Source organism: Babylonia areolata, chromosome 13 (genome assembly GCF_041734735.1).
Source record: "Babylonia areolata isolate BAREFJ2019XMU chromosome 13, ASM4173473v1, whole genome shotgun sequence".
Taxonomy (NCBI): domain Eukaryota; kingdom Metazoa; phylum Mollusca; class Gastropoda; order Neogastropoda; family Buccinidae; genus Babylonia; species Babylonia areolata.
The window spans coordinates 10,298,719-10,442,897 of NC_134888.1; the positions used below are offsets into that span (position 1 = coordinate 10,298,719).

Below are 144,179 nucleotides of genomic sequence, written 5' to 3' on the forward strand. Positions count from 1 at the left end.
AGAACCGAGCACTATGGGGGTTATCTTCGTTAGCCTCTAAACTGCCAGTCTTGACCCAGCCCCACGAAGGGGTAGCCGATTGACACACACGGGCCAATGTGTGCCGCCTGTCTTAGGAGAGGTCCGAGCCAAAGGGATGTGTTGAGAGCAGCGTGCTCTCTCAATCCCCAGGATCTCATTCCCCTCCATCACAGGTCGCGCCGCACGGCAAACACGGCGGGCCTGAAGAAGGCCGCAGAGAAAAAAGAATGTGGAAAAGAAGGCTTGATGGGGAGCTGAGGACAGAAAAGAGGCGGTAAAAAGAAGAATAGAGAATAGCGAAAGGGACAGTGGGTCACTTTTAGTTTGGGCCTCACTCACGACCTGTTCGGCATGGGAAGCCCTATCAGGGGCATCAGTACGAAAACCACCACTTATTCAGCCCTAACAGCTACGATGGCTACATAGGCTGTCAATTAAGACCTGGGACCAGAGCAGCAAACCCCAAGAAGCACTGATGACCCCGCCAACATAGCTCGCTCGATCACTGGCCACTAAGCCTCCTGACCACGACAAGGTAGTGACCCTACCGGGAGGGGGTCAAGAGCCTGACCCCCTCCAGGTTTCGGGAGGAGCAAGGAGGAAAAGGAGCAAAAAGAAGAAGACACAAGACAGCTTCTTCCGAGACCCCTTTCAGTTCGCCAGGAAGCTGTTCGAACAGCCCAAATCAGGGACACTCACAATGGACAAAGAAACCCTTGAACAGCATCTCTGGAAAACGTATTCCGATCCGCAAACAAGAAACCACTAGATCTCAAGGGTTTGGTTCATCCCAGGAAACCAGAGAAGTTCAACAATAAACCACCAACCCTTGAGGAAGTACAGAAAGTGGTCAAGAAAGCCAGGGCCAAATCATCACCAGGGCCAAACGGAATACCGTACCTGCTGTACAAGAAATGTCCCAATGTCCTTGAGTGGCTCCACAGAGTGATAAGAACCTGAAGCATGGAGGAACCTGAGGATCAGTGACTAGTGGACGACAGCTGATGGCGTGTACATCCCAAAAGAGCAGAATTCAAGTACCATCAGCCAGTTCAGACCAATATCGCTCCTCAATGTCGGAGGAAAATATTCTTCTCTGTCATGGCTCCAAGACTGACAAAATACCTCACAGAAAATGAGTACCTAAATGTGTCAGTCCAGAAAGGCAGAATCCCAGGAGTTCCTGGCTGTGTAGAACATGCCACAATGATTTGGGATGCAATCCAAAGAGCAAAAGCAGAGAAAAAGAACCTTGACGTGGTATGGCTGGATCTGGCAAATGCGTACGGGTCAGTTCCTCATGAGGTGATCCAACTGGCTCTCGAGATGCACCATGTACCAACGAACATCAGGGAAATCCTTAAGAAGTACTTCCACAGCTTCACATGCAGTTCACCACCAAGGAATACACAACAGATTGGATCAATCTGGAAGTGGGCATAGCCATGGGCTGTGCAGTTTCTCCTATCCTGTTCGTGCTGGCAATGGAAGTGATCTTGAAGGCCTCAATGAAGGGAACGGATCGAGCCAACTTCGGTCAAGGATACCAGATACCTCCTTTGAAAGCCTTCATGGATGACACAACAGTCCTTTCAACAAAAAAGGATGACACCTGTGAAATATTGAAGCGGTTGGACGAGCTAGTTGCCTCAGCCAAGATGAACTTCAAACCAGAGAAATCACAGTGCCTCTCAATGTATAAAGGAATGGTAGCTGAAACGGTCACATTCACTGTAGCCAACCAAGCCATTCCAACGGTGTCAAATGAACCAGTCAAGAGCCTTGGAAGATGGTATGATGAGTCCCTGAAAGATACAAAGAGAGGAAAGGAAACCAAGCAGACAGCAGAAGAAGGCCTACATATCATAGACCCGTGTGGCCTCCCTGACAAATACAAAGTGTGGTGCCTTCAGACTATGCCGATACCAAAGCTCCTGTGGCCTCCCCTGATATATGATATCAGCTGTAGCACAGTTGAGTCGATTGAGGCAAAGATCAACACGTACACATGGTTTGGTGTCCCACCTGGCCTCACTGACGTGGCACTCTACTGTCGTCAAGCAAAGCTGAGGCTTCCTCTGAAACTCCATGTCGAAGAATACAAGGTAGGGAAGGCAAGACTTCTCAACATGCTCGAAGACTCGGGAGACAGCATTGTGAGATCCAACCAACCCAAACTGAAGACTGACAGAAAATGGAAAGTCAGGGAGGCAGTCAGTGCAGCGAAAGATAGTCTTAAGACATAGGAAATAATAGGACACACCCAAACCAACAGACAGGGCCTGGGATCAACAAAGATGGAATGGTGGTCCAAGGCAAAGGGGAAAGCAAAAAGAGACATGATCATACAGGAGGTCAAGAAAGAAGAGGTTGATAAAAAGAGTCCAGAAGGCAGTCCAGCAGGGGCAGTGGACAACATGGGAAAATGCACTCCAAAGGAGCCTCAGCTGGAGCAATATGTGGAACATGGCCCCTCTGAGGATCAGCTTCATCCTAAGATCTGTGTACGACCTCCTTCCCTCAAATACAAACTTGGTGAAATGGGGGAAAGCAGATGACCCTGCGTGCCCACTCTGCTATGGCAAACAAACAGTGGAACATGTCCTCAGCTCATGCAAAGTGGCATTGAGCCAAGGACGGTACACATGGAGGCACAACTAAGTGCTAAAAGAAATTGCACAATTGGTGAGCACTTTCCAAGGAGCACCAACCCCACCAGAACTTCCAGTAGAGTTCCACTCTGCAGAAGGCAATAAAGTCTGGCCAGGAACAGCTGTAACGTCCAAAGCATGGAAACATGCGCTGCTTGGTGGTGCAGAAGATTGGGAATGCACAGCTGACCTACCAGAGGGGTAGAAACACCCGGAAATCATCAGCAAGAGTGGCATGAGACCTGACATAGTATTCCACTCCAAAGCAATGAAACAAGCGATTCTGACTGAGCTCACTGTGCCATATGAAAGCAGAATGGAGGAAGCCCACATCTACAAGACCGAGAAGTATGCTAGTCTAGCCAGCAGTCTGAGAGAATCTGGCTTCCAAGCCAAAGTCCTCGCCATAGATTGGTGCAAGAGGGTTTGTGAGTGCATCTGTCTACAGCCTCATGAAACATCTATCGATTTCTGGCACAGAGAGGACACGGGCTCTTAAGGCAATGGCAGAAGCAGCAGAAAAGAGTTCCAGCTGGATCTGGTCAAGGTATACGATAGCTCAGTCGTTAAAATGTCTGCCAGAAAAGGTGACTCCATCCTGAAGTGGCGACCACCCTGAAGGCGTGGGTTCAAACCTGCTGAGGACCTGGAAAAAAAAGAAGTAAAAAAAAAAGGCGGCAATACAAGGACATCCAGGAGTCATAACCTGGGTGCGACCTAGCCCCCTTAGAGTGTAAGAAGTTAGGGCTGAAACACTTGACTGAGGGGGGCTTCTTCTCTGAAGGCCTTGTACTGTCCTGCTCTCCCTAGAGTTTCTTATCACTGGCAATGGTTTAAGGCTGGGATTTTTTTTCTGCGTTGATTGGCTGAGCACAAATTTTTGCACTGTCAAAAAACTTTTTGTTCATCTGTTGAAACAATGTGGTGAGTATGAAGGTACAGCTAGACAGTATGGACCACAATGGATCAACATTTCACTTACAGCCAAACAACTTGTGCATTTGTACCTGTCAAACTTTTAACATATTCCCATCTGTTACATGACTTTACCACTAAGATAATTCATAAAAATTTGGCACTGGACAGAGTGGAGAGTGCCCTTGTGGTGAGGGACCAATGACAACCGACCACATCCTTCAAGACTGTACGACGCATGCAGCATCCAGGAGGAAGTACTGGCCAACACCGACAGCAGTGGAAGCCAAGCTGTATGGCACCCTGGAGGAGCTGCGATGGATGGCAGCTTTCATCGAGGACACCGGGCTGCTCATCTAATGGGAGGTGAACGAGGAAGAAGAAGAAGAATTCATAAAAATGTAGCTATCGCATGCAGTACGATTCCCATGGAGACTGACTTTGCAGACAAGATGGCAGACAAAGACGTTTATATTGTCTTACTGGGTCAAATGTTTTGCATGTTCGTTCTAATTAACTTGGTACCATCTTTAAAATATTGGTATGCTGTAAACACTTTAATTAATGGCGTTGTGTTGTTTTGTGTTGTCCATCCAGAATTTCCTTTCAACTGCCGACAAGAAATCTGTCATGATGTCTTAAAACTGCAACTTAATAAAACCATAATTTTGCTGATCCAGCAACAAACCTGGGAAAATCAGAGATGAAATGAATTAAAATATTAATGATCTTGAAATACATTAGACTGAGAGAAAAAATGGAAGAAAAACAAACAACTAGTAAAATTTGACTGTAAAAATGGGACCCCCTCCCTCCCCCTCCCCCCAAACAAACTAGTAAACAGAACATTACTAAAACACATTTTCCCTTTCAGAATGTGGAAATGACAATAATTTTTAACTTCAGAAACACTTCACAAGACTCCCCAGTAACCCAATATGGGCGATTCAAATCTCTCTGCTGACAAGAAATCTGTCATGCTGTCTTAAAACTGCAACTTAATAAAACCATAATTTTGGTGATCCAGCAACCCAATATGGGTGGTTCAAATCTGAGAAAGGAATAAAAAACACCTGACATATACCAAATGGAATAAGTACAGATCAACTGGGCTTACACACACAGAATAATTCTGCTGACAAACTCTCTCACACAAACCCTTGCACATGCACACAAAGGTGCACCCTCAAACATACATATTTGATGAATGTGTTCTCTTCTTTTTCATGCTTCATGTACCAAGGCAGAGTTGGGGACTGATACTCACCCGTTCATTTTCCTGTTGAAGAATTATAACCGTTCATTGTCCATTTAGCAGGACCACCTTCTGCATGTGTATCTGCAGGTAAAATCTGTTCAATGCTGGGTGCACACAAACATGCTCACAATACCATACACAGCACACAAATGTACATTCAATACCATACGCACACACATGCGCGCACACAAACGTGCACAATACCACATACACACAAACATGCGCGCACACAAACATGCACAATACCACATACACACAAACAAACACACATCTTCCAACAGTCAGTCAAAGATAGCTTCAAGCAATCTCAAGCATGATTTCTTTCTTCTTTTTTTTTTAATTGGATGCAAATACAGTGACAGGGACTAGAGTGCTGGTATACCATGGGATCAGTTCTGATTATCAATCCACCCACTATTGAACAGGAAGAAAAGGTCCTGATTAAAACAACAAACTGTACTGTTACTGAATGAACACCTTTTTGTGAGTGACAGAAATGGGTTGTCAAATACATCTTCAGCTATGTACACACAAGTATCTATGCTGGTACCTACACATGTAATCTTAAGTATAAGACTGAGAACACACACACACACACACACACCACTTACATGTAATACATGTGTACATGAGTGTGCACGCATACTGATGCATGCATGTAACCATACACAAACACAAACTGAAATAAGGTTCCTTGTCATCGTGTCTCAAGTTGACTGCATCGACATGATACTGAAGGTCCATAACAACTTGACACTCAGGCAAAATGTTAAAGTCATCAAAGTTATCAGTAATGTACTAATTACACACCATGGAAGAAAAAATAAACAAACACAATAAATCACATACTTTAACTGAAACTAACACAAAAATAATGGACCATAAAACGAAACTAAAATGACAAAAATCTTCACAAGGACATGATCAAATGAAATCTGTCAAGCCAAGCAGTTTTCAATTTGGTATTTCTTCATGTCACTCCACATGCTGAGGTAAACGAGACTCTGAAATGTACGACATGAAAAAGAAAGAATTTTATTTATGTCCAAATAGTCTGTTCTCTGATGTACTTGGATACAAATAAATATATATGTCACATAACAAAAACAGTTCAAAGGTTTTCAATTAAAAGAAAGTTTTGACTTTCAAAATGTTTACAACATTATCTGCCCCTATCTCATTGTCTACTATAGTTCTCTTGTGTGAAAGTTTCTTTTTCCTTTCTATTTTTGATCTCATGGTAAAACTTATAAGATTAGAAAAAAAAAGATGAAAACACAAACATACTTTTAGTATAAAAAAACAAAGAAAAAAAACAAACAAAGATGGATTCGGAAAGAGAAAGACAAAGAACATAAATGAGAGACAGAGAGGCGAGTCTTACATGAGGGCGTAAAGAGAAATAATACTGGGGGAAAACCTGCTATTTACAGGTAAGTTGCTAACATCATTATCTGCGAAGCACAGTGGTTGACCTCTAACCGCTCAGCCCTTCTCCCAGAAAGACAACCTTGTGTATGACCTTCCTAATGAACACTGTACAGTCCATGCCACAGTAACCTCAGCACCAGTCATCAAGTTTTCCCCCTCACAAAACATGGCTCCTCTTTCTATAGGTCTCTATCTACATCCAAATCTGTGTGCAAATCTTGAACTGGAACTGTGAAAATATCTGTCATATTGTCTGTAGAAATACTGGATCTTGCAGACTATGTGTCTGGTCTTGCATCAGAATTAGAAATGGATTACAAACCAGAATGAGCATTCACAGGATCTACAGCTTGAGACTTCTGAAATTGGTGCCATCATAGGTTTACTCTCTCCTTTTTCAGTCTAATTATCATCATCTTTGATGAACAGACTATAAATAAATAAACAAATCTCTCCTTTTAGCTGTCACCAATGGAGAAGGTACAGATACTGATTATCAGAAGCCTAAACACAAAAGATCTGTTATTTGCTGAGCATAAAAATACTGTTGTCAAAGAGAATTGATGATATTAAAAATTTGTATGATTCAGACATTGAGAAATTAGGCAGACAACTTTGCATTTCCAAGTTATCTTGATGTCTTGTCAGTTCATGGACAAACTTAAAGCATGACATGATCAACATGGTCATCAGAGCACACACTAGTACACACCTTTATGAGCCTTGGACACAGGAAATTCTCTAATGAACCTGTTCAAAGCATGAGTGTCATTAAAATACAATTTTCTTCATGCTGCATCTGAAACACAATCCGCGATGTGTGCTCCAAATATGTGAGGACCTAAATATGATAATGACTGGCTACCACTTTTCAATTTTCAAAAGCCTCTCTAAATTTTAGATGATGATTTTGTTTTTCTTTAAACTGTTCAAGGAAATTTTAAGTTTTTGACCATATCAAAAGCAGAAGACTGTAAAATCATCTGAATCAACCCATAAACATTTCAGATGTTCAAAACAAAAATATCAGAACAGGTTTGTATTTCAGATTCAGTACCAAATGCTGAAATACTGGACTAGCAACAAATATGTATCAGCTTCCAAGATGATGTTCAGACTAAAAAGTATTTATATTCAGTTTTAAAAAAAAGGTCAGCCTCACACTTCACTTTAAAACAAACACAAAAAATGGCAACAAAGAATAATCTCAAAATGAGAGCAAATAGCTTTGTGACTAACCACAGCTGACTAACATTCACTATCAAATTTATCTCCTCAATGATCTGACTTTATAACAAGACCAAAACTCTCCTTATGCCAATCTATCTCTTTCACAAACCTACCAGTAGTTACAAAGACACATTGCAAAACTGATGCTATGCAGACAATTGCACAAAGACAGATGTGCCCAAAGACACAAAACAAGATGCTGATAAATGATACTCTGATGGGCTAATCCATGACAACCAGATTTTCACTCATTTACAATCCAGCCAGCCAAAACAAACGTATCAGGGCTATTTGACATTGTTGGTTTAGGCCATCTGCACATGGCCATATCAGGACTGACTAACGATACAAATATTCAGCTGCATTACAGACAAAACTGTCACCTTTAAAAAAAATTAAAATATTACAATTAATGAAAAACCTGCAAAACAGTTCATGACATCTTAACCATTAACTAAGTACTACCAGTTAGCTCACTTGACTTTCCCCACAGACAACCCATTTCTATGGGTAAAGAAATAAGACTGCCAAAAAAACAAGTGTTAGAATTTATAACCTGAAAACTTCCAAACTGATCAGTAACATAAAAAGTTAGTTGGGGACAATATTTAAAACTTCCTCCCTTCTTATGCTATCAAACAGTGGGATGACGACAGTATCCATACTTTTTGTTCAAAATTTGCAAACACTGATGGATTGAATTGAGGAACAAGTTCAGTGTGCTTTCCCAACTCCCAAAGGACTCAATAGAAGAACATTGGCATAGCCTTCGAGAGACCTGGACAACAACTTGCAAAACAGTCCTGGGCAAGAAAACGAGGAAGCACAAAGAGTGGCTATCAACAGACACCTGGACACTCATCACTGAGAGGAAGCATTTGAAAGACCAGATCAACTGCACGCAAGATCAAGCCGAGAGACATGAGCTACAAGCACAGTACTGGGAGATGAACCGACAAGTAAAGCGAAGTGCGAGAAAAGATAAAAGAACCTACATCGAGGAACTGACAGCAGAAGCTGAGAGTGCAGCAGGTCAGCGGAACATGAAGCGCCTGTATGAGATCACCAGGACACTCTCCGGGAAAAACAGCAACCCAAGCCGGCCCGTCAAGGACAAAGACGGAAACACCATCCTTGGCGAAGAACAGCAGAGAGCAAGATGGGCGGAGCATTTCAAAGAAACGCTCAACCGACCAGCACCACCCGCCCCACCAGACATCCCGCCACCTACCAAGCTCCTCGACATCAACACCAACCCTCCCAGCAAGACCGAGATCGTCAAGGCCATCAAGTCCCTCAAGTCAGGAAAGGCAGCTGGCCCAGATGGAATTCCACCTGAAGCTCTGAAGGCCGACATCCAGACTTCAACTGAGATGCTGCACCCTCTCCTTTGCAAGATCTGGGAACAGGAGCGAGTGCCAAAAGACTGGAAAAGAGGACATCTTGTAAAGCTGCCAAAGAAAGGGGACCTTTCATCCTGCAACAGCTGGCGGGGAATCATGCTGTTGTCTATTCCGGGCAAGGTACTGAGCAGAATCATCCTTGAGAGACTGAAGAACGCTTTGGACAAGACACTTCGGGACGAACAAGCAGGCTTCCGACAAGATCGCTCGTGCACGGATCACATCGCAACCATGCGCATCATCATCGAGCAGTCCCTGGAGTGGCAGACCCCCCTGTACACAGTCTTCGTCGACTTTCAAAAAGCTTTTGACAGTGTCGACCGAGATGTCATCTGGAGACTGATGTACCACTATGGATTTCCACCAAAGTTTGTAACCATCATCCAGCAGATGTACGAAGACGCCACCTGTCAAGTGATCCACGATGGGAAACTGACGGAACCTTTCAGTGTGCAAACCGGCGTCCGTCAGGGTTGTTTGCTCTCACCGACCATTTTCCTGATGGTGGTTGACTGGGTCTTGAGGCAGTCTACAGCAGATCGGAGGACAGGCATCCAGTGGACTTTTACTAAACAGCTGGAGGACCTAGACTTCGCAGATGACATAAGTCTCCTCTCCCACAGGCAGCAAGATGCGCAGGAGAAACTATGTCGTGTGGCAGAAGAAGCTGAGAAGACTGGACTCCAAATCAACATTGGGAAAACAGAGGTCATGAGGGTCAACAACAAGAAGCAAGATCCAGTGCAACTACACCAAGAGAACATCAAGGAGGTTGACAAGTTTGTCTACTTAGGCAGTGTTGTCAGCAAAGACGGGGGGACGGATGAAGACATCAAGAGCCGTATCAACAAAGCAAGACACGCCTTCAACACCCTTCGACCAATCTGGAGATCGACAGCCCTCTCAATCCGCAACAAGATCCGGATTTTTAACACCAACGTGAAGTCGGTTCTACTCTATGGCTCAGAGACGTGGAGAGTGACAAAGACCAGCACCCACAAGCTTCAGACATTCACCAACAGATGTCTAAGAAGCATCCTGAACATCAGATGGCCAGAGGTTGTCTCCAATGAAGAACTTTGGAACATAACAAAACAGGCCCCACTGGAGACGGAAATCAAGAAACGGAAATGGGGATGGATAGGCCATACACTACGCAAGCCTGCAACAAACATCACAAGACAGGCTCTTGATTGGAACCCACAGGGGAAAAGGAAAGTTGGCCGTCCGAAGCAGACCTGGCGGAGAAGCATTGAGGCAGAGACAAGGGCGGCCGGAATGACATGGGCCGAACTGAAGAGGACCAGCCAGAGCCGGGTGCGTTGGAGGAGTGTTGTTGCGGCCCTATGTTCCCCACGGAATCAAGAGGAATAAGTCAAGTAAGTCAAGTAAGATGGATTGTAAACGAATCCAGGAAAGCACAGAGTTTGAAACAAACTGAATTTAGAATGCTACATAAACCCAATATGGCCCCTTTGTATAATTCTGTTGTCTGCTTTGTGACTGAGAAGAAAGTGGGTCATAGGCCACTGTTGACATGCACTGCTCGCGTGAACCAGTCACCTAGAAAATAACTTTTCTGCTTGCAAGCACAGCAACACACTCTGCTTTTATTGGTCACAGTGGAAAGTGAAAAGGTCAGTTAAGATACTCTTAGCTTATAACGTCATTATGCAAATAAACTACCACTCCAAAAATTCAAAACTTTCTAAAGCCTAGATTGGGCTCCATCTAAACCAGTTGTAAACAGTAGGGCCTCAATCGGGGCCCATCGTCCATAGTGAGTTAAGCTCCTTAACTTTAAGGCAAATAAGACTAGGCTGTGCTGCGATGTCAGCACTTCCATTCAATTTATCATCCCCAGATTACAAAAAATCATTAAAAATAGGATAAAAACACTTCAAAGCTTGATCTTGTTCTTGTTGCTTATAGTCCAGCCGACTACACAGGGCCATATGAGGACTGTCAAACCATACAAATGCTCAACCGCATCAACACAAAACTGTCACATCTACAAAAAAACACTAAGACAAATCTACAAAAACATAGTTCCTGACACAACATCTTAAGCATGTTGCTCTTTACAGCAAATAAGACTAGGCCATGCTGAGGACATCAACTATTCTGCTTATCATCCCCAGAATATGTGCTGATCTTGCCCACAGTGGTTATGCCATCAAGTCACTCCCTCGTGCCTCTGGTCGTGGCGGCGGTTTGCAGTCATTTACAGAGACACTCTCACTCCCCACCTCACCTTCATCTCCACATTTTCCTTCCCCCACTCATCCTTTGAACTGCTTCAAGTGTCCCTCACTTCCCAGCATAGCGTGCTGCACTTCATATGTGTGTATCGCTCCTGGCCCACCTCTGTTAATAAGTTAACGGAGACCATGTTCTTTGAACAGTTTCCTAATCTTTTGGACTACTGTAACTGTCTTCATGGAAATCTGTGTCTTTTAGGGGATTTTAACTTTCATGCTGACAGTTCCACTGATTGTAGTGCTGTAAAATTCTTGGAACTTCTAAATATGTACAACCTTTCTCAGACTGTGTGTGGACCTACCCACAATCATGGTCATACTCTTGATTTGGTGACTGAGTGGCCCAGTGATGGAGTTCATTGATTGTCTGATGTGAATCATGACTTAACTCACTCCGGACGATGGAACACTATAGTGTTCCTGATGTAAGGTAGCGTTCTGGATGACGGAACACTATTGCGGTTGCGGTTTCGACAAATAAATTTTTTTACACGTTTTCCTCATGGGGTAGCATAACAATCACAGCTACACCAGGCATTGCGAACGTGTCAAAGGTTGAATGGAAAGTTTCTTCATGATATTTCGTAACAACACACTCCACAGCGAGCCAGCAAGTTCAGGACTCTACATGACAAGCTAATCTGCATACGTATCGAATATGGTGTCGCAGGTGATACAAATGGAAATTTATGGAGCAAACTAGATCACGACAGTGGCTTTTACCGCTGCTGAAGTGATTGAAATGCTTCAAACTGAAGGTTTCGACATCGACGAGGATGATAAAGACGTTGAATACAGTTATCTGCAGTGAAGAAATCAACCAGCAAGAAGGTACTGATAGTGACACAACTTCTGAGAGCAGTGAAGAGGGAGGGTGGTGGGCATTCACACAACGTCAGGAGAGGGGTCAGTGGGTCAAGTACAGTGAGTTTCATCCAGTTACTTTAAGTTTTGCATTTATTGTGATTTTTTTCCCAAACCCTAACAAATGGGTTATCTGTAGGGAAAAGCAAGGGAGAGAACTATTCATCCGGAGTGAGTTAAGAGTCTGACCATTTGTGTGTAGTTAGTGTGTAGTTAGTGTCCTCAACATAGACATCTCCTCGTATGTGACAGCGTATCGCAGCGTGCGCAACATTCGTGCTATAGACAGAGCAGCTTTTCGCAATGACTTGAAATCAGGACTTGAGTGCTTTTTGGACTGTTCAGCTGACCAGTACAACACTGCCCTTCAGGCAGCACTGGACACACACACCCATGCATCTCGTTGCAGGGTGTTGTCCAGGAAGGTGTCGTGTCCATGGTTTGGGCTTCCTGGTTAGGAACTGCTAGCAGCGAAGAGAGAGGCGACATGCAGAAGCACAGTGGAAGGTATCTGGTTTTAACTGTCTACAAAGAAATCTACCAGAAAGCCAAAAACTTGTTGTGCACAAAGGGAAGACTGTTTTTCAACACCAAGATCTCTGAAGCTAAATCAAGCAAAGAACAATATTGCATTACAAATAAGCTTTGTGGCAGAACAAAATCTTTTTTGCTTCCTTCTATCTATCCATTTTCATTACTGCCCAGTGTCTTTTCAGATTTTTTCTGATAAAACATTGTTAACCTCAGGAAAGAACTGGATTCACAGTCAGTTGTGTCACATCATATCCCTTGGGAAAAGAATTTCAAGGTGTTCCTTCTGTTGCTTTCACATCTGTTTCAGAGACAGATGTACTTAGTATGTTGAAAAAGTCTGCTTCAAAAACATGACCTGGACCCCCTTCCCACATCACTACTGTATAAGTGTTTGGATGTTGTTTTACCTCCACTTACAAAAATTATAAATGATTCTTTAATTTCTGGTGTCTTCCCTGATGTATACAAAACTGCACTTGTTAAGCCCCTGCTAAAGAAAACCACTCTGGATCACCATGGCCTCAATGACTGCCTTGTATTCAACCTTGCTTTTGTGTCCAAAATTATTGAAAAAATGATTCCCTCCCAACTTTCAGACCATTTAGCATTAAACAACCTGTTCTCTTCTTTTCAGTCAGCATATAGATCTGCCCATAGTACTGAAACTGCTTTGTTGAAAGTAGTTAATGACCTGTTACTGTCTGTTGATGGAGGTAAACTATCTGTGTTAACTTTGCTCGATCTGTCAGCTGCGTTTGACACAATAGACCACAGTATACTCCTTTCCAGACTTGAACATGTTTTTGGGATTCACTCAACAGTTCTGAGTTGGTTTTCTTCATACCTATCCAACCACTTCAAGATTGTCTCTGTTAGTAAGTTTAAGTTTGATCCAACCCTGATCTCCTATGGTGTGCGACAAGGCTCTGTCCTGGGCCCCATTCTGTTCGTTCTGTACGCTGCTCCTCTTTCTGATGTCATTGCTGGCCATTCTGTTCTTCACCAACCTTTTGCTGATGATACTCAGCTACAAAAGTCTGCAGAACCAAACCAAGTACACAGTCTGATTCTGTCAATGCAGGATTGTATTCTCGATGTTAAATCCTGGATGATATTCAACAAACTAAAGTTGAATGATGACAAAACTAAAGCCATGATTATTTCCTCTGCAAGAATGTCCACATCTACTTCTTTTTCTACCTCTATTGTGGTTGGTGATGCCACAGTTAAGTTTTCTAAATCAGCAAGGAACCTTGGAGTCGTTCTTGACTCAAACCTCAGCATGCATGCTCAGGTAGTAAATCTGATACGCATAGTCAATTGTGAACTTTGTCGCATCAACTCTATCCATCAGTGCCTTTCTGTTCAAAAAATACTAAAACTCTTATTTCTGCTTTTGTGCTGTCACGAATTGACTACTGTAATTCTGACTCTAGAGTCCCATGTACTGATCACATTTCTCCTCACCTCCACACTCTACATTGGCTCCCCACTGAAGTGATAATTAAATACAAAGTTGCATGTCTCTGCTATTCTGCTTTCCACTCCGCAGGACCTACATATCTTTCTGACCTTTTCAGTGTTTACACTCCAACAAGAAATTTCCCCTCTTCCTCTGACTGTTACCTTTTGAAACTTCCATACAAGAACCTATGGTGAACGTTCTTTCTTCTGTGCTGCTCCTCACATCTGGAACAACCTTCCTCATCATATCCATGCATCTCATTCAATTTCTGCTTTTCGCTCATCACTAAAAACTCATCTTTTCAAAACCTATCTGTAAGCACTCTCAGCTTCCCTGTTCTCCAACACCACCCATGTCAGCTCACTTTGGATGTATGTAGAGTGGGAGGGGGGAGGGGTTTTTGAGAAAGAGTGGTCACGAATGTTTTATGTAACTTGTAATATTTGTCTATCATGTAAAGCACCCTCAGCTCTTACAGAGAAAGGGCGCTATATAAATGTACATTATCATTATTATTATTACTATTACAAAAAATCATAACAAAGGAAAAACCAATACTTCAAAGCCAAACAAAAAATACATAAAGAGAAAAAAAAGTGTCAAGACTTGCTTGAAAAAAGAAAGGGGGATGGATTGGAAAGGCAGAAAAAGCAGTCAATAGAGAAGGCATAATCTTATAAAGACAGCAACAGAAAAGAGGAATTCTGGCATATAATAATCTGCCCAGAAACTCAGTAAGTGTAAACATGTCAACAAATGCTACCAGATGACAATCAATACTGACAACAGAAAATAAAGCAGAACTAAACATCTCTGGTGCTGAGCCCTTCCTTCACAACTGCAATAAAATAAAATAAAAAGCGCACGCACACACACACATATACTGATATAGATGGAGACTCAACCCCCCTCCCCCCACTACCCTCCAACACCTCTGTTTAGGTCCTCCCCCATCCCCCACCAGCCAACAAGTCCACCCACCCCCACTTTCTTTTTTTTCTCCCCCTCTTCCACTGATAAGTAGTGTCGTTGAAGGCTAGGGCTGTGCCGGTCGGGTGTATTCCCGGGGACCGCTATAATAGCCGGATTGGCCTAGCAGGAGATGCGAACACACCAGTGGACTGCGCCCCACCTCCCCTATAAGTTAACAGAAGATCCCTTGGTAGCCCAGCTAAATTGCACCCAACAGCAACCTCCCACAACGCAACAATTTTCATCAGCATACTGATGTTGGTTGTTAAGTGAAAGAAGAAAGAAGAATTTTCAAGCAAATGCTGGCTGGAGGCTCAGAGAAAGAAATTCAAGATGTAAAGAAGTCTAAAGCCGAGCATACAAATGAAAGAGCAAGCTTACTTTCTGACAAAAGGGACCTTTTACAGTCTAGATAACCACACTTCATTGTCACCCTCTTTTATACTCACTAACAGAAATATCTAGCGGATGAATTTCTACGACATGCAGGAAAAGTGCATGTCAACTGTTATTGCACAAACCTTCTAATCTATCAACATGCACCAGTGCAAGTATCCAGAAATACTTTTGTCTGCTGTATTGGACACTGTCATGAATATTCCAATCCTTTCCCTGCAACACAGTGACATATTCTGGACTAGAGAGGTTCATATTCTGGTTGTGCTCCTCCAAATGATTGACTTACCGCAGCAAATAAAGCTAACCCCTGATAACAGGCTCATTACCAATTTTGATGATTTTAAAACTGCATCCTATCATGATGCAGTTCTCACTGCTGAAGGGAAACAATGCCACACTGGGCCAGTGAATGGATGACTGCCTGCCAGTTGTAAAATGTTACTGTTCCTTCCAACTTACAATTTCAGTGAAATCTTCAAGAGTTCTAATGACATGAAACACAATCACCATTTATGTCTTCAACTGCAAGTCTATAGCTTTTGCAACCAGCATCATAACACACAGATGTATTTTCTGATCTTCACAAGTTTGTCTCATCAATGGTAGTCTGAGCCCAATATCAACATGTTGTAATATATCTTTTTTCAAGAAATTAAAAAAAGGAGAAAACTCATTTTTCAAAACTGAGCATATTTCAATCAAAGACAAACAAAAAACAGGCCAATCAACACAAGGGTCAAGTTATTCTTTGCAACAAGAAAAAACAAGATTGAATTTACAAACACCTATTCAACTCCAAACAGACAGCTCTCTTCATTCTGAATATCAATACAGATAATAACAATTCTGAATGACAATACAAATTAATATAATACTGTCGTTAGAACATTAACATGAGCACATTACACGTAATCTCAGCTAGATGCTTTGAACAAAGCAAGTAAACGTAAGATGGAAATATAAAGATATGCACATACCAAAGAAATGCCATATCCATTTAAGTTAACTGACTTCATTATTTCCATGAATACCTCCAAACAAACAAAAAAAACAACAAAAAAAACAATTTCCACTTCGAGTCAGAATTATGATATCCTGAAGGAGTGACATTCACAAAACAGTTCTTATTTTTCTATAAGTTAATGGATAAATAACCCCAAAGAGATGACCAACTGAAAGTGTTTAAAAACATTTTAGAATGCAAGGTGCAGAATTAGAAAAACACAACTATAAACATATGTATATCTCTCTATCTATATCTTTTAGACACACACATCCAATAAGCCACATCTGCCATAAAGTGAAAGTCCTACATTATGGCTTTGCTGACACTGGATGTTGTTTCTGAGAAGTGCATCATTTTCAGAAAACTGGATCAGAATCCAGCTTGTTTTCTTCTGCTTGTTGACTCTGCTCTGTTACTTTATTTGAGTCCTCAGTTATCTGCTTTTTTTCGTTTTCTTTTTTTTCTTTCTTTTTTTCTTCTTTTTTTTCTTCATATTTACAGTTTAACATCCCTCAGTCAAACATACACTGTTGTAAAACCCAAGTTCATTAACTTATTTCATCGGAATCTAGTTTTCTAGCCCTGCTTTCAGTCCTGTCCATTATTTTGCTTTCAAAAAGTGATCAGTTCACTTTTCTTATTTCTCTACTTTCGCAAGACAAATTTATCCCCAACTCAGAAAGTGCTCTTTATTTCATAGCCCAAGCCAAAATGTGATCACATTCACTTCAAATTTGGAGTAAATAGGTGATTTGTTTTCAGTCTGATACAATGATGAACATGAACCCTGTTGAACTGAACACAGGTAAGACTGTTGTTCACCAGGAATGAGTGTGTTTATAATAAATGTTGTTGTCCTACATTCAGTTTGTTATTACAGGTGGCACGAAGTGGCAGCCATAATTAAGTTTTCAGACACAGATAGTGTGCATACAGCCAATAAGATGCACAGCTGAGATCTGAGTAAAAAAAGAAAAAGAAAAAAAAGTAGTGCCGAAATGTATGCTATATATATAGTGCAGAAGAGTCAATCTAGAATTAAAAAAAAAAAAAAAATCTACTCAAATCCAAACTTTGATCATTTCTAATTATTTTAAAATATTTTTCTTTGGTCACTGATATAAATTATGTGCAAAAGTGCCATGGTGATAATATAGCCAAAGGACTTCCCTATGGTCTGTACACATTACAAACTAATTCTTTCTTTCCTTTAACATGGAAAAGAAGAAAGAAAAAAAAAGATTCTGAGACACACTGACATGGAGAGGTAGGGGGATGGTGAACAAAGGGCAAGCTTTGTTTTAACATAAACTTTAGACAGAAAGACTATGAAGGGCTGAGATACTCTAGAGTGACAGAATGGGTGTCAGTCATTAGGAATAAATATTGTTTCCAGAAAATAAAGAACCAACAATTCTCCCTTTGAGCTTATCACCAGTAAATTACACATCAAAATGGGTTTTATCTACAGCATTCAGCATTCAATATATCATGTCATATTTTAAGCAGCTCTCTTAATTCGATTTTCCAGGTATAAATTTCTCATTCATACAATTAGACTGCATCACAGGCATGAGACAGTAGTGACTTTAGAATAATAACAAAACAATTATCTGGCAAGACTTGAGTTGCTCTGGGAACAGGGCACTATGTCATAATCACAGGCCAGGGGTATAAAATGTACACTTGCTTTCATTGCTTTTCCCCCCTCCAACAAGCAGGATGTGAAAGAAATCAATGAGGACAGTAAATCTTACAGATGAAGTAAAGAACAAATGATATTTTCTTCTGCAGTGGCACAGGGATCTTCAAATGTTAGCCTAGTCTGGAACAGCATGCTAAAACTGATGGGGAAGAGAACAGCAATATCTGGAGGAAGTGTAGAATCATAGGAAAACAGAACCAACTTCCAAGGCAGACAAAAAATGGGGTGGTATATTGAGGTGATGGAAGACTGCTACCTAACAACTGAAGAAAGATAACAATTTACAGGCCAGTACCATCACCATGTATGTATGACAGTCAGTCATGTTTGACTATGACCATCAGAACAGCAGAGGAGGTAACTGCTGTCCCGACTGTTTAGGCTAGAATTTTATTATAGTGGAGAGTGTCTTGCCCAAGTTACATCCCAACTCTCTCGGCCAGCAGGGTTTTAGGACAACGGAGTGCAGTGCAACTTTGCCTCCTGGTTTGAGAGTCATAGTCCTTCACAAAAGACTAAGCTGTAAATGATTTCCCATTGCAATGGAGAAGCCACTGATAATACAGCTCTCACTTTGCTGTTGGCCCAACTGTAAACTTACGTTAATCTATGATATGAGCACCCTATTTCAGTTATGTAAACATGAAAACACAAGATTTGTCCATATACACAAGATTTGTCCATACATGTCCACTGCTGAAATTATAATTCTATATTTGTTCTTTCTTTTTATCTCTTTACCGTTTATGTACTTTCTTATTTACTTACTTCCTGTAGCCAGTAAAGGCTGTGGGCATTACCAATGGCTTTTTGACAAGCTCTCTCATTTACTCATGTCTTCAAGATATGAATGTACTCTGTATAACTTAGCCATATATATCCATGAAGCACTGAAGAGATTACATAGTTACCTTGTGAATGTTGTTAAATACTCGTATTCAACTATTTTTGGTCGATTTGAATTGTCAATTTACTGTGTGATATCATTTTCTCATTATCATTTATTTCGATTTGAATTGTCGATTTACTGTGTGATATCAATGAATCCCCCTTCAGTAAGGGGCTCTAGCCTTATCTGAATAAAACAATTGTACATTTGTTCCCTCCATATGTATCCATTTACCTCTTATCATTATTTCCCCACTTTCCCAATTGTTTTCCTTGTCACCAACATTTCTGAGCCATACCAATGCAAACGAAAGGGTTCAGAAATGACAGATACACACATACATAAAAGTTAACCATGAACTGTGACCATAAAGACTGATTTTCAGGGCAAGCACATAGCTTGACCCTGTCCCGTCTTCTTTGTTGGTTGAATGTATTGATGTTCTACTGCCACATATTACTCATGTCATCAATTCTTCCTTGCTGTCTGGTTGTTTCCCTGAAAGCTTCAAATCTGCTGTTGTACGTCCACTCATCAAGAAACCATCTTTGGATCATAATTGTTTGAAAAATTATCGACCTGTCTCTAATCTGTCATTTTTATCAAAACTGCTAGAAAAGATCATATTGTCTCAGCTCTTAGCTCATCTGGAGCAGAATGGTTTACTTAATTCCCACCAGTCAGCTTATAGACGTGGTCATAGTTGCGAAACAGCCCTTCTTAGAATAGTGAATGATTTGCTTTCAGGATTTGATGAGGATTAGATATCTGTTCTCGCTCTCTTAGATTTGTCAGCAGCTTTTGACACTATCGACCACTCTATCCTCTTGAACAGACTTAAAACTTCCTTTGGTATTCGTGACACTGCACTAGCATGGATCACGTCTTACCTGTCAGATCGTACCGTACACAGAAAGTGTGTGTAAATGGTACATACTCTAGAGTATCTGCCTTGAAATATGGTGTCCCACAAGGGTCCGTCCTAGGTCCTGTTCTGTTCGTGCTGTATGCGGCTCCTGTGTCGGATGTCATCAGTCATCATGCGATGTCGCATGAGAGCTTTGCTGATGACACACAACTTTATCAGTCGGCTTCCATAGCTGAATTTGATGCACTGGTGACTCAAACACAGGAGTGCATTGCTGGCCTAAAGGACTGGATGACTCTCAACAAGCTGCAATTAAATGATGATTAGACTGAATTTATGATAACCTGTCCAAAGAAGTTTCGTCAACATCCTTCCTTTCCTGACTCTGTTCTGATCAATAGCACACCTGTTTCACTTTCTCCTTCTGTTCGCAGTCTTGGTGTAATCCTGGACCAGTCTCTTTCCTTCCAACAGCACATTTCGAATATCTGTAAAGTTGCCTATTTGGAACTGCGTAGAATCAGCTCTATCCGCCACTATCTCTCAACCGATGCAACCAAGACACTTGTATGCTCTCTGGTTCTCTCAAGATTGGATTACTGCAACTCTCTTTTGGCCGGCCTTCCCAAATACCTGTTAGACAGACTCCAACGAATTCAGAATAACGCTGCCAGACTCACTTGCAGAGCTTCTAAATTTGACCATGTTTCTCCTCTCCTTCAGTCTCTCCACTGGTTGCCTGTTTCTGATCGAATAGACTATAAGCTATCCACTCTGACCTTTTCTGCAGTCAACGGATCTGGCCCAAAGTATCTTTCTGAACTCATCCGTATCTATACCCCGTCTCGCCAGCTCCGTTCTTCCTCTGATACTCGACTTCTCAGGATATCTCACGTCAGAAGTAAGACCTATGGACACAGATCGTTTTCTTTTCAATCGCCAAAGACGTGGAACAAGCTCCCTGATAACCTCCGTCATTCTGATTCCCTCGCATCTTTTAAATCTCGTCTCAAAACTCACCTTTTCCCTCAGCAATAAGTTCAGTTGTGGCAGGCCCACAACTACATGCATGTATATGAATGTGTATTGTGTGTGCGTGTGTTTATGTAAGTATGTGCCTGCCTATGTGTGTGTATGTGTTAGGGTAGCTGTTAGATACACATGTATGTTAAAATGTATGTATGCAGTGTGTGTGCGTGCGTGCGTGCGTGCGTGCGTGTGTGTGTGTGGTCACATTTGGTGTGTGCATGTAACATAGATATAATGTTTTATGTTATCAAAAGCGTTTTTGTAAAGCACCTAGAGCAGATTTCTGGATAGTGTGCTATATAAGTATCCATTATTATTATTATTATTATTATTATTATAGCTAGTTCTCATAGTTTGCCAATACATTCTTGTGCACCAACATTAGACTCACATCATAATCACACTTCAGAAATGACAATAATACACGCTGAAATATATAAACAAATACACACAAATACAATTATTTAAAAACTGAAATAAGAATAAACACAATCATTTTAAAATGTACATATATATGACTATAGTCCAAGTAATAATTCAAAGATGAACATACAAAAGTATGTGATACTGAACACAATATTGAAGGTAGGTGCAAACCAACAAAACAAAGCTTTCCCAATGACTTTAATGTATACATAAATAATATGAAGGAGTCAGTGTAAATCATTTGTTTATTTTGAATGTCATATCTGGACTCCTGACAAATGATTGCTCCACTTTTGCTAACAAATCTAGCTAACAATCAGTCCTTGTAAAGGCTGATCACCACATAACTTTTTTGGCTAATAAGTGTAAAATCACAATCTAGGCGGACATATAATTGTTTACTGTTTATTGTGGCTTATAGTCCAGCCAGCCATACAGGGCCAGATCAGGACAGCCAAACCATACCAATGTTCAACGTGTGAACACGTAACTGTCACATCTACACAAACACATACACAAAAAATCCACCAAGACAAACTCACAAAACACAGTTCATGGCACAACATCCTAACCATTTAGTTTCTTAGGGTAAATAAGACTAGGCCGTGCTGAGGACGTCAGCCATTCCTCTCAATTTATCATCCTCAGATTATAAACAATCATAAAAAAGGACAAAAAATACTTTGACCAGTAGAGTGCCAAAGAATTTTGTAAAAAGGTGCTCTCCCCTTGCCAGGGAATTTTGAGGATTCAGGGGAAATAAATCACACAAAAATTCTAGCACAAAAGCTGTGGGTGATACAGAAAGAAAGTAAATGTTTTTGTGAAGGAAAATGAGGGTAGATTCTGCTTCTGGGCTTTTTCCCCGGTTAGGCTGGTTCCCAAATTAGATAACTGTTCAGGCATGTAAAGTCAAGATAATAATTTTTGTGTAACAAAAAGTATTTCCACCTCTACATAATGACATCCATAAAGAAAAGAAACAAAATACAGCTAGAAACAGCATGCCTATTGTCAGATTAGACCTGTAGAAGAAATTAAAACTGGCCATATAAGTTTATAAAAACAAACCACAGTTCGTGCAGACATCTCTGTCCCAACAATGACAAAGGTGGGTATAGTCAACGTTAAAGGTAAATCACGATCTCAGAAACTGAGCTGGCATGCTTTTTGACCACCAAGAGCTTTTGCAAGTGAGGAGGTGAAGTTCTTTGATGATATTCACTCCTTTCAAGTTGCACATGGGGTTGATTAAAGTGTCTGCTGTGCATCCGGCTTGCCACCTCTTCAAACAAGTCATCCATCTGATTCAGCGAAGAAAAGCATTAAAAATAAAAAGCATGTGTTTCACGTCCAGTGCAGGTTCAACCCTGCATTTCGTGAAAATCGCAGAGCATTGGCAGTTGTTGATTTCCTACTGTCTGCACTGAAATGTGAGTACACTCATTCCCAACAGCCACGCCCCCTTCATGACCTCTGGCTAGCATTTGACCTATCATCTTATATCACTCCTCTCCCTCTCCTCCATTTCTTCCAACGCTCGCTGCAAGTACTCTGTCAATCATAGCCACTTGTTAAAAAATGCTGTCTGACTGGACAGACAGACTGAATTACCATCAAATGGGCAGTCAGTTTCAACACTGTTGTCAATCACCTTTGTTTTCAAACCAATCATCAGACAAGAGAAATCATTCTCCATCATGAAAGCTGTCCATAATCACAAGCAGAGCTTTCAGAATTGTGTAAATTTGCTGACTGTGACTATTTGCTTTACTGGACACAGTTTTCAATGCCTTTTTAATACATGATGCAACCCCCTTTTCCATGTGCGTATCAAGTGGTCAGTTAGCAAATTATTATCAAGTAGAAAGGGGTCTTCTATCTGATGTATGTTTATTTAAATAGTACCTTTATAATCCAGACACATCAAACTAACCGTTCTGAGTCTGTTTATGCGAACTGAACCAAACTCCAATGAAGGAAAAATAGGAACATATGCAGGATGTCAGTGGACGTATTATAGGCACTGTCTACAAGGTTCATCCTGAAAAGGGCAAATCATCACAGCACCAGAATGCCAGTCAAAATGAGGACTGCTGGGCTACACATCCCAACAATGTTTACACACTGAAAAGCCACGGCTGCAGCCATGTACAGACACCTGCACACCATGAAACATGGCTTCTGGTGTTCATTTATTCATTTAGCCATTGAATGCTTTCACTAGTAATGTGTGACCCAAGGCTTCACCAGTATACCTACTTATCACTTTCATAACACAAATGGAAATAACTTGAAACCCAATCACAATCAATCAAATATTAGTTCCCAATCTTCCATATCATTGTTGTTACCTCCCCTTGTGCAGTATTAGGGCTGTGACTGCATAAACCATAAGCATACACAATAGTGGAGCAAGCACTGCAAGCCAATCAGCATCCATTCATTCACTTGGCCCTGAAGTGACCTATGAGGGTAGATCAAAAAGTTGTTGGCCTAACCCAGAAGCAATGGCACTAAAACTAAGACATATCAAGATTTAACAAAAAAAACCCAGAGGTGTCAGATACTGTGTTCCTGTTATTTTGGATGTCAGAAATTAGTTCCATAAGTTGAAGTTAGCCTTTCTTGGGCATTCATAAGATGCTGTTGTGAAGAATAACAATGAGAAACTGTTTAACCCTTTCACTGCCAGGAAAATAAGATTTACGTAAAATCTATTTGCCAGGGTTTTTTCACAACAGGTATATATTTTCAAAAAAATCTGTGCTCTTTGTTATTGGAGAAAGACCCATAAAAGTACATATTTTCTGAAAGATAAATGAATAAAGAATACAAAACACATGCTTTCCCATTTTATATATTTTCAGTGACATGCTGTTGTTTTGAAATCAGTGTTTTGTTTTTTGTCACATTTTCAACTTGTTAATTACAAACATTAGTCAGTTTCAGTTTCAGTTTCACTTTCTCAAGGAGGCGTCACTGCGTTCGGACAAATCCATACACGCTACACCACATCTGTTGAGCAGATGCCTGACCAGCAGCATAACCCAACGCGCTTAGTCAGGCCTTGAGTGCATGCTTACATATTTGTGTACCTATGAAAGTGGATTTCATTTTACGTAATTTCGCCAGAGGACAACACTCTCGTTGCCATGGGTTCTTTTTCAGTGCGCCAAGTGCGTGCTGCACACGGGACCTCGGTTTATCGTCTCATCCGAAAGACTAGATGCTCAGTTTGATTTTCCAGTCAAACTTAGGAGAAAGGGCGAGAGCGGGATTCGAACCCACACCCTCACGGACTCTCTGTATTGGCAGCTGAGCGTCTTAACCATTCTGCCACCTTCCTCCTTAGTCAGGTAATTCGCACTAAAATATCATATTTTCTGGACAAATGGATAATATTTGCACACACAAATTATACTAAAACCACCACACAAAAAAAAAAAAAAAAAAAGAGAGAGAGAGAGAGAGACATACATATTGCTTTGTGACCTCTCCAAGTGATAATATGGATGTGAGGCCATGCCCCCTTGGTCTCCACCCCCCTCCTCTTCACCCCTCTCACACACCACCACATCATCCAGTGCTCATCAGATCGTGTTGGCTGAGTGCCAAGAAAATCGTGTTGGCTGAGTGCCAAGAAAATCGCTCACACTGTGTCCTGCTAAAAATTGGGTTACTTTCTGTCGTCTGCTAGGGCTGTAAAGTGGGCATCACTCACTGATAGTCGTGTCTTGGCCAGACTCTTCATTGCTCCCTTTATTTTCTATCAAATCATCCTGCAAAAGTTTATCACTGTCTTCTCCTTCGAATTTACACTTCAATTCTTTCTGAGCATCAGCTAAAGAAAACAATCTTAGTTGGTTTCATGCAACCACGATCGCATGTCTTGAGCACGGGGTCTGACATTTTGTTGAGCACGCGAGGAGAGGAGCCAGGCAAACTGTGACAATAATCCAACCAAAACGTTCCTATAAAGGACTGCCTCATGATGTAGATGGGGTTTCTAGTTATGAATAGAATCTAGAAAGATTCCCCATGCTAAAGCTACCAGCATTTTTGTCAACGACCTCAATGCAAACCAGGGAAAAGTCAGAATATTTCGATTGGTTCTGGTTCTGGGGTCATGAGAGTCAGCTGTGTGGTGTAGTCAGTGCTATCCCATTTTCGTTTTTTTTGTAGCTCCCCTCCTCCAAAACCCCTCCCCACTCTAAATTCCTTCCCGCCCCCCTCATCCTGAAATCCATCCTCAAACTGCTGCATCCATCTGGAGACGGTGGTAAGTATGTTTAAAGCCAAGTTAGCCTTGTCCTCTTGGCTTTTGATTTTCCAAGATGGCATCCTCTGTGTGTTAATCTCACCACATATCATTCTCCATCCCAGCGTATTTTCTTCCGAGTGACCATAAGTGAGTACATTCCAACCTACTTGCTCTTTCTGTTGTCACCCTCCTCCCTCACCCACAGATGTTACAATCAAACTGTCAGCATAGGAGAAGTCACTGGTTGACTTGCTCTGCCATCTATGCCCTCGTCATTGTGGTTATGTCCAGGTCAAACAGCTCAGCTGCCAAAGACGAGCCCCAAACAGCTGAAGCATCAGGCTTTCCCTGTGGCACTTGCGACGTGCTAGTTACAAGTTTCGACCGAGGGGTCGCCTGTGAAGGTTGTGGACAATGGTTCCACACCCATTGCCAGAGCATTGGTGACTCTTATAGCCAGCTTGGAGACTCAAGTATAATCTGGATGCTTGATCTGTGAATGTGCAAACAAAAGCCTGACACCCTTTGACTTGCATGATGTCGGTAAGACAACACAGTTTTTCGATGCCTCCCTACCATCTCCCACGGGAACGACCTTTCAACCCCTCCACACATCTACCCCAACTTGACAGGCACGCCAAAACAAGCAGAAGAACCGCCCGCTCCGCTTCCTCAATGTCAACACCCGGTCCAACCTGAAAAATCTCCCAGGAATGCTAAACCTGATAGAGACAACAAAGCCAGATGTTATTGCGACCGAGACACGACTTGACCCAGACATCACAGACAGTGAAATCCTGCCACCACACTACAAGTTGTATAGATATGACAGAAATTGCGCTGGTGGAGGCTGCTTTGTTGCAGTAGCAAACCATCTGAAGCACCACAAAGTCCCAGAGCTATCCATCCCTGGCTGCGAGCTAGTGTTCGCTAAGATCAAGCTCAAAGGCAAGAAAGTTGGTGCTTACTACAAACCAGATGATGGTGATGAAGTTAGCCTAGACCGTTTTGCCTCTGCCATCCAGCATGTTAGCTCACTGAATGCCTACTTGGTAACAGGGGGAGATTTCAACATGCCCTCCCTGGACTGGACCACCTGCAGCTTAAAAACTCCAAATGTCTATCTCAGACTGCACACAAAGTTTCTGGACCTCCTGAACGACCACGGGTTACAACAGATGGTCACATTCCCCACCAGAGTCCAATACCCTTGACCTCTTTGTAACAAACCATCCAGCGCTGGTCCCAAGGATTGAAGGTGTGCCGGGAATCTCAGACCACTTCGCAGTGTACATGGAGTTCCAGATCCAGCCAGAGCAACGAAACAAAACCAACAGACTAGTCCCCCGCTATAACCAAGCTGACTGGCCTGCCCTTTGCTCTGCTGCCCAGGATCTCTCAAACTCCATTGTCAGCTCCTTACGCGTAGACAGCGATACAGAAGTGATCTGGACCACATTCAAAGAGGGCCTGCACTCCATTGTCCACACCCACATCTTCCATGTCACCCCAAAAGCCAAATATGGGAAGCCCTGGTTGGACTACAACTCCAAGAAACTAATCTGAAAAAGGGACAGAGCCTACAAGAGATGGAAGAAATCTGGCGACCCAGGACACCTCCAGGCACTGAAGCGCCAAGTCGAACGCCAACTCCGCAGAAACTATTGGTCCTTCACATCGCACCTTGTTGAGGACAACAAAGAAGAAGGTGGAAAGGTGTCTAAGAACTTCTGGGCCTACGTGAAGGCAAAACAGATGGAATCGACCAACATCTCTCCCTTGAAGGTAGATGGTCAGCTCATCATAGGCGTCCAGGGTCAGGCAAAAGCTCTGAACAACCAGTTTCAGTTGGCATTCAGTAAGAGCTCACCGGAAGAATTTGAGACGTGGACCGGACTCACTAAACCCTGGTGGACAAACCTGCACCGACGTCACCGTCACGGAGAAGGGCATCAAGAAGCTCCTAAAGGACCTGAAAACTAGGAAGGTTCCAGGCCCTGACGGCATCAGCCCCAGAATCCTCAAGGAGCTGGCCGATGAACTCGCTCCGTCTCTCACGCTACTCTTCCAGTCCTCTCTGAACTCTGGGGAAGTCCCGCAAGACTGGAGAACAGCCCATGTCTCACCTATATTTAAAAAAGGTGAACGCTACAGGCCAGAAAACTACAGACCCATTTTGCTGACAAGCATACCTGGGAAACTCCTGGAGCACATCATCGTACACACTATCATGGCGACTGCGGAGAAAAACAACATCTTCTGCAGAGAACAGCACGGATTCAGAAAGAAACGATCCTGTGTCAGCCACCTGATAGGTCTTATGGACGAAATTACATACAGCAGGCACTGCTGTCTAGGCTATAAGCAGAACCACACACTTAGCTGACTGCGAGATCCCCCTAACAGGCCTGATAGTGCCAGACACTGCACTGATAAGTACCAGCTGCTGTGCCTGCTAACCCGTCACTGACCCTTCTTTGTCTTCTATTAAAGCGTGGCAATTTGCGCGCCTCTTTTGAGCGGGCTGGTGAGCATACTCCTATTTCTGCGGCATTAATGTTTTGCACCATTGGAAAGAGCGGACACTTATCTTTTTGATGGTGGTAGTACTTTCCTTGGCTGGTAAATATTTTTTAAGATAGCAGCATTTACTTGAGAGAACTGTGGTGACAATTGTGACTGGCGGTGGTGTGGTTTTTTTCATAGCAGAAGTACCGTGAGTTTGGTTTTCCTTCACATTGTTCTCTCACATTTCTTTCTTCCATTCCTTTCTTTCATTCTGTTTTCTTCCCTGTCTTTCTTTCGTGCTGTTTCTTTCCCTCTCTTTCTCTCCTTCATCCCTTCCTTTCTTTCGTGCTGTTTCCTTCCCTCTCTTTCTCCTTCATCCCTTCCTTTCTTTCATTCTGTTTCCTTCTCTTTCTTTCGTCAGTGCTGCTTTCTCCCCTCTCTTTCTTTCTGTTTTCTTCCCTCTCTTTCTTTCATGCTGTTTCCTTCCTTCTCTTTCTCTCCTTCATCCCTTTCTTTCTTTCATCCTGTTTTCTTCCATCTCATTCTCTTGTTCTTTCTTCTTTTTTTTATTTTATTTTATTTCACTGTTTCTTTTTCACCTCCCATCTCCTGTTGTTCTTTGTTTCTGTTTATTCTCTCTCTCTCTCTCTCTGTCATCCTTTCTGTTTATCTTTCTTGTTCTTGTTTCCTATTTCTTTCATTTGTTCTTCCTGTTTCTCTCACCCCTTCACCCCCACCCCTTTCTCTTCCCACGCCCTTCTTACTTTCATTAATCTCTCTCATCACCCATTCTTCCTGTTTCATCTCTTATTTATGTTTTCTTCTTTCTCTTTCTCACTCTTTTTTTCTTTCATCTCTCTGCTCGCCCCCCTCTCTGACATTTTCTTTCTTTTTGCACTTCTTTGTTTCTTTCCTCTTATTCCTCTGTCTGTCTTGCACACATATTCTCTGCCAATGACTGTGTGATGAAGACTACCATTTTAACAGTTCTAGATTTAACACACACACACACACACAAACCAGCAGAAATTTTTCTTACAAACCGCCAGAACAAACTGCCATCCACACCCCATACACGTGGCTGTGGTTTTCTTCAATGTGCGTGAATGACTGAATCAGTGTGCCTGTGGAGTACTTGTACAAGCTGCAAAACAGTTGTGATCTTTAACACGCCACAGCTTCCTTCAGAATTTCCAGCCATCAACACAGGTTAGTGAGAGGCATGCTGATGTGTAATGCTGTGCATGGAATGTATTGTCTGTGTTGAGCGAAATATGTGAGATTAGATTCAGTGTGTTAAAAATGTGTCAAAATGCATGTTACCAAACTGGTGGTAAGCATACCTGCTTTTTTCAAACAGTTATCCTGAGAAAAATAATCGGATGTTCACATTTGAGTTTCCTATTGTTTTAAAGCTAAGACTGTGCTCTTTCAAACCATACTATTTATTAAGCGATTGCGTTGACAAGCAGTGTGTTATCAAAAGTTAACGAAGAGGTGTTGTTTTCTCCCTGTGGCCGCTGCCATCGCGCGGAACAGCACACTGGTCTTTCTCCCTCCCAACAGCTGATAATGGCTGGAGGCGCAACGTGAAAGAGAAGTCGTAGCGTTTTGTGCTCTCAGTTCTTCCAAGTTAAAGCTCCAACCCTTCTGGCGGTAGCGTGTTATTTTTAGGCGGCGCTTTTCCCTCCTGAGTTGAATGCAGAGTCAAGTTCGCTCCTCAGATGAACTAAACGTCAAGCGCTGAACACGTGTGCAGGAAAAAGGCAAGCAGGTTGATATGTCAGTCATGGACTTTGCAAAAGCCTTCAACAAGGTGTCCCACTCACTCCTGACCTACAAACTACAGCACTACGGAATCACCGGCCACATTAACAACTGGATCTGAAGCTTCCTATCTAACAGAAGGCAGGCAGTTGTCGTCGACGATGCTACGTCCACGTTTGCGCCTGTAGAGTCGGGAGTACCTCAGGGCTCTGTGCTAGGCCCCTGCCTCTTCCTGCTGTATATCAACGACCTACCAGAGGGCTTGTCATCCACCGCATGGCTATTCGCAGATGACACGGCATGCCACAAGGAAATCAACAACGCCGCCGATCAACACGCTCTGCAGACTGACTTGGACAAACTTGCAAAATGGGAAGAGAAATGGAAGATGTCATTTCACCTGGACAAATGTGAAGTCCTGCACTTTGGCAAGAAATGGAAAACAATGTACCTTCTGCGTGATCAACCACTAAAATCCTCCAGTGAAGCCAAGTACCTCGGTGTCACGATCTCCACCGACCTCAGCTGGAAAAAACACACCAACAGCGTAGCAAGCAAAGCCAACAAGACCTTAGGCTTTCTTCGCCGAAATCTGAAGACCAGCACCACCTCAATCAAAAACTGCGCTTTTAAGGCCCTAGTACGACCCCAGTTCAAATATGCCTGCCAGATCTGGGATCCGTACCGAGTAAACACCGTACCGAGTAAACAACACACAGACCTTAGAGAAAGTTCAAAGAAGGGCCGCCTGCTGGGTGGTAAATCGCTACCGTCAAACGTCTAGCGTGGAAGAAATGCTACACCAGCTAAGTTGGTCACTACTAGAAGAACGGCGAAAGTGATCCCGTCTGATAACGATGCACAAGTTCCGCCATGGAGACATAATCATCAACACCACGTGAGCACCAACTTTTCAGAAGCCCAACACCAGGCACTCCCACAATCAACAGTACACCACGGAAACCTGGTACAGGGACTACAGGAAATTTTCCTTCTTTCCCCACACTACCAGGGAGTACAACAAGCTTCCGCTGAGGCAATATCAGCCTCGGCGGAGAGCCTCCAATCCTACTTCTGACCTCCCCCCCCCCTCTCCCCTTCCCCCTGAACTCCCAAATTCCTCCCCACCCACTACAAAGTAGGGCCTACCAACACTGTCTAGATGTCTGAAAAAGAGGTGGGTGGTCCCAGCCCCTTGTCCAGTCCCCTTAGTTAGGCACTGACTACCCAAACAAACCCCACAACACAACAGCAAACCGGAACCTTTGTAAATGCCAGAATCTTCAACTTGATGAAGGTGGGCAGTTATGAAAGAAGCATACATGCTTACGCTGACGAGTTATTGGCAGCCTAGGGGTAAATGTGTGCAGGAAATTTACATCTCTTCTGCTTTCTTCATAAGCTTCTTGCAGCTTGTTCCTTGGCAAGTGAGGTAATGTTTGAGCCATCAAATCTTTTCCTCTATTTCGGTGAATAGTCTCTTTGGTTTTTCTCCCCCTTTTTTTTTAAACTCAGTACTGCCAGTCAGCTCCCCTGACTTTCCCCACAGACGACCCATTTGTATGGGTAAAAAATAAAATCACCAAAAAACAAGTGTTAGAATTTATGAACTGACAACTTCCAAACTGAACAGTAACATAATGAGTTAGTTGGGGCTAAAACATAAAACTTCCTCACTTTTTATGCTATCATACAGAGAGATGATAAAGTATCCATATTTTTTGTCCGAAATTTGCACACACTGATGACTTGTAAGCGAATCCAGGAAAGCACAAAGTTTGAAACAGATTAAAGTCAGATCGTTATACAGCCATGATAGGGCTGGGCCCCTTCATGTAATTCTGTTATCTGCCTTGTGACTGAGACAAAACTGGGTCAGACGCCATTGTTGACATGCACTGTTCATGTGAACCAGTCACACGAAAATAACTCATGCTCGCGAGCACAGCCACACACTGCGTTTACCGGTCGCAGTGGAGAGTGGAAAGGTCAGTTAAGATTTCTTAGCTCATAAGGTCATTATGCAAATTAGGTGCCACTCCAAAAATCAAAAACTATCGGGGCCCTTCACCTGAAACAGTTGTAAACAGAAGGGCCCCAATCAGGGCCTTTCATCCGGAGTGAGTTAAGTTTTGCATTTAATTCCTATATACACTGTTATTTATTTATTTTTTAAAATAAATATCTTAAAAATTTTTTTTTTATCTATATTCTGTAGAACTTATATGAGACTGTGGTCCTGGTAAGGAGATGTCTTCAGTAGAAATGGTCATTCTGTATACTTGTGCTTGTTTTTTCTGGCACACAAAATATTGACAGCCTCAGTGTGGGTGGTAGGCATTTCTCATCACTTTGTTCAAAGAGAATGGAAGTTGTCATAGTAAAATACCAACTGTATTAAAGGTGGGGTTTTTTTTGTTGTTTTTCCTTTTTTCTCAGTCAACGAGTACGGACAACAGCTGGTCAGTGAGCAGGCTGTTTCATTATGCTTGACATTTCAAAATTTAAGTTGAAATGTGTTACCCCAAGAACTGCCATTATTCATAATATGATACTGTGGAAAGCAAAGGACTGTACCTATGTACAAAAAATGTTACTATTGGCAACTATCACACTGCTGTGTGACTGGGCACAGCATGGAATCTTATCAAACATAGGGCCCATTGGTGACTTCACAAGTGGACAGAAATGACAAAGGTAGACTGGGTGTAGAACATACTGTAACAGGACAACCAGGCTGAGGGGCTTGATTTTAACACCACTGACAAGGCAGAACAGTGAGGGGGTGGTCACTGCCACAGCTGATATGATGAAAGGAGACAAAAATACATCAGCCATTGAAACCTGACAACTATGCTTATGGACCTGGAATTACATAATCATTAATTTCATGGTATGTAATGGACTATTTATTCAGTTGCTTCAACTCATCAGTTTATTACCTTGCATCACACTATGTTGGGGGTCAGTGGTGGACAATACCTTTGCATTCTGCCCTTGACCTTGGTTCTTTCAAACTCAATGTGATTGATCTCTCTCTCTTTCCAGCACACATTAAACAATTTATCATTGTTATTCTTCACAACAGCATCTTATGAATGCCCAAGAAAGATTAACTTCAACTCATGGAGCTAAATTCTGACATCCAAAATAACAGGAACTCAGTATATGACACCTCCATTCTCTCTGCTAATTCTCAGTATCAACCTTAAACAAGAGAGGCAAGGCCTTCAAGACTCACTTGTGATACACTTTAAAAAAAAAATCTAATCGTTAAAATGTGTTCTGTATTTGTTGTTATAAAGCTTCGGGTTAAAAAAAAAAAGAAAAAAAAAGTCCTGACAGCAGATCTGAACCCCACATGTTCGGGTGAGAAGAAACTATCTTATCCCATACACTAACGTGGCTCCTTCACTGACGTTAAAAAATTTAACATTTAAACATGCTTTTTTTAAAAGGGCAATAAATCGACTGCAGTATCTGCAGTGAGAACGCTATTTAAATCATAATATTCTGGTGTATCTTGGGCATTTCAAAAAATCTTTAAGGGCAATTAAAAATTCTTTTTAAGTCCGTGGTAAAGGAGACGTGTGCAATCACATTGCAACATTTGGCCATTTTCTCTGGATCTAGATAGATGTACAAGTTTAGTTACATCCGCCAGGAATGTATGACACAGCCGATTCAATTTCTCTTTTATGTTCATTCTAGTTTTATAGTTTTAAAGTTGATATGAAAATTGAGTATTCTGTTAAACTAATAACATGTAGAGCCAAGTACTTCTAAACGCCGTATGAAGTGAAAAGGATTTAATTTTGAGAAAAGTCAAGACTTGGCTGGAAATTTTTACGTTTCATCAAGGGTATTAACTCTCATGGTTTATTATTTTAAACAGTGAATTCCGACTGATTTTGTTGATATTTTTATGGCAGTTTGGGGCATAATCCAGTAAGTGATGAGGTGTTCACAAATCTTTCTCTGAATAAATATTTAACGGTCTCCTTCTCCAACTTTCCATCACATGTTATTGTGTATTGTCGATTGAATATAGGACTGAACGGCCTTCATGTTCACATGCTTTGAATATGTACAAATAGTACGCAATTAATTTTTGCCCATGACCTTCAGGGCTCAGCCAATAGATCTATAAAGTCCACTCATAGTGTTGATTTTAGTATTTTCCGAAAAAGACCACTTGGGAGAATGAACATAGTGAAAGCCCTGTACACTGAGAGTAAAACACACAAACTTTTTATGTATTGAGTATAATTTCAAAATGTAATGTAATTTTTAAGATGAGAAAGATCAGTTTAAAGCAAATTAACCCCTCTAGCATTAATTACAGATTAATTTCCCTTTTTTAACTATCTGCACCAAAGACATGCACCAGAAATATATCTTTCATGCTTAATAAAAACACTGCTCTTGTTGTGTCAGAATATCAGATCAAAGTGCCAAGTTTACAGGATAAAAAAAAAATAACAGTAAATTCAGTTTGCATATAATTCGGCTTCTTTTTTTATCATTTTTTTGTGCCCATCCCAGAGGTGCAATATTGTTTTAAACAAGATGACTGGAAAGAACTGAATTTCTCCTATTTTTATGCTAAATTTGGTGTCAACTGACAAAGTATTTGCCGAGAAAATGGCAATGTTAAAGTTTACCACACACACACACACAGACAACCGAACACCTGGTTAAAACATAGACTCACTTTGTTTGGTATTACACAAGTGAGTCAAAAAAACAACATTCAGTCATACAAATGAAAAAACACATTCAGTCATACAAGTCATACAAATGAAAAAACACATTCAGTCATACAAGTCATACAAATGAAAAATACAAAAAAAGGTAACATCAAAAAAGAACAAAAGAACTGGTTCCACAACCATGACAATACCAGAAGATATTGAATAATGTGCATGTCATTGTCTGATCTTCAATGATCAGAGACATGTGAAGCTTCTGAAATTGTATGGTAAGCTGCTTCCAATAACCCTATCCAAAGCAGTCAATGCATACATTCACTTCTGTGTGTCCTCTCTCCTTACTGCTGGCCTGTCTATTTGAGAAACTTGTGTACATGAACAGATCACTTGTCTGTTCATAAATGCGTGTGATGACCAGCCATAGCCATCCCTGTTCATGGCAGTTTGGACTGACATTTAGTTTCAACATCAGCAGTACATATGTCAGTGAGTGAGGAATTCAGATGAATGCAACCCCACTTCTTGACCAGTACCAGAAGAGCTTTTGTCCAAAAGTGTGTGACTGTCAAGAGAGGGGTGCAGCAGCCATCTTCCAGCTTAACCAAAGAGTGAGTGGTATTTACAAAAGCAAGGTCTTCATTATCTCTGTGTGTCTCTTTCTCTACCCCAAACCACTTCCCTTTTCACCCCTCCTCTCTCTTCTTACCTCTGCTTTGCCTCACACACACCATGCCATGCCACAGGCTAACGGTTACCTGTACAGCTGTAATACTCACCTTCCTTTCTCAAGCATGTCAGTATCTCTTACACACTCATTAATGAGCCTCACACTGTAAGATGCGTGCATGCATGACATTTTCACTGGCTTGGTGAAACCACTGAGAAACAAGAGAGGCAAGACCTTCAAGACTCACTTGTGATACACTTTAAAAAAAAATCCAAGCTTTTTATGTATTGAGCATAATTTCAAAATGTAGTGTTTAAGATGAGAAAGATCAGTTTAAAGCAAATTAAGTCCCCTAGCATTAATTACAGAGTAATTTCCCTTTTTTACAATGCACCAAAACGTTTGCAAAATAAATAAAACTTCCATGCTTAGCAAAAGAAGTTCCTGTTTGAACAAAAAATGATAATAATGACTGCTCTTGTTGTTTTGTCAGAATATCAGATAAAAGTGCCAAGTTCAGAGAATACAAAAAATATAAATATAACAGTAAATGCAGTTTGCATATAATTAGGCTTCATTTAAATTTTTTTTTTGTGCCCATCCCAGAGGTGCAATATTGTTTTAAACAAGATGACTGGAAAGAACTGAATTTCTCCTATTTTTATGTCTAATTTGGTGTCAACTGACAAAGTATTTGCAGAGGAAATGGCAATGTTAAGTTTACCATGGACACACAGACACACACACACACACACACAGACAACCGAACACTGGGTTAAAACATGACTCACTTTGTTTACACAAGTGAGTCAAAAACCTGCCACACACATCAAACATACTTGAAATAAAGTGAAGGTCCCACTGCCTTTTTACAGCTATTGGGGCAGTGAATTCATATTCACTGTGTCTAGGGCTTAACACAGAAAGGCAGGGCCCAATCATCTCCTTCCGTGGTTTTAACCCTCTCTCGGGTACCCATTTATGCCTAGTGGAGTGAGGAAAATGAGTTAAGTGCCTTTCCCAAGGACATAACATCATGCTGAAAGGAGGCCTTGAAGTTGAACCCTGATCACTGGTGAACACTGGATCAGAAGTCCAATGCCTAACAGATTCTGCCATGGTGCTTCCTTGAAATATAAGTTAGGAACAATATTCACAAACTGAGTATTGGCACCAGTTTTTTTTTCAGCTTGCACAACATACTTTAAGTTACAAATACCTTAATCAAATATATATGCAATCCTGATTCCAATTGTTATAGCGAGTTTCACACCAGAAGACACTGTGCAAACACCTCGTTGTGCAGTAATTGAATGGGAGAGAGATGTGCTGAAAGGGAAAGGCGGTTAGTAGTATAAAGGCTTGGCAAAAGCCAGCTTTACTAGTGCCAGAGAACACCTAAACTAAATCATCAGATTTGGACGAAGGTAAATTGCCATGTGTCAATGCATCAATATCAGTAACTTCCAATATCAGACCCGTGCCTTTGTTTCAAACCAGTACAATCTGATATCATGAACAAGTTATATACAAAGCAATATAAACTTCACATAACAATTTGGAACAAACTGGCAATTGTTCTGGACAAAGAATTAATGGGGAAAAAACACAACAGAAATACATCATCTCTATAAAAAAACACACAAATACATCATCTATATGCAAACTCATTAGAAACACATTGCACCATATACTTGCAGGCTTTTGGTACAGTCCTGGAAATAACATTGCACAAAATATATTTCCACTGCCTACAGCAAACAGAAGTATACATAGATTATTTCAATCACTTCTGCCACCTACAACACAACATTCTTACATCAGCACAAACACTTCAGAATGAACAACATTAGCAAATAAAATCTTGGACACAAATAAAGAAATGTTAAGTAAAATAAAATAACAATAAAAATTTTCAAAAAGAAATACATACAGTGCTGAATAAATACAGTGTGTTACACAGACACAACAACAAATTATAGGAAACCAACCAAACTAATATCAAAATATTAGGTACTGGAGAAATGGTGTGCTGATCACACTGTCTATTCCAACTAACAGAACACTCTCTGTACCAACTAACAGCATCATGGTAGGTACCGGAGAAACAGTGAGCTGATCACACTGTCTATACCAACTAACAGCATCATGGTATGTACTGAAGAAATACAGTGTGCTGATCACACTCTCAAAACCAACTAACAGCACACTCTCTGTACCAACTAACAGCATCATGGTACGTACTGAAGAAACACAGATGCTGATCACAATCACATTCTATATACTAAATGACTAACATGGTGTGCAGAACCTCTTTAAGTGCTGAATAACCATAATGTGCTGAACAATGATTGTTTGCTGAAGTAGCATCAACTTGATTTATAAAAAATAAAAAAAATAAAAAAATAAAAAAATAAAAAAACGAACAAAGTGAGAAAATAAACATTCTTCGATATGCAAACACCATAAACACAAGATGCATTATAATCTTCCTGAAATCATCTCCAAACCACAGGTCTGAAATGACGGAGTGGATGGGGAAAAAAAAGTTTTGCACTCTCACTTGACCCTCTCTCAGCACAAATAAACTGAATCCCAGAATTGGGGTGTTTTTGTGGGTGCTTTTCTGATATGCTGGACAAGCACCAAGCACTGTTCAGGGACCTAAACCTGACCCATTGTGAATGCACACTGCATATGCCGTGGCAAACATTTGCAGTGAACAAACCAGTTGAAAAAATGCTGTGCAGTAAACTTGGCTTGGTGAATTGAATGAAAAATCACTGTGCTGTGAACAAACAAGGTGCTCCAACCAACATATTGCCTCAGTGTGTGAACAACTAAAGATGAACCAATATGCTATGCTTAATGTACCATAAAATTTGGACTATTAGCTTCAACATTTTCCCACCTATGACCCCTGCAGCTAAAATAATCATGTGGACTGTTTGTGGAATTTCCCAATATTGCTGGTTTTCCCAATGACACATTCAGGTCAAATCAAGTGTTGTCAGTCTCCGGTCTATTTTTAAATTCACATTAGGTTTCAAAACTCGTTTGGACTCTTCCTGAATTCAAAATTCACAGTAAAAGTGTGCAAGTGTTAACTGTTCATATTTTTTCCCTCCACATTTACACACGGCCTTTATGCACACGAAACATTCACTTGATTGCCATTGCTCAGACAACTTCCATCATCCTGAAAACATGACGCAATGCTCCAGCTGCAGCTTTCAAACTGAAGGCGATCAAGTTTCTCACTTTATGTGGCTAATTTTGAGATGTTTTTGCACCGTGTGTGTGTGTGTGTGTGTGTAACATTTGTGGTTTATAAACCACTGCAGTTTTTGTGTGAATATTTTCCCATGTTTTTCCAAATTTATGGGATGCGGATATAATGATTCGCTCAATAGCCCAATTTTTATGGTAGTTAACTGGAACCAAAAAACAAACACTGAACCGCCATGATGTGCTGAATATGAACAAATAGAATGCAAAAAATACACCCTCATACACATACTATACAAACCCAAACATCCTCAGTTTTTTCAGAAAAGAAACTCTCATTTCTGAAATCATCTTTGACTGGCAACAAGAGAGATGACACATTCTCCTGTGTACTGGTTGAACCACAAAGTGTGTATCACTATGTATGTGACAGCAAGAAATCACATATATCAACCCAATGTGGGCATGGAATAAGAAGACGACACAGATAGCAGTGCCCATGACATGCTGATGTTTGTATTCACTTCTGCCACCTTTGCCCAGAAAAATTTATGGAACAAAGACATGCATCTGTGATTCTGCAAGGACAAGACAGGGAAGCCTAAAGTTGTGACACAGCAACCAAAGAACTGACAAGGAAAAAAGAAACCACCACCCCACTGCAACTACATCTCTCAAGCCTTTTTCATAACACATTGGTTGGTTCCAAAGCTGGGGGCAGCAAATGTCCATAACTTATTTCTTCTTCTCAGTCTTACCTCAGTGATTCAAAAGGCCCATGGCAATGCTGCCATCACTTGCCAGTCTGCTCAGTCAATACTTGAGAGGCATCCAACCCTGCTGGATCCATATTTCCTTGCCTGAATTTTCCCAGCTGTTCAGTTTCAAAATCTCCAGCCAAATGTTGACAATGAGAAAATATTAAGACAATTGCAACTGGTACTCAAAAGAGATTATACATTCAACAATTCAGGTTTCTTATTCTGACACAGAACTGTAAGATATGTCATAAAATTTATAATTGACTTTAAGATCATATGAGAATAGACCAAGTCAGACAGAGCAAATAGTGATTCAGACATTATCATAGACCTTCAGGTGACCATAACCTCTCCTTACTCCGGCAGTGGGGAATTTTACATTACGTTTTCCCAAAAGTTTGATCACTTTGCCATCTAAATATACATGTCTGCTAAAAATGAATTACCGTATGAATATACCAGGGTATGGTTAAAAAATGCACTGTCTTTGTATTGTCATGAAAGTGTGTGATAAAAAAAAATGGTAGGTTGTTATTAGTGATGTGTTCTATTAGATCTGTAGAGTTTCATATTATATTACTAAGCCTTATACTATCATGAATGGCCTGCTAAATGTACCCCAGTGATACAGATGACCAAAGCTCCATAATTTCAAAGATTGCGTCACCACAATATACAACATTTTATTTGACAAACAAAACATAATCATTAATGATTCATGTGCCATATGCCCACTTATATCAGCATGGTTTTTTTCCCCCACGATATCTGCTTTATACTATAGTTAGGTCAGTTTTACTGTCCATGATTACTTTTCTCACATGTCAGTTGTGGTTTAATAATCCAGACAATGTTAGGAAAAAACGACAAAAAACCTCCCCTCTTTGGCAGTTACGGAAGGTGTGGCCAGCACAAATAGCAGACAGTTTAGAATTACCTGCAAAATTGAACTCTAGTCATCCTTATCAAATTACAGAAAGGATCAGTGATCATGTGCACTACCAAACAGTGCCATCTTTCCTTTCTTACCACCAACAACCTCTTGTATTTTGCATATCAATAGCATATTTTGTAGTTTTCCCCTCTATTCTAGTACAGTGCCTAATTATGTCAGCAGTTACCTTATGCTGATAAAGAAATCCATCATCCAGTAACCAGGTTGCTGGCATTTAAGCATTTTCAGTACACCTGAAGTATTTGATCACATGACAAGCTATTCCGGCACTAATCCAATTTTAATGCAGTTCATGGAAAGGCTCATTCTAATTCCTTTATGTAGACATAAAGAAATAAGTGTGTGATGAAATATGTGGATATAGTGCCATTTCAAGCACATATACCCCCAAAAGTCATTTAAATATAGGGCCCAAAGAAGGAAAAATGGCCTATATTTACCCTCCCCATGCATTTATACCATAATTTAAACTTGGTAGACAGGTAAATTATGACTTCTGACATAAAAACACACAAGAAAATCACTATGAAAAATTTACCACCTCCCACCCCATCCCCCACCAGGGTGTTACAATTTGCTACCCAACAGACTGTCAGTGTCAGTGGTCTTTGAGATGGCCATTACTGGTAGATTTGGATGCATTATCCTCCCCCTTCTGCAAGGAAGCACCATTCACCTCACGACTCCTCAGCCCATCCCCTGAATTCCTTCCCACCTCAGACTTCTCCGATGAGGAACTGCTGCCACAACTGAGAGCGTTGTCAAAGCTGTCAGAAGATCCAGAGGCCAACTCATGTGCCACCTTGTCATGGACCTGCTCTCTGGCTGACAACTCCTCCTTGATAAGCTCTGCCACAGAGGCTTCCTCTTCATAGGGACACCAGCCCAGTCGGCGCACCAGAGCTGCGTAGATTTTGCCCAAGCTGGGGATAAGGAGGGTCTGGTGGGCTATGGCAAACAGACGGTAAAATGGCCCGTGGAAAGGATCCGACACAGCTGGGCACAGCATGTTGTTCAGGTTTACCTGAGTTGCCTGAACAGAAAAGATCATACACTCACTATCTGGCAAATACACAATCACACTTAATCCTTGAGCACCATGTGGTTTCCAATAGCTTTACAGTTGCTGCTGTGTTGCACTGTATGTTACCTGACTTGTTTTACAACTAACTTAGTGTTCAATTGTTTTCTGATGCAGTGTATCTTATTTCATTCCACTGAAAATGCATTTTTCTATTTTCATGATGTGCTTATGCTCAGTGCATGGTATGATACAAAATGATATTATTATTAGTGTAATGTGCCCTTTCTTTATCACACTACTATCATATTACTTACAGCACTAAACAGTTCAAAATTTTCATGCACTGCACTACTCTATCTTCAAATGCACTGCAAAAATCGATAAGACACAACTCACAAGTAATTTGATCTCAGATCTACCACAATCACAAAATATCACATCACTTTCAGGATGCAGTATACATGTAAAATGGACTATAGGTATGAAAACATAGTACAGTACTGTCATATAGGACAATCTAATACTGGGCATCTGATCTCTCACGCAAGTTCTGTCCATTCTCTCTCCCGTATCTTTATCCATCAATACTTTTGCTTCATCATGTTGATGGATGACTGATGCAATCCATGACTGACACAGGATATGTAGCACAGATGGTGCACATCTCTGATCCATATACGCTACACCACATCTGCTAAAAAAAGAAACAAACAAAAAAAAGAAGAGGAAAAAAAAAAGAAGAAAAAAAAAAAGACAAGAGAGGCAAAGCCTTCAAGACTCACTTGTGATACACTTAAAAAAAAAATTTTTTTTAAATCTAATCGTTAAAAGGTGTTCTGCATTTGTTATTATAAAGCTTCGGGTTAAAAGAAAAAGAAAAAAGAAAAAAAAAGTCCTAACGGCAGATTCGAACCACACGTGTTCGGGTGAGAAGAAACTGTCTTACCCATTACACTGTCGTGGCTCCTTAGCAGACGTTCAAAAATATAACATTTAAACATGCTTTTTTAAAGGGCGATAAATCGATTGCAGTATTCGCAGTGAGAACGCTGTTTAAATCATATTATTCTGGTGTATCTTGGGCATTCAAAATATCTTTAAGGGCAATTAAAAATTCTTTTTAAGTCCGCGGTAAAGGAGACGTGCCTAGTGCCTATCGTGCCTAGTGCCTATCGCTGCAGTCACACTGCAACATTTAACCGTTTTCTCCGGATCTAGATAGATGTACAAGTTCAGTTACACCCGGTTGACATGGTCGATTCAGTTTCTCTTTTATGTTCATTCTAGTTTTATAGTTTTAAAGTTGATATGGAAATTGAGTATTTTGTTAAACTAATAACATGTAGAGCCAAATGAATTGAAATGAAATTATGGTGCTTAGAGCCTCGCCGACCACTAAGGCCATCTCAAGGCTATTGCCGCGTTAATAATTACTACAAGGATAAAAAAAAACGAACAATTAAAACAAGTCACTACTTCAAACTTTCCACTCCAAAGTTTAAAAAAACTTCCATAGTTTAAAACCTTCAAATCTGGTTAAAAATGTTCACTTCTTTTAAGAAGTCCATCAGCGCCCACGGAGGGACATCATGAAACAAAATCTTCAAAGAAACCGCCGTGTAATGTCTGTGTCTAACGTCAATGCAGATCCCAACAGTCAAGGAGCACGTGTTTCACGGTGAGAGGCTCATCACAGGGAATACATCGAGGGGCCTCTTCCCCCTTCAACAAGTAAGAATGAGTAAAAAAAAGTGTGCCCCGCACGCAGTCTGCACAGCACAGACTCCTCCTTTCTGTTCTTCACCCCCGAAGGGAGGGTCTCTTTTAGGTCTGGACGGATCTGGAAGGACTTGTTGTCCGTCTGGGTGTTCCACTCCTCTTGCCAAAGATCCTTAACATAAGTGTTCACCTTCCGCTTCATGTCTGTGTATGGTACAAAGGATCTGGATAATTCTTTCTTTACAGCGTTCCTGGCCAGAAGGTCCACCCTTTTGTTACCACGAATGCCAACATGTCCAGGAACCCAGGCCAACACAACCTCGTATCCTTTCTTCGTTGCGAGAGTAAAAGCTTCATAAAATTCCAGCAGTTTGGGATGAGTGATATTCCTGCAGGCGATCGCCTCCAGGGCTGACAAGGAGTCGGAAAAGAGAGAACCATTTTTACCGCCAGAACCAGTGCGGTCAGTTCCGCAGTGTACACCAAGCTGTCAGACAGGATGTGTTCCGTTGAGGGCCGGTCAGGAAAGGCGGGACAGAACGCAGATGCAGCAACTCCGTCCTCTGACTTGGAACCGTCAGTGAAGATTCTTTGAAAAGTGGGAAATTTGTGGCAGAGTTCCGAAAAGAAAGTTCTGTAGGCCAGAGAACTGGTGGAGTCCTTACGGTACGAGGCCAGATCGAATCGGACCTCAGGTGTTCTAAAGGTCCACAGAGGGCTGTCGGGGAACTTGGAGAAATCTGAGATGCCACCGACATCCAGATCGGCATTTTCTAAGTGCGGCTGAATGCGGAGTCCAAGAGGAGGGATGCAGTTTGGGTTGTCTTTAACTCAACAGCATCTGGTCGGCCGCCGGTTTCCGACACTATTCCGCTCACTTGAAAGCCTGTCAGACGCATTGTTACAACAGGTTCTGATACTTTTTTAACGTTACCGATCTTACTTTAAGGGCGATAACTCACAGTTTGCAGATAGCTCAGACACTTTTCTTGCGAGTTCCTTCCCTTAGACCGTTGTTCGTTCGTTCTATTGCAGTTTTCTTTGTTTGTAAAGTGAACCACCCTCACGCTCACCACCAGTTGGTTTTCAACATGGCGACTCCACATCAAAACCGGTTCGTGCGGAACATAAGAATGGCTCAAGCACTCGAACTGATTCATGAAACCGGGTCTGATGACGAAGATGCTGTTGTTGGAATGTTCGATGATGCAGGTGACGAAATTTCGGACTCTGATTCTGACTTTATTCCTGACGAAAACGATGATGAAGTGGCGGACACTGACGATGATGAAAGCGGAATGACTGGTCAGCGAAACTCGACACCAACACGTGCGCCTGCTGCAGCGGCTGATTCTCCAACTAATGGAGAAGATCCCGAGGAGATGGAAATAGATCAGGACAATCTGTTTGATGATCATATAGATCCAGATTATATGTATGACTGGAGTAGAAATTTGGCCAATTTTCCACTCAACCCACCCTTCGGTTTGACACCAGGATTTCAGGGCCCCCTCAAATTGCCGCCTTGGGAGGACTGCAAACCAATTGATTTTTACAGTCTCTTCATTGATAAAAGTATGCTAAAACACATGAAAACAGAGACAAACCGTTATGCTGCAAAAAATATCCAGCAGCTACAGCAAAGAGAAGAACTTTCCCCACGGTCACAGTTCAACACCTGGAAGCCTGTGACACTGGATGAAATTAGAAAATTTCTGGCTATCCTCATCCACATGGGGATAGTAAAGAAACCAAGAATAGTGGACTACTGGTACCCTAAACCAGTTGTGAAGACTGGATTTGCCTCCAAGCTGTTGAAACGCGACAGGTTCAGAGCCATCCTGTCGTTCTTCCACCTGAACGACAACTCGACATTCCTGGAGCGAAACCATCCTGACCATGATCCACTCCACAAGCTGAGACCATTGATTGACCACCTTGTGCATGTAAGTTATTTTCTTTTTTGTGTGTTTGTTTTGAATGTGTGTGTGTCTGTGTGTGTGTGCATGCTTGTGTGTGTGTGTGAATGTGTGTGTGTGTGTGTGTGTGTTATTATTTATTCTTCCCCACTTGTTAAATATTATCAGTTCAAATGATAGCAAATGTTAGTAGATAGTGGTAGTATTAGCTGAAGTAGTGGTGATGGTTTGCTGTATCATACATATTGTGATTGTCCACAATAGTAAAAGCTGTTTCCATGTTTCAGCTCTTCAAGACTGTACATCCTGGAGCAGAATATTTGCATCGACGAGGCCCTTTGCCCCTGGAGATGCCGGTCATCTTTCCGGGTCTACATGAAGGACAAGCCGGTCAAGTGGGGCATCAAGCTGTATGAGCTGTGTGAGAGCTCCTCGGGGTATGTGTGGAACCTTGAGGTGTACTGCCACAAGCCGGGTCTCGGCAACCGCCCCCACGATGTTGTCTTCAGGCTCCTCGACCAACTGCAAGACTGCGGCTATGTCCTTTATGTGGACAATTACTATTGCTCACCCACCTTGGCCCACAGTCTCACTGCTGTCAACACTGGATGTGTAGGCACTGTGCGGGCTAACCGGGTGGGCATGCCAAAGGATTTGGTGACTGGAGCCTTCGCCCGCGGCCAGATGGACTACAGGAGACTGAATCAAGTGATGGTCATTAGGTGGAAGGACAAGAGGGATGTGCATATGATAACCACTCAGCACATCCCTGAAATGATTGCAGTGAGATCACGGTCAGAACACAAAAGAAAACCCATGGCTGTTGTTGACTACATTGGCAATATGGCTGGTGTTGACCGCAGTGACCAGATGATCTCATACATGCCAATGCACCGGAAGACCATCAAATGGTGGAAGAAGCTGGCCTTCCACCTTTTGACCCTCACAATGATCCAGTCTCACTGCCTGTACAACAAGCTGCAGAGGAGTCTGGGGGAAAAACCGCTGACACTGGAACAATTTGCCATATCAGTATGCTACGACCTCGCCAGTCTTCCAGTTGGGGTCAACGAGGAAGTCAACCGCCTTGACTGCAAGCGCCAACACTTCATGGAGAACACAGGCTACAGGCACTGTGTTGTGTGCTATGCCAAGGAGAAGGCAAGAGGAGCCACCAGAGAGTACCTGAAGAACAGGGTGCAGCGCACCAAGTTTCAATGTCGACAGTGCCAGAAAGCCCTATGTGCTGTGCCCTGCTTTGAAATCTACCACACCAAACAAGACTTCAGCAAGTAACAGTGTCACTGAAGTGTCTACAGTCAGTACAGTGTGTGCATTGTGTAAAAAAGAGTGTTTGTGTGGTGTTTTTTTCCAATGAGTGTACAGTCCTGCAAATGTTTTCCAGTGTGTTTTTCAAGACTGCAAGCAGCAATCAGTTTTTTGTGTTGTTTTTTTCCAATATATTCTCATCAAATCTCTTTTTTTATGCAGCATGCATATATAGTATCATAAGCACATCAAACCAAGAGTACAGGAGTGTGACTGAACCAGTGTAGGAGGATTCAGAGCATGAAGAAGTGGATTACCTGTGTTCAAAAATTTTTTTTGTTTTCCTGCCAATGTGTATCATATTGGATTACCTATATCATCAAAACCCTGTGGTTCCTTCACTTAAGGTAAGCATTTTTAGTAAATTCATTGTTATATCTGTCCACTGGTATACGTTTTATGTTTGTAGGGTGAGTGGTTGATTTTTTATGATTTTTTAAAAACTGCTTAAAATAGTGTGATTTGAGAGGGAAACCCGGCCATTCTGACTGAGGGTAGAGTGAGTTAAATTTCTTATCGAAAGGGTTGTTGAATACAGCATCGTAAGCAGGGTTTGTAGGTTCAGAAAACAATTTCAAATAATGATTTAGGGTCAGCTTCAGTCTGCAGTTGGAGAGAGGCGGTTCCCCCGCCTCTGCGTACAGGCTGTCCACAGGGGTGGTGCGGAAAGCACCTAAGCTGAGACGGAGCCCTTGGTGGTGTACAGGGTCCAACAGTTTCAGGTAAGACGGTTTGGCCGAGCCATATACTACACTTCCGTAATCCAGTTTGGACCAGACCAGAGCTCTGTTGAGGTGCAAGAGAGTTCTCTTATCAGCACCCCAGCCCGTGTGTGCTACAACTCGCATGATGTTCAGGGCTTTTTGGCAAGATATTTTCAGCTGTTTGATATGGCTGAGGAAGTTCAGCTTCTGATCAAAGACGACCCCTAAAAATTTGGCTTCCTTGACCGCCGGGATGGTGGATTTTCCCAGACGGATTTCAGGGTCCGGATAGAACTGGTGAAAATTATGAAAATGAATACATTCAGTTTTGGAGGATGAAAAGGTGAAGCCATTCTCCTCTGCCCAACACTGGATTTTGTTGATGCAGAGCTGAAGCCGTCGCTGGATGCTGGCATATGTGCTGCCAGTTGCATACAAGGCGAAATCGTCCACGAACAGCAAGCTGTCCGATCCCTTCTGAACGGATTGAACGATGTCATTAATTTTGATGCTGAAGAGAGCCAGCGACAGAATGCTCCCTTGCGGGACACCCAGCTACTGCTCGTGAATGTCGGACAGGGTGGTGCCGACCCTCACCTGGAATTGTCTGTCTTGCAAAAAGTTGTGGATGAACTGAGGCAGGTATCCTCGGAAGCCGAGCATGTGCAGGTCCGAGAGGATTCCAAATTTCCAGGTGGTATCGTAAGCTTTCTCCAAGTCAAAAAATATGGCCACCACATGCTGTTTGTTTACAAAGGCATTTCTTACAGTGGTTTCCAGACGAACCAGATGGTCAACGGTAGATCGATGCTTACGGAAACCGCGCTGTTCTTTCGCAAATTCAGTGCAGCTACAATCATCAAAAGCAAAGAGTCATCTGTTATTGTACAGAACTTCATGAAGTACTGGAATGCAGTACATGGCCCACCAAAAACAGTCATCAGTGACAATGGAAGGGAATTCAACAATGGAGATTTTCAAGACGTGTGAAAACTGCAACACTGAAGTGAAGACGACACCAGTGCACAGCCCATGGAGCAATGGTGTGGTAGAACGACAAATCAAACACTCTCAAACATGTTGATGAAGATCATGACAGACAAGAAAGATCTTGACTGGGAAACAGCTTTGTGCTGGGCATTGGTAGCAAAGGACAGCATGGTGAACACACATGGTTTCAGTCCATACCAAGTGGTCTACGGAAGAAATCCAAACCTTCTATCTGTTCTCACAGATAAGCTACCTGCTTTGGAAGGCACCACAAGAAGCAAAACAGTTGGAGAACACATCACATGTCTACATGTGGCTAGAAAGGCATTCACAGAAGCTGAAAATTCAGAAAGAATCAGAAGAGCTTTGAGAAAACAAACACAATCATCTGACATCTATCAGATGGGCGACAAAATCTACTACAAACGATCAGATGGTGAAGAGTGGAAGGGACCAGGAACTGTTATCGGACAAGATGGTAGTGTGACCTTTGTTCATCGTAGGGGGACTCTAGTCCGTGTTCATCAATGTCAGCTGCAAAGAGTAAAAGAAGACACAAAACAAGAGAAAACAGCTCCAGTAGTTGAACACGAATCTCACTCTCAGACCACTACATGTGACCAAGAAGAAACAAAACAAAGAACAGTAGTCACTGTACGAAATCTTGTCATGAAGAAGAAAAATGCAAAAAGAACACTTGTGCTGAAACAACATCAGATTTTGATACAGAATCAGAAACTGAGACAGATGAAGGAAAGCAAAGTTGACTGGGTACCGGTAAACTCAAACCTGGCCAGATGATTTCATATGAGCATATGGATGACAGAAAAAGGATTTCTGAAAAAATACTGAACAAAGCTGGCAAATTGAGCAGGGAAACAGAAACTGGTTTAATATCCAGTGCACAGAACCAGAAAAATATGAAGGAGAAAGGATGTCAGTTGACTTGACCAAAGTAAACACTAGTTGTATCATCTGCAGAGCCTGAATCAGTAGCGTGTTCAGATCAAAATGACAATGTGATGATGTTAGAAGGGGTTTGTTTTGATGAAGCAAAACAAAAAGAATTGGAGGATTGGAGAGCTGGAAAAGGAATCATGTCTACAATGAAGTGAAAGATACTGGACAGAAATGTGTTTCAATGGATTTGAACACCCAAGGAGTCGAAAGAAGGAGTCATCCCAAAAGCTAGGCTAGTAGCAAGAGGATTTGAAAAAATTGGAAATGAAGAAATGCAGAAGGATTCACCCACTTGCACAAGTGAAACAATGAAAGTGATCCTCTCTGTCTTTGCACAAAGAAAGTGGACTCCATGTTCTATGGCCATCAAAACAGCCTTTCTACAAGGAAAAGAAATGGACAGAGACATTTTTGTGAGACCCCCAAAAGAAGCAAACAGCAGAGGAAAGTTGTGGCATCTGCAAAAATGCATATACAGACTGAATGATGCTTCTTTGCAATGGTACAAAAGAGTGAAAGATGTCCTGCAAAAACTCGGAGGAAGAGTATCAAAAGTCAACCCAGCCGTCTTCTTCTGGATGAAAGGAAATGAAGTTGAAGGCATCTAAGCATGCTATGTAGACGACTTCATCTGGGGTGGAAAGAAACACTTTGTAAAGACTGTTGTCAATGAAATCAGAGAAACATTCAAGGTTGGAAAAGAAAACAACAGAGCTTTCCAGTACACTGGCTTGGAACTGTCATCTGATGAAAACACAGTATCTCAACAGCAAACCAAGTATGGAGACACCTTGGAGCCGATCCCCATTGAAAAGAAAAGAACACAACAAAAACAGAATGACTTGACAGCAGATGAGAAACAGGCTTACAGATCAAAAGTTGGGCAGATTCTATGGACATCTCGACAAAGTCGTCCTGATGTGTCATTTGATGCTTGTCAGCTTGCTTCAAACATCAAAGATGGAAAAGAAGCAAATAAAGTCATCAAAAGGATCAAGTCAGAACATGTGGTGGAGTTGAAGTTTCATCATTTGGGATCTGGACTGTTGAAACTGATAGTATACACTGATGCTTCCTTTGGAAATCTGAGTGATGCAGGAACTCAAGGTGGATACATCATCTTCTTAGTGAATGAGGAAGGAAACATTATTCCTATTTGCTGGAATTCAAAGAAGCTTCACAGAATGGTCAGAAGCACACTGGCTGGAGAGACGCTGGCGATGGCAGAAGGAATTGATGAAGCAGTATTTATTGCTACATTGTTCATGGAGATCACAACAGGAAAAGCAACCACAGAGGGTTTACCTCTCGTCTGTATGACCGACTACAAGTCTCTACATGATGCTCTTAAGTCAACAAAACAAGTAACAGAAAAACGTCTGAGGCTAGAAATCAGTGGGATCAAAGACTTGATGGAGAAAGGCATTGTGAAAGAAGTGAAGTGGTCTGACACTCAGAGGCAATTGGCAGACTGTCTCACCAAGACAGGGTTCCCAGGTGGTGGGCATGAAGCCAAAAAAGGACCTTTAAAGGACTTTATAAGGACCTCAAATCAGTTTAAAAGGACCTTTGTCGACATGACTTTACAGTACACCCCAATCTATTTGACATGCAGAACAGCAGACACTTACCTCTCATAAACGGAAGAACAGCTAATCCCATTTGACTGTCGTATTTAGTCTTTGCAATTCATGTCACTGTAGGCTAGGCCTAAGCAAAGCAGCAGCAGCAGGCGTGACTCACAGCCACTGTACCACGCTTCACATCTGCCACCGAGCAGAAGGCGCATTACTGTTAGGGCCTAGGCCTATAGGCTGTATCCTCCTACAGTAAGTACTGAGTTTCAGACGATCGCGTCGGCATCTTTCAACGCACTTTGCAACTTGCGGTTTTGGTGTCGAAGGTGTTTCAGTTTCGTTCTCAAGTCTCTTTCTCTTCATAAAACAGGACTTAACAGTACCTTTCAAAAATTAAAAGGACCTCCTGATGAGTTAAAAGGACCAACTTGCTGAATCAAAGCACTTAAAAGGCCTTTTGACCAAAATCCAATTCCTAAGGACTTAAAAGGACTTGAAAGGACCCTACGAACCTTGCAAGAGAGGAGCTTTATCAACAGTGCTGCTGAAAGCACTTGAAGATGGAAAAATCACTGTGTAGATCTTCTTTATTTTTATAAAGAGAGATGAGTTTGTTAATTATTGTCGACCGTCGACTACGATGTTGCACCAGAAGTATATACTGGAAGTGGTGAACCAAGGGAGAGACCCTTGGAGACATAGCAACTGATGATGGCGGTTGTAAACGATGTGTTCAAGCAACATGGTGTTGTAGTCTTGTGTCAGTAGTTGACCAAGCCAGTGGCAATTTGTTTTATTGTGAACAGTTCATAGGGCATAGTAGTCCACCAGATTTTCAATTTTGACCGTCCTGACGACCACAATACCACAATACTGACTGATATTTCAGACTCCTTTTCTTTTAAACAGTATGTTGACCAGCCCATGCATACTGGAGAACATATTTTAGACTGGGTTATGAGCAGACCTGATGATGACATTGTTCACTCTGTGACTGTGACTCATTCCCTCACCTCAGATCATTACACTGTAAGCTGTTATTTTAACGTTCATGTCCCCCCTCCACTCCCTGCGCACAGAAATGTTAGAAGGTTACGTTTTATTGATCATTTAACTTTTAAACAAGACTTGCTGGTGACTGTGTCCCCTTCACTGTCAGTGTGTCCCTCTGCTGATGATCTTGATGCTGCCTTACGTGCATTGCTTGGTAAGCACGCCCCGGTGTCCGGGCACATAGTGCGCCTTAGGGAGTCCTCCCCATGGTACTCACTGGTTGCTGACGTTCTTCCAGCTGTAAAGCATGCACGCCGTAGGGCGGAGAGAAAAACCATGAGGACAGGTTTGATCACTGATAAGCAGATCCTTGCGGCTGCCAAGCGTGCTGTATCAGAGATGTACAATAAGCAAAATTAAATTACTCAAAGTCTTCCTTCAGGATTTCCAACAGTAACAGTGCTTTGCAGCTGTTTGGTATCTGCAATCAACTTTGTCCTCGCAGAAATTCTTGTTCTTTGCTGAACACATACCCACCAAACCAACCGCCTGATGTTTTCTGTCAGTTTTCATCCAAAAGGTATCAGCCATTCGTTCTGAACTTGACTCTGACTTACATATTACTTCCATTTCTTCAGATTTAAATTCACGCACCAGTTCTAAATTTACTACCTTTCATCCAGTATCTGAGTATGATTTGAAAAATCTGATATTAAAATCTAAACCTACAACCTGTTCTCTAGATCCTCTGCTGACACCTCCACTTTCAGAATGTTTAGATGAACTCCTCCCCACTGTCACTCACAATGTAAATGACAGTCTATGAAGTGGAACATTTCTATCTCTCTTTAAAGCTGCAATAGTGAAACCCCTTCTGAAAATCTAGCCTTGATCCAAACAATCTTAAAAACAACAGACCAGTCTGAAACTTATCTTTTCTGTCCAAAATCATTGAGAAAGTCGTTCTCCAACAATTCTCTCTTATTTAAATTCCCATAATCTCATATGCCCCACTCATCTGCCTACCGTCCCTTCCACAGCACTGAAACAGCTTTATTGAAAGTAACAAGCGACATTTTGACAGCTCTGGACCATGTGGATGTGTTGTTACTAACTCTTTTAGATCTGTCTACTGCCTTTGATACTACTGACACTCTGTTCTTTTGGATCGACTCCAGTCCTTCTATGGCATTTCAGAAATTGCACTTTCGTGGTTTGAATCCTACCTTTCTCAAAGATCCCAGTCAGTCTTAGACAATAACCTGTGTTCAAAGCCAGTTTGGCTTGATCATGGTGTACTCCAGGGTTCGGTTCTTGGACCTATACTTTTCATTCTCTAAACTCAGCCTCTAGCCTCTCTTGTAGCATCACACTCTGTTTCCAGCCAGTCCTTTGCTGATGACACCAAACTTCTTGACTCATGCTCTCCTGGCCAGATACAACCTACCATTGACAATATTCAGACATGTATCAATGATGGAAAGTATTGGATGACAAGAAATAAACTAAAACTGAATGACGACAAAACTGAAGCCCTTCTGATCATGACAAACAAGAAATGCCTCCTTGATCCATATCCCACATTCATCAAAGTTGGAATTTCGGAAATACCGTTTGCTCCTTTTGCTAGAAACTTAGGTTACATCATCTCTGGCCACATGTCCTTGGACAAGCATATTTCAAATATTTGTAAATCTGCCTATGTAGAGATAAGACATATTAGTTTTCTCCATAGATACTTAACCACTGAAGCAGCAAAAACCCTTGCCTGTGCTTTTGTATTATCAAAACTGGACTACTGCAATTTATTCCTTTCTAACTGCCCACTTTGCCCTGTGGGTTGGGCACTGATAGAATAGACCCACTGCCCTGCCATGCATGTCATAAGAGGTGACTAAGGCAGGACCACCTTGCCCGGAGGATAAAGGGGTTTGCGTAGGGTTAACTACCCTGCCTGTAAAAAATACCAGTTACAGAAGCATCGACAACAAAGAACCAAAATATTCACCTGGGCAAGGAAGGGTCTCCGTCCTGGAGACTTGTGACGCAGTGCAGTGAAAGTCGAAAGGAAGCTGCAAGGCTGACTCCCCTTCTGACACCCAGGACAACAATGCGAGTAGCCACATGGAACATCAGGACCATGGATGAAGCAGAAAGAACCATCCAAGTAGCAAGAGAGATGAAAAATTACAAGATCAGAGTGCTAGGATTGAGTGAGACAAGGTGGCTACAGTCAGGACAGATGAGACTTTCATCTGGAGAGCAACTGCTGTATTCAGGACACACAGAGGATGCAGCCCCCCACACTGAGGGTGTGGCCCTGATGCTGGCACCGGAGGCACAGAGGGCACTCATCGGCTGGGAACCTGTCAACTCCCGCATCGTCACAGCCAAGTTTACAACCAAGAAGAATGACATCAGGCTGAACATCATCCAGTGCTATGCTCCCACCAATGATGCGGAAGAAGAGAAGAAAGATGACTTCTACCAACAACTACAGACAGTGATAGACAGAAGAGGAGCCAAAGACATAACTGATGGGAGATTTCAACGCCAAGATCAGAAGGGACAACACCGGCTACGAGGACACCATGGGGACACACGGACTGGAACAGATGAATGAGAATGGTGAGCGCTTTGCAGACCTGTGCACCCTGAACCAGCTGGGAGGAGGAAGTATCTTCCCACACAAGCGCATCCACAAGGCCACTTGGAGATCCCCGAACCACGTAACGGAGAACCAGATCGACCACATCTGCATTAGCCGCAAGTTCAGGAGATCATGGCAGGATGTACGAGTGATGAGAGGAGCCGATGTGTCATCAGACCACCACCTTCTTACGACAACAATGAGACTTCACATCAAGAGATTCACCAATGCCAACAACACACGGACAAGGTACAATGTTGGACTGCTCAGAAACAAGGACACACAAGCAGCATTCCAGATCAGCCTTTCCAACAGGTTCCAGCCACTACAAGAGCTGATAGAAGATGGTGAGATGGACACAGTGGGAACACAGCAAGAAGCTCTGGCACGACACATGTGAAGAGGTCCTTGGCAAGAAGAAAACTCAGCACAAGGAATGGATCTCTGCCGACACCATCCACAAGCTGGAAACAAGAAAAGAGAAGAAAACTTTGCTGAACACGAGCAGAACAAGAGCAACTAAGGCAAAGGCACAGGAAGAGTACACAGCAGCAGACAGAGATGTAAAGAGGAGCATCAAGAAGGACAAGAGGGACTACATCGACGACCTGGCCAGTCAAGCAGAGGCAGCAGCTGGACAAGGGAACCTGAAGGACCTGTACCTGGTGACCAAGAAGCTGACGGGCAAGTTCCAGCAGACAGACAAGCCAGTGAAGGATAAGAACGGGAACCCACTGACAACAACCGAGGAACAGCTGAAACGATGGGCAGAACACTTCAGGGAGCTGCTGAACCACCCCGCCCCTGATATACCACCAGACATTCCACCTGCAGAGACAGAACTGCCCATCAGCTGCGACAAACCCTCAAAGACAGAGATCAAGAAGGCCATCATGACTCTGAGAAATGGGAAGGCTGCAGGGCCGGACGAGATACCAGCAGAAGCCATCAAAGCAGACATGGGAACAGCTGTCAACATGCTATACAGCCTCTTCAGCAAGATCTGGGAGAAGGACGAGGTACCGGTCCAGTGGAAAGAAGGAATCATCATCAAGCTGCCGAAGAAAGGAGACCTCAGGGACTGCAGCAACTACCGAGGGATCATGCTCCTGTTAACGCCAGGCAAGGTTCTCAACAGGGTTCTACTGGAAAGGATGAAAGAGGCCGTCGACCCCAAGCTCCGAGACCAGCAGGCAGGCTTCCGGCGGAACAAATCCTGTGCCGACCAGATCGCCAACCTGCGCAACATTGTGGAGCAGTCGCTGGAGTGGAACTCCCCCCTCTACATCAACTTCATAGATTATGAGAAGGCCTTCAACAGTGTGGACAGAGAGACGCTGTGGAAGCTGCTGAGGCACTACGGAGTCCCAGAGAAGATCATCTCCCTCATCCGGTGCACCTACCAGGACATGAGCTGCAGGATTGCCCACGCAGGCCAGCTGTCCGAAAGTTTTGAGGTGAAGACCGGAGTTCACCAGGGGTGCCTGCTGTCACCATTCCTCTTCCTCCTGGTCATCGACTGGATCATGAAGACCACTACAACAGGCAGGAGCAACGGTATACAGTGGAGAGTCTGGACACAGCCGGACGACCTCGACTTCGCTGACGACCTGGCGCTCCTGTCACACAACCACAGCCAGATGCAGGAGAAGACCACTCGCCTGGAGACCACGTCAGCCAGGACAGGGCTCAAGATCAAAAAGAAGAAGACCGAGCTGATGAAGATCAACAACACTGCCAACACACCAGTCACAGTCGGTGGAGAGCCCATCAGGGAGGTGGAGTCTTTCATCTACTTGGGAAGCGTGGTTGACCGACAGGGAGGCACGGACCGAGACGTCACAGCCAAAATCGACAAGGCAAGAACAGCTTTCATCATGTTCAAGAACATCTGGGCATCTGGAGCAATCAGTATGAAAACCAAACTCCGCATCTTCAACTCCAATGTGAAGTCAATTCTGCTCTACGGATGCGAGACATGGCGGACAACACAGACGATGCAGCAGAAGATTCAGACATTCTTCAACATGCAGTATAATTCATTCTATTTTATTGTAAAAAGAATGGTTTTGTTACTCACATTTGGACCTAACGCAAATTTTAATCTAAATTTCCTAGTCTGTTCCATCACTACTACAACTCACAATGGCCAGCAGCTGAAGGGGGATAAAGTGATAGACAAAGAGAAGCCCAAAGGTCATGGCTGCCCAGCTGAAGTCACTCAGTCTTTCTGGAATGTAGGGATCTGCAACACCAACCAGGATACAGTGTACAGCAAACTCATTTCATCAAAGGTGCATCTACACACCAAAATGTACTTAGTAAACTATACACACATAAACACAATGCATACATACATACAAACATACATTTAAACATACATATATACTACCTGTCACCCTCATCACACACACGCATTTGCACATACATACATGTATGTGAACACTTGCATATGCATGTATACATAGTCAAGCATACCATATATATGTGCGCATGTACAACACTGGAAACACTGTTGGGACATGAGGGTGAAAAATCAAAAGTAATGTAAAAGCAATGCATAACACATCCTTGAAGAGTTCATATACGCCTTGAATGAAAAATCGAAAAGGAACAGGGATATCTAAACCGACCAATAAAAATCAGCAAAATGCAGACCAAAGTGACATGGCACTGCTTTTTAAAGAAAATAACATAGCCTCATGCAAAGCTTGCTGTCATCAACAGAGACACTTAAGGTGATGTGTCTTATATCAAACATGAGACAAAAAAACTTATTCATGTTTTGAATATAAGCTCCTGTGTGGGTGGAAACCATATCTCACAACATTGGGGCTCAACAATTTTCCACATAGTGTGGAAAAGCTGTGACATGGACATATCTTGATTTGTTTTATAAAGTTCAGGTATTAAGAACTTTCTTTCCATGATGATGATTAGGACTTGGGTATAGTCATGTTTATGTAATTGAGATATGTTGTGTGCATTACGTGGAATCCAAGTATTGGATAATCTTATTACGATCAAGCAACATTGGAATAAATCACTTTTTTGACACTTGGATGCTGTTGATTCATGAAATTTATTAGATTTCAACGAGTTTTCACTAAAAGTTGTTTTTAAACACTGTTAATAATATTTAGAACTTGAAAGTGCAGGCCTGTTTCCTTCTGTAAGTGACTCCAATAAGTTTGCTGGATTTTAAGCGGTTTACTCAAGTTGGCTGGACTCCAGAATTTCTTGAATAATACATTTTGATTTGCTGGATGTCACACAGTGATACATGCAAGTGGCAATGCACAAACTTATATTTAATCCATCCTTTCAATCAGTTAAATATCAGGTTGCTTGAATAAACATTGAAGAAAACGAGTTAATCTATTCTTTGCTGGGATTCCATCCTTGGCTGCATTTTCACACCTTGGTGCACTTATAACACACTGAAAATATGGCACTCATGTTTTGTCAATGGTTTGTGTCATCAGTGTCTGAAATTAGGGAAAAACAGAAGTACCCAACCTAGTCCTTGTCTTGCAAAAACTTTTTGTCCAGTAAAACACAGCTATTGTAATAAATAACAAAAACAAAATTGTATTATTTCCTTTGTTTGCTTGCCACATGTAGAGACCATACACCACAGGCAGAAACGTGGAAAATTTGCGCAGATGTGCTATACGTTTCATAGCATCGGATGGAGACGATTCAGCCAATGTGTAGCTGGTGTTTTAGCCTGCAAGGGCCATGTGGTTTCTGTCATGTTCACGTTATTGTTGTTCCCATACACCTTCGATCTGGAGTGCCGAACACAGCCATGCTGATATATCACTGAGCTAGAAGGATGTGTTCTGTGCGTCACATGTGGAAGCGGAACATACCGTACTTGAAACAACTTCAGCGGAACTTGTATTCGGCTCCAGTTTCCAAAAAGTGAATTGTGTGCTAGATCTATCCCCAGAGATGCGTTCTGGACTAATTTTAATTCAGTTGAAGCAATTCCGTGTTGAAGGACAGAATGCAATGTGGGTGGTGTCAGTGGAAACTAACGAAACACACAAACACTGTATTTTTGGATGCATCAAAATCATTCTGCTGCATAGTGTTTTGCTATAACTTGCTGTCAGCGGGATAACTGTTACATTCACCAGCAGAATACACTTAATTCAATATTGCTTGCTTTGATAAAGTTAGGTTGTCGTAAAAGTTAAAACCCAAGTCATGTCCCACTTTTTGGCACCATTTTTGCCACAACCACAGACAAATTGTTTTAAAAATCAGGCAAACATAATTGCTGATGAAAAATATTTTATTTTGATGAACAAGTATGTTGCCAAACCCACTGAAATGAAAAATTCCACAAACACATGCAAAGGAAGTTATAACTAAAGCTGAGGGGCCCATTATTTTACTGGATGTTTCCAGTATTGTACAGGTGCAGATATAGGAGTATATACTGTTTGGATGGACATAACACATGAAAACTTATTGTTGAAAGAAGACAGAAGTTTTGAGGCTAGGTTTAAAAAAGTAAATGAGCCTGAGTGTCAGAGGTTCTCAGGGAGTCTGTTCCATGTCTTTGGGGCTTCAACAGAAAAAAACCCTCTTTGTCTGTAGGTCTTAGTTCTGATGTGTGGTAACCTGAGAAGTCTAGTACCAGAGGAAGAGCAGAGATGGTGAGATGGAGTATAAATATGGAATTCAGATGATTCTCTGACCCACAGCCACTGACTGTAGAAAAAGAGTGGACAGCTTGTAATCTATTCGATCAAAAACAGGCAACGAGTGTTGAGACTGAAGGTGAGAAGAAACATGGTCGAATTCAGAAGCTCTACAAATGAGTCTGGCAGTGTTAATCCAGATTCGTTGAAGTTTAACAGATTTCTGGGAAAGCCAGCCAAAAGAGAATTACAGAAAGGAAAAAAAAGGAAAAAAGAGCACAAGTGTTTTAGATTCATCAGAAGATAGTGACAGATAAAGCTGATCCTATACAATTCCAATTAGGCAACTTTACAGATGTAAGAAGTGTGCTGTTGTAAGGAATCTGGTCAGGTCAGAGGTTCTCTCTCCTATGCTACAGGTAACCATGTAATCCAGAGAGAGTGAACCCAACAAGAAAATCTGATCCGGAGAGGGATGGGCTCTGCTAGATTTGACATGCCCATGACATGCCCAAGAACAAAACACTTAAAAGAGAGAGGAGCTATGCAAAAACTCAGGCCCTATCCCACGATCACCAGAATGGAGAATTTTGGTGATGCATTCTGCAGTGCAGCACCCACACAACCAAACCTGGTTTCGGGACCAGTGACAGTTGTAAGGAAAGAGATTGGTCAAGAATTACACCAAGACTGCAAACAGAAGAAGAAAATGAAACATACACACACATCAGGTGGTGTAGTGGTGTTTCTTTGTACCTCCTTCCTCAAACCTGACTTACTCCCTCTCCTGAAACTCCTCCCTTCACCTCATACACAGTAAAAAAAAAAAAAAAAAAAAAAAAGAAAAAAAAGAAAGAAAGAAGAAGACATGAAAATCATATATTTATGTAATTACTCATAATTACTTTATTGATCAGCTAACAGTTTAAGGTGTAATACATGGTGGATTAGTGGTGATGCAACTAAGAAGCCAGTGTCCATGTGTTGGATTCTTATATGGACCAGGATTTTGAGTACCCCCATCTATTCAAGACCTTAAGTGGTGGTTTGGGTGGTGGTCTTCTGGATAAGACAATAAAACAACATACACAGCATGCACTTAGTGCAAACTACAGCAAAGACAGATTGTCCCTGGCAAAATTATGTAGAAAAATGCACTTAGATATCAAACTTGAAGACAGAAGAAAGGATGGCGCTGCACTGTAGCAATGCACTCTTGCTAAGAAAAACCACCCAAATTCATCCAATATGTTTTGACCAAAAATGACAATACATAACATGGCAAGGCCTTCAAGACTCACTTGTGATACATACTTTTATCTAATAAAGGAATCATGAGGGTAAAAAAAAGAACAGAAAGAGAGACTGAAAAAAAAAGTTATATTAAGCTTGGAAAAAAGAAAGAAAAGAAAAAAAACGGCATCAGAGTAGGACTGAACCAAGCACACTAGGGTTGGAAACAAGTAGACTAACACAAAGCTAAAACACATCTGCCATCTGACAACCAAAAATAATATTCAAACTTTTTTTTTTTTAGCGCTCAAAATTGATTACTGTATTGGAGGTGATAACACTGTTTAAATCATGTTATTTTGATGTATCTCCATTATTTAAGATTTTGTTGTTGTTGTTGTAAGCTTGTGGTAAAGGAGACGCTGCCATCGCCTCAGGCACATCATAACATGTAGCTGCTTTTTCCTGATCTGTGCACTGGTGTACCGTTGTACTTTTCCCAGATATACCCAAATAACATGATTTAAACAGCGTTATCACTGCAGAGAGCTGTGTTCAATCGGCTTTGTTACACTTGGAAACTACAACACGGTCCATTTAATTTCTCTTTTATGTTCATTCTACTATTTCTAGTTAATTCAGTATCCACTTTGAAATAAACACATCGATAATGTAGTTAGTGTCACTTTGCACAAGTGAGTCAAAAAGTGTCCTATGAGGTGAAAAGGGCTTATATATATATATATGAGAAGTTACAAAATTCATGGTGCCACTGCACAAGGGAGATAACTGGTTGGGATTTCCTTTTCCCTCAACTGACAACTGTGCAATTAAGATATTTTGACCCCCGAAAACGGAGTATGGCTGCCTACATGGCATGGTAAAAACGGTCCTACACATAAAAGCCCACCCGTGTACAGTGAATGTGGGAGTTGCAGCCCATGAACAAAGAAGAAGAAGAAATTTTGATTTTTTTGTGGTCATATGGGACATAATCCAGTAAGTGATGAGACATGCACAAATCTATCTCTGAATAAACATTTGGTGGCCTTCTTCGCCTCCTTTCAATTATTATTATATGCTATTGTCAATCATCGCTTGAATGCTGTATTTTGAAATGGAGATGCTGAAGGAAACAACATGGCATCCTCCTAAGCCACGCACGTGCTCATTATCGTAAAGAGTTGTAAGCTATCAATTGTTGTATTTTCCTGAAAAGACTACTTGGGCAAATGTACTTCGTGAAAGACCTTCACAGTGAGTGAAAAACACAAAAGCCTGTCTATGTATTGAGTCATAATTAAAAAAAATTAATGTAAAGTTTTAGATGGGAGAGATAAGAAATCAGTTTTAAAAATCAATTAATTCCCATCGTAAAATTTTTTTTTTTTAATTAAATTTTTTTTTTAAAAGAGCGAAAATTTTCCTTAAGCTGCACCAAAGAGATGCATTCATCAATGTAACTTCCACACTAGGCAAACAATGTTCCTATTTGATTTTGTAAATAAATGTAACAGTAATTTTTTGGTGCAAACATTCTGGCTTCTTTTTTGTGTGTGTGTGCTCATACCAGAGGTGCATTGTCATCATAATCAGAATGAATGGAAAGAACTAAATTTTTCAAATTTGGTGTCATCCGGCAAAATAATACCAGAGAAAATGACAATGTGAAAGTTTATCACACACACCTAACACCGGGTTATAACACAGACTCACATTGTTATTTGTGTGCTTTTTATCTTGACAGGGTGTAATAAATAATCCCCCCCCCCACCCCCCAAATCTGTTTTCTCCTAATCTCCAGCATCTGTTTTCCTCCTCACCATTTCAACACACACACACACACACACGCGCGCGCGAGCAAGCAAAAACAAAACAAAACAAATTTAGGGGGACGTTTTGGGATGGGTGCTTTGGTGAGGTCTGGAGGGGGAACCAAAACAGCACAGGGAAGATGTCCCACAACTTCCCCTGGGGGACATTTTAGGAAACTGAAACGTCTCCTGGGTGACCTACTGAAAGGGGGGGACAATATGCAATATGGGATGTTACATAGGGTGTAACATACACAATAGACACTCAGACTCTTGACAAGTCCAGTTCTCAAGACTCAATACTGGCTTCATGAACAGAGTGGGGTATTTACAGTGTCAATCTGCAGCTACTCCACACCTAAATTTCACAGAATACAAGGGCACTACACGCATGCTCTCCCCATTCCCCTGCCCCACATCCTGTCTGAGTTTCTCTCTCACACACACACACACACACAAATTCAGCTACTGCAAGACACAAATGCCAGACCACCACAGAGCCAGTGCTCCCATCACAAGTTATTAGGCTACCTAAATTAATATATATATATATATGGGAACGCCCATGGCCCCCTCGGCCACAAATCTTTTCATGGGGAGACTCGAGGAGAGGATCCTCCAGGACAGCCCAGTCAAGTTCCCCTCTCAGTACTGGAAAAGATTTATCGACGACATTTTCCTCCTGTGGACAGACAGTGAAGAAAAACTTCAACAGTTCCTCCAATTCATCAACACAGTCCACCCCACCATCAAATTCACCGCCTCCACCTCAGACACCAACATCCCCTTCTTGGACATTCTCATCAAGCTCCAGGGGGGTTTCCTGAGCACAGACTTCTTCTCCAAACCGACAGATACCCATGCATATCTGCCCGCCACATCCTGCCACCCCAGGCACGTTATCCGCAACTTACCACAGGGAGAATTTCTACGCCTACGACGCCTGTGCTCTGACGATGACTGCTTCCGGGAGAGAGCCAGGACCATGGAGGCATGGTTCACAAGACGTGGACATCATCCCCGACAAGTGAGGGAAGCAAAGGAAAAGGCCAGACTGATCCCCAGACGGGAGGCACTGCGCTACAAGACAAAAAACAGTTTGGACAGAACTCCTTTTGTCGTCTCCCACCACCCCCTTAACCCACCCCTGCGTCAGTGGCTGGCTGAACTGCAGGATTCAGTTCTCAACACAAGTGCTCGCATGCGCCAGGCATCTCCTACTGCTCCTGTGGTGGGGGAGCACAACTGTAGGAGCCTCCGCTCCCTGCTGATGCCTACCAGATTGCCCACTCCTGACCAAGAAGCCCCAGGATGCTATAAGTGCCACAAAAGGTGCGTCATTTGCAAAGATCACATGCAGGAAACAGACACATTCACTAGTGACACTACACACGAAACATTCAAAATCCAACAACACGTAACGTGCGACAGCAGCAACATCATTTACCTACTGTTCTGTGATAAATGCAAGCAAGCACAATATATAGGAGAAACAAAGAACACTCTCAAGACAAGATTCTACTTACACCGCAATCACATCAAACAGAACACGGGCACCCTAGTCACACGCCACTTCAACCAATCCAACCACACAATCACTAACATGAAATGTATCATCATAGAACATATTCACGGAAATTCACACACAGTCAGACAAACCAGGGAAAAAAAGTGGATGGACAGACTGAAAACAGTGGCACCTTACAGGCTGAACATTCGGGACTAATAGCCATAAGGAGGTCCCTGTGGTTGCGTTTGTGGGGTGTTTGTGGGGTGGTGAGGACAACGATAGAGGACTCTCTCTCTCTCTCTGTCAGTCTGCCTTCTCTCCGCCTGTCTCTCCCTCTCCCTCTTTCTCCCCCCTCTCTCTCCCCCCTCTCTCTTCGTCTCTTCATCCTCTCTCTCTCTCTCCCTCCCTCCCTCTCTCTCTCTCATTGTCAGCCATCTGTCCGTCTGTCCCTCCCCTCTCTCCTTATTTCTTCCCCCCCCTCTCTTGCTGTCTGTCTCTGTCTTTCCCTCTCTCTCCTCCTCTCTCACAGTCCCTTCTCCCTCCCTGACCCCCTCCCTCTCTGTCTCTCTTTCTTTTTCCCCCTCCTATTATCTGCCCATCTATTTTTTCTCGACCTCTCTCTCGTCCTCTCTGACTACTTTACTCACTGGCCTCTCTTCCTATTCCCCAAGCAACACTTCACACTGTTCTTTTCTTTTCATGCTGCATGCCCTGGATGCAGTTTTTACATGAGTTTTTTTCATGAGCTTTGTTAACCTTTTTGTTTTCTTTGTTGGTGTGTGTGTTGCATTTTGACATACCAGTAAACGCCCTTGATGAAGACCAGTGGTCGAAACCGGTCGGGCATGTGAGAAACTGTTCTGTTGTTTTCCTTTTTTTCTATTGTTATATATATATATCTCTATATATATATGTATATCTATATATATATATATATATATATATATATATCTAATATGCTAAAAGTGAAAATCGCTGCAGCAGAATTCTTTTTCGCTGAACATTACTCCACATGGTTTGTAGAATCTGAAAATCAACCTTGTGCACTTAAGAATGCTGAAACAACTGGAGACTGTTATGCTGCTGTAAGCAGGTAAATATAATATTCTAATCAACATTTCATTCATTATGTGCAGTCGAGCAATGGAATTTCCCCATGACAAATTAACTGAACGAGGTGTTTCGATTTTTCTTTCTTTGATGTGTGTGTATTTGATTGGGGAGGGATGCAGTATGATTTGAAATGCAGAACAGACCTCCGGGCTGCTCCTCCCTACAGGAAATGGTTTCATTTGCTGTTTTTGAAATGTATGATAAAAGTAATATGGTGGTGGTGGTTTTGTTGTTGTTTTTTCTTTTTTTCCCCCAGATATTTGTAAAACGCACGCACGCACTCATTCACCCAAGCACATCCACCCATACACAATTCCTCACTTGCTCGCGCGCGCACACACACACACACACACATACACACACACGCACGCATCCATGCGTTTTTTGTTGTTTTTTTTAATTTTTTTAATGACAGGTTGATGTGTTTAGATGATGAAAAAAAAAAGAAGGTAAGGGGAAAAGAAAAGAAAAAAGAAAAAAAAAATTGTGCATGAAGTTCCCCCCCCCCCAGACCCCCCACCTCGCCCCCCCCACGTGAGTTTTGCCTGAAGGTCAAGGTCTGAGGCATGTCAACAGTTGGAAATGTGTGAACCTGTACGTCCCAGGTCCGCCTTGTGTGGCACGGGATGAACAGTGAACATGTGTTTTGTGCCCAGCTGGATGGATTACGGACAGTTTGATGGAACCTGTTTCGGTTTCCTGCACGCCCACACCTACACACACACACATCTCCCTTTCGCATCCCTACCCACCCCCTGTCCCCCACACCCCACACACAAACATACACGCAAACCCCTTTTATTTATTTATTTATTTTTAAATTTTATTTATCTATCTATTTATATATGTTCCTTTTTTTTTTTTTTTTTGGTAAGCTCCTGTCCATGCTTTAAAAGAATATTGTTTAAAATTATGGACTGCACTTTTTGCTCGAGAGCGAAAGTCCAGATTATCAGCCTTTTTGATTGTTTTTCTTTTTTTTTCTTTCAGTACTCCGTGTTATTGCTGTATTGTTTTGTTTTTGTTTTATATGTATGTGTATTTTCCGTGGAACATTATATACGTGTAATAATCATTCTGTTCTTTGTTTATTTTTATGTTTGATTTTGAACCATTCTTTTCTTTTTTTATTTTTATGTTCGATTTTGATAAAAACAGACAGGGTTTATCAGATCATGTACAGAGGGGTAGATATGAAATCTTCAGACTATAATTAATGTCTAGTCTTTCAATAATTTCAGCTAATGTTCAGGGCCTAGGTGACTTTCAAAAAAGACGTGATGTCTTTCAGTTTCTTAGACAAAAAAATATGTCAATATATTTCTTGCAAGATACCCACTTTGTAAGTAAACAAGAGAGACAGATAAGAGCTGAATGGGGATATGAATGCTTTTTTGCATCATATACATCACAATCAAGAGGCGTAGCAATTCTGTTTAATAATAATTTTGATTTCAAAGTAAAAAATATAATTAAGGATGTTCATGGGAACTATCTGATAATATCAATTCAAACTATGGAAAGAGATATCACACTGGTAAATATTTATGGTCCGAATAGGGATAATCCTCAGTTTTATGTAGAATTAAGTAATAAGATTAAAGAAATGGAATCCGAAATAATAGTAATTGGAGGGGACTGGAATCTAGTTTTGAATCCACCATTAGATTACAGTAATTACAAACATGTTAACAATCCTAAGGCACAAACAGAAGTTACTGAATTGACAGGTGATCTAGAACTGGTAGATATATGGCGGGAAATAAATCCAGAAATACTTAGATTTACATGGAGAAGACTAAATCCACTGCAGCAAGCTAGATTAGACTTTTTCTTAATTTCCGAAAATTCACTAGCTAATGTAAAAGATGTAGACATTTTGTTCGGTTATAGGAGTGATCATTCTTTTATTTCAATAAAGTTTGAGTTTAGAAAAGATACTCGGTCAAAGAATTTTTGGAAATTCAACTCATCACTTTTAAAAGAGAAAGAATATGTAGATATGATAAATAATACAATTGAAAACATAAAAGAACAGTATGCTGCACTAGTATATAATAGATCAGAAATATGTAATATTCCCATAGAACATTTACAATTTACCATATCGGATCAGTTATTCTTAGATACCTTGATAATGGAAATAAGGAAAAAATCAATAGAGTACAGTTCCAGAAAGAAGAAAAAGGACACACAAACAGAAAAGCAACTTGAAGAAGAAATTACGAGCTTAGAAAGTAAAAGCTGTAAATCAGAGGAAGATTTACAGCAAATACAAGAGAAGAAGAATAGTTTAATTACACTAAGAAAAACTAAAATACAAGGAATATTGTTAAGAAGCAAAGCTAGATGGGCAGCGGAAGGAGAAAAGGTATCAAAATATTTTTGTAACCTTGAAAAGAGACATTATGTTAGCAAACAAATGTTTAAACTAGTATCTAAGAATGGTAGAAATTTAGGTAAGATAGAAGATATGATGCAAGAAACGAAAGAGTATTACAACAAATTATATGAGGAGCAGGAAGTAAAAGATATTAAGTTAGAAAAGTACACTAATAATTCGCCTAAACTAACAGAGACAGAAGCCAACTCGATAGAAGGTAAATTAACTTTGAAAGAGGCATCACTAGCACTAAAAAATATGAAAAATGGTAAAAGCCCAGGAACAGATGGAATGACAGTTGATTTCTTCAAATTTTTCTGGAAACAGATAGTGGTATTGTTGTACGATCTTTAAATGAAGGGTTTGAGAAAAAAGAGATGTCCATTACACAGAGAGAAGGTATCATAATCTGCCTACCAAAAGGAGATAAACCCAGAGAATATCTTAAAAACTGGCGTCCAATATCACTGTTAAACTAACTTATAAAATTGGCTCTACCTGCATCGCAAATAGAATGAAAACAGTCCTGGATAAACTTATTAATGAAGATCAAACGGGTTTTGTATCTGGCAGATATATAGGAGATAATCTAAGGCTTATTTATGATATAATCTACTACTTGAAGGAAAAAATCTACCAGGACTATTAGTTTCAATAGACTTTGAAAAGGCTTTTGATTCAGTCAGTTGGAAATATATGCATAAAGTTTTAAAACATTTGGGTTTTGGTGAGGATATTCGTAGATGGGTAAAAGCGTTCTACACCAATATGAAATCCTCAACAGTAGTTAATGGTAAAGTATCTACAAGTATACAGATTGAACGAGGCTGTAGACAGGGAGACCCACTCTCGCCCTATTTGTTTATTTTGTGCGCAGAAATAATGGCTTGCAAAATTCGTCAAAATACAAACATAAAAGGTATTAAGATATCAGAGGTAGAATTTAAGATTAGCCAGTTTGCTGATGATATGTCTTATTTTTTAGAAGGTGACAAAAAATCATATGGAGAACTGTACAAAGAACTAGAAGATTTTGAAATAGTCTCAGGACTCAATTTAAATCACGAAAAAACATGCAATGTATGGCTGGGAAATAAGCGTAATTGTGATACAGTTTACTTATCAAATTTGAAAATGAATTGGAATCCACCACAGTTTAAAATCCTTGGGCTCTGGTTTACTAACGATTTAAGTAATATAATAGATTTAAATATAACTGATAAGCTCAATGAAACAAAAAAACTGTTTAACGTGTGGATAAAAAGACCAATTACACCTCTAGGAAGAGTAGCTGTCCTTAGGTCGATTATCTTGTCAAAATTAATTTACTTATGGATTATGCTTCCAAATCCACCAGATAACAGTATTCAAGAATTGCAAAAAATGTGTTTTAATTTTGTATGGGATAAAAGAAGGACAAAGTTAAAAGATCAGTGGCAGTGCACAGTGTACAAAACGGAGGTATAAATATTCCACATATTCTATCATTTATAAAAGCTTTAAAACTCACATGGTTGAAAAAATGCTATAATATGTCGTATCGTCCAAAATGGAAAATTATATTATCAAAAGAATGTCCAGAAGTTGAAATGTTACAAGAATATGGCCCAGTAGTTCTTACAGTTGGAAGACGTATAATAAACCCCTTTTGGAAAGATGTGTTTCGTAGCTACACAGAATTTTATGACAAAACTGATATACATGTTGAACAAGATATCCTGATGGAACCTTTGTTTTTCAATAACAAATTTAAGATTGATGGTAAAGTCTTGTATTTTGAAGAATGGGTCAGAAAATATGTTTATTATGTGAGAGACACTGTGAAAGGGAATGGACATTTTTTCAATATTCAAGAAATCCAAGATAAAATTGAAAATCGAGTCCCAATGTTAGAATTCTTCGGTTGTGTTAATTCAGTTAAAAGTTTTTTAAGAGAAAAAAACATAACATTTGAAAACAATGATCACAATGGAATCAGCTTTAATAAAGCATACACTGCACTGATAAAGGCCCCAAGAGGAACGAAATGTTTCTACGAAATAATAATTGGAAAACCAGAAAAGCCAAATGCCTGTAAAAATTGGGACTTGATTTTTGAAAAGAAGCTTGATTGGAAAAACCTTTTTTTCAATACAAAAAAAATCCATGAAATAAGGTTGAAATGGTTCCAGATGAAAATTAATTACCATATTCTTGTGACAAATTCGGTTTTGATGAAGATGGGAATACTCCCACATAATATGTGTAATTTTTGTAAGGAAGAAAGAGATACAATTCTGCATTAATTATGGGAATGTAACCATGTACAACATTTTTGGAAGGAGTTTGTGAGATATTTAAAAGAAAAGTGTTTACATTGTGATAGACTTAACCTGAACGACACACTGGTGCTTTTTGGACACAACAAAATGAAAACTGATGAATGTTTCTCATATATCTTATTGATAGCTAAATTCTATATATACAAATGTAGAATCAACAAAGTAAAACCAACATTACAAATGTTTAAAAAAGACCTCAAACAGGCATATGAAATAGACAAGTATGCCTTTAACATAACTATGGAATATAACAAGTTTGTGGAAAAATGGGCACTTTATAACTGTTTGATACAAGATTAAGCTTTTCAATGCTACCTTGGAACTTTGACATTGAACATATATTGTTTTGCTGTTATAGATTTGTCAGTACTTAGAACTTAATTATATGCTTACCCTATACTTTCTAATGCACAAAACATATAAATTCTGTATCTGTAAACCTTTGTCTGAATAAAAAATGTTGAAAAAAATAAATAAATAAATTAACTGAACGAAGCTTGTGCTGTTGCTCCTGTGAAGTTGGATAGCATTATTTTAATTGATTTATCTTTTTATGGCATAACATTTTACAGGACCCTGCATGGAATCTCAGGCCCTAAAGGGTTTGTTGTTGGTTCAATTTTTATGTGTATAATTTCTAACTTAATGTAAACTTTTCTTCTTTATTTCACTTGAGTCTATATTTGACTATCATGATTTGCCATTAGATCTGTTAAACAAAACATATATTAAGTCACCAACTGCTGTGATTTTTTTTCTTCTGTCCTGCTTGTGATTGTTACAATTTGAATGTGAAGGTGCATTAAGGTCCAGAATATATTTTGTTATTGAAAGCTAATTAATAATGAATCAGTAGACAGTTGTGGGACTTCCGTATGTTGTGGAAACAGTGAGTGAGAGTGCACCTGTGATTCTTTGACTTAAATGACATTTATTTATGCACCAGATGGTTCCTTGGAACGGGTGCAGTCTCAAATCGATCAACCGCCTAGATGGAGAATGCTGTGAAAACTAAACGTTGCCAAACAGCCGGGACCACATCAAGATGTGACCTTCCTTCTATCATCGTGTATCAGTGGCTCTTATCAGTGACCTCCTGTGTGACTTATATAATAGTATATGATTCAGGCCTGTGTCAACACTCTTGTTTTTTCACAACAGGCTCCCTGTCTGCTGATTTTAATTGTTTGTTTTTTTATATGTTGGGAACATTGTTTACAGAACCTGCACCTATCATATAAACACTGTTAATAATAATTATAAGAAGAAAAAGAAGAATAGTAATAACAAGAATCATCATCATCATTTTTAATGGTAATAACAATGGTTGAGTGAATTTTCTTATGCTTCAATAAGAAATTGAGACTTGCACTCTTGTGTTTTTGTTATTATTGTCTGTGCATGTGTATGTGTGGATGACAATACCAGAGCACACACATCCCTGACACATTATTTTTCATTTGTAATAGTCTATTTACAGTCACACACACAACACATCCTGACAGTGGGGCCTCCTCCCCCTTTAACAATTGGGAATGATAAAGAAGTGTGCCCCATGCGCTGTCTGCACAGCACAGACTCCTTTCAATTCTTCACAACTGATGGGAGGGTCTCTTTTAGGTCTGGATGAATTTGGAACAGCTTGCTGTCTGTCTGGGTGTTCCATTCCTCTTGCCAAAGATCCTTAACGTAAGTGTTCACCTTATGCTTCATGTCTGTGTATGGTACGTAGGATCTCAATAAATTTTCTTTTACAGCGTTCTTGGCCAGCTGGTCTGCCCTTTCATTACCATGAATGCCAACATGGCCAGGAATCCAGGCCAAAACAACGTCATACCCTTTCTTTTTTAAAAGTGCAAAAGTTTCATAAAATTCCAGTAGTTTTGCATGTGTCAGATTCCTGCAGGCAATGGCCTCCAGGGCTGACAAGGAGTCTGAAAAGATCATAAAGCTCTTGTCTTTTGAATGGAGAACCATTTTTAATGTGAGGACCAGTGCGGTCAGTTCTGCAGCGTAAACTGAGTTGTCAGACAGAACGTGTTTTCTTGAGGGATGGTCAGAAAAGGCAGAACAGAGCACAGATGCAGCGACACCCTTCTCCAACTTCAAACCATCATGAAGATTTTCTGACATTAGTGAAAGGTGGGAAATTTGTGGCAGAGTTCAGAAAAGTAAGTTTGTGGGCCAGTGAACTGGTGGAGTCTTTACAGTATGAGGCCAGGTCGAATCATACTTCAGGTGTTTTAAAGGTCTACGGTGGGCTGTCAGGGAACAAAGAAACATCTGAGATGCTACCGACATCCAGATCAGGATTTTCCATGTGTGGCTGAATACAGAGTCCAAGTGGAGAGATGCAGTTCAGGTTGTCTTCAAATTTCTTACTGAAGGATTTGTTGAAGACACTATCATAGGCAGGGTTTTTCGGTTCAGAGAACAGTTTCGAATAGTAGAGGGACTGCGACTGGAAAGAGGCAGTTTGATTTCTGTGTTTTTGTGCACAAGCTGTGCAGAACGTGCCTAAGCTGAGATGGAGCCCTTGGTGGTGTATAGGGTCCAGCAGTGTCAGGTAAGACAGTCTGGCTGAGCCATAGAGCACACACACGTGGTCCAGTTTGGACCGGACCAGGGCTCTGTAGAGGTGCAAAAGTGTTTTTTATCAGCGTCCCAGTCCGTGTGTGCCACGACTTGGATGATGTTCACAGCTTTTTGGCAGAAGGCTTTCAGCTGTTTAAGGTGACTGAGGAAATTCAGCTTCTGATCAAAAATGACCCCCAGAAACCTGGCTTCTTTGACCACCCAGATGGTGGATTTTTCCAGACGGATTTAAGGGTCCAGAAAGAATTGGCAGAAGCTATGAAAGTGGATACAATGAGTTTTCGTGAATAAAAGGTGAAACCGTTCTCCTCTACCCAATGCTGAATTTCATGTACGCAGAGCTGGAGCTGTTGCTGGAAGCTGGCGTACGTGCTACCAGTTATGTAGAGGGCAAAATCATCCACAAACAGAGCTGTCTGATCCCTTCTGGACCGACTGGACGATGTCATTAATCTTGATGCTGATTGTGGAACACCCAGCTCCTGCTCATGAAAATTGGACAGAGTAGTGCTGATCCTCAACTGGAACTTTTGGTCTTGCAAGAAATTGTGGATAAACTGGGGGAGGTGTCCTCGGAAACCGAGGTTGTAAAGATCACAGAGGATGCTAAATTTCCAGGTGGTATCACAGGCTTTCTAAAAATGAAAAAAATATGGCCATCACATGCTGTTTGTTGACAAAAGCGTTTTGTACTGTGGTTTCCAGATGGACCAGATGGTCAATAGTAGACCAATGCTCGAGAACCGCACTGCTCTTTCACCAGAAGGCCATGAGTCTCTAGTTTCCACATCAGTCTACTGTTGACCATCTCCATTAGTTTACAAATGCAGCTGGTCAGTGCAATTGGGTGGTAGTTTGAACGGTTAGAGAGGTCTTTTCCTGGTTTTGGTATAGGCATTATGAGGGCTTTCCGCCAAGAAGATGGAAAAAAGCCTGTGGTCCAGATACGATTGTAAACTTAAGTATAGTTTCCAGACAGGTTTCAGGAAGATGTTTTAAAAGCTTGTATTAAATCTTGTCCAATCCAGGAGAGGAATCGGTACAGGTTTGAAGGGCAAGTTTAAATTTGTTCAGAGGAATCGGTATAGGTTTGAAGGGCAGGTTTAAATTTGTTCAGAGTAAATGGAAGGTTATAGTTTTCAGTGTTGTCAGATAAAAAGTTGCAGGGTGTTCTTTCTTTCAGGCTTTTGGTTTTGAGGAACAGGGCCCATTTATGGGCAGATGCAGAGTTTGATTCAATAGTGGAAGCCAGCAAATTGGCAACTGCTTTCTTCTGTCATCAAAGCGTCTAAGAGCTTCAGATGGTGTAAGGTTGGACAAATGTTTTTCCCTTTGATTTTCTTTAAAACTTTCCACAATTTCTTCTTGGGTATGTTCGAAGAGCAAAAATCTCTCCAGGATTGTCACTTACTCTTTTAAAAACATATCTTGCTTTTGCCCTAAGCTGCTGAAGGGTTCAAATGCTGTCTGCCTCCAGTCTCCAAAAGACATGTCGTTGCGCTCTTTTCCAAGACTTCCAGGCATCCCTACTTTCTGCATTGAACCAGAGCATCTCTGGCATCTGAGGCTTGGAGATGGATGATGGGAGTGCTGCTTTGGCACATTCTGGGATTATCCATGTGAGAGTGCCAGCAGGATTTTCGCTTTGCAGGACTCTTTCTTCCTCCAGCTCCACTCTTATTTTGGAAGTAAAAATTCCCCAGTTTGCTTTGTCATAGCTCAGGTGGTCAGGCACAAAGTCACCTTCCACATCTGTGGAAGGGAGGATGACATGACATGATCATGCACTTTCCACTCATAGTCTAGGACATACAATGGATCGCACACTGAAAAATCTAGACACAAGAGCTTCCCATTAGAAACATGGAGGTAAGTGGGTGATTTGTCGTTAAGAGAACATAGGTCCATGTCTGAATGGGATTTTTTTTAAGAGAAGACCTCGGGCTGATGTCACCTCACTACCCCAGAGTGGGGAGTGGTCGTTAAAGTCGTCAAACAGCAAAAAAGGTCGTGGAAGCTGGTTGACAAGGCTTATGAGGTACTGCCTCAGAACTGGGACAGGAGCTGAACAGACAGTGATAGTTTTATTTAACGTGACTCTGGCTGCCACTGCCTGTAAAGGTGTGTTTCAAGAAACGGTACTATAAAAAAGAGTTATGTAAAAACAAAGCGACGCCTCCCATCAATCCCTCTTCCTTAGGTTGAGCATGTTTAAAAATTGCAGTGCCAGCACTGAAGGTTTAAAAGAATGATAAAGGAACTTGAGTTCTTCAAAGTTAGCATTAAAACAACAGATATTCCCGAGGAGCCAGCTGACGAGAGGTGGGACGAGAGGGGGGGATGATAGGCAGATACCATACATCCACCCGAGGCTTTTCTCCCCCTGCCCTGCAGCCCCTGAGGACTGCTGTGCAGGATGGGAAGGGGTGGATACAGCACCTCCACTCCAGGCAGACGACCTGACCGCCCTAACTGGTGCTTCTGTCTGCATCCCTGTGGACGCTGTCTGGACTGCAACATTAACCATCTAAGGATGTACTACTGCTGCATAGGCAGGCCCCACCTTTGGCAAAGTAGCCTCCATGATTTTTATTGCTTTAAAAAATGGAATCTTCTTCTCCGTCTTAACCTTCTGGATCTCTTACCCTTTTTTCCAAGTGGGGCAGTCTTTAGAAGGAGGCGGGGTTAGCATCCGCAGTTGATACAAAGGGATGGACTGTTGCATTCGCCCTGATGAACCGCCTTTGAGCAGGTACCATGCGCCTCTTCCTCTTTGCAGCGGTCTCGCACGTGCCTGAATTTCTGGCACTTGAAGCACCAGAGAGGGGACGGCACATACAAGGACACGCTCATCTGCAGGTAGCCAACTCTGATGTCTTTGGGAATGCTTGAACAACAGAAGGTGAGGAAGAAAGTGTTGGTCGGGACTCTGTCCAACCCCTTACATATCATCACCCTGCAGACGTCAGTGACCCCTTGAGAAGACAGCTCCTTGGTCTCAGCCTTAAAGACTCCATTCAGATCAGGGCATCTAATTACCCCCTTTGAGCAATTAAGCCCTTTGAAATGGGAGACCTTCACCGCCAGATCAACAAAAGTGTCAGCCTTCAGCATAAGTTGAGATTGCTTCCTGGACAAGCATTTGACAAGAACCATTTCTCAGTCATTTAATAGATTTCATGGTTCCGGCCAGACACTGAAATTCTTTCTCGATGGTGAAAGGGCTGAGAGCCGACAAGGGCTTGTCAGAATCAGCTCCCTCCACCACCAGCCACGATGGCCAAAACCAAGATGACTCTCGAACCTCTGAATCAGAGTTGGAGTCGCTCTCCGTTCCTGTTCTCGTATTTGGTATTCACATTTCTCGTTTTTTGTCACAACAAATTTCTCTGTATGAAATTCTCCCCAGGGAGAATGCGTCGCTACACTGAGAGCGCCACCCACTGTTTTGCATTTTTTCCTGTGTGCAGTTTTATTTGTTTTTCTTATCGAAGTGGATTCTTCTACAGAATTTTGCCAGGAACAACCCTTTTGTTGCCGTGGATTCTTTTACGTGCGCTAAGTGCATGCTGCACATGGCACCTCTGCTTCTCGTCTCATCTGAATGACTAGCATCCAGACCACACTCAAGGTCTACTGGAGGGGGAGAAAATATCAGCAGCTGAACTGTGATTCAAACTAGCGTGCTCTGATTCTCTCGCTTCCTAGGCGAACACATTACCTCTAGGCCATCACTCCACATCTCCTCCTCTTTGCCACTTTTGGGGGGATTGTTGGTTTGGAAGCCATGTTTTCAGAAGTTTTTATGATTCATCCCTCCCTTACCCTCCTGCCATGGAGTCCAACTTAGGGGCCAGGGTGAAGGGAATTCCAGCTTGACCCCTTCCAGTTTTCTGGAAGGATATATGACACGCAATTTTGATTGATTGATATGGATACTTATACAGCACCTATCCTTGGTTGCAGACTAAGCTCTAAGCGCTTTACAAACACAGGTTCATTTGCACAGGCTGCCTACCTGAGTAGAGCCAACTGTCGACTGCCACTGGGCACTCATAATTCATTTCCTGTGTCATTCAATCAGATTTCAGGCACTCACACATAAACACTCAGACAGATATGTAACATTTCATGTGTATGACCCTTCTGTTTATTTACCCCGCCATGTATTCAGCCATACTACGTTTTTGGTGGTGTGCATGCTATGTATGTTCTTGTTTCCATAACCCACTGAACACTGGCATGGATTACAGGCACATTTGTGTGCATATTTGTTCTTCTGTGTGTGTATGCACATGAAGAGTGTTCAGGCACAAGCAGGTCTGCACATATGTTGACCTGGGAGATCGGAAACATCTCTACCCTTTACCCACCAGGTGCTGTCACCAAGATTCAAACCCGGGACCCTCAGATTGAAAGTCCAACGCTTTAATCATTCAGCTAATCCCCCATAATCATGTCCAGCTCCTGGTAACAGAGAACTGGACACTGCGGGGGTTACCCTAGTCAGCCTCTCAACTGCCAGTCTTGACCCAGCCCCACGTAGGGGTAGCCGATTGACACACATGGGCCAATGTGTGCTGCCTGTCTAGGAGAGGTCTCTGCCAAAGGAACATGTTGAGAGCAGTGTGCTCTCTCAATCCCCAGGACCTCATTCCCTTCCATCACAGGCTGCGTTGCATGGCAAACACTGCGGGCCTAAAGAAGGCCACAGAGAAAAAAGAATGTGGAAAAGAAGGCCTGCTGAAGACAGTAAAAGAACCGGTAAAAAGTAAAAGAGAGACCAACGAAAGGGACAGTGGGTCACTTTTAGTTTGGGCCTCACTCACAGCCTGTTCAGCATGGGAAGGCCTACCAGGGGCATCAGTACAAAAATAACCATGTATACAGCCTGGTCAGCTATAATGGCTATGTAGGCTGTCAAATAAGGCCTGGAAAGCAAAAAAACCTTCAGAGGCATGATGTTCCCACCAGCCTAGGTCACTCAATCACTGGCCACTAAGCCTCCCAACTAAGACAAGGTAGTGACCCCCCAGGAGAGGATCAAGTAAAAGCCAGCTTGACCCTCTCCAGGGTCCAGAGGGTGATTCAAGCTGATTTAAAACTAAAAGAACAAATCCGAAAACATGGGTGATAGTAGTTAGTGTGGAAAGAGTAGGGTGTGAAAGGTTAAGGGGGGTCACATACCAATACTATACATGTGTAAACCATTTGATCCAAATCATGATATCTTATCTCACCAACAGTCAATAACTTGAATAAGGAACCCATTGTTTCACAATCATAATACAAATCTATCAAAGTTTCAAACTTTCCCTATCTTCATCTCCAATTTTCAGCTTCAATTCCATTCCATTCCATTCATTCTCCTGCCCGGGATGGGCGTAGAGGAGACATGAGGGACGATTCCGTAGTCAGACGACGCCATCCGGTTCTATCTTCTGCCTGTCGTATCAGCGTATCGCTATCCATATTGGTCCATTCCTTGATGTTGTCCATCCAGCATTTGGCTTGCCTCCCTCTTCGCCTACCACCCTCTAGCGTTCCCTGTAGAACTGTCTTTTGCAGTGGGTCCACTGGAACCACTCTTAGCAGTGGTCAAAAGGAGGAAGCTGTCATGGTTCGGGCATGTGACACGCCACAATTCACAATTCACAGCTTCAATAAATCATAACAAAACCACAATTGATTTTCAGGTGTAATATGTATCATGCACTGACACAAACAAAAAAAACAACAACACATACACAGAGTGACATACAAACAGTGATTCATACACAATGCTTCACATACAGTGATGGACACGGAGTAACATACACAGTGACACACAGTGACCGACACACACTGATACACCTACAGCCACACACACACACTAACACAAGCACACTGACAGTAACACACACAGATCCAGAAATTCCACAAGAAATCGAGGACACTATCGCTGCTGACACAGACATGGGCAGACTCAAAACCTAGTTAGCCATTCTTCCACAGGCACTGAACAACAGAAAGACTGCAAGGTCTGCCAACAAAGCATTGTCATCAGAACTGAAAGCTTATGACAATGTAAGAAGACTGTTGAATGAGGTGGACAAGCTAATCAGGCTGCACTTGTCCATTCCAGTCACAATGTGACTGCTGAGCACACAAATATGCTCCACTTCAGGAGAAAAAAACAAACGAAAAACAGAAAAAAGAGCTGACACAGATATTAGAAAGGGAAAAAAAGCTGACAATATCTGCAGACACATTTAGTGATTCATATAATGCACAGAAAAATAAACCAATATAAATCTCACCTCCCAGATGCATGAGATAAAATGGAATGACCAGGATCAGAACATGCTGAATGTAGTATACTTCTGTCTCAAAGGGCAGCTGTTGAACACACACACACACGCATATAAACACATGCATAAATATACATACAGACACACACACACATATACACACATGCCATCATCATCATCTTCATCATCATCATAAATAGGGCATGTTAGGAAATATTTCAGAATAAAATGCATAAATGACAATCAAAATGTTTATTGGTGGTTTCAGTTTCAGTTTCAAGTTGGTGTCAATGCATGCAAACTATCCATACAGGCCACACACCATCTGCTGATTTAACCTCTTCAGTGCCACACATTTATTCTGGCTTTTGCTTCCTATTTGCCAGGTGGTTTTTGGTTGCAGTGGGTAATAATATTTTTAACAAGAGAGGCAAGGCCTTCAAGACTCACTTGTGATACACTTAAAATAAAAAAAAATCTAATCGTTAAAATGTTTTCAGTATTTGTTATTATAAAGCTTCGGGTTAAAAGTAAAAGAATAAAAAAGTCCCAACGGCAGATTCGAACCCAGCGTGTTTGGGTGAGAAGAAACTGTCTTACCCATTGCACTATCGGGGCTCCTTAACTGACATTCAAAAATATAACATTTAAACATGCTTTTTTAAAGGACGTTAAATTGATTGCGGTATTCGCAGTGAGAACGCTGTTTAAATCATATTATTCTGGTGTATCTTGGGCATTCAAAAAATCTTTTAAGGGCAATTAAAAATTCTTTTTAAGTCTGCGGTAAAGGAGACATGGCTATCGCCGCAATCACACTGCAATATTTTGCCGTTTTCTCTGGATCTACATTGATGTACAAGTTTAGTTACACCCGGTTGACACAGTTGATTCAATTTCCCTTTTATGTTCATTCTAGTTTTATAGTTTTAAAGCTGATATGAAAATTGAGTATTTTGTTAAACTAATAACATATAGAGCCAAGTACCAGTACTTCTAAACGTTGTATGAAGTGAAAAGGACAGTCAAAACTGGAAATTTTTGTTTCATCAATTCAAGGGTATTAACTCTCATGATTTATTTTTTTAAACTGTGGATATCTTCATGGCAGTTTGGGGCATAATCCATTAAGTGATGAGGCGTTCACAAATCTTTCTCTAAATAAATATTTAACGGTCTCCTTCTCCAACCTTCCATCACATGTTATCGTGTATTGTCGATTGAATATAGGATTGAACGGGCAGGTCAACAACTTGAAACAAAATGGCGTTGTTCGCGTTCGCAAAGAATATGAGCACACGCTCTGAATATGTATAAATAAGTATACGCTGTTGATTTTTGCCCATGACCTTCAGGGCTCAGCCAATAGATCTATGAAGTCCACTCGTCGTACTGATTTTAGTATTTTCCGAAAAAGACTACTTGGGCGAATGAACAAAGTGAAAGCCCTGTACACTGAGAGTAAAACACACAAGCTTTTTATGTACTGAGTATAATTTCAAAATGTAATGTTTAAGATGATTAAGATCAGTTTAAAGCAAATTAAGCCCCCTAGCATTAATTACATATTAATTTCCCTTTTTTACTATCTGCACCAAAGACATGCAAAATAAATAACTTCCATGCTTAGCAAAAGAATTTCCTGTTTGAACAAAAAATGATAATAATGACTGCTCTTGTTGTTGTGTCAGAATATCAGATCAAAGTGCCAAGTTTAAAAAACAAACAAAAAAAAACACAAAAAAAACACCAGTAAATGCAGTTTGCATATAATTTGGCTTCTTTTTATATTTTTTGTGCCCATCCCAGAGGTGCAATATTGTTTTAAACAAGATGACTGGAAAGAATTGAATTTTTCCTATTTTTATGCCAAATTTGGTGTCAATTGACAAAGTATTTGCAGAGAAAATGTCAATGTTAAAGTTTACCACGGACACACACACCCACACACACACACAGACAACTGAACACCGGGTTAAAACATAGACTCACTTTGTTTACACAAGTGAGTCAAAAAACAACAACAAAAACTGGCACACAAACTACAGCAAAAAACTTAGAAAGTATATAAAGTATACAAAACCGATACTTTTTTAAAACAAAAATGAACAGATAATACATTTCTGTTGGTTTGAACTTACTAACACTCCGGTTAGCAATGAATAAACCATACATGTGAGAAACAAATTTTAGATTTTTAGATAATTTCTGAATATATGTTATAGATTGTCAGTAAAAGCTGCTGAGATAAACCAAGAAAATACATGAAAAAAAGTGTCTCCATACCTTATGTATACATAGAGTCCAAAATTATAATCCAAACTTCTGGTATTCTACACAATCTCTCTTTCATATGCACTCTCACATATGCCTGCTCCACAAACACACACACAAATTCACACACAAGCACACATATTTCCACCAGTGCCTGCCTGTGCCACAGCCACTCACTTCATGCTCACTTTTAGACTATACCGAAGATGTTAACAAAGACATATTTGTCATGCAGTGCAATTTGTGAGTGTTGTTTATGCCTTGCCTGCCGATGATAGCAGATCTCTTCTTTGGCATTTGCATGCATAGTTAAAACCATGTGTCACACAATCCAATTGCAGGAAATAGTACTACCCCCTTCATCACTCTCCACCTGTCCCTGCCCTAATTTTAGTCAATAGTTTGTCTTTTGAGTTCAAGTCTGGGTCACCACAGACTTACACTTGGCTTCCTGCACAGCTTTCTCTTCTTGCTTGCAACATCTGACTCTACAAATAACCATCCTCTCCCAGCTAATCATGACCTTCACCTTCCTTCTCATCAAAGGAATGATGTGACAAGATTTTGTCACAACTACCACTTATCTCATCATCAAAATTGTGATTTGTAAAGCTTCTGCTATATCTTGTGTCACAAAATTTATATAAGGCTTTTTCCCTCCCCTCCCCCTCTTTCCCTCTTTTTCCTCTTCCCCCGCTCCCCTTTCCTCTCACTATCAATGAGTTCTCTCTCACTTCCTTCATCCATCCACCTTTTCCAACCAGCAGTGAACTGTTCTCAAGAGAAGTGAATATTATTCAACAGCCAGAAAACTGCGCTTGTGACTGCTGCTATCTTCAGTTGCCTTGAAGACTCCGTGAGTGTGAGTACACAACTTCTCCTCTCCCAAGTGGGTTCAAAGTTTTTTCCTCTTGTGTTCTGTATCCTGTTTTGAAAGAACCCAGGCAGTCAAACTTTTTTTTATACCTTAACTATAATTATGTTTTTCTGTTTTCAAACCGGACAATGCTTAAGACATTTATGTCCTTTATTCATCGTCCAGACTGAAAATAGAAAATGTATCATTACAAAAAAAAAAAAAAAAAAAAGTATCATTACACATACACACACACACACGCGTGCACACACACACACAATTTAAACTTGCTAGAATTTGCCACTAACATTGCACAGAAGACTGAGAAGATTCCAATCAATTCATTCATTAATTTTTTGGTTTGGTTGAAAAGATTGCCTTATCTCACATGTCATAGCCTCACACATATTACAGCACAATTAAAAGGACCTAGCAAAAGCAGCAAATGGCTAACACTCACCATTCGAGTGTTTATGACAGGAAATAGAATAGCGATGGGTGCCCCTGTCAGCATGTGCATATGAAGCCGAAAGGCTGCCGTCACTGCTTTGCTGGGTGGGGATGCCAGGAGGTATATCTAAGAAGAAGAAAAAATCTTAATTAAAATTTTCAAAATCGGACTCACTTGTTTTTCATTCATAATCACATCTGTTTATGAATCATGATTCATGACATATATATATGCAGCCCAGTGTAATGCAAATAGATGGCGTTTATTATTAACAGAAGTCAACAAAAGCAACTGAAAGGAGGCGATGTACCAATGTAACACTAACAATATTATCTGCAGTAGTGATGCCGTAATTATCAAATGAGCTAATGCATGGCAGTTGGTACTAGCAGAAAAAGCAGTCATAAATTTAAAAAAATAAAACAACACTGTCTGCCTTGTCAAAGTGTTAGTGCCATGGACTGACGACTGAGAGAATGAGGGTTCAAACTGTTTCAGTAGCAAAAATCACAATGGGATTGATATTTTGGCCCATGGCTGGATCCTACCGAGGATTGAGTGCATTATCTCTTTGGGGACCAATCACCCCAGTTCACCCTTGGCCTCTCTAACTTTCAAAGTCTTCCTGTTGAAACACCCCAAAACGCCCCATCCTCTTGAGGTCCTCGTGTCTTAAGCCTGACTTGGTGAGTTCAGCTTGAGTTGAGATCAGAGACATGCCAACGGGTACTTGACGAGCACTTGACACCCTTGACGTTATCTTTATGGTGTGCAGGGTGGCATGCTCTGCCTGGCCTGTCTGGTGATAATGTGGTGTTGACTCTCTCTCCCTCTCTCTCTCTCTGTCTCTGTTCCCTCTTTCTGCGCAATTTTCAATTCCCTCTCTCTGTGTCTCTGTTTGGTGTGCTCTCTCTCTAGATATACATGTGTTTACATACACAAATTGTTAATAAATAATTTAATCAAAATACATATTCATAAATCAGTCAAAACAATCAACAAACATAAATCAATGATAAATGTGGCAAAATGTAACTGTACTTGTTTGCACATGTGTGCACAGGTGTGTGTGTATGCGTGTGCGTGTGTGTGTGTAGTAATAGTAGAAGTAGTCTTCAGTTAAACAGCTTTCTACTTTAACTTGTGTTTAAGTAATATTACATCCCCAAAAAAATGGGGCGGGGAAGGAGGGAGGGGAGGGGGGAGATTGTAGGTTGGGGGGGGGGGGGGAGTGGGGGAATAAGTGTGTGTGTGTGTGTGTGTGTGTATGTATGTGTGAAAGGGGGGATAGGGAAAGACAACGCTGGGGGGAAAAATGCAAGGAAACACTAACATCAAACAAATGCAAAAGTTATAACAAATGTCCCATGGGGAGAGGCAATGCTGGGGAAAAAAAATGGAAGGAAACGCTAATATCAAATAATTATAACAGCTATAACAAATGTCCTGTTGGACTTGGCAGCAAACCATCTGCAATATCAAATAGCAATAGTGTGTGTGTGTGTGTGTGTGTGTGTGTGTGTGCAAGTGGGCAAAAAGCCAAACAAATTACAGACTAACCAGTCAGTAGGAGCCAAAAAAAGTAAACCAACCAGTCACATCTACCCAAATGACTAAACACTGCTGTCAAAGCAAATTAACAAACTCAAGCAAACAAAAAACTGAAGTCACTTAGTCAGTTTTCGTTTCAAATAAAATCAGTTGCACTGCACTGTAACGTAATACAATGACTTCCTCCAAATGAGTGCTCTCCTGAATGTTTTTGTGCTTGTAATTACCAGGGATTTTTTTTTAAATGACATCCAACCACGCCCATTAAAATACACACAAGCACACACACACACGCGTACATAAAATGTCTTCTCACAGCTCTCTCTCTCTCTCTCTCTCTCTCTCTCCACACACACACGCACACACTGACCTGTTTACTGTCAACTAATAAGCAAGTGAGCAAGCAACTGAAAACGTAAAATAATCGACAGGACTAACAGTAACATGAAAAAAAGAGAAAGAAAACAGATAAATAAATAGGTTAAAATTACTTTCAAATGTGTGTGCCGGAGCGCATACACACACATACATGCGCACACACATGCATGCACGCACGCACTCACTCACTCACACACAAACATGTACACTCACACACACATATACTTATAAACACACACAAAAAAGAATTAACAAAAAGAAATAAACTACAGGGTGAAAATAGATAAAAAACAACAACAAAAAACAACGAAATAGATTAAATACTAATTAATAGCTAAATATAATAATAGCTAAATAAACAAAAAAACTACAGGGCGAAAATAGATTTAAAAAAACAACGAAATAGATTAAATACTAATTAATAGCTAAATATATTAATAGCTAAATAAACAAACAGCTCATTAGCTAAATGAATAAATGGATGACTGAATGAATAAATAAATGAATAAATAAATATGTTATGGATCTGTGGTCTGACAATTAAAATATTTTTACTTCAACTTCGACACACACACATACACACACATGCACAAATTCAAACATACATACACACACACACACACAGAGACATGCTCAATACACATTCACACACACACAAACTCTAACATGCAAGCACGCATGTGCACGTGCAGTTGCCCGCACATTTCCTGAATGATGACTGAATGTGGCCAGATGATGATTACCAATGCTGAACTGGTTTGCTGGCTCAAGAAAAACAATAGGCAAAGCCTTCAAGACTCACTTGTGCTTCGCGCTTTATCCAGTAAAGGAATCACGAGGAGAAATTTAAATCGTTGAAAAGTGCTCTGTATTAAATATGATATATAAAATAAACTTGGGAGAAAAAATCTATTAAAAAAATCTGAAAAAAAAGAGGCATGCAAGCAGGATCAAACCACGCATATTCATTTCCAATGCAGACTAATCCCCAAGGCTGCGGCACATCTGATGTCAAATGACTTAATTTAAAACTTAAAGCAATGTTGACATTTTCTTCTTAATGTGATAAATAAATGTGATCGTAGTGGATGTAATAACGCTGTTTAAATGTTTTTTTGTGCGTTTTATTAACATTAAAATCATGGGGGTTTTTTGTGCGTTTTATTATATCTCGATTATTCTTGTATTTTGGTGGTATAGGAGACGTTGCCATCTCCTTCAAGCACATCGCAACACATTGTAGATCTCTAGATCTGCACAAACCAGTCTACAACGGGCTGAAAGAAACAATCAATTCAGTTTTTCTTTTATGTTCATTCCAGTTAATTCAGTGTCCACTTAAGAATACTTATATGCAGTAAACACGTCAATGGTGTAGTTAGTATCACCGGAGATTAGAAAAGAGAGATAAACCACTTGCAGAAATTGCTGAAGCCAGGCAGCCTGCGCCGCGGCACGCATTCATTATTCATGAGCTGCCTTTGCCCCGCCCAAATGAAAGGAAAGCGTCAGTCGAACGCAGTCTCCTGAGTGATTTTATAATTTGGATTACACCTTTTTTCCCTTTTCTGTTTGCTTCATCCCACGCAGATGTCAAACTCAATTTTGTTGTGAATAACATTCCTAAATATTTATATGTATTGGTTACTTTTATTTCCCTATCACCACAGCACCATTTTTCACGAGTCGAAAGATGACCTCCATTGCGGAAAACTATAATACTGGTCTTAACGAGATTCACTGTTTGTTGTAGTCTGTCTGTTTCTTGCTTAAGGGCATTTAATTGATTTTGTAACCCTATGGGTGTGTCAGACAAGAGAACAGCATCATCAGCAAATAGCATTAAGAGCAAATCTGTTGCGCCAGGTATCATTTGTATTCCATGTCTCCCCTTCTTTGATAACTCCACTGCCAATTCACCGATGAAAAAGGAAAACAGCTGTGTGCTTGGCATACAACCTTGTTTAACCCCTCTTGGACACTGAAAAAAGTCTGAATAAATACCTTTGTCACGAACACATACAAGTACAGAATCGTATATGCTTTTAACAGCCATGTAAAACTCCCGAGAGAGAGAGACAGAGACAGAGACTTAGAGAGAGAGATAGAGCACAATACAACGGTCTGCTCGGGCAACATGAAGCGTTCGTATATATATGAATTATATATATGATTATGTACATATAGATAGATTTAGATTTACATACTGATAGATCTATATGAAATTATGTATGTATGTATTCATGTATGTATGTATAGACAGATGTTAGAAGAGAGACAGAGCTGAATATGTGTTTTATGTTTTGATATATATATATATTTTGTTGTTGTTGAAGAAATGGTGATGTAAACCAGAAAGTGTGAAGAAAAAGTAGCGTTACGAAAACGCAGTTCAATAATTTATAACTGTCTCTCTCATGTGCAACATTGTGCTGGGGGAGGGGGGGGGGGGGGGGGGGGGAGTTGGTGGTAGGGGGAGCTGCTTTATTTTCTTTTTATATTATCTACGTTCAAGCAGATGCAAACGTGCTAAAAACCAAAGCAAAAATGAATCGGTTTTCATTGTATACAGCGAATCTTACTACACGTGGGAAATTCCAGGCTAACTTAACTTTCGCTTTACTGCAGCTGAACCGTCGAACCGACCAGTTTCCTTCAGGTGGGGAAGGAGAGGGTGATTTACCCCCACCCTTCCGCACTGCGTGTGTGCCCCAAAACGGCTTCAGCACTGTTATCGACAGTAAGAAGGGGCCTGCCGCGAGTGGTTTATCTCTCTTTTCTAATCTCCGGTATCACTGTAAGTGTTCTGTCCAGAATTTGTGTTTCTTTCCTTTTGATTGTGAACAAGAAACATGCTGTCATATTTGAACACAACCTTCCTTCTTGTCAGCCAAATTCATTGGAAAGCAGTTTTTAGAATATTCGGATTTCAGAATACATCTCAACAAAATAAACCATTAATGATTCAGAAACTTTCAACCTGTTATTGGTATGACTTTGAAGATTTTTTTTTTCATACTATGTTTAAGCCAATTTTGGTATTGGCAGATATACTTCCAGAGAAAATGGCAATGTTAAAGTTTACCACGGACACACACACACACACACAGACAACCGAACACCGGGTTAAAACATAGACACACTTCGTTTACACAAGTGAGTCAAAAATCAATGGAAGCTGTTGCTGTTAAGTGAAAGTAAGTTTGTAAATTTATGTGGGCAGAGGTGAAAAAGAAAGTAAGAAAAAAGTTAAATAATTGATCGGACTAAATGAATGAATGATAAATAAATTAATAATGAAGGAATAAATAATAATGAAGGAATGAATGAACAAACAAAACAATATAAACAGAATAGATAGATATGTTGAAGTCACTTTTATCGCAAAGCACACTAAGGTTAACTGCCAATGCACATTCCTGCCGCTACTAAACCGCGAAAAGTGGGTGACCATTGTCCTATAATGTCATAAATCTCCAAGTCGTTTGGCGAGTCATAAACCACAGAGGGTCACTAAAGCAAAGGCACTGATAGGCCGTGACAGATAAGATTGAGGGTTCAGCTTTGATCTACACATCCCATTCACGCAATCTTGCCAAGTCATTGCACATTCAACACTCGTTGAAGTATGCAGTGAAGTCTGTTGTCAAATCGACTAATAAGATGGAGTCCATAGCTCTAATTTATCCGCTTATCCACCTCTTACACACCCTTAACACTGAGGCAGCAGGGCGTTCAAGCCTCTAGTTGCACCATGAAGGATGTTTTCATACTAACAGATCAGTTCAAGCCCAACAAGAACGTCCACTGTGCTCTGTTTGATGTACCTGCATACCTACTCCACACGCAATGTTGCTAAAGTGGAAACATGTTCAGTCTTGTCAATGTGCTAAAAAAGATGCTTTCAATCCATATGATTTTATTACTCACACAGTCAACGACTGAAAGGCAGTTATATAGGCTATTGGCCAACGTCATTGAAAGTCAGGTTGGCTTGGTCCTGCATATTCATGACTGCATGCATCTATATAATCCTGTTTCTTTGGTAAAGTGATTGTTTCAGTTTAACTGCTATGTGCATATCTGTCAGTTCATTTGTATATCTGTACTCACATTTACTGTTTAATAATATGTGTGCGTGCAATTTTCCTCAAAATAAAGATTTTTGTTTTGTCAAGGTTTATTTCCCTTCATGTGTTTGTATTCATGAGTGTGTGTGTGTGTGTATGTGCGTGTGCACAGGCGCCACAAGTGTGTGTATGTGTGTGAGCATTCATATCTGCGCTGGGGAAATGCATTTTGCCACTTGTGAAAATGATGTGCACATGCACCCACACATACACAAACACTAACAATAACTCTAACATTAACACTAAGACACACCAACACGTAAGTCTCATTAAGTTTTTGTCAAGGCCTGACTAAGCGCGTTGGGTTACGCTGCTGGTCAGGCATCTGCTTGGCAGATGTGGTGTAGCGTATATGGATTTGTCCGAACGCAGTGACGCCTCACTGAGCAAATGAAACTGAAACTGAAACTGACCAAGCCATCCAAACATGGTTCACTTGGGCAGCCATCGCTCAATGTTAAAGGCGCCAAGTTTTATGACCCAGTGACCTGTCCCAACGTGTTGAACTGGGTGACCACTTTCTTATCACTCCATCACTGACAAGACAATCGCAATATTCATGATCAAGACCACTGGCACCAGATCACGCTAGACAGACTCAAAAAGTAGATTGCTCTTCGCCTACAGCCTGGATACTGTGATGAAGAAGTGGGGCTACTGGACCTCAAGACTAAGATGGCAAATCTATAACCGGATCCCAAAGAGTTACGGGCTCAATGGGACCATATATTCGCTTAAATATCCAAACCAACACTGCAGTGCCTTATCTCTCAAGCCCAGGATTTCCACTGCACTTCCATGCTTATGCTGAGTTTCTGTCTAGGTCTTTGCAGATTCAATGGGACTGTCGGAGGAAGGATGTAGTGGCAGTCCATTTCCAGAGGCAAAAGACCTCAAGTGGTGGAAGCATTGTCTTTCATCAATCAATGTCGAACAACTGATTCATTACACAATTGTCATAAAACATTCAATTACTGTTATAAGCTTCTTTGCTGTACCTCCACTTCTTCAGCGGTTTTATCACATAAGTAGTTTATAAAGATAGCTTAAAACTAAGCATTTAGTGGAGATTTACTCTTTCCTTTTAATATATGACTAAGTTTTGACACAACATAGAAAAAGTTGGGAATGGACATGACAGAGAAGAAACCAAACAGTGATCATTAGAGCATGGTAAGACAAAAAGAGATTGACAAGATCAACTGCAAAGAGAAAAAGACTGCAGTCTTCAAATAAACTCAGAAAATCGAAACTGAAAACTACACACCTTGATTTGAAAGAACAATTCCACTTTATCTGACTCTCAAATGCTATATCTAATGCCTTTCAGTATTCCCACCTGAACAGCAGTCGCAATATGGCAGGGGTTGAATATCCAAATCATTTGCCGTGTAGCAAACTTGAAGCCCAACTCACATCCCCAGGTCAGGCACATCAAGACTAGCAAAAAGCGCTTCCCAGAAGCCTCTCCTTCAGTTAGTTTCCGTCGCTGGGAAGCAGGGAGCGTCAGACATGGGTATGCTTTGTAGATGATGAAAAGGGCAAGAAGGGAGGCCAAAACACTCTCTGCCAGGCGCTGAGTGGGACTGATGAAATTGACGCAGTCAGCGCCCCCATTGCCAGGTAGGTCAAAGTCCACGCCAATATAGGCCCAGTCAAACATCTTCAGCAAGGTGGTGTTCGGACTGCTGTCGGCTTCCTCCATTGTGATCTGTCTACTTGTTTGTGGTATGTGCTTCTATCTTGCACTCTGCTGCTGCTCTACCTTATCATCTCATCTGCAAAACACAAAAATGCATATTTCAATGTTTAGTTATTCCCACAAAAGAATTTTCATAACCATTCTGGTGTTCTGAATTTTATAATTTACCTGGATTACGTAACTTAAAAATTCATTAAGTTACCACTCCATCTCGAGTAAATAACTACTGCACCTTAGGATATTACCAGGAAGCTAGTAACAGCAAGTAAATAATAAAGTGAGTAACAATAAACTGAACAGGTCCACATAAACTATCAACTGGCTATGGGTATTTCAGTAACAGAGTAGGTGATTTAATCCTGCAGGAATTTTTTATCTGTGCTTCATGCACACACACACACACACACACACAGTTCAAGGGATAGTCATTCAGTGGAGCAGATGGCCCCTGCACAAAAAAAAGAAGAAAAAAGTTAAGACTTTCAAACCCCATCAGCCGTTCTTCCCATGGCTCAGCACAGTGGATAGGAAATAATGCCTTCTTTGTCACCCATTCCTTCCCAGTTCTCATCTGTACATCATGAATGAATAATCTTGCATGAATATTTATCAAAAACCAGAAAAATCAAGTAAACAACATGAAACCATTTACTGATTTAGTCAGTTTGTCACCAACTTTAAGAATTTAATTCCATCACAAAAAAACACTAAATCTGGCTGTTTGAACTATATGAATCTCAAAACACTATCATGTAAAAGAGACCAATAAATATTCAGCACAAAGACATTGAAGGTACAGATTATATTCAAATAACTGAAATTCATTTTATGCGGGTATTTCAAGTTTCTGGTCTTTGATATTGATTTCTGATGTGAAGTTGCTGTTTGTCATCACTTTTGTTTTTTCCCTGCTGATTTCCATGCCAAATTTTGTTGATTTTTCTTCTAAGCGGTTCACTAAGTCTGTTAGTTCTTGCTCGTGACCAGCTAATCCGTCAATATCATCAGCGAAGCGCAAGTTTGTGATTGTTCGCCCTCCAATGCTCACTGTTCCTTCATGTTCTTCTAGTGCTTCTTCCATGATTCTCTCAAGAAATAGATTAAAGAGAGTAGGGGAGAGCAGGCAGCCCTGGCGCACACCGCCCGTCGTCCGAAACCAATCACCTATGTTGTTGTTGTGAAACACTGCACTTGTTGCATTCTCATAGAGGCTCTGTACGACTTTGATTAGGTTGGCATTGATGTTGTAGAGGTTCATAGTTGCCCACAGTGCAGCGTGCCAAACTCTGTCGAATGCTTTCTTAAAATCGATAAAGACATGATAGAGGTCCTGTTGATGCTGGAGATATTTTTCCATTATGAGTCTTATGTTGAAGATCTGCTCTGTTGTACTGTGTCCAGGTCTGAATCCAGCTTGTTCTTCTGCGATGATTCTTTCAGCCTGCGGTTTGAGCCTGTTCAGTAAGATCTTCAGCATCACTTTGCTTGGGTGACTGATGAGACTAATGGTGCGGTAGTTCTGGCATTGTTGGGGGTTGCCTTTTTTAGGAAGTGTTATTATAAGGGATTGTGTCCACGCTTTTGGCCATACTCCAGTCTGCCAGATCTTGTTGCAGATTCGATGGAGTACGTCTATACATGGATCACCTCCTGCTTGCACCATTTCAGCTGGGACATTATCAACACCTGCAGATTTTCCCAATTTTAGAGATAAGACTGCTTTTACAACTTCCTCTCAAAGTAAACTACATGAGGCTGTTTCAGATGACGGTGGGACATTCAGCACTTCAGAATCTCCAGTTGCTCTATGGGAGTATAACTCATCACAATATTCCGTCCATCTGTTCATTATGTCCTCCTCTTCTGTCAAGCACTTTCCCGCTTTATCTTGTATGGTGGAGGTTCTTGTTGATTTTGTTGCAGTTAGGTCTTTTAACAGTTGATAGGCTTTCTTACTGTCGTTTCTTTCCAAGCTGGTTTCTATCTCCTCACATTTCTCATCTATCCAGTTTTCCATAGTATCTTTCATTCCTTTCTTCACCTTTTTAGTTGCTTCTTTATACTTTCTTGCCCCTTCTGCACTCTGCTTCTGACTCTTCAGTTCTCTGCGCTTATCACAAAGCTCTAGGACTTCCTCAGAAACCCATGGTTTCTTTATTATCCTCTTTCTTCCAAGGAGCTCTTTTCCTGCTTCATTGAAGGAGTCATTGAATGTGTCGATCATACTTTCCATTTCGATGTCTTCTTCCAGTGCCAAGAGGGGTGCAAATTTCCCGCCAATGTTTGCTTGGAATGATTCTAATATGTTTGGGATCTATCGTGACAGACGAGGGATCAAAACCAGAAATACTGTCAAGAATTGCCCAGACCACAGCCGCAATGACCAAGCTCAAACCCATCTGGAGAAACAGAAAAATCGCCATCAGTTCCAAAATCAGACTGATGCGCTCTCTGGTCATGTCAATCTTCTTATATGCATGTGAATCATGGACCCTCACAGCGGACTTAGAGAGAAGAATAAGAGCTGTAGAAATGAGGTGCTTCCGAAGACTCTTAGGCATCTCATACAATGACCACATCACGAATGAAGAAGTCAAGAGACGCATCCGCAATGAAATCGGGCCCTATACTGACCTTCAAACACTCGCCAGACAACGAAAACTGAAGTGGTTTGGTCATGTCACATGCTCCTCTGGTCTTGCTAAAACAATCTTACAAGGCACAGTGAGGGGAGGAAGAAGAAGAGGCAGACAAAGGAAGAGATGGGAGGACAACATTCGAGAGTGGACAGGCATGGAGCTGAGAGACACACTGAGAGTGGCCGAGAGACGCGACGACTGGAGAAAGGTGGTTGACAAAGCTTCGAAGGCGCCCCAAAGGATTCGGAATCTGAGGGATCGGTGACAGTGACGTGATGCGGGTATTGATGCACATTCAATTCGAGGGTAATGAATTCTGGTAGAGACCAGCGGGTTTGGTTTATGTATTGGTGAGGTATATACCATTTCTTCCTTCAGCAGATATGGTGTGGCATTTGATGGTTTATGTGTTGCATCGACTGGGTAATGCCCAGTGTGAGCAGTTCAACCGATCCTTCCATGACCTGCTGCACACCCTACGGCCTGAGCAGGAGATGCTGGCCCATACATCTGCCAGAAGTTGTGCAGGCATACAACAACACGCCTCATGCCATGGGGTTTGTCCCCCCCTGCCATGGTGCCAATGCAATGCAAACTGCTTCACCTCTCATGTACATGTTTTCTTATTTTGTTTTTATTTCAACCAGTTTGGCGGACTTCATATTTTGTGGTTTTTGGTGTACTTTTTTTTCTTCTCTATATTTTTTATTCTTGCCTCCCCAACAACCAATCCTGCCATGTGGTCTTTGCAAAGACAAATATTTGTTGTTGAAATGCTTGTTAATTTTAACTTCAAGTCGGGCAGTGATCTGATACACAGACTGATGGGCACAAAAATGAATGCTTTCCAACTTCATAGTGTATTTACCTAATTGGGACCCCTTCTCTATATCAAACTCTTCAAAGTTAAGTTAGGATGCACTCGATTAAGTTCAAACTCATAACCTAACCTGGCTAATGCCACTTTGAATATATGTAGAAGTAGGATATTGTTCATAGAATGTTACAGTCATACAAAATTTCACTTTGTTATTTGTTATCAAGCTAATTATCTCCCTTTACCTGCTCACTAATTCTTGTTTGATGCTCAGTTAAGTCTGCCCACAAGAATTACTTTTAATTAACCATCGCGGATGATGGATTTCATAAGATGGGGGGAGATGTAGCCGAGTGCTCAGCTCAGGCTTCAAAATACTGCTTTACGCACAGGCTGTATAGCAGACATCTTTTCACAACTAACATGCTGGTCTTCGACGGCTCACGCAGAATGTGTGACGCCATTCCCGGTTTGATGTAAAGCCCATTCTAAACCTATTCTCTAATCATCTATTAAATCAAGTCTCTGTATCATTCACTGTAATATCATATTTGTTGTGCTTACACACACACACTTATCAGTTAGAAGCATACTTGATTTCTGTTTAATCGTTCGTCAGTGTAAAGATTTCAACTGACGCTAAGCTTACGTCATTTTGTCCTCGCCACGCAACCACTCCACAACCAATGTCGACATTGGGTGAGCTGGAATCTCTGTTTCTGCTTCACCGTATTTAATTAATATCTCTTTCGTGGGATCAGAAAACTGCACATATTATATACTGGCAGAATCGTCAAAATTCCATCTTTAAATCGATTCCATGTGTGTTTGCCTACGTTAAATTGATTTAACGCAGTTTGCAATTTTCTGTGATGAGCTCACTAAAACTGATCCGTTCAGGTGACTTAAATTAAGATTATAAATTCATCTTAAATAATCAACACTTCATTTCATACTCATTAGAAAGTAGGTGTTGAGCTCTTTCTTTTGCGACCTAGCTGACGTAAATCGGTTCAGGAATCATTTAGAAATCTATCACTGAACACCTTGAAACAAATTCTTATCAGATTTAGCTCGATTGGGGATGTTTTGTTTCACGGGCTATGCGAGCACCTTCGCAGTCTGCTTAACTTGCATAAGTAGACAGAGTGGGTGATCTCTGGTCACTTTCACCTGAGCCCGTTTGCGGCAGTAGCCAGCTAGCTGACCTGACTGTTGTGTCACCCACAATGTGTGTCGTGGCCCCAACGGATAGTCTCGCTACGTATCGCTTGCACTGTTTTCCTCTTGTTCTCATCTTTGTTTTCTCTATTCTCATCTTATAACTATTGTAAATAAAACAATAGAAAACCCTTTTGTGACTGGTCTGCTACATGTTCCTGGCCTGCGCAGGGATTCTTTTCTATCCTTTAATTTAGTAAATCATTATTAATTCTTTTGTACCGCTGTCCCTTATATACTACTCGGGTACACAGCTACAAAAGTGGCGTCGCCAACAGGATTTTGATCTCCAACTCTACCCTTACCCCAACACCATCACATGTGTATTAGTCGTTTATGTGGAACCTTATCTAAGGCCTTTTGAAGGTGTAGGTATACAATGTCTATAGGCATATTGTTGTTTATCATAATCATCCAGTCTTGAATTGTATTTAAAATATGTGTAACACAAGACCTTCCAGATGTAAATCCATACTGGTAATTTGATAAAATTAAAAGCTTATTCAGCCTATCTCTGATAATACCTTCGCAAGTTTAACATACCACAGATGAAAGACTAACTGGTCTGTAGTTCCTTGGTTCGTTCTTACTATCTTTTCTGAAAATAGGTCATAGGTTTGACCTCTGCTAGTTTCCAGCTGTCTAGTACCTTTCCTTCCTTCAAACTTTTTCACTACTTGCTGGTTTACTTTCTGATTAGTTATCACGCCTTCAGATGATTTTGAACAATGCTGCAGAAATCGTTTTCAGGTCAAAAAAGAGATCACGTTACTCCATTCTTATGTCAACTTCATTGGTTACTCATCTCGTTCAGAATTCTGTACAAAACTGCCATTCTGGCTTCTCACCATTCTCTCCCATATTATTCATCTTTTGTCTTAAATATTTACACCCCATCCCGATCTCTTGCATCTCCTGTTGAAAAGTTCCTTTGAGTCCCCCAAATCTCTTCAAAGATATTTGGCCAAAGGGCCTTTCAGTATCCAACACCTTCTGTCTGGAATTCTCTTCCTCTGCAGTTCCGTTACCAACACTGTCCTCTTTCAAAACATATTTCATTATTTGACTACCCACCTGTTCAAACAGGCCTTTGGGTGTGAAGCATACTTTACCCTCTACTGATATCATCATATAGTGTGTGTGTGTGTGCCTGTAGGTGGGTGTTTACTGCCTGTGTGCATGAGCATACATGTATGTGTGTGTGCTCTGTGAGTGTGCGCATGTGTGCATATATAGGGTATATTTTGTGTGTTTGTGCATGTAGGAATATTCATATAGATCTGCAATTTGTAGTTTTGTAATTTGTATAGAGATACATATATATGTGTTGTTTTTTCATGTGCAGAGGTATGTCATTATGCACTATTGTATATGTATTGTTTCATGTGAGGTGCTTTAAGCCCATTATATGGGGAGTTTGTGCCATATATAAGTACTATATATTATTATTATCATCATCATTTATTATCATTATTAAATACATATACTTACATGTACATTTACTCACACAAACACATACATATCATCATGATGATATATGTATGCTCACACACACACACACACACACACACACACACACACACACACACACTGAGATACAGAGACACAAGAAGGAAAGAGATAAACTGAGCGCAGTTATCTGAAACTAGTTACCTCAGCAATCCACTAGAAACAGTTATGAAGTCCCCACAACATGATAGTTGAAAACCATTTCAACATATACAGTTCACAACAATAAGTCCTCAGCTCAGAGCAAGGTTTTTAGCCTGAGCAGTTTCCACGGGGCTGATAGACTGCCTAGAACTGGTCTTTCTCTCCTCTTCACCTGACTTTCCTTTCACTGTTGTGTCAGGCCTTTCCAACCCCTGTCCGTTCTGTCACAATGTCAGGCCTTACCAACCCCTGTCCTTTCTGTGACACTGAAAATGTCAGGCCATACCAACCCCTGTCCTTTCTGTGACACTGACATGCCAGGCCTTACCAACCCCTGTCCTTTCACTGTCAAACTGTCAGGCCATACCAACCCCTGTCCTTTTACTATCAAACTGTCTGGCCCTACCAACCCCTGTCCTTTCACTGTCAAACTGTCAGGCTTCACCAACCCCTGTCTATTCTCTGTCACACTGTCAGGCCTTACCAACCACTGTCCTTTCTGTGACACTGACATGTCACGCCTTACCAACCCCTGTCCTTTCATTGTCAAACTGTCAGGCCATACCAACCCCTGTCCTTTCTGTGACACTGACATGCCAGGCCTTACCAACAACCCCTGTCCTGTCACTGTCAAACTGTCAGGCCTTACCAACCCCTGTCCTGTCACTGTCAAACTGTCAGGCGTTACCAACCCCTGTCCGTTCTCTGTTACACTGTCAGGCCTTACCAACCCCTGTCCGTTCTCTGTCACACTGTCAGGCCTTACCAACCCCTGTCCGTTCTCTGTCACACTGTCAGGCATTACCAATCCTGTCCTTTCACTATCAATGTGTGTGTGTGTGTGTGTGTGTGTGTGTCTACATCTGTATGCCTATGTCTCTGTGTGCACTTGTATGCATGCTCCCCCCTCTCATATATATATATATATAAGACACAGAGAAAGAGAAGCTACAAACTATCTCTCTCTCTCTCTCTCTCCCCCTGTGCAGAACTGTATTTAACATACCTGTGATGTATTTTCACCAGTAACAAAACAAAGGAACAAATGAATCTGTTAAATAAAGTACCAACCAATCAACCCGCTACCCAATTCATGAATCAGTCAGTACATTAATTTAATTAATTTCTCACATAAAACTAGCACCAAACTCCAGCACAAAAAAAAGCACTATTTTACAGATCTCTAAAATATCTTGAAGCACATGCTGCAATATAGCTGCAAGCTAGAAAAGAAAACAACCCATTAAACTCTGTGAAGCATACGCTTGTCTTGATTTTAACCGGCTCTGTTCATGAAACTGGGGCAGTATTTCTGGCAATATTCAAATTTATCTCACCACACAGCTAAAACACCACAAGGACAAGACTACTACCCTCCTCCATCAACAGATGTCCCTGCTCCTAATTTCGATGTTCACAGCTGATCTACTCCATCAACATTCTTCATGTTCATCATATAGAAAGGCAAAGCTGATCATTTAGGCCATCTCAGTGCTTTCAAAACAAAGAGGGATACTTACAGATGAAGTATACCAGAAGGTGCTGGGGATATGAATTGAAACTGAAGAAACATCCCCTGCCTGAATGCAATTTCCACAACCATTCAAAAGAAACCTAAAATGTATGGTACTCTACACTGCCAGCTGACTTCACAGTCCAGGGTAATGTACTGCTGGCAACAGTGAACATCAACAAACTAATCACACATGTTCACTGACCTCTTTATTATTGATTCATAAATAAAAGTGAATCTCACATTCAACAATGATAACCAATATCAGAATGATATGGACAGCACCTTACCATGACAGAAGTGTAAGTAGGCTAGTAGGCTATGGGTCAGTGATATCAAGGATACATTTCTATAGGTCTACGTGGATTTCGTCACACACATTAGTAGCCTTTGAGACAGACCACTACAGATATGAATTGGACTTTACCAGAAATGATCTGTAAACTGAACTCTGAAGAAAAGAAACTGGTCAATGACACAAATGACAAATTTCTGTGTGAACTTGCTTTCACAGTCAAGACAGCAACTGGTATCATTTTCTTTCCCCCATATGGATGGAGAATTGTAAATCAGATCTATCAGAAACTGAAAATATCGGGTCACTGTCAAATCAATCCACTAAGTATGACGTAAGCAGTAGAGTTATCAATATATGATCCAAACAAAACAAAAAGAAGATAACCAGAATACAGTGACCTGGATCGTGAGTTAAAAACAACTAAATGTTATCACCCACTTGAAGATCTTATACACTATACAAGCCAGTATGTGAATTGCAGCCAAATCTATTCTATGCGGATGAAGAAAACAAACAAAATCATGCATTGCATTTCAAGTTAAGAATCAAAACAGTCTATGGTGCATGACAGAAAGAATAACAAAACTGACTCCCCCCCCCCCCCCCAAAAAAAAACACTCAACAAACAACAAAAAACAAAGTAAGACGGAAGCATATGGCATTAAAAAAATCAAAACCAAACAACAAAATTAAACATTTACTTGCTGTCTGTGCTTTGTGGTAAAACTTTCAGTTCTTTTTAGTCTACCCAAATATGAAAACATTTTAATATGGGTTCCATTATTTATCAGTACTTTTGAGGTTGGGAGATGGATAGGAAGTTACAAACCACTAACACTGTAACAGTTGAATTTGCGCCTTCAAAGTCATTCAGCTTTTAGGAATTCACAAAAAATGACTCTAACAATTGACTCTGCTCCTTCAAAGTCATTATTTCAAAAGATACTGGCTCAAGAAGATCAATAATTAGACCCTCCAAACACGATAAGACTTGTTAAAGAATATGTTTTCTATACACCTGGCTAGAACAATGTGGATAATGCAGTGGTGCACTTGAAACATTTGTGGTTCGTCTGTCGGGATCGACGAGGACCATCTAGTCATCCTGGGGGTGGGTGGGTTGGGCTCTGTGGGTGCGCAGATGACTGGTCAGGCCAATCCGCGCCCGGAGGTTCTGACGCAGTGTGGACAGGGAATGGTGGCGGCTGTCGGGGACTTGCTGGCACTGCTTTTCCTGGCCTGTCTGCGTTGCTCTGCTGCAGCGATTCTGTTGGCCTCACAGGATTTGGCGCCTTTGTGGACAGCTGAACGCCACTTTGGTCTGTCCATTGCATTCAGCTCCCATGTGTCATGGCTGATGTTGAAGGCCTTCAGAGAAGCTTTCAGAGTGTCTTTGAAGCGCTTCTTTTGGCCTCCATGGGAGCACTTGCCATGTTGGAGTTCGCCGTACAGCAGTTTCTTGGGGAGCCGGTGGTCTGGCATGCAAACTACATGGCCTGCCCAGCGCAGCTGGGCCTGCATCAAGATGGTGTAGATGCTAGGCAAGTTTGCACAGGTGAACACCTCTGTGTCAGGGATCTTCTCTTGCCACTTTATGCCGAGAAGTTTTCTGAGGCTGGTGGTGTGGAAGTGGTTCAGCTTTTTGGCGTGGCGTTTGTAGACCGTCCATGATTCACATCCATAGAGCAGTGTGGTGAGAACTATGGCCTTGTATACTTTGGGCTTCGTCTCCAGGGTGATGCCTCTCCTGTTCCAAACGTTCTTATGGAGTCTGCCGAAGGCAGCGCTGGCTTTGGCGAGTCTGGCATTCACCTCGTTGTCAATGACAGCTGTGCAAGAGAGTGTACTGCCCAGGTATGTGAACTTGTCCACCGCATTCAGTCGTTGCCCATTGATGAAGATGTTTGGTTCAACGTAAGGCTTTCCTGGAGCTGGCATCAGTCTTCTTTGTGCTGATTGTCAGGCCAAAGTTGTCACAGGCAGCAGAGAACTTGTCAACGCTGTGTTGCATGTCAGCTTCGGAGGCAGCATTGAGAGCAGTCATCAGCAAACAGGAAGTTGTTGACGGTGTCTGTCCTCACCTTGGTTTTTGCTTGAAGCCTCCTGAGGTTGAAGAGTGAGCCATCTGTGCGGTACCTGATGCCAATGCCTACGTCAGCGTCTCTGAAGGCATCTGTCAGCATGGCTGAAAACATGAGACTGAACAGGGTGGGGGCAAGAACACACCCTTGCTTGACTCCATTGGAGACAGGGAATGGTTCTGAAGTCTCTCCGTTGTCTTGGACTCGGGCCAGCATCCCATCGTGTAGTTGCCGTATGATGGTGATGAACTTTCTGGGACATCCGTACTTCGCCATGATTCTCCAAAGGCCATCTCTGCTAACAGTATCGAAGGCCTTGGTCAGATCGACATAGGTGGAGTAAAGGTCGGCGTTCTGTTCCTGACACTTCTCCTGAAGCTGCCTGGCAGCAAACACCATGTCGATAGTCCCGCGTTCTTTCCGGAAGCCACACTGGCTCTCTGGTAGGAGACCTTGCTCAAGGTGTGCTATGAGATGGTTGAGTAGCACTCTGGCCAGAGTCTTGCCTGAACGGACAGCAGGGATATTCCACGATGGTTGTCACAGGCCTGACGATTTCCTTTGCGCATGTACAGGTGTATGATGGAAGCGTCTTTGAAGTCCTGTGGAACTGCCTCATGCTGCCAGATGAGCTGGAATAGCTGATGAAGCTTCTCAGTCAGCGCCATACCACCACCTTTGTAGACCTCAGCTGGAATGGAGTCTGAGCCAGGGGCTTTGCCATTGGATAGCAGACGGATAGCTTTCTGGGTCTCCTCCAAAGTTGGAATGGCATCCAACGACTCACTGACTGGCACCTGGGGGAGTCAGTTGATGGCTTCATCATTGATGGTGGAAGGCCGGTTCAGTACGCTGTCAAAGTGTTCAGCCCATCTCTCAAGGATCCCGTCCTTGTCAGTGATTAGGGTAGAACCATCAGCACTGAGGAGTGGAGCAGATCCGGAGGTGGTGGGACCGTAGACTTCTTTCAGGCCGTTATAGAAGTTCTTCATGTCGTTCCTGTCTGCAAAGCCCTGGATCTCATCAGCTTTGTTGCTCAACCAGGAATCCTGCATCTGCCGCAGCTTCAGCTGGATGGTGCTGCGTGCGCTCTTCAGTATGTCTTTCTTTGACTGTGACTTGGGATCTTCAATGTGGGCTCTGTAGGCTTGGCGTTTGTCTTCCAGCAGCTGCTTGATCTCAGTGCAGTTCTCATCAAACCAGTCTTTGTGCTTCCTGGCAGAAGGCCCCAGGCACTCCATGGCAGTGTTGTACACCGTCTCATGCAGTGCGCCCCATGCTGCCTCCACAATCTGGTTGTCCAGCACAGTGGACTCAAGGCGTTCCTCCAGGGTGTCAGCAAAGCTCTGCTTGATGTTGCCTAGCTCCAGATTGTTGACATTCAGGCATTTGGGTGCTTTCATGCTCTGAAGCCGTCTCTTGGTTGGATGCAGAGGTTGAGTTTGGAGACGATAAGGCGGTGGTCTGTCCAGCACTCAGCGCCGCACATTGGCCCTTGTGACTCGTACGTCCTGCCTGTCCCTCTTCCTGACGATGACAAAGTCGATGAGATGCCAATGCCCAGAGCGAGGATGCATCCATGATGTCCTGTTGCGGGTAGGGAGGCAGAAGAGTGTTTGTGATAAGGTCGTGCTCGGCACATGTCTGGAGAAGTAGTTGACCATTGCTGTTACAGTTGCCAACCCCATGCTTCCCAATCACGCCTTCCCAGGAGGTCACAGCCAACTCTCGTGTTAAAGTCACCAAGAATGATGAGCTTGTCTGCGTTGGGAACAGTGGTGATGACAGCGTTCAGATCCTCGTAGAACTTGTCCTTGATCTCATCCGGGTTGGTCATGGTGGGCGCGTAGGCGCTGACAATGGTGGTAAACTTCTTCCTGCCGCAGAGATTGCATCGGACCCTGGCGCTTTGCCACAGGACAGTTGCTTCACTGCCTTCCTTACTTCATCTTCTGTGGGGAGGGTGTCCAGGTCCTCGTTCATCTCTATCTGAGGTAGGCAAGCAATGGCCTCATCATTGATGTTGGCAGAATGGTTGAGGACCTTGTTGAAGTGCTCTGCCCATCGCTCCTGAATCTGCTTCTTCTCTGTCAGCAGCTACGTCCCATCTGCTTTGAGTAGGGGTGAGGAGCCAGAGGACTGAGGTCCATATACAGCCTTGAGCACACTGTAGAAGCGCTTTGTGTCGTGGCAGTCTGTGTAGCCCTGGATTTCATCCGCCTTCTTGTTGAAACAGCTGTCCTGCATCTCACGAAGTTTCTTTTGCACCTTTCTTCTTGCGTTAGCAAAGGCATCTTTCTTGGCTTTTGACGTGGGGTTGTTCTGATGTGCTATGAACAGTTGGTTTTTCTCTGTTATCAGTGCCTGTATTTCTTCTTCATCATCATCAAACCAGTCTTGGTTTCTTTGGGATGCTGATCCAAGATGTTCAAGGGCAGTAGTGTAGACAGTGTCTTTGAAGGCCATCCACTGTTCCTCAATGCTGAGGTCCATTGATGATGTCATAGATTATTCAAATCACACTGGTTAATCTGGGTATCTGATTGCTCTGGACTACTCTAAGGCATTTGACTCTTTTTCAAAAGATTTTCTTTTTCAGGCTTTCAAACTATTTGGTTTTGGGGAACAGTTCATTAAATGGGCACAATTGCTAAGTAATAAGACATTCAGCAGCATTAACCATGAAGGATAGGTATCAAAGACCTTCCCAGTAACATGTAGAGTAAGACAAGGATGTCCACTTTCCCCTCTTTCTTCCATATTAGCTGTGGAATTACTGGCAATTGAGAAATAGCAACATCGAAGGTATAAGCATCCCATCTCCAGGCAACAAGACCCCAGATATAAAAACAGCTAACAGATGGCACAATACTTTTCCTTCAAAAGAGGAAAGACATACTTGAGGCATTGGAAATACTGGATGCCTTTGCAATATTCTCTGGTCTAAGACTAAACAAGGATTAAACAAAAGCTATGGCTATTGGAAACATACAATCGGAAGGGGATCTTCCTATCAAGACAAGTGACAATTAAAATTTTCAGAATCTGGACTTGAGCACAGTTCACTGAACTGTAAGGATGCATGTCGATCTGCTCCAGCAAAATGAACTGAGTGCAAGGAAACGTGCCACTGAATTTGTGATAAGACCAAAAATATAGTCAGTTAAACAGGGAATAAAGTGAGAGAATAAAAAAAATCTGACATTTTTGTGTGTGTAGCGGAAGTGCAAACCTGTGAAAATAACTTCACCCGTGTGCAAAAGAACTTTGCTGTGCATTTAATCTGGTTGGCATACGAAGTTGAGTGAGTACATGAGATATATCAGTTTACTAGAGGCTCTCAGAGCATCATGATCAAAGAGACACATACATATAATACATGTATACATACATACATACATATACATATATATATATATAAGACACTGGAGCAACTCATCAGAGAGCTTCTGTTTGCCGACGATGCTGCCCTCGTCGCCCATACAGAAGCGGCCTTGCAGCGTATAACGTCCTGCTTCGCAGAGGCTGCGCAGCTCTTCGGCCTAGAAGTCAGTCTGAAAAAAGACGGAAGTTCTCCACCAGCCTGCCCCACAGGAAGAATTCCACGCTCCTCACATCAACATCGGTGAGACAGAGCTGAAGTCGGTCCACCAGTTCAGCTACCTAGGCTGCACCATCTCGTCTGACGCCAAGATCGACAAGGAGATCGACAACAGACTTGCAAAGGCAAACAGCGCATTTGGCAGGCTGTACAAGAGAGTGTGGAACAACAAACACCTGAAGAAAGAAACAAAGATCAGCGTGTACAGAGCTGTTGTACTGCCCACCCTGTTGTATGGCTCCGAAACCTGGGTCACCTACCGGCACCACATACGACTGCTTGATCGCTTCCACCAGCGCTGCCTTCGCACCATCCTCAGCATCCACTGGAGTGACTACATCACAAATGTCGAGGTCCTGGAGCAGGCAAAGACTATCAGCATCGAGGCAGTGCTGCTAAAGACCCAGCTACGTTGGGCAGGGCACGTGTCCAGGATGGAGGACCACCGCCTGCCCAAGATCGCGCTGTATGGCGAACTGTCCACTGGCCACCGTGACAGAGGAGCACCCAAGAAGAGATACAAAGACTCCTTGAAGAAAGCTCTCGGTGCCTGTCACATTGACCATCGCCAGTGGTCCGCAGTAGCCGCTGATCGAGAGACCTGGCGACGCACCATCCACCAAGCTGTCTCCTCCTTCGAAAACAACCGCAGGGCCAGCCTTGAGGACAAACGCAGAAGGAGGAAGAACCACGACGCTGCAGCCGCGAACCCAGACCAGACTTTCCCTTGCAACCGCTGCGGCCGACTCTGCTTTTCCCGCATTGGCCTTGTCAGCCATGAGCGTGCCTGCATCAGACGTGGACAACGCCCTTCCTAGATCTTCGTCAGCGAAGCCAGGCCATGATGATATATATATATATATATATCTTCTCAAGTGTATGCACTATCCCATGCCACACCACAAGACTTGGTGTTTTGAGAAACTAAAAAGCTTATGTGTAAAAGGTTAGGTACAGCCTACAGGACAGGCAAAAAACATGATTATAGTTGGAGTACTTTGACATAAATAAATATATATGTATATGTGTGTGTATATATACATATGCGTGTGTGTAGAAATATATATGTGTGTGTATGTGTATGTGTGTGTGTGTGTGTGTGTGTGATAGTGCTAAATAAGAATGCCAAATGGACCAAACACAGACCCTTGACAAGCTGACAACTTGTCAGTGGATATATATATCTGCTGGAATGGTTGCACTTTCTGAAAAGCCTCAGCAAGATCTGGGTGTGGCTGTGACTGACATTCACACTGGTTTCTGACTTACTGGATTATTGCACAAATGTGCTATGAATGATGAAATGACGGTTAGTGCTCACAAAATGTGACCAGGACTAATGTAATCTGGAAACAGAGGTTTTGATAATAATAAACTGAGTTCTTGAAAAGAGTTTATATATATATATATATATATATATATATATATATATATATATAATCATCAAATCAAATCAAATTATGGTGCTTAGAGCCTCGTCAACCCCTAAGGCCATCTCAAGGCTATCGCCATGTTAATACCTACTACAAGGGTAAAAAAAACAACAACCAAATAATAAAAACAAGTCACAACTTTAAGCTTTCCACTCAAAGTTTAAAAAACCTTCCATAGTTTAAAACCTTCAAATCTGATTTAAAATGTTCACTTCTTTCAAGAAGTCCATCAGCACCAACAGAGGGACATCACGAAACAAGGTCTTCAGATAAACCACCGTGTAATGTGTAATGTCTTTGTCAAACGTCATGCAGATCCCAACAGTCAAGGAGCACATGTTTCATGGTGAGAGGCTCATCACAGGGAATTCATCGAGGGGCCCACATGCTGTCTGCACAGCACAGACTCCTCCTTTCTGTTCTTCACCCCCGATTGGAGGGTCTCTTTTAGGTCTGGATGGATTTGGAACAGCTTGTTGTCCGTCTGAGTGTTCCACTCCTCTTGCCAAAGATCCTTAACATAAGTGTTCACCTTCTGCTTCATGTCTGTGTATGGTACGAAGGATCTCGGTAATTCTTTCTTTACAGTGTTCTTGGCCAGCAGGTCTGCCCTTTCGTTACCACCAATGCCAACATGTCCAGGAACCCAGGCCAACACAACCTCGTATCCTTTCTTTGTTATGAGAGTAAAAGCTTCGTAGAATTCCAGCAGTTTGGGATGAATCAGATTCCTGCAGGTGATCGCCTCCAGGGCTGACAAGGAGTCGGAAAAGATCATGAATCTCTTTTGTTTCGAAGAGAGAACCAGTTTTACCACCAGAACCAGTGCGGTCAGTTCCGCAGTGTACACTGAGCTGTCAGACTGGATGTGTTCCGTTGAGGGCTAGTCAGGAAAGGCGGGACAGAACGCAGATGCAGCGACTCCGTCCTGACTTGGAAACGTCAGTGAAGATTTTTTGGAAAGTGAGAAATTTGTGGCAGAGTTCCGAAAAGTAAGTTCTGTAGGCCAGTGAACTGGTGGAGTCTTTACAGTACAAGGCCAGATCGAATCGGAAATCAGGTGTTTTAAAGGTCCAAGTAGGGCTGTCTGGGAGAAGTCTGAGATGTCACCGACATCCAGATCAGCATTTTCTATGTGCGGCTGAAGGCGGAGTCCAAGAGGAGGGATGCAGTTTGGGTTGTCTTTAAATTTCTTGTTGAAAGAGTTGTTGAATACAACATCGTGAGCAGGGTTTTTGGGTTCAGAAAACAGTTTCAAGTAATAGTTTAGGGTCAGCTTCAATCTACGGTTGGAGAGAGGCGGTTTCCCCGCCTCTGCACACAGGCTGTGCACAGGGGTGGTGCGGAACACACGTAACCTGAGACGGAGCCCTTGGTGGTGTATAGGTGTGACCAAGCGCGCTATGCTTGCTCCAACACTATTCACGCACAAGCCAGAGCAGACGACGTTTTTCCTCCTAACCCTTGCACAGAATATGTGACGTCAGTCTGCTTACATCATTTTATCCTGGCCAGACCACCTGCTGACTGCTCGACCAGTGTCGCGTCGCGATACGTCATTGGCTGAGAGCAAACTTGTGTTTCTGTTCCACAGTATTTAGTTAATAGCTCTTTTGTCAGATCAGTAAACTACTAGTATTATATACTGGCAGAATCGTCTTAATTCCATCTTTAAATCTATTCCATTTATGTTCGCCTACGTGAAACTGATTTAACACAGTTTGTAATTTTCAGCGACGAGCTCGTTAAAACTGACCCTGTTCAGGTGACTTAAATTAAGATTATAAATTCATCTTAAATAATCAACACTTCATTTTACACTCATTATAAAGTAGGCGTTGAGCTCTTTCTTTTGCAACTTATCCGATGCAAATTGGTTCAGTAATCATCTAGAAATCTGTCACTGAACACCGGTAAACAAACACAATTGTCATCAGATTCTCCGTGATTAGTGACGATCTGATCGCAAGCACACGTGACGGACTTTGTGGTCCGCTAAACTTGCATAAATTGGCACAGTGAATGATGAGTGGTCATTTCATACCTGGTCAGTCATCTGACCAGAGCCTGCTCTCTCTCTTGCTGTGTCGCGGGCAGTGTGTCGTGTGTGTCCCCACAACGGCTGACACTTCGCTACGTATCGCTGTAAGTACTAGTGTGTAGAATGTGTTGATTTGTAAATTGTATTATTCGACACAGTACTTGTGTTCATATAAGTATGTTCAGTTATTGCTTTGTTCAGTTTATTCTTTGTTCAGTTATTGCTTTGACATGTTAGTCACAGCTCGGCTATGATTGATCTAGAAAATTGCCATGTCGTCATATGCTCGTAGCAGTATTCCATTTGAGTCTTCTTAACGTCACAGTCACTGACGTCCCTGGACACAGATAGTTTGTTCCAGAATGTTCTAGCGTGTGCGTAAAGTTCATTCACCACTTAATGGTTAAGCCATGATGGTGCTTCACTTACTATCTGGTCTATCAGTTTGCCAGTATAATATCAAAGCCACTGATTCTATTATCTTGTTTATTATTTATGTATTATTTTACATGCTGATATCAATTGTACTGCTACAGTGTGCTCAGTACTCTAAGATGTGTGTAGTATTCTGCTGTTGTGATTACAAGATAGTGTTGGATTAATATCAGTTATTGGTCAAAACCACCTGATATGTATCAGTCTGTTAACTGTAATTTAGTTATCATGCTCTCTCCTATACAGCTTACTCCAGTATAGTGCAACATGATAAACTGATTCATTTGAGTCACTTTGACACAGTATAAGCTTTATCTAATCTATACTGTCAGTGTACTTTCACCAAGTCAGCATTGCTTCAATCACTTTAACTGCACTATTTAAATGTATTAGGAATGCCGTTTGATGTCAGTGTTTGGTCTTCACACATATGGAATACCAAGTGGTCATCTTTCCATGTAATATGGATACATGTGCTTTATTATTCACTTGTGCCGACATGTTGTGCTAATGACATTTGTTTGTGTCATTCCAGGCACTGTCTTCTCTTTTTATCTTCTCTTAGACTAGTTCTCTTCTAGCCTTCTTCTCTTTTTGTCTTCTTTTAGTTCTCTTCTAATCTCTTCTTAGTTTTCTCTTTTTATGCTCTCTACTATTGTAAATAAAACAATAGAAAAACCCATTTGTGACTGGCCTCTATATGTTCCTGGCCTGTGCGTGGGATCTTGTCTATCCTTTCATTCAATCAATCAATTAGTTAAGTCTTTTGTGCCGTACCCCCTATTAGAACCACTCGGAGCACGGCTACATAGGGTCCAGCAGTTTCAGGTAAGACGGTCTGGCCGAGCCGTATACTACACTTCCGTAATCCAGTTTGACTGGACCAGGGCTCTGTAAAGGTGCAACAGAGTTCTCTTATCAGCACTCCAGTCCATGTGTGCCACAACTCGGATGATGTTCAGGGCTTTTTGACAAGATATTTTCAGCTGTTTGATATGGCTGAGGAAGTTCAGCTTCTGATCAACAACGACCCCTAAAAATTTGACTTCCTTGACCGCCAGATTTCAGGATCCAGACAGAATTGGCGAAAGTTATGAAAATGAATACATTCAGTTTTAGAGAACGAAATTGTGAAACCATTCTCCTCTGCCCAACACTGAATTTTGTCCACGCAGAGCTGAAGCCATCGCTGGATGCTTGCATATGTGCTGCCAGTTGCATACAGGGCGAAATCGTCCACAAACAGCGAGCTGTCCAATCCCTTCTGAACCAACTGGACGATGTCGTTTATTTTGATGCTGAAGAGAGCCGGCAACAGAATGCTCCCTTGCGGAACACCCAGCTCCTGCTCGTGAATGTCGGACAGGGAGGTGCCGACCCTCACCTGGAATTATGTCTTGCAAGAAGTTGTGGATCAACTGGGGCAGGTGGCCTTGGAAGCTGAGCTTGTGCAGGTCTGAGAGGATTCCAAATTTCCAGGTGGTATCATAAGCTTTCTCTAAGTCAAAAAATATGACCACCACATGCTGTTTGTTGACAAAGGCATTCCTTACTGTGGTTTCCAGATGAACCAGATGGTCAACGGTAGACCGATGCTTGCGGAAACCACACTGTTTTTTCGCCAGAAGGCCGTCGGTCTCTAGCTTCCACATCAGTCTACCGTTGACCATCTTCTCCATCAGTTTGCAGATGCAGCTGGTCAGTGCTACTGGGTGGTAGTTGGAGGGGTTCGAAGGGTCTTTTCCCGGGATTATGAGGGCTTTCCGCCAGGAGGGTGGAAAAAAGCCTGTGATCCAGATGTGGTTGTAAACTTTGAGCAGGGTGTCCAGACAGGTTTCGGGAAGATGTTTTAAAAGTTTATAATGAACCTCGTCCATTCCTGGAGAGGAATCCGTGCAGGTCTGAAGGGCAGATTTTAACTCGCTCATAGTGAAAAGAAGGTTGTAGCTCTCTGTGTTGTCAGAAGATAAGTTGCAGGGTGTTTTTTCTTTCAGGTTTTTGGTGTTGAGAAACCTAGCAGATTTGTTGGCAGATCTAGAGTCCATGTGGGCTCCCCAGCCCAGGGAGGAGGCATCTATGAAGAGTGCCACCTGAAGTGTCGGTGGGCCTATGGGCACCCCCTGTGTCCAAAGAGGGGTGGTTAGCCATTCTGATGTCACCTCAAGGAACCACTTGCCCAGACATATCTGGGTATCCCATGGTTGGCTTCTCTGGGACCACCGTAGCCTCAGTCCCCTCTGAAGAGGTCGCTTGAGAAGCCTGCCCAGGGGAATGAGAGGTGCCATGGACTCCATCATGCCCAGGAGAGATGAAAGTGTCCGTGCTGTTGCTCGGGAGGAACATCGGAAGTGGCTGAGGAGGCCTGCCAGTTGGTCCCAGTGATCTGGCGTCGGAGAGACTATCATGGACTGCGTGTCGAATCTCATCCCCAAGAAGTCGAAGGACTGACTTGGGGACAGATCGCATTTCTCCTGGTTCTCAGCAGTTGGGAGCAGAGGTCTAGAAGTCTGGCCATATGCCTCTGGCACAGGGCCTGCAACTGGGCCAGAATGAGCCAGTCGTCCAGGTACACACAGAGACGAATGGATTCCACCGGACGATGGACACCAATTCCCGCACCACCTTGGTAAACAGGAAAGGGGCAAGGGACAGACCAAATGGGTGGGCCGAGAACTGGAACACCTTGTCCCTCCACACAAACCTCAGGTACCGACGGGATGCCGGATGGATAAGGTCTCCCGAACCTGTACCTGTGTGTCCATCTTGAATTTGATTTTGGGGAGGAATTTGTTGAGGGGGGACAAGTCCAAGACTGGTCTCCACCCTTCCGAGACCTTTGGAACCACGAACAACCGACTATAAAAACCGGGTCCCGGGTCCGAGAGTTGAGATATCGCCCCTTTGAGGAGTAGGTGCGATATCTCTGTCTCTAAGATGCTCTCCTGCTCCACCAAGCTGGGAACATAAAGAGGAGGAGTGGATCTTAGAGGGGGGTGGTCCTCCGCCCAAGGCAGCATGTACCCCGTTTCTAGCACCGACACAATCCAGTTGTTGAGTCCCAGAGCATGCCACTGATGTGTGTGCCGAGACAAGTTTCCTACTTGGAGGGGCTGGACGACTGACGGTGCTGAATCAGGGCCCAGTCATTGGGGGTGCTGCCTTTGGGCCATGGGCATGGCCGGTCGGCTTGGATGGACATGAGGTGGTTTATTCCTCTGCCACTGATTCTGCGCACGCTGCTTCGAATTAGGTGGCATGGCATATGGAAGGGCCCTGGTGGCCGGTCTCTTCAATGGCAGCGAACCATGCAAAATGGGGCGCATACTGACCGAAGAGGGAGTGCTACTGCGCCGGGATGGACCGAAAGGCAGCCCTCTCCTCTACTGGGATGTTAGAGAGACGGAGAACGGCATCACGCCGAGCCAGCACAGTATTGAAGAAAAGGCTGGTACCAGTAGCTGTGTCTGCAGCTGCTGTGAGACCAGAGGCAACCCTATTGCCAAAGGTGTTTAACCTCTGGTCGGTGAAGAGGCCCAGCGGGGCAGAGGAAGGCGACCCTGTGTCCTGATTAACCGGATGCTGTTCCCACAGCTCACTGGCCCTGTGGAGGAACGCGTTGAAGAAGGTATAAGCCGTGGAAGCCTCGAGGAGGCAACAGCGGGCCAATCTGTCCCACTTTGCTAACGTTTTAAAGGATAGATTAGCTGAAGTGGGGAAGGTGCTGCGCTGTAAGACCAACATCCTGTCCTGTGCAGATGGCTCCACTTCTATGTAGGCAGGGTGGTCCTGTGTGTACAAGGACCACACACCGCCTTCAGAGGAATCTTTAAGGAACTTGCCCAGGGAAAAGGCGCCCGGGGCAGAAAGGGACTCCCTGCCTGGAGGAGGGATGGAAGCAGCACCCCGACAGTGCAGGCTGGCTTATTAAGCCAATCCTGCGCCATTTCTCATTTTCTGGCACTTTGAGTCGTCTGGTGGTTCTGGAGTTAGAGTCACATTGCCTAAGGAGGGGCAGGGGTGACAATGTAGCCTGAGGGACCGATTCAGCATGTGTGACCTGATTGGGGAGGGTCAGTTCAAGCTCGGCTAAGTCTGAGTTTCGTTCAGGCTGGTCCCTAGGGAGGCATGGGCTCAATCTGTCGTCTGTGATGGGGGTAAAGAGTGCTCATCTGCTTGTTTGTCCTCCGAAGACAGAGGCTCCCACTCTTGCTCCCAGTCCATCCCCTGCTGGGTGCCATCCCAAATGGATGTACCCACTGGGGCATCCTGTGAGCTGTGGTCACCCCAGCAGGGCGAGCTGGGACAATCCAGAGCGGGGACCATGGCTGCAGCTGCTATTTCCTTGACACTTGAAGTGGGCGGGGAGAGTGTGGACCATAGGTCCAACCACGCTTGGGATGGTGGGTGCTACACCACCTCAGTGAGGGCATCCCTGGATGCAAGAGGGACCCATGAGTGCTGTGAGGGGACAAACACCCACTCATCTCCCTGTAGGACCAAGGGCTGGGTAGGTTGAAACTGCAGGCTCCCCTGGGCCGAGCGGGGTGAGTTGGCAGCCGTCGGTCCTGACAAGGAGGCCGTTGTGACCGTGGAGGTCACCTGTGGGGTGACAGAGGCCCAATTTGTGGACTGAGTGGCAATAATGGTTGAGGAGCTCGACCTGACTGACAAGCTGTCGATCCCACTTGTCGAGGCCATGTGCGTCACCCTGTGAGATGTGCTGGGTTGGATCCAGGGGAGAGAGGACAAGGGGTTGGCCCCTGGTCCTCCCGGCATCCCAGCGTGCACTATAGGTGCGCCCCAGTATGGGTAGAATAGGGGAAACCACCCGTGGGCGCCAGCCATCCTGTGACACCAACCCCAAGGGTCACTGGCACTTTGACCTCCATGAAGGGAAAAACCTGGCCAAGTTGGATGGAGGTCCGGTCCGACCTGGGTGTCAGTACCGCTTGACACGTGTGGGCCTCCCCCAGCAGGGGAGATCGGCCGGATAGCAGGAAGACCTGCAAGGCAGGTGGCCACACGCCCCAAATCCCCTCCCGTGGGGAGACTGGGGTGGCTTGGCCCGGGGTGGGCAAAGTAAGTAGAGGTCCCCCCTGGAACCAAAACTTTCTCCCTCACAGAAGGAGGTGGGGAAGGGAGGTCGGCAGTGGAGGGAGGAGGGGGAACAGCAATGGGCCCCTGAGGGCTGTCTCTGAGCGGGGACCAGGGTAACAGCCGGGCGCAGCCTCCACTTGGAAGTTCGTGCCTAGCTGCGAGTCCCTACCGCCCAAGAGAGGACTTGCCACTCCCCCTTTTTTCCTGCCTCACGCTGGGACACCTCTGGAGGCGACGCTCATACCCCTTTCCCCCCGGTCCCCTTCATAACCGTTGTAATGGTAGGAGTGTCGCCTCCACGATCCGTGTTCTTATCGGGAGAAATCATGAGCTCTGGGCCTGGGAGAGTCTCTTGCCGAGTCTCGATTCCAGCATCATGATTCCTGCCGTCGTGGGATGACATATGAGGCATGATAACCTCGGTTAGGCACCCAGTGAAAATCCGATCCCCAACAGAGAAAGGAAAGACAGGATCGACTGAGAGGTAGAGAAAAAAGTACGATTCGAGGGGGCAGTGTCAAATTGAGTACTCAAAAGGTAAAAATACAATAAAATCAAGCCGCACGCAGCAAAATACGGCCAAATGTACGTGCTTAATAGCAAAAAAAAAAGCGTAAGACGAGACAGAGCGTAAACCTGACAAGATGGCGTCAAGAGCCTTGGCCAAAGGAATGATTCAGTGCTTGTAGCTTTTAGAGGCGTTTGATTGGCTAAGAGCAGACCGGGCAAGACGGGTCATCTTTTCACTGTTAGCTACGCAAGATTTGACCAAGCAGAGCAAACCGATAGGCCTAGTTTGCATCAGTTTGACATGGTACAGTATAATGACACCAAACATTCAGTTTTTGAAAAGTGTCGTAAAAAAAAAAATCTGTTGTCAGGTATTACAACATATCCATACTGTTTCAGAACACTATCACAACTTTATTAACTTTCATTCTACTTTGGTATTTACCTACATTATTCCAATGTCATGGTTCTGTCATACCCATACATGCTTTAGAGTCAATTAGCAGTGCTCCTCCTATCTGTACTCTCCCCCTATCTGTACATATTTTAACTGTCTTTTTGCAAGATTAATTCAGACTTGATTAATTCAGACTTGTACAGTCTAAGAAGACTAATTTTCTCTGTGTGCGTGCGTGTGTGTGTGAGAAAGAGAGAGAGACACTGTGTGTGTGTATGCATAATGAATGCACATGTCTGTGTGTGTGTGTGTGTGTGTGTGTGTGTGTGTGTGTGTGTGAGGTGGGAGAAGAGGGTGTGTATAGAGCATTAGAGGTGGTTTGAATACACTCCTTGCTATGTTTTTTTGAAGTTAGTGGAGGTATCATTTCAATGAGAGCTGTCTTTGCAATAAAATGATGCTGACTAGTGCCATTATCCTCATCTGGATTCTCTACTGCTGCCTGACCTGTTCAACTTCATGCTCAAAGCTGCAGCCTTTGAATAATGACTACAAATCAGCCTGTATATAGTGTATGTCCTGAACTGCAGGATGCAGCTGACCTGATACCCACTGTGATCATCTGAACGCATGGTCACCAAAACTGGCACCAAACTCTTAGTCAACTTTAAAAACGTTCAGTCTTGATCCATCGGGCTATACTGCTTGAAAGCACATCCATACTAGTAATATTTTACTAATACACAGTCCCTCATCTGACCACATATTATGAAACAGCACACAATAATATATACACATGCACATAAACACACATACCATCGCACAAACCGTATCTTCACTGGGTATTGTTTTTACTTGAAAGGGCCACACTCTTGCATAACAAAAATGATCAATAAAAGGCATAAGTTGCCCATGAACACTAAAGAAATCTCGGACTTATTCTCAAGATGCAGAATGAAAAAGACTGGAACTGTTCTGAACACTCATTTGATCTTTGTACTCTTTTCAGCAGTATGCTCCATGATGCAGATGATGTTTTCTTATAAGTTATATGGCAAAATGTTCTACATGTATGGAAGCCATCCTCAATCGAGGAGATGGCGGGAAAGTAAAAGGCTAAATTGGTACTATATTTTGCCACAGTTAATACACAAGCAATGATGCCTTTGTGTAACCATATCTTGTTTAATTTTCGGCTCGGTACAAGTTTTGCTTTTTTTCTGACAATGTTTGACTGCTCAATGTTGAACTGCAGAGCAACAAGAGTAAAAATTTTATTTTTAATTTTTCAGAGTCAGAAACTGCAGTCGTGATTGTTTTGCAGGAGAATAACAGAAAACTGATGCGTCAAGTGACAAACTGGCTGCCACATCGATAAGTCATTTCAAAATCATATGCATGAATGACTGACACAAAACCCAAACCCTGAGAACTAGTTTAGTATTCACATATTATCATGATGGGTACAACAGCCGAGTGGTTAAAGCATTGGACTTTCAATCTGAGGGTCCCAGGCTCGAATCCCAGTCACAGCGGGTAACGGGTAGAGAGTTTTACAATCTCCCTGGTAAACAGAAGCGCAGACTTGCTAGCGCCTGAAACCCCTTTGTGTGTGTACCATGCATAACAAATTGAAGATCCTGTTATCCATGTCAGCATTCAGTGGATTATGGAAAGAACATACCCACCATGCACCCTCACCCCCCTCTGAAAATTGAGAATTACTGCCTACAGGACGGTCATACAAGTAAAAGCCTTCTCGTATACTAGTGAACGTGGGAGTCACAGCACACGAAGAAGACAAATTATCATTATTATTCCAGCAAAATGGTCCTGTGTGGTCTTCATAGTTCATACTGCTAATGTTGCAAATCTTTATAGATATTGCCAATGTTGCAGTTAGTTTGCACACTGCAGGAATGTCAGACCCCTGCCGGAGTCTGCACTAGTGGGTCACGGTTAAGTATGTGTAATTAAACAATATTTCTAATTAGTTCTTGCCTTGCATTTTTTATTTTTTCCAGTCCATGACTTGTACAAAGGCTACCGTCACCGAGTACGCAGTACACAAAGCAGTGAAATAAAGGCAAAAATAACGTTACTCTTACTGTTTTCTTGATTGAACCGATAAAACGAATTTTGTTCACTAATAATAATGACTGGTCAAGCACTTTTAAAATCAGGAACAGTTTCACGAAAGGTATCATAAAACTAGTCAAATTTCACAAGATGACTCGTAATACTAATAGCCGTTTTAATTTGCTCAGAGAAAATATTATTTTCTTACTTTGTTTGTGTTACTTCGAAACCCAAAACTAAAATAAAAAATCTAAGTGAATACTCACAAAATTAAGAGGTTACTCGTGTCGAGACCACTCACCATCAACACTAGAACAAAGCCGTCAGCCACATCACTGATGCAGCGCTGCGTGTCAACATAGTTCGTCTGCTCTCGGGCATTTCATAATTAACTGAAGATAATTACCATTTCTTTCCGTTAACGCGTTCTACTTTAGGGAAATTGTACGAATAATTTACCTCTCGTTCATAGGTTTCTCTTCTGGAAGGGAATTCTGCAAACTGCCTGACACAAAGAGAAAAATCCGTGGATAATTGGAGAGAAGAACCCCGACGTGACAGTAGATCGGTATTGACGATGGGCAAGGGAAATAATTGCATTGACTTCCTTTTTTTCCTCCTCGAACACACTCGACCTTCAGGCAAACGCCTTTTTACTGAAATGAACTGGAAAAAAACAACAACAAAAAACAGGTTCTTTGGTGACACGACGACTGCCGTGTGTGTGTGTGTGTGTGTTTGTTAAACGCGGCCAGTTTTTATCCATATTCTTTCAATTAGTTGTATCAAATGTATGATGATGATTACTATTATTATATCATTATACTCATGTCATTCATATATCTATTTATTCTGTTTTATTTTATTTCATTTTATTTCTTACCTTTTTCACTATTCCAATCTATCAATCACAAATTTAATTTTTTTTATCTTGGTATTTACTTTTGTATCTTATCTTACTTATACGTTCCTCCTTATTTTCCCCCAAAGGCCTGATTAAGCGCGATGGCTTGTGGTGCTGGTCACTCGGAGGCGTGATATGCCGCTTGGCACGGAGATGTGGTGTATCGTATACGGATGGATTTGTCCGCGAACGCGGCAATTATGTATGTTGTTGTTGTTTTTTATTGGTAGTATTTATTTATTTATCTTTTTATATATTTGGTTTATTCATTCTATCTCAATTTTATTCTATTCAGTCGAAGCAGATGTAGTTGTGTTGTAGCCACTGGCAGGCATGTGAATGCATCAGTATATAACACCCTTTGACGATCCCTTGAAACTGATGGAAACACCAACACATTCAACACTCACGTCGATGATAGTTCAATATTCCTTCCCAATTCTTCGGCCTAGAGTGGTATCGATAAGTCAATCCAAACAAAGGAAACTGAGTGAACCGGCCGAGAATAGCGCGGGGCACGCTGGTGCCGCCCATACAGCACATGCGCACGTACTCACACACATGCACACACACACACGCGTGTGTGTTACGCACAAACAGGGTGTGATGACGTAATTCGTCGGAGTCATGCCAATGAGGCTTTTTGCAACCTTCTTCCACGCACGGATAGCAATGCTTTAACACCCCTGTAAAAGTGCATTCAGTGCAGTCCGGCTGAGAAGACTATACTGAAACGAAAGAAAGTCAAGTTTATCCAGCCAAGCTTTGTAGACGAGACCGAGAACTTTCTGGTCTACCCTCGTATCTATATGGAGGGAAACAAGTGCAACAACTCTTCCGTTATGTTAACTGAATGGAAACCCTTCAAAAACTGCTGTTAGGGGGGTTGATTGGTTGATTTCTCTCTGTGGGACAGAGCCAATGATATATATAGATATAGATATAGATATGTATATCATACAGTCAAAGCCGCTTATGACAAATCGCCAGGGACATTCAAAATTACTTCATTATATCCGGCTTTTGTTACATCCGACACTGACGCCGGTTATAACGAGTTCCGATGATGTCAGATTGCTTCGTTATAACCGCCCCGCGAGTCGTCTCTCTCTCTCTCTCTATATATATATATATATAGTATTCGCATTCTATGACCTTACGTATCATTGTGTAGTGCATGCAGTGACATATATAATGTAGTTTTGTTAAGTGTAGACCCTGTTTCAGGGCAGGGACTGGATGAAAAAAAGCGCGCCAGTACTTATCTATTACCCTCGATAATAAAGAATTTGTCTTGTCTTGTCCCTTTCACAGCTGACCATCGACCAGGACGGGCATGTTTTTGGCAGCGCTCAGCGAACAATGAACTTACGCAGTAAGGTGTCGCTACCCTAGTTGTTCAGGATGGCTGTTGGTGAGGGTATCGCACTTTAGGGGATTTATGGATTATAGAAGCAGGCGCGTGACACTGACCATTGTTGTAGGCAGGAGAAATACTACTGGTAAGGTCCAGCCCGGTGTTGGTGGATGACGAACTTCAGTGTATTGTCATAGTTGTCTTAATGCAGGGCGCAGTCTGCCATTGCTGCAGTAGTTGAGCCAGTGGAGCGTTGTCAAAGTGGTCAGTTTGGAGGGCGGAAGCTGACTGGTTGCTGTCTCCATAAATGCCTGAGTGCTGTTGAGTTGTTCTCAGCGAGCGTCGTCTGTTTCCATGTGCAAGAGTGACCGCCCTTTGGTGATAGCAGTCTCAGGGTAAATGTATGCTATACCCCGTTTCACCGACAACACTCCCCCCATCTTTATGATGAAAGATCCTTTCCCAGGGGGAGCAGCAGACATATTGGCAGTCCTCACCAGCTGGTTGACACAGGCGCTCACTGAACCAACAATCTCACTGAAGAGCTGGAGGGCACTGGAGGCAGAGGCCCCCATCAGCTCTTCAGAATGCAGCCTGATGGCAGCTTCCATTTCTGCTGGGGAAGCCTCCCACTCATGTGGTGTGGTGTAGGTGTTGGAATCATAGGAGGCACAGGTCCCAATCAAATGGACCTTCCCAGCTGGCATGTAGGCACCATCCAATAATGCAGTAAAGCTAGAGCTAGCCTGAATCCACATGACCTGGATGGTGTGATCCAAGTGGAAATGTACATCAAAGGCTGGTGGTCGGTCATCGTCCATTCTCTCCAGGCAGGCCGAAGGGTGATAAGGAGGGAGGCCTTCCAATGGATTAGGCCCACTGCCGAAGTCAGACGATGTAGACTGTAGTGTCACAGACTGGGTCACTTAGGTGACCAATGTGACATTGCAGCCTGCTGACTCTCTGTTGTGCTGATGTTCGCATCCATCAACAGGCCCTGCCACTCTATGAACTTCAATTCAGTGAGTGTTCCCAGACACCCTAACAGTCACACCATGACCTGCTTTAAGGCATCTTCCCTCTTTCTGGCAGGATCGGATCCAGTCGCTCATTAAAGTCTCTGGGCATGTGGTGTTCCAAGGCATGGTCTTCAAGAGTGCCAAGAGTCTTGACGGGAAAATCATTGTGGGGAGACCGTGACAGGGACAGGGTGCGCCGGTGCCCCTGTTTGGAGATGGTCAGTCACAGCTGACTTCCTGCAGAGGCCAGAGGACCCTTGCCATGCCCTCTTCCTTTGATGTTTCATCGTTTCCCCCCGTCCTTTCATCTTGGGGGACCCAGGATCCATCACTCTGGGCTCTGGGGATCGCCGATTTCTGGATATTGACCGGCAATCATCCCTGGATGACGATACCGAAACTGGCACCGTCTGGCTCCCATCATTTTGTGTGTGACTCATGGACATTTGGGGAAACTGTAGTGCTGCATCCACAACGCACCTTCTAGTCGTAAGCCACCCAGGTTGACGCTGGTAGCACTACCCAAATGTCCATCATGCTCCCCCTCAGAAAGAGCGCCAGTTGGTATCTTCCCCAGAGATGCAGAGTGACTTTTCCGAGCTGAGGTCCGGTTTACCATGGGGGTGGTCTGTGCTAGTTGTCGCACAGGAGTCCTGGTCTGTGGTACCTTCCCTAGTTGTACCGCAGGACTGTCTGATGTGTTGCGCGAACACACCCGGGCACCTGAAACTGACTTACTCAAAACATTAGTTGGGGTAACATGTGATTGAGTAAGGGACACTCGTTACTCAGAAGCACTCTAGTGCGGGTTTCTGTCTGTCCATTTAACAGGTCAGTGGTGATACAGCGTTCCACCAGTGCACCACACCCCTAAGCTTTGCTAAGCTTTGCCGGCATTTTAGCATTGCTCCCGGTATCTGGAGTTCGATCCAAAGGGATTAAAACCCTGGGAGGTCTACCCAATCTCGGATTTTGGCCCCCAAGGCCAGAATCCTTTTGGGTAGGTATGAACCTCCCACGAGCTTGGCCTGAGCAGGCTGCGCCCAACTGAGTTGTACCTGAGTCTGGTTGCCCATGGCCAGACTCCCTCTTGGTTGTACCCAGAGTTTGAAACCTACCCACCTGTTATGCCCTACTTTATAAGAAAGGGCATATCCTCTCACACAGAGGACATCGGGTACAAGGGAGTTAAAAATGATTTTATTTCAATATTTTACGCTAATATTGAAAAAAAATACTGAGAAAGGAATAAGGCTTGATGTGAAAGCAATGAACGCACACAATTAAACACACACAAAACAACAAAAACACAACACAGCCATTCCGAGTCTGTTCTTTATTCTTCAGATAACATTGGCCACACCTTGGCAGCTATAGATGTGGCCTTCTCTTCCCGAACTTACTAAGCATCACAGAGGAACTCACGCAGACTGAAGTTGGGGCAAAAGGGGTGGGAATGTGGATGGAGGGAAAAGGGTAACAAGGGGAAATTTGGGGTCTTGCCAGACGATGACAGCTCTGCGTCCACCTTCCAGTGGGGACACACCTCGCCAAACAGGGGGTGAGAACTGCCAGCAGACTGGGGAAGGGGGAATTGAATAGAAGGGGAACAAAGGGGAAACTGGGAATTCACTGTTGACAGCAGCCCTGAGTCCTCTATCCACCAGAGGAGACACACCTCACCCAACTGGGAGTGGGAACAGCCAGCAGACTTTTTTAAGAAACGAATGGAGGCCTAAAAGGCCAGCATGATATTCTAGTCTTTGAATTCAACCGTAACTAACAAACATTCAAATTTTACAAATACAAGTAAGGGCAACGAATAACAATCATGGAGTAACATTCCCAATGTGCTGACCTAAACTGCAGCTTTACGAAAAACCGTTTGCATTCACTGATTATTACAACGCTATATCTTCCTTTTTCTTATACTATTTTTACATTCGCTAAGTACAATGAAGTCTCCCAACGACGGACCAGGCGGAGGAGGAAACCTTTCCAAACGGCTGTGAAGGCGGAAGAGGATGACCAAAGGGCAGGGGGAGCTCTTATCCTTGGCTGGAAGTCCTCCTAGGAGATGGAACTCCAAAGAAAAAACCTGCACCTGCCGAGGCCGTCCTACACGTGGCAGTATCTGCACCTGTGGGACTGTGAGCGTCGCGTAGGCGAGAGAGTGGGGAAGGGACTGCACAACTCCTCACTAAAAAAAAAAGTCACCTGTGCTGGTCAGGCATTTTCTTTGCAACACCTGTGGGAAGTGCTGCGCATCCAGAATTGGCCTCTTCTCCTATATGAGGACACACACGGACAGATAAGCCTGCCTGCCTACTCATCCGTCGGTCCGACGGGAAACTCCATCAAGTACAATGTGGAAAACGAAACCAAAAATACTGAACATGAAACAAATGAAAGAAAGCACAAAAGCAAGTGATAACGAATAAAAGTAGAGTCTTGGATTCCTTTCCAAACCCCTCCCTTTCCTACAAAAATATCACTTGTAGAAACGGAAATTTTAATCCTGAACAAAACAAAGTTAAGTACTTACACGAAATACTTGTTTTCCCCTCATGGTTACACATTAAAAAAAACAACAACCCCATCTTGGGTCACAGATTCCAGAAACACTCATGTGTTTCTATCAACTATGGGGGCCGAATCATGGCTCCACTCAACTGGGCATCCACCTGGGTGCGACCTTCCCGACAGCTACTTTGCCTCTCACAGACATACAGGGGAAAAGAAACCCTGCCACTCGACACAACATGAATACACTCAACCACACGTGCAATGCTGGACGAATTCAAGCACTTACACACGATCACTTGGGGGAAAATGGAAGCACAGGCATATGAAAAAGATGAAAACATGCAAATAGACAAACTTCCTGCACTGACAGGGCTGAGCTCATTTGAACCCCACTCAGGCCATGGGTTTTGTTCAATCTTGGGATCCGTGAGTGCTTCTGCAGACCCCCATGAACATTCACCAAAACCTGTGGATTCAAGGGTTTCTGTCAGCTCAGACTTACCACCTGATCGACCATTACCCCCACTGGGGGTAGTCTCAGTGAATTCACCCTCACCTTTCACACCTGTGCCCTTCATGGCTGCCACCATGACTCTGTCCTGATAAGACGTCAGACCTGTGAAAAGGATCTGTACACTGACCTCACCTTTCACAGCTGTATCCATCATGGCTGCCACCATGAATCCGTCTGGATAAGACACCAGACCTGTGAAAGGGATCTCTGCACTGACATGGCTTCATCGACCTCTTGGGTGATTTATTCCCACTGCTCCTGTGCGCTCAGACAGTATCTGCACACTGCAGGGTCTTGAAAAGAGGTGTCAGTCTAGACTGACACTGAAAATTTAATAGGCGTTACAACAAGGGGGTTCCTTCAGGTACACAATAGGGTTGACTGCCTCTTCTTGTACTGGTGGCACTCTGACTTCCAGTGTCCTCTCTTCCTGCAGAAGAAGCACCTCATCCGAGCACCACCAGATGACTTGGTAGGGCTTGTCTCCCCGTTCTATTCCCCAGCCATCAGGACTTCCAGTTGGCTGGCCAGTTCTTTCACAGCCATCCACAGTAATCTCAGGTCAACCTGAATCTCATCTGGCTTGCTGGGATCTCCCCTGTGCCAAGCAAAAGTTGACAGGTCACATTTCCCATAGCTACTTCTATCCCATTGCTGGGAGGCACAGCGGGTATTTGCCCTGCCCTTTTGCTCTGGTCAGGAGAGACACCTCTGCCCTTGTTGCTACTACTCCATTGTTGGGACTCATGGCTGGTACTTCGCCCGTCTCTCTCCGACGTCTGTGTTGGGACGGCATCACCACCCCACTGCTGTCCCCCTCCGTCTGGTAATGGGGCTCGCTGCAGGGGGTACGCCGATCTTCTCTGTCCTCAAGCCATAGGGGGCGCTCTTCTTGAGCCTGAGTCCTCTCTCCAGACGTGGCATAGAGGCCCACTTCATCATCCCCTGCATTGCTGTCCCGTCCCGAATGGGGATGGTGTTTACGACGGGGGAATGGTCGGCTATCTAGACAAGACTGACTCTCCAAATCAGTCTTTGGCTCTTGGTAGCATCTTCTGTCATGGTCTCTTCTGCTGGCTCCCCGCCGTGTTGGGAATCGGGACTATTTGGCAAGTCCCCTTTTCTGGTGCTGGACTGGGACTGAAGCTGGTTCTTGTTTTGGTGTGGCTTTTTTGTTCACCTCTTCCTGCTCCTGTGCTGGCCCTCCAAAGTAAATTTTGGGGCAAAGTGAGTCTTCCACCTCAACTCCCAGTACTGCATCCAGCAACACAGGATTCCGCCTCCTGTACACCCCACAAAGTCGCACCAGCTCTTGTGCTTCCTCAGCCCCCACCCCTGGAATCATGTCCATTATTTCTTGTGGAGACGCTTGGTTCAGTTTCAACCTTTCAGCCATTGTTTTTCTTTTCAGTTTTTAATATAAATACTTTTGTTCTTGAAATAGATTTTGTTATTGATAAAATTACTTAATGTTCTTTTTGTTTCTAATTTCAAAAAAGTGTTCACACTGCACAAAATAATTAACAGCAACAAGGAAATTCTAGCTGATAATATTATTGTTCTTGTAATATTTTTCTCTTGGTTTCACTCCCTAAGCTCCTATTTCTCAGTGTTCACAAAACGTAGAAACAGTCAATTAAATGGTGAAAAATGTTTGCTCTTCTTGCAATTTTTTTTTCTACAAAGATTTCCAAAACAGTCTTGGTGTCAAAATATTATGGAGTTCGATATATCCCACTTCTGACACCAATAAAGTGTCGGTACCCTAGTTGTTCAGGATGGCTGTTTGTGAGGGTAACGCACTTTAGGGGATTTATGGATTATAGAAGCAGGCGCATGACACTGACACTGTAGGAGAAATACTACTGGTAATGTCCAGCTGGATGTTGGTGGAGGACGAGCTTCGGTATATCGTCGTAGTTGTAGTGCTGGGCGTAGTCTGCCTTTGCTGCAGTAGTTAAGCCCGTGGAGCATTCTCGAAGTGGTCAGTTTGGAGGGTGGAAACTGACTGACTTGTCTACTGATTGCTGTCTCCGTCGATGCCTGAGCGCCGTTGAGTTGTTCTCAGCGAGCGTCGTCTGCTTCCGCGTGCAAAAGTGACCTTTGGTGATAGCAGTCTCGGGGTAAATGTCTGCTATACCCTGTTTCACAACAGCAGCAATCTCAGTGTGGATCTCACAGTGTAGAAAATTTGTGTTGACAGATCATGTGGCGTATTTTCCCATTTTCTGGTTTCTATTCTGTGTGGAGCAAGAACACTTCATAACCATCGATTTTGTGAAAATCTGCCGATTATGCCAGTGTCAAACTTGTCATATAGAGGTGTGTGTGAACAGTTTTACTGGCAATTTCAATTTTTCATGCAAAAAAGAGCAGAAACTAATGAAAGTTCACACTTCAGCAAGGTAAGACAATGCTGGCTACTGAACTTTGTTCAAACTGTTTCTGTGTTTCTCAAGCTGTTGACAGTGTACCTTGCTTACAGTGATAATAGCCACAGACTTGACACGACATACGAGATTCTGTATGACAACAGCAGCTCTCTCAACTCTTCTCCTTCAAATGAATGTTTTCATCAGCTCCACTGGATACAGAAGCTAGCCACCACACTTAGATTTGTGAAAAGGAAACCCGTATTTATATGTTTTCAAACTCGTGTCGGTACATCCACAGAGACTTATGAGGGTCCAGCTGGAACTCTTACCATCTGTGTCATTGTTCTCCTGTCTGGTTTCTCACTGCAATGCAGAGACATTGAATCAAACCCGGGACCAGGAACTAATTCAGTTGCAGGACACCCCAGCTCCCACGACGTCACAGGAAGAGTTCAACTCTCGTCAAACTCTGCACATTATTTGGCTTCGTCATCTCCTCCTGATCCTCCTCCCCTCCTTCCATTCCCCCCTTCCCCGCCCAACTCCCACCCCCCTCTCCAGGCTGTTGACATGAGATGGATACAGAATGTTGTAGACCACCTTGGTAGTTTATTGAAATTTTTGGCGAACAGCATGAACAGACATCTCCAGGAGGCGTGTCAGACCCAGACAGCTCTGACCAAAAAAATGGACTCATCAAAGAATGCTGCCAACATTTAAGTTGTGAGAACGAGCGGCTTAAGGCAGATGTCAACTGGCTCTGTCAGAAATGTGACTTTTTGGAGCATGAATGCAACCAGTGACATGATGACCAAAGACACTGTTCTTACACAGCAAAGAGGTAGAAAAACTTGAGGCGAATTCAAAAAAACAACAACCTCCATTTCTTCAATGTACACGAGGCATCTACTGAAGACTGTAAGACATGCTGTGACAAGGTAGTACAACTGCTGAACGGGTACTATCCCAGCAAAGCATGGAGAGCTGCTGACATTGAATATGCCCTCTGCACTGGACGGAAGCATGAAGATTCCAGCTATCCACGTGTTCTGTTAGTGCGTCTCCACTCCTTGCCTGACAAACTCTTCCTTCTGGAGGACAGGGGAACAAGAAATGGCGGACGAGCTGAGCTTCCGAACAGCAGCTGACCTAACCACCCGACAGCAGAAGGTGCTACAAGAACAGACACGGCAGGGAATAAATGCCTACTTTCGTAATGGGCGTCTACTTTTCAGGAACAGCCATCAATGTGGACAGACTCACCATGGTGTTCAAAACGCACATGCCAGAGACGTGCCCAGAAGGGAACATTGTGCTAAACGGACATCCAAGAGACCTTCAATTACCCCCCACACCCGTTCCCTTCCATTTTTGATATGTCAGAATACCCTACCCTCCTAGAACAGCAGTCGTCATCCAGTCATTCAAAGGTGTCCCAGCCTACTGGATCAACCAGTGTCGGCAGAGGTCACAAAAAAGAAGCTGACTGCCCAGTGACACCCCAGTCTCCAGATCATGGCCCCGGTGGCAGCTGCGAGATCATCTGTCCTTCTGGTGAGCAGGATGATGGTCAGCCACCGTCACCAAGACTCCAGCCAGCAGGCCTACAGTTTCCCCCCTAACTGTTGACCTGGCTACAGTGGACAGCGCCAACCCACCCCTTCCCCATGATGACACCTGTCAAGATGCGTTTAGTTCACAAGGTCGTGAGCATTCTTCTGTTTCACCTCAGTCTGTGCACGCTCCCTCTGGTCATGGTGACCCAGTTGATACTTTCTCTTTTGATGCCAAAAGCCAGACTTTCGTTAAACAGAGATTTGCTTCAGAGGAAGGTGCCCATGACACTCAAAGCCAATGTTTAATTCCACAAAGTGACGAACAGTACAGTGCAGACATGCTGCATTATACATCTTCCAAATCTGGCACGGTCACTCAGTCAACCTCATTCCTTGCTATCGAAAATTAACTCAATCAAACATCCACTGGCCCACAAACACGCAACAAAGCTAAATGCAGACAGACACAACTTCCTGAAGTATTCAAAAGCACCCCTAGGAAAGCAGATGGTATGGTTAGTACTGATACCTAGGGATTCGGCTGAGTCCATGTCTTTGAAAACAATGCTAAAACATCACTTAGTTTTGTCATTTACAATATTGAAAGGCTTACTTGTGTATATGACCTGTGTGTTAGATCTTACTTGAACAATTTTGATTTCGTCTTTCTTTCTGAAATATTCTCTTAAAATTTTCCAAGTTTTCTTTTCCCAGACTATAATGTCTTTGTTTCGCCTGCTGTCAGACTGACAAATTCTGTCACAGCAAGATTGTCTGGGAGTGTGGCTATGCTTGTAAGAAAACATTTTAAAACTATGACATATATGATTTACACAGAATATGATAATTGCATTGTGCTCAAAATATCCAAAGAACACACAAGTTTGACGACAGACTGTCTTGCAAAGTACTTGCCTCCATGTTAGAGCATGTACTACAGATATATACAATGGAATATCATTGCTTGAGCAATGTTTGCTTGACGTCTTTGAAGTTGCTGGTTATCTTCCCGTCATTGTGTAATACACCACATGTGGTATTTACATAATACATAGATCTGCAGGGAGAATCGATTCTGAGTTTTTTTTAGTTGCCTCCCTTGAATTGTAATTTGGGCATTTCATTTCCATTTTTTTTATTTTTTTTATTTTTTTATCTCTGTGTATCATTATGGAAAAGATATTTGATTATAGATTTAGTTTGTTTTAGAAACATAACTTTTATCAATGATAATTCATTTCTAAATTCACGTCACACTTCCTTCCTACACTTTGGCGCGCATTCGCTGGGGCGCCCATTGTAGTCAGTGCAGCCTAATAAGAATCCGAAGTAATCCTAATTCAATGTTTTCTTTTTGTTTTATTTGAACGAACGTGTCACTACACACAGGGGGTTACGGGTTAGGGGGTGCACGGGAGGGGTAGTACCTCTAGAGGGGGGGCTTGTCACGCTCTTCCGGTAGTGGTTCATCCTCTGTTGGTCCCCACCGGCACCCAGCTCTCACCTATGGGTCCAAGAAGCTGCTAGCATGCAACAGCGCCCAACCCCCGGGCAACGGCTTTGACAGGCTGGCTAAACTAGGTGAGGGTAGCCGACGGGTTTCAAACCCACGGTGAGTTAGGGCTTGTCTACCCAAGCATGTGAAGACTGGATCTGGCGGACTCTGCGGAAGAAACCTTCATGGTTCAACGGAGAGGAAGGCGGTTGCAGCAGAGCACTGTGGAGTGCTGAGGGCAGGATGAGGCACATAGGACATCCTGGTCATCCACTGCATCCGTTTCCATCTCCAGTTGTCTTGACCTCGTCTTACCACTGGATACAGAGGGTCTCGGACAAGAGAGTGAGGTTGACGGTGCGCAACTCCTCCTCACTATAAACAAAGTCATCGCGCAAGTCATCAGTCATCCTTCATCCCATACCATCATTTTCCCCAAGCCCTGTGGCAACAGGCAAGCGATGAAGCGACAGGTGTGGGTACACTGTCAGTCGTAGCTGCGGACCTGCACACAGGCGGCTCAGGCCATAGGGTCGTTTTTCACCGACTGGAGCAGCAGTGGAGATCGGCAGCCCCCTGAGCGACTGAGCAGCCCTCTTCAGGACAGCACTGCTCACCTCCATGGCATGAGGAAGGGGCTAGAAAAGGTGCCCTAAACATTGCCTGCTCCACACCGCCCTAGTCAGCATACCGCGGCTGACGGGGACCCTACTCAAGCGGTCGACACACAAAGGAAAGAAAGAAGAAAACAAAGAGCACCCCATTGACCATTGCCACATGGACTGTGCGTACGCTTCTGGACAGAGGCAACTCAGCCAGACCTCAGAGACGCACAGCACTCATTGCGAGTGAACTAGCCAGGTACAACATCGACATCGCTGCCTTAAGTGAGACCAGACTGGCAGAAGAAGGTGAACTCTGTGAGCGAGGCGCAGGCTACACCTTCTTTTGGAGTGGTCGCGGACCTGAAGAGAGACGTGAGGCTGGAGTTGGCTTTGCAGTGAAGACAACCCTCGTTGGCAAGCTGGCTGGCCCCCCGAAAGGAGTGAACGATCGCCTGATGACGATGAAACTCCCTTTATGCAACGGGAAGAAGTTTACCACCATTGTCAGCGCCTACGCGCCCACCATGACCAACCCGGATGAGATCAAGGACAAGTTCTACGAGGACCTGAACGCTGTCATCACCACTGTTCCCAAAGCAGACAAGCTCATCATTCTTGGTGACTTTAACGCGAGAGTTGGCTGTGACAGCACCTCCTGGGAAGGCGTGATTCGGAAGCATGGGGTTGGCAACTGTAACAGCAATGGTCAACTACTTCTCCAGACATGTGCCGAGCACAGCCTTCTTATCACAAACACCGTCTTCTGCCTCCCTACCCGTAACAGGACGTCATGGATGCATCCTCGCTCTGGGCATTGGCATCTCATCGACTTTGTCATCGTCAGGAAGAGGGACAGGCAGGACGTACGAGTCACGAGGGCCATGTGCGGCGCCGAGTGCTGGACAGACCACCGCCTTATTGTCTCCAAGCTCAACCTCCGCATCCAGCCCAAGAGACGGCCTCAGGGCATGAAAGCACCCAAACGCCTGAATGTCAACAAGCTGGAGCTAGGCAACATCAAGCAGAGCTTTGCTGACACCCTGGAGGAACGCCTTGAGTCCACCGTGCTGGACAACCAGAATGTGGAGGCAGCATGGGGCGCACTGCATGAGACGGTGTACAACACTGCCATGGAGTGCCTGGGGCCTTCTGCCAGGAAGCACAAAGACTGGTTTGATGAGAACTGCACTGAGATCAAGCAGCTGCTAGAAGACAAACGCCAAGCCTACAGAGCCCACATTGAAGATCTCAAGTCACAGTCAAAGAAAGACATACTGAAGAGCGCACGCAGCACCATCCAGCTGAAGCTGCGGCAGATGCAGGATTCCTGGTTGAACAACAAAGCTGATGAGATCCAGATACCGTCAACGGCTTCCTGTTTGCTGATGACTGCACTCTCAATGCTGCCTCTGAAGCTGACATGCAACACAGTGTTGACAAGTTTTCTGCTGCCTGTGACAACTTTGGCCTCACAATCAGCACAAAGAAGACTGAGGTGATGCACCAGCCAGCTCCAGGAAAGCCTTACGTTGAACCAAACATCTTCATCAACGGGCAACGACTGAACGCGGTGGACAAGTTCACATACCTGGGCAGTACACTCTCTTGCACAGTTGTCATCGACGACGAGGTGAATGCCAGACTCGCCAAAGCCAGCGCTGCCTTCAGCAGACTCCATAAGAACGTTTGGAACAGGAGAGGCATCACCCTGGAGACGAAGCTCAAAGTATACAAGGCCATAGTTCTCACCACACTGCTCTATGGATGTGAATCATGGACGGTCTACAAACGCCATGCCAAAAAGCTGAACCACTTCCACACCACCAGCCTCAGAAAACTTCTCGGCATAAAGTGGCAAGAGAAGATCCCTGACACAGAGGTGCTCACTCGTGCAAACTTGCCCAGCATCTACACCATCTTGATGCAGGCCCAGCTGCGCTGGGCAGGCCATGTAGTTCGCATGCCAGACCACTGGTTCCCCAAGAAACTGCTGTACGGCGAACTCCAACATGGCAAGTGCTCCCATGGAGGCCAAAAGAAGCGCTTCAAAGACACTCTGAAAGCTTCTCTGAAGGCCAGCAAGTCCCCGACAGCCGTCACCATCCCCTGTCCACACTGCGTCAGAACCTTCTGGGCGCGGATTGGCCTGACCAGTCATCTGCGCACCCACAGAGCCCAACCCACCCACCCCCAGGATGACTAGATGGTCCTCGTCGATCCCGACGGACGAACCCCACAGGTATTTATTAGGTAACGCGTCCGCCTAGGAAGCGAGAGAATCTGAGCGCGCTGGTTCGAATCGCAGCTCAGCCGCCGATATTTTCTCCCCCTCCAGTAGACCTTGAGTGGTGGTCTGGACGCTAGTCATTCGGATGAGACGATAAACCGAGGTCCCGTGTGCAGCATGCACTTAGCGCACGTAAAAGAACCCACGGCAACAAAAGGGTTGTTCCTCGCAAAATTTTGTAGAAAAATCCACGTCAATAGGAAAAACAAAGAAAACTGCACGCAGGAAAAATACAAAAAAAAATGGGTGGCGCTGTAGTATAGCGACGCGCTCTCCCTGGGGAGAGCAGCCCGAATTTCACACAGAGAAATCTGTTGTGATAAAAAGAAATACAAAATACAAAATATTTGTAATGATATTTTGTTTTTCAACAATTCTGGTCATTTAGGTGTTATTTGTAAGCTCCTGGGAAAAAGTAAAAGAATAAGATTTTCTTTAAAAACCAATAAATTTTGTTACTTTATTGTTCGAGTATTGGATCAAAGTAGAATTCGGAAGTCATGGGAGTTGCTGCCCTTGACCGCAACCAGTAAATTTTGTAAACACTGGCCCAGCATTATAATGATAGTAACTTCATCTTTTTTAAAAAAACTTTGTTGTTTGGCTATTTCGTTTTTTAAAAGAAAGAATGTTACATTATTTCATTCGTTCCAATTGATTATTTCGTTTATTTCAAGGAAGAATATTTACGTTATTTTATCTGCTCCTTTAGATTAGCAGACGAAACTTAAATTCAGATGAGGTGACATGTGGGAACTGTTTGTTACAGGGTTACCAGTTTCTGTGTTCAGATCCAGTTCGGTGTTCAGTTCCACTGTGGGTTCAGCTTTGTTTAACTGGGTTCGAGTTGTGGGTTCAGCTTTGTTCATCTGACTTATGTGTTCAGCTGACTTTCTGTTTTTGTGGAATCCAGTTTTTTCTTGCGGATTTCAAATGTATTGCGATTCCAAATGTTTAGCAGATGTCTGGGTGTCAGTCAGTTTTCTCGTCCATTAAAGTCTTTGCGAACCATATGTGTGTGCCCCTTCTGTTTACATGTGCACTTCGCGTGCTGTCCGGTGTGCTACAATTGACAATTGTATGTGGTGACTGGTGGAAAAAACGGTAGAGATCTTCAGTGTATTGACAATGACCTTGATATAGCCAGTGAAGACAGTTTTCATGCACGCACCTCAAAGGATGTTAGTATTAACGATTTGGGTCAGTATTTACTGAATGTATGTGCCAGTTTAATTTAGTTATAATGAATGGTCTGTTGCCTGGTGATATAATGCCTAGAAGTATCATGGACCATACCCTTAGTATTCATGTTTCTTCCAGGATAGAATCCAAACATATGTCTGTAGAGTTGAAAATCAAATTAACTAAACAAACTGACCATTGCGAGACCAAAAAGGCAAACAGTAAAAAGTATGTTCGGAGCATTGACAAAGCAAACAAATTATCATCTGATGATGTAATACATTGCATCGCTTAAGGCGTGCGGGCACTCACCTGTGACATGCACCCACTCACCCGGTTGACCGTCCCTCCCTAATCTTCCACCCTTCCCCCGCCCCCGCACCCTGTCTCACCCATGCACACAGACCCTCACTGTTTACATATTATATCGATGATGAACCGACCCGAGAATGTAATTGTTTGGAGTTTTACTGTGTCCCCCCGTCCCCGCCCCCCTGAAAAACGCACTTTGCCATTGTCGGTTGGGAAGAATTGACAAGAGATGATTTATTGCTGCCTTTTTTTCCCGCAGGTGATGGATAGTTGCTATTCTGTCTAGAAGTAATTGAAGCAATGGAATTGAAGGCGATTTCAGATTTGCTGGCTGGTCTTTTTATAAAAAGAATCTCAATTCACCAGCATGTGCACGTACACGCGCACACACGTACACACACACACACACACATGGAAATTGCTTCGCATAGATAATGAATTTGCAGATACATTTGATACATTCTCACAGAATAGAAATGTACAAAATGGTGTTTGATACAACTGGCTATGAGAACATTTTCTTGTCTAATGTCATAATGCGGCGCGAACTGCGCTTAAGTGGAAAACTTTTATGTCCCGTATTTCCCTTTTTCATGTTTCCCCCAGTTCTGGTTGTGTTACTGTTTTATGTGTACTTCTGATTTTGTTTGTGTCCAGTCGAATGCGTAGTGTACAAGAAACTGTTTATCTCACTGGTTCAGCACCATTGAGTAATCCAGAATGGATCATACTAATTGTGGATCTAACAACACTAGACTTTGACTTTGCTCATACACACACAGGTAATACATAAGCATTATATTTTTTCATGAACCTTAAATAAAATGACACAAAACATTACAGTTTGCACTATTAATTGCCAAGGGCATGGAAATGTAAAGAAAAGAAGGGATGTTCTTCATTTCTGAAGACAAAAACGATATAATATATACTTGCTTCAGGATACGCATTTAAACCCTGATATGGATAAACATTACAGAGCTGAGTACCATTGCTGCTTTGCCTCATATAATACAATCAAGAGGTCCTCGCGCTGGGACTATACGGCGTAGGGGCGCGTCCCCTAGGTGGCGGATGGGGGAGCCCTCCCTTTGGGGGTTGCACCAAATGATATGGAATAAGGTACCGTGGACCCACATAGTCTAGGAGAAGGACAACTCTGATTTCAAACCCGGGCAGATGGAGTCCGATAGCCTCAGCAGGCAGTCCTTCCAAGAGAAGGAAAACTCCCAAGAGAAAACCCGGCCAACTGTAAACCGTTACCAGAACAGGAGATCACCGAAGACGGCGCCACAGTGGCCTCTCTAAGGGGCGTGATCTAGTCAAAATCGGCTGTGCACGCACTCTACGATACATGGCTACGCAGACAACGCTAGACCGATGTGGTGTCGTCTTCCTGGACCATGGCCGGGGGGAGACGGTGCCGGGCCCTCAGCCTCAAAGGGGCCCATCCACAACTACCGACCACGGACGCAATGCTTCTGAGACTCTTTGGGGAGAACAGATTGGAGCACATGGGCAAGCAGCACTTTGGATCGTCCACTGGAATGCGGAAGGAGTATCGCGCAAGAAGGCTGAGCTCCAGCGGTTCCTGCGTGAAAATGCGATCGATGTATGTTGCATCCAAGAGACTCACCTCAAGAACACTCACGGCTTTTTTTATTATAAGAGGTTACGAGTTGTTCAGACAAGACCGAGAAAACAGACCAAAGGGAGGCCTCATCACCCTGGTAAGAAACAACATCCCAGCGGCAGAGACCCAGAGTTCTGGTCAAGCTGATCTCGACACAGAATTTCTGGGAGTCAAGTTGGTGTTGCCAGGCACGTCAGTGACAGTCCTCAATGTCTACTCACCAACAAACCAAATACAGCTCGACTCCATCCTCGTTGACTCCCACAGCTGGATCATCACAGGAGACTTTAACAGCCACTCACCCAGCTGGGGCTACCAAGATCTTAACAAGAAGGGAGAAGATGTGGAAAACTGGGCAGTCAGTAACCAGCTGATCCTCATCAACAGTCCAGAAGATCCACCTACGTGCTACTCACGAGCATGGAGGACCACAAGCACACCTGACCTGGCCTTCGCGACAGACGACATCCATAGCATTGCCCAAAGGGAGGTGTCGCCCCAGCTTGGAGGCAGCGACCACAGGCCAGTGATCATTACAGTACAGAGACATTTTGAAACCCATCCCACCAGGCTCCCAGCAAGCTGAAATTACAAGAAGGCAAACTGGGACCTGTTCAAGCACGAGGCAGACAAGAGGACTTCTGCGCTGACACTGTCGCACCACAACATCAACGAAAATGCCAAGTTTTTAATAAGGCAGTATTAGACGCGGCACAGGCAGCTATTCCACGAGGCAAACGCAGAAACTACCGTCCCTACTGGACACCTGAGCTCGACACCCTGCACAAGACCCTCAGTGAAGCTAGGGACACAATGGAGAGAGCTCGCCCACCGACGAAAATGTAGAGACACACAACAGAGCGAAAGCTGCGTTCATAAAGGAAAAGCTGCAAGCAACACGCAAGAGTTGGCAAGACAAGACGTCCTCCCTGAACATGGAGACAGACATGCAAGGGCTCTGGAAGCTGACAAAGAAACTGAACGATGACAACCCCAGTAGAGGCAAGACCGTCATCGAGCAGGATAACCAGCTGAAAACAGAAAAGGCCGCAGCCAACACCTTTGCGGAACTGTACCGAGAGGAGAGTACGATCCACATGTCCAGACAGCGCATCAAGCAGGTACGAGAGGAAACCACGAAACTTATGACATCAGACCCACATGGCATAGATGACAGCTGTACGAGCGAACCATTCACCATAAATGAGCTGAAACAAGGCATTCGCAAGCTGAAGCCCAAGAAAGCTCTGGGGCCTGATGGTGTCACTGGCGACATGATGAAGCACCTGGGACCAGCATCCAGAACTGTGCTGCTTCAGATCTTCAATTACAGCTGGACAGCAGGAGTTGTGCCTTCCATCTGGAAAGAGGCAGAGATCATCCCGATCCCAAAGAAGGGAAGGAAAAAGAAGGACCCCCACAGCTACAGACCAATCAGCCTTCTGAGCTGTGTCGGCAAGCTGCTGTAAAGGATGGTCAACCGCCGCCTCACCTTCCTCCTGGAAACACAGAAAATCCTTTCACCTACCCAGACCGGCTACAGAAAATTCCGCAACACAGAAGATCAACTAGCCCTCCTTGTCCAGGACATCGAAAACTCTTTTCAGGAGAAGAAGACACTGGCCGTGTTTTTTGACCTGTCGAGAGCGTTTGACAAAGTGTGGAAGGAGGGCCTCATCCTGAAACTTCTCCAAGCCGGCGTACGTAGCAAGATGTACATGTGGATCCACCACTACCTCTTCGGCAGGACCGCAAGGGTCAAACTAGACGGCTTCCACAGCAGAAAGGTCAAGCTACGTGAGGGTGTCCCCCAGGGAGGAGTGCTTTCCCCAACATTATTTCTGTTGTATATCAACGACATCAGAGACAACATCACGAAGCACGTCTCCAACAGTCTGCACGCAGACGACCTGACAGTATGGAGATCCGCTGAACACACCAGCACGGCCTCCTACGGGCTTCAGGAAGTCGTCAGCAATATCGCTACATGGACAGAAGACTGGGGTCTTGAGCTCAACACCACAAAAACCAACGCAACACTCTTCTCTCTCTCCACCGCCAACGAGCAAGTCAAGCTGAAGCTCCAGGGACAGGTCTTGCCCCAGACGGATACACCAACATTCCTTGGCGTCAAGTTGGACACCCGCCTGACCTGGAGGTCCCAGATTGAGGAGATGGAGAGGAGAGGCATCCACAAGCTAGCCCTGCTGAAGAAGCTAGCCGGGACGACTTGGGGAGCAGACAGCAGGCTTCTCGCCAGGGTCTACATGGGAGCGGTCAGACCCACCATGGAGTACCCCTCAACCTCGTGGGGCACAGCCTCCAAGACCAACAAGAGCCGGCTCGACAAAGTCCAAAATATGGGACTACGCCTCATACTTGGAGCCATGAGGTCCACGCCGATCCATGACATGGAGAAAACTGCTAACGTCGAGCCCCTGGAGAGAAGACGCGACCTAAAAGTCCTGATGCAGGGAGAGAAGCTCAGAAGACTGCCCTCACACCACCTACACCACAGACTGGAGCAGCCCACCAAGAACCGTCTCAAACGTCAGAGCCTCAACCACCAGTATAAAGCACTCAGAGCACAGCACAGCGATGTTCTGGCGGCAAAAGAGGAGTCTTGCACTGACCTTGCCTTGCCTGACTGGAGGCTCGACCAAGAGATAGAAGCCACCATCAGCCTCAAGAGTTCCTGGCATCACCACCAAAAACCAGCAACCAGCTACTCTCAAGATCCTGACTCTGGCCATGATAGAGGAGTCCTAACCAGCCAGCTCCTGGCCCCATGTATACACGGACGGATCAGCGGAGGAAGCCACATACAACGGAGGCAGTGGTGTCTACGTCAGATTTCCCGATGGAGAGCACAGCAGCATCGCACTCCCTGGAGGAAAGCTCTGTTCCAATTTCACAGCTGAAGTCCTGGCCATTAAAACAGCAGCAGAATTCCTCTCCTCCTGTGGAAAACCCCTTGGCAGCATCTCCATCTTCACTGACTCCATGTCCACACTCCAGGCCCTTGACTCCCCTGATCCTGGTCCACTGATCCAGTCCCTTAAGGCCTCCCTCGCAACCCTTACCCAAACAGCCCCAACGACCCTCCAGTGGGTGCCTGCCCATTTAGGCCTCCCAGGCAACGAGCGTGCAGACCACCTTGCTAGGGAAGGAAGCCAGCTCACACAGCTAACCGTTGCCTGCCACGTATGAGGAAGCAAAAACTCCTCCGCAGCAGATTCCGAAGAGGCTGGGTCACCTTGAACGGAGGCTACCAGGCACACCAGGATCCCATCAGGACACTGGAGAGGAGACACCAGACTACCATCTACCGCCTTCGCACAGGACACTGCGGCCTCCGAGCACACCTGAAAAGGATTGGAGTGGCAGCCACATCCCTATGTGATTGCGGCCAGGCTGACCAGACCCCATCCCATATTCTCCAAGACTGCCCCCTGTATGAGAAGATGCGGCAGCAGTCCTGGCCTGGGGGTGCTGACATCAACACCAAGCTCTGGGGGACGGTAGCCGATCTTCGCCGGACGTCCGAGTTTGTGGCATCCCTCGGACTTCGACCCTGACTGCGTAGCTGTCGAACGCAAAAGAAAGAAAGAAAGAAAGTCAAGAGGTGTCGCAGTCTTCTTCAATAATAATTTTTAATTTAAGTTTTAAAAGCATATAAAGATTTAGATGGAAATCACATGTTTGTCTCTTTGAACTTCATGGATAAAGATTTTTTTTATTATAAATGTTTATGGCCCCAACAGAGACAACCCAAAGTTCTTTCAAGAAATGTTCAGGATTAAAGAGGCTATGCCAGACTTGAATAAAAGCTTATTTGTGTTTGCACATTTCTTCCGTCTTTGCTGCTGTGTGCACATGTCAGATGATCGGTGTAAGGACAGGCCCGGCGCTCAATGTATCTTTTGTTTACGTGTGTGCTAGCTGAATCGGTAGCGTAGGCAAGCACTGACTTGAAGTTGTGTGCCTTGTGAATGGAGAGAGTTACCACTCTTTGCTGTTTGTTGGTCATTTCATGTTCGTTTCCATACATATGCATGCTTATCAGATATATGTATAACTTTTTTTATGCATGCTTCGGTGTATGGATGATTATGTTTAAAAATGGTTTTAAAAAATTTCATCTGAGTTTTACTCAGAAAAAGTTACATAACTGACGAGAAGTGCATTTAATCGAATTGAAATTGATATTAATGGCGCCTTAGTTAAGTTTAATGAAGCACAAGGCTAGTTCTTTCATGCGTAAGCAGGTCACAACGGCGGGAAAAAAAAGATAATTCGTGGTTTGATAGTGAATGTTTTGCAGAACGACGTGCTTTGCGACAAACCCTAAGGAAATGCAGAACATCAAATCAGACAGCAGAACAGGCAGATGAGAAAAGAGTAGCATACACAGAGCAAAGAACAGAATATAAGAAATTTCCGAAAGAGAAATATAGTAAACTCAAAGAGCATGCTCTTGTTACACTTTTATTTAGTTCCAAAGATTCTAACACATTCTGGAGAACTGTCACGGACGACATAATGGTTCCACTGTTTTTTCCTTTTCTTTTACGTTTATGGAGGGGGTTCAAATCCATCTCATTCCCTCTTTCTTCTATCATGGCAAGCGAAATTGGCGGAGGCTGGTGGGTCGCTGGATTATTTTTAGAGGCGGGTGTGTTTCTTATGCGCGTGCACGATGTTTTCCATCGTGCGTATTGCCCTTGGTGGTTATGCGTTCGAGCGTAGAGAGAGATCGTGTTGTTGTGTCATGTTTTCTATGTTTTATAAGTGTTTCGTGCAACTGAACGAAAAAGAATATATAGGAAGCTGAGTGAGCGGAGCTCTAGTGCTTCAAATGCTCCTCGCCGGTTTGTCCCTATCTTCACTCGAAGGGAGTCAGTACTTGGAGAAGGACGGTGGTGGAACCAGCGCTCAGCGGCTGATGTTCGTTTTTTTTCCCCCTCTGTAAACGACTTTATGGCCGCCAGATGGAACTGTTCTTCATTTCTGTGTTTCGATGTTAGCACCCGTTCGTTCGTTTACAGAACACTGTGCGGTGGCCAGCGGGTGGCTTTTGTCTTTGTCCCGTCAGTGTTTCTCCAGTTGACAGCATCGAGGTCTGGGGTTCTGCCTGGCGCGCGTCTTGAGGTGTTGTGTCTCCGTTCCAGTTGTGGGGCAACGTCACGTCGCTCTAGACCACCCGCCTCTCGGAGCCGGCGACGGATCCGCTGAGTGCTCCGCTGACGTTTCCATACTGGGGGCCTGTCTTCAGTCCGCCAGCGTCAGCAACACTCCTGTGTTCAAGTGTTTGATATTAATTTTTTTTTTTTTTTATCGTGAAAAACAAAAGAAAGACCATCCTGTACTTCTAGTGAAGGTGGTTTGACATCTCACTTACCAGTGCCCTTGTGGTACAATGTGACAAGACTAAAGCTGTGGTTCTGCTGCTGTTTTTTTGTGTTTTTCTTTGGGGGGGGGGGGGTTTGGGGTTGTTGTTTTTTTTGTCTTTTTTTGTGTTTGTATGCTCTTGATAATTTTTTATTTTATTTACATACATCTACAGCCATATACACACAATCATTAAATGCATTACATAATTTCATTTCTGCGTGGGCTTGTTGTGTTGTGGCGTCTGTAGTGGGGTATCTTGGGGCGGGTGCACGTCCGCTTTAGCACGGGTGACAAGAACTGTTAAATCATTATCAAAGAAAGAGTACATACAAAGTATGATAACCCTTGATAGATGGTAAGATCACTTCAAAACTCTATTCAGTTGGAAACGATCAAGCTACTTTGGACGAAAACATCTTGATCCACAAATTAATAATCATCTCTCAATGACACATGAAATTCTTGACTGTTGCATTACAGAAGACGAAGTACGAAATGCCCTGAACACTTTAAAGAATGGTGTGTGTCCATCGAGATCGATGATGACCATCGTTGTCATCCAGCCGGGGGATGGGAGGGGTGGTGGTGGTGGGGATGCTCATGAATCTATCTGTGAATGCGCAAATGGCTGAATAGTCCAATCTGCGCACGAAATGTTCGCTGACAGTTGGGGCAGACAAAGACAGGCATATCATTATCAGGGCTGCCTCTTCTGAACAGCTGCAGCAGTCCTATTGGCCTCGCACAACTTGGCGCCTTTGTGCACAGCAGCGCGCCATTTGTCACGGTCCACTGCAGATTCCTCCCAGGAATCAGGGTTGGTATCAAACGCTTTCAGAGAGACTTTCAGAGTATCTCTGAAGCGCTTCTTCTGACCTCCGTGTGATCTCTTCCCTTGTTGCAGCTCGCCATAGAAGAGCCTTTTGGGCAGCCGATGGTCTGCAGCCGAAGCTGGGACTGCATCAGGATGGTGAAGATGCTGGGAAGGGTGGCTTTTGCAAGCACCTCCGTATCTGGGGTCCTGTCTTGCCACTTGATGTTCAGTAGCTTCTTGAGGCATGTTGTGTGGAAGTGGTTCAGCTTCTTGGTGTGTCGTTGGTACACTGTCCAAGTTTCGCAGGCGTACACTAGTGTGGGGAGAACTACTGCTCTGTAGATCTTTAGCTTGGTCTCAAGACCAATGCCTCTTCTGTTCCAGACATTTGCATAGAGTCTGCCAAAGGTTGCACTTGCTCTTGCAATCCTGACGTTCACTTCATCGTCGATGGTCGCATTTCATGACAGTGTGCTGCCAAGGTATGTGAACTGCTCCACCGCACTGAGTCTCTCACCGTTGACTGTGATTTTGGGCTCAACGTGGGGTTTCCCATGGGCTGGCTGATGGAGAACTCGTGCTGATGCTGATGGTAAGGCCGAAGTTCCTGCTGGCAGTGGCAAAGTTGTTGACGCGGAGTTGCATGTCAGCTTCAGATCCAGTGCTGAGGGCACAATCATCAGCAAACAAAAAGTCTGATGATGTCTGTCATGACCTTCGTTTTTGCTTGAAGCCTTCTGAGGTTATACAGCTTGCCATCTGTTCGGTACTTTAGGCCGATTCCAACATCGCCATCTCTGAAGGCATCAGTAAGCATTGCAGAGAACATGAGGCTGAACAGTGTTGGAGCCAGGACGCAGCCTTGCTTGACACCATTTGTGACAGGAAAAGGAGCAGATGTTTCGCCATTGTCCTGGATTCGAGCCTGCATGCCTTCATGGAATTTGCTGACCAAGGAAATAAATTTCCGAGGGCATCCGTACTTGGCCATGATCTTCCACAGTCCCTCTCTACTCATGGTGTCGAAGGCCTTAGTGAGGTCAACATAGGTGAACAGATCAGCATTTTGCTCCTGACATTTGTCTTGCAGCTGCCTTGCAGCAAACACCATGTCGGTGGTTCCGCGCTCTTTCCGGAATCCACATTGGCTCTCAGGCAAATGACCTTGGTCAAGGTGTGCTGTGAGGCGGTTTAGTGGGATCCTGAAAAGTGTCTTGCCTGCAATGGAGAGCAAGGAAATGCTCCGATTGTTATCACAGGCTTGCCAGTTCCCCTTTCGCTTGTACAAGTGAATGATAGATGCATCTTTGAAATCCTGGGGGAGCATCTCTTCTTTCTACATGAGTGAATACAGCTGATGGAGCTTCTCGGTCAGCACAGTGCCTCCATCCTTGTAGACCTCTGCTGGTATGGAGTCTGAGCCAGGTGCTTTGCCACTGGATAGCAGATGGATTGCTTTCTGGGTCTCAAGAAGTGTTGGCGGATCGCCCAGAGCTTCGTTGATGGGGACTTGTGGGAGATGATCTATGACTTCATCATTTATGGAGGAAGGGCGATTTAAGACACTGTTGAAGTGCTCAGCCCAGCGTTCGAGAATTTTCTCCTCGGTGATCAAGGTATTCCCATCTGCACTGAGGAGAGGGGATGATCCTGAAGATGTGGGGCCATAGACTTTTTTTAAGGCATCATAGAACCTCTTCATATCGTTCCTGTCAGCATATCCCTGGATCTCATCTGCTTTGTCACTCAGCCACTTATCCTGCATCTGACGTAACTTTTGCTGAACAATCCTGCAGATGGCATTGTACGCATTCTTTTTTTGATGTGGACTTTGGGTTGCTCAGGTAGGCTTGATGCAGACGTCGTTTCTCATCCAGAAGCTGCTTGACTTCATCATAGTTTTCATCAAACCAGTCTTTGTGCTTTCTGGTCATGGGTCCCAGGGTCTCTGAAGCTGTACTATAGATCAGCTCGCGCAGGATCCTCCAGTTTGACTCCACATTCTGGTTGTCCAGAGAGGCGGATTTCAGACGATCTTCCAGCAGCTCCACAAAGGTCTGTTTGATGGTGATGTTTTTCAGCTTGGCGATGTTGAGCCGTTTTGGAGCCTTCTGGCCTTGGGGGCGTCTCTTGGGTTGGATTCGAATATTCAGCTTCGAGACTACAAGGCGATGGTCTGTCCAACACTTGGCGCCACACATGGTCTTTTGTCACACGTACATCTTGCATATCCCTTTTCCTGACGATGACGTAATCGATGAGATGCCAATGCTTTGAGCGAGGGTGCATCCATGACGTCCTGTTACGGGTAGGGAGGCAGAAAACTGTGTTGGTTATCAGCAGTTCGTGCTCTGCACAGGTTTGAAGCAAAAGCAATCCATTTGGGTTGCAGTGGCCCATGCCGTGCTTTCCAATCACTCCATCCCAGGAGATGTAGTCAGAGCCAACTCTAGCATTGAAGTCCCCAAGAATGATGAGCTTGTCTGCTTTCGGGATAGCAGCAATGACAGAGTGAAGGTCCTCGCAGAACTTCGCCTTCACTTCATCCGGGTTGTTCATGGTTGTAGGCACTGACAATGGTGAGGTGCTTCTGGCCAGATGCCAGTGGGAGTTTCATGGTCATAAGCCTATTGTTGATTCCCTTTGGGATTCCAGCTAGCTTGCTGACAAGTGCTGTTTTTACTGCAAAACCAACGCCAGCCTCACGTCGCTCTTCGCTTCCTCGTCCACTCCAGAAGAAGGTGCAACCAGATCCCCGTTCATTGAGCTCGCCTTCGCCTGCAAGCCGAGTCTCACTCAAGGCTGCAATGTCGATGTTGTATCTGGCGAGTTCGGATGCAACTAGTGCCGTTCTCCTTTGGGGTCTGTCCGCGTCATCTCTGTCCAGGAGAGTCCTTATGTTCCAAGCACCAAGGTGAGAGGAACGATCCTTGTTTTTGTTTTTTTCTTTTCTTTCTCTTTGTTTCGACCGCTGATGTAGGGTCCCCGCCAGCCGCGGTATGCTGGCCAGGGTGATATGGAACAGGCAATTTTTAGGGCACCTTTTCTAGCCCCTTCCTCATGCCATGGAGGTGAGCAATGCATTCCTAAAGAGGGCTGCTCAGACGCTCAGACGGCTGCCGAGCTACATCGGTGCTCCTGTCGATGAAGAACGACCCTATGGCCTGAGCCGCCTGCGTGCAGGTCTGCGGCTGTGACTTCCAGTGTACCCACACCTGTCGTTTCGTCGCTCGCCTGTCGCCACAGGACTTGGGGGTGATGAAAGGATGAAGGATGAAAGGTCATTAAGGATGACTGATGACTTGCGCGATGAGTTTGTTTAAAGTGAAGAGGAGTTGCGCAACGTCGACCTCACTCTCTCGTCCGGGTTCACCGATTTCCAGTGGCAAGAGTGAGTCGAGACGACTGGAGGATGAGCACGGATGCAGTGGATGATCAAGATATCCTTTCGGTATCTCATCTTGCTCTCTGCATTCCACAGTGCGTTGCTGTAACCGCCTTCCTCTCCGTTGAACTGATAGGTTCTGCAGATTCTGCCGGATCCAGACTTCGCATGGATGGGTAGACACACCCCAGGGGCCAACTGCGTGTGGCATGCACACAGCACGGTAGAGCTAGATGGCCGTCGGTGGCTCTCCTGAGCCGACGCCCTTTTATGCATCTCGTTTTTAATTCCATAAGGGTGTCTAGCCACCCGCCTCACCAGTCCCAGAAGGAAGCGGTGGGAGTGCCGGTTTAGTCGCCGGCAACCCGACCCGACTTTAAAGAATAATAAGGTGCCAGTTGCATTGCTTGGTTCTAACTTGTTGACAGTTACACGTGACTAAATGCCTACGTTGACCGAACTACACATAGTAGCAATGCAACTGGTTCCTGGACCTGACAGCCTGATAAATGAATTCTAAAAGCATTCTAATCCCCTTGTCATGACGTTTATTACAAAATACTTTCACATACATTTTGAGACAGGATTTTTTCCAGACGAGTGGACAGAATCTGTAATCCAAAACAGTTCACAAGAAAGGCGATATGAATTGCCCTGACAATTATATAGAGGAATTTTTCTGTTAAATGTGTGCAGTAAAATATACAGCTACATCTTGAAGAAACGTCTCACTACATGGGCTGAAGACAATACGATCATAAGTGAAGCTCAAGCACGGTTTCGCAAAAATTATAGTACTACTGATCACATATTTACTCTGCTAGGTCTGGTACAAAAGCAACTCCTTAACCACTTTAAGCTTTATGTTGCGTTTATTGATTTTCAAAAAGCCTTCAATTTAGCATATAGAAACCACCTTCGGAGGATCCTTAAACAAAATGGTGTAACAGGGAGAATCTATTAAGCAATCAAAAGTGTGTACAATGATGTTAAAGCAAGAGTAAGATTTGGAAATGAGCTGACAATTTTTTCTGTCCTCTTGCTGTAAAACAAGGGGAAATATGTTGTCCAATTTTATTCTCCTTTTTGATAAATGAGCTACCTAACGACATTCAAACTTCTGGTAGACATAGCATCAGATTGTCTCCTGAGGACATTTTGAAATCCTTATCTTATTATTTGCAGATGATGTTATCCTCTTCTCATGTACCGTAACTGGCCTTCAGCAACAACTGAATATCTTGAGGAACACTGCTAAAAACGTCGGTCTCTGTGTAAATTTTGACAAATCTAAGATAATTCAGACATTGTGGTTATGTTTCACCAAAAGGTTTTATGATGGCCAAAAGCTTGAGATTGTTAACTGCTATAAATATCTTGGTATTATATGTTCGACAGGTCTTACTTTCTCATATGCATTAGAAGACATGGCTGTTAGAGCTGAAAGCTGTGGGGGTTCTTTCCATTTTAAAATTGCTATGGACAATTGATGACCAATTCCACCAGTGTTCCTCAAGTTATTTGATAGCCAAATACACCCTATGCTCACATATGCTTCTGATGTCTGGGGGCTGATCAAAATATTATTGAAAAAGTCCATTTATTTGCTTTAAAGAGATTACTAAATGTAAGCATTAGAACTCCAAATGCTCTGATTTATACAGACAGGAAGGTATCCACTCTATAAAACAACATA

At 43.2% G+C, this 144,179-nt stretch overlaps 1 protein-coding gene across 2 annotated transcripts; it reads right to left on the reverse strand.

Annotated features, from left to right (window-relative positions):
* Positions 1–62,357: 62,357 nt before the first annotated feature.
* Positions 62,358–115,705, reverse strand: LOC143289048 (transmembrane protein 164-like). 2 transcript variants are annotated; one of them, XM_076597856.1, is made up of 5 exons: positions 115,585–115,705; positions 88,948–89,386; positions 81,559–81,675; positions 77,978–78,056; positions 62,358–62,438 (listed from the first exon to the last, which is right to left on the reverse strand). In XM_076597856.1, exons 2-5 carry the CDS (start codon positions 89,311–89,313, stop codon positions 62,419–62,421), a joined length of 582 nt encoding a protein of 193 aa, XP_076453971.1. In that variant the 5' UTR covers positions 89,314–89,386; positions 115,585–115,705; the 3' UTR covers positions 62,358–62,418. The 2 variants fall into 2 exon arrangements, with proteins under 2 accessions (XP_076453971.1, XP_076453972.1); XM_076597857.1 differs by lacking the exons at positions 62,358–62,438; positions 77,978–78,056 and adding an exon at positions 81,029–81,167.
* Positions 115,706–144,179: the final 28,474 nt, after the last annotated feature.

Excerpts from the sequence above, each read along its gene's own strand:
- LOC143289048 (XM_076597856.1), bottom strand. The coding sequence starts at position 89,313 with ATGGAGGAAGCCGACAGCAGTCCGAACACCACCTTGCTGAAGATGTTT. Across the intron at positions 78,057-81,558 it reads CTGTCATAAACACTCGAATG|CTGCCCTTTGAGACAGAAGT; the intron begins GTGAGTGTTAGC and ends TGTGTTCAACAG. Across the intron at positions 62,439-77,977 it reads TTATCTCATGCATCTGGGAG|GAGGAAAATGTCGTCGATAA; the intron begins GTGAGATTTATA and ends GTCTGTCCACAG.